Source organism: Lytechinus variegatus, chromosome 3 (genome assembly GCF_018143015.1).
Source record: "Lytechinus variegatus isolate NC3 chromosome 3, Lvar_3.0, whole genome shotgun sequence".
Lineage (NCBI taxonomy): Eukaryota > Metazoa > Echinodermata > Echinoidea > Temnopleuroida > Toxopneustidae > Lytechinus > Lytechinus variegatus.
In genome coordinates, this window is record NC_054742.1 from 75,110,576 (window position 1) to 75,254,754 (window position 144,179).

Consider the following 144,179-nt stretch of genomic DNA (forward strand, 5'->3'; position numbering starts at 1 on the left):
GTGGGGCATGCAAAAGCAAATGATCTTTCCCCCAAGTTTTTGAAACTTTCGGAATGACATCCTTATGCAAGTGCTTATGCCTTTCAAGGCCCTATGTTTATATAGGGCCTTGATGCCTTTCAGAGTTATTTACTACCTGGAGTTATAGTTTAGTACGTATACTTTGATGCCTTTCAGAGTAACAATAGACATGCCTAGAGTACCTACATTATGTAGGTACTCTAGACATGCCTTTTATAAGGCGCCCTCTCGAGTTCTCATATCACAGCTCGAATTTCGATACATCCGTACGTACGTACTATGATCTTTGCCGTACTACTGGATCAGCGCTAGACAACTTACCGTATGTCCTCATCTGATTCTGACGTCTACTAGTAATATTTCGCAAGGACTTTAAAATTTAAAAAAAAGGCCAAGAAGAAGGTAAGAAGTTTGTTTCAGTTTGCTCATACCTTTGCTTATTTTACAGAGAATACCGGTACTGATGAAGGTATGCAATCAATTCATGTTAAATTTGATAAACAAGGTTGTTCGTTCGTTGTGCCCACTGCCTTGTGTGCCTTTGTGGGTCGTTTCCACACCCAAAATGAGCTCGTCGTACGGATCTCGTTGCCCAGGGCATCCGTGTGAAGTCAACTCTCAAGTTCTGGATTGATCACATACCACCCTCAGTTAATCTCCTTTATCCGAAGTCCTCACATTCTCCTGTAATCCGTTTCGCACTCATTGTGAGAGCCCAGCTACTCTCATCCACATATCTCACTCACTGTCGCCTCCACACATTGGGAAAGTCCTCCACTCGTATCTGCCCCCTTTGCGACTCATATGATGAGACAGTTGAACATTTTGTTGGATCTTGCTCCGCTCTTGACCACCTCCGCCAAGACTTCATACTCAGAGTAAAGGAGTGTCTCACTGACTTCCCACTTTATCTAGACGTGTATACTGCTGATGACCCACACCAATTCACCTGTGCTACCTTATTAACCCATCAACCTGGTCTCCCATCCGAAGTCAATACCTGTCTGCTCCTTAAATCTCTCTTTTTTCTACATAAAATGCATGGCTACCGTTCCAACCTGTTGCTGAACCTGTGATTTACCTGACTGGGAATTGTTCTATTTGAATCTTAGAATCTCCAGAACAGTGGAGGGATCACCTAAGAGAGAGAGAGAGGTACTCGTAGGCCTAAGGCTAAGGTCGAGCGTAGCCGTAGTGTAGGCGTAGTTGGGACCTTTCGCAATCCCCACCGACGCTAGTATTGGGTTCCCCTATCACAAAAGTTAACGCTTAGGGCCTAATCATACACTTGATTTTTAAGATTGATTGTATGGCCAAATCCTGGTTTTGGGAACCACTCGTCGATTTGTATACGGTACGCACACTTGTGCCTCCATTCACTTTGACTTTGTACACACAATTGTGTGTACAAAGTCAAAGTGAATGGAGGTGGAAATATGCATGGAACCGTGCGTGTGACCACTCCTAGACTCAGTCACACGCACGGTTCCCTATTTCCACCTCCATTCACTTTGTACACAAGTGCGCGTACACAAATTTACGAGTGGTTCCCAAAACCACGATTTGGCCGATTGTATATTATATTTATAGTCAATAGAATCAAATGTAGAAAACTGCTGTACAATCAATGCTAAGCTTTGTGTTCCGGGGGGGTAACTAACCCAGCCAGGGAACTGGTAAGCTCCTGCCCTGGTAAGCTCCTGGGCTCCCGCCCGCATAGAGGGCGGGAGCCCAGGAGCTTACCTTGTAATTGACCATACTCGAGGGCACTCACACATTGTACGAGGTTAGTATGTACTAACCTCGTACAATAGACCGTGTTTGACCCTGGATTTCGAAGTAGTCGGCAAACATCGCTTCATTGCTGAAGTAATATTTGCCGAAGCTCCTTCTCGCTACGCACCGGGGCTCTTGCCGGTAAGTAGCAATGTTTTCTTGAATATGAAAATAATAATAAAATAATAATCCGATAAAAAAAGCACATTTTGCTTACCTCGGCCTCGAAAGTGACTTCGCTTGTCTCTTCCACGGAAATACAAGGAAGCCCGTTGGTGGCGCTAATAATTTCACAACCTTGATTCAGCTCCTCGGTAATTTTATAACTGTATCTAAATTCTTTGAATGCGCAATCCTCATGATTAATTTACTAATTATGGGCACCAATTAATGAAATGCCTTCAAAAAACATAATTAATGATTATTATTGGTGATGATAACACTCATTTGCATTAATTCAAAAAGATGTCTGATAAAAAAAAATTAAAATAATATACGTGCCTGGAAAGAAACCAGCAGTACAAGCTTTGACGAACGTCAATAATACGTGTACGGTATACCAAAGTCTATACAATGAAAAGATTGGACACTTCACGGACTTTGCGTAATGCCTTGCGTCGATATGCGTGTAAAATAGTGTAGGTGCCTATTCTTTCACTTGTCGTGTCTTTGATATGAATATAAATCGCGCGCCCTCTTCAGGAGAAAATTGATATCAACGCTGACTGATTTCTATCTCCGTAAAATCTTCACTAAAGATCAAGAAAATATACGTATTTTTAGAAAGAAACTTCAAGGAGAAGTCACGGAAGGATCTAAATGATTCGGTAAGTGTCATAGCAGGATGTGGAATATTTATTTATACATATTATTTTATGTGGGCAAAAGTCCACTGTATTTTTGAAGTGTAGTTGTGTGTCACGTGCGTATGACTGATAATCCTTCGCTCGCGAGACGATATGAACCCATGGGTGACTCGAGGGTAATGTTGTTAGTTAGAGCAATTACGGGATCGGAGTTCGGTTCAGAAGTTTTGCTCCTAAAATCAAAATCGGTTCGGATATCGGATCGGAAGATATTAAAAAACAAAAAAATACATTAAAATTTGTATGTGGCCGGCACGTGAACAAATGCTGCATGCTACACTGATGGCAGAATTTGTTTTGATCTCCGACAAAAGCGGAGGAAAAAGATGATGATTTTTTTTGATCTCCGACATAATCGGAGGAAGGAAAAGAAGATAATGACGTTCCAGTGCGCAACACTACCGCCGATCAACGATAGGCCTCTTCTCTACAACATCGTGGTGATGGCAGAGTCAGTCCGTCGTGAACTTTTAGAGGTCGCATTACTTACCGAAAAGGACGCACTAATATCCAAAGTTGTTTCCGATGATATTCACCATCTCTACAACATCATAGTGATGGCGGAGGTAATCGTAAACTCTTAAAGGTCCATGACCTCCCGAAAAAGGCGCACTATTATCCAAATTTGATAAAGATGATATTCACCTTCTCTACAACATCGTAGTGATGGCGGAGGTAATCGTAAACTCTTAAAGGTTGCATGACCTCCCGAAAAAAACGCATTATTATCCAGAGTTGTTTACCATGATATTCACCTTCTCTACAACATCGTAGTGATGGCGGAGGTAATCGTAAATTCTTAGAAGGTCGCATGACCTCCCGAAAAAGACGCACTATTATCCAAAGTTGATAAAGATGATATTCACCTTCTCTACAACATCGTAGTGATGGCGGAGGTAATCGTAAACTCTTAAAGCAAGGCTCCACATTAACTTTTTTTGGTGGTGGCCCATTCGGGCCACCAAAACCTTCAAATAATTTTTTTTGGTGGCCCATTAGTAAAGTTTGGTGGCCCGAAAAATATAAAGAAAAACATTAATTTAAAATGAATAAAACAAATTGAAATATTCTGCAGTCACTAACACATACCACTATTCTTTGTACATCTTGTATGTAAATCGTGCTTGCTGTTATTTTACTTTGCTTATTTTGTGGTAATATATAAATTGTTCTATCATTGTAAATATGAAATGATTGAAAGAGAATAAGAGAATTGTATTGTTCCCAGGTTGTGGACTTTTAATCTCCGTATCGACACACACTCATAATGGTAAAGTAAATAAATAGTGCATATAGCAAACTCAGATAGATTTACAAAACAATTATTTTTCCTTTTTGATCATAAAACCTAGATTATGCAGGCCCCAAGTCCAGTTTATTTTCTCTTTTCCAGCATATTATAGCAGGAGAAAATCACAGAAAAATATGCTGCAGAATTAGAACAATGTGTAAAAGGGGGAAATAAACAAAAATCATTTTTAGAATAGTATACTGAAAAAAGAAATCAAAAATTGTAAAAAATGAATAAGTGAAATAAAACAAAAGAAAAAATGAAGAAAGAAAAAACAAAGAACAGGAAAAAACATTTGAGAAAAAACAAAAGAAAATGTAAGAAAAATGAATAAGACAAAATTATCAAAATGGGGAAAATTATTATTATTATTCAGTAGAAACATGTTCTTTAATCAGGCATATTCAGTGGGAAGGGGTATTAATGGTTTAATCACTGTAAAAAAAAATGAAAGAAAAAAAATGAGAAAACGGCAAAAATTATCTGGAAAAAACAGTGAGAAAATTCCTTCCCGATATTTGACAAAATGATGGAAAAATTCACATTTCATATCAATGAAATGCCTTCCCAAAGTATTTACTTCCTTAAGAGTGGTTTAAGAAGTCATTTGTAAACAAGAAAGAAAGAAGCTGCCTATTTATTTTTGGCTAGAAGAGACACAGCTTCGAAATAAACCAAATATCAACATACATACAAATGCACATACGGGACTGTGATGTACTCACCTATGTGTTTTATGTGTATTAATGCATTTGGAAATCGGTCTTTTTGAGTCAAAAGAGAGGTCATAATTCCTCCTTTTAATGCTTGCAGATAATCAGGTTTCAGTAATACGGACTGTAGAAAGGCATTTCATTGGTGTAAAATGTGACTTTGACGTAGATTTTCAGAGTTCTGGGGAAGTTTTCTTAGCAGTAACATTTCGTATCGCAGCTCCCTGAGTCTGAATAGTCTGCTCGCGCACAGCTAGCTGCAGTGGTTTCATGCACGCAAAGCTCAGCCAGACAGCCGGCATGGCCGGCTGAATAATATAAGTTACTGTATGCTACATGTAGCGGTAGGCCTACGTACTGTCATGACTATGCAATCTTTGTGTGTGTGTATTTGTGTGTAGATTAACAAAAAAGGCGCATGACGAATTGGCTTGCAATTTGAACTGTAGAAAGTTGATAAATACATGCAAAATCGGGAGAAAAATTGCGCTACTTTGAAAATTATTGGTTGCCCGATTCGGGCCACCAAAACTTAACATTTTTTCAATAATGGTTGCCCGAAATGAGTTTTTGGTGGCCCCGGGCCACCGCTAATGTCGAGCCTTGCTTAAAGGTCGCATGACCTCTAGAAAAAAACGCATTATTATCCAGAGTTGTTTACCATGATATTCACCTTCTCTACAACATCGTAGTGATGGCGGAGGTAAACTTTAACTCTTAAAGGTCGCATGACCTCCCGAAAAAGACGCACTATTATCCAAAGTTGTTTACCATGATATTCACCTTCTCTACAACATCGTAGTGATGGTGGAGGTAATCATAAACTCTTAAAAGCCGCATGACCTTTCGAAAAAGACGCACTACTATCCAAAGTTGTTTCGGATGATATTCACCTTCTCTTCAACATCGTAGAGATGGCAGAGGTAATCGTAAACTCTTAAAGGTTGCATGACCTCTATAAAAAGACGCATTATTATCCAGAGTTGTTTACCATGATATTCACCTTCTCTACAACATCGTAGTGATGGCGGAGGTAATCGTAAACTCCTAAAGGTCGCATGACCTCTAGAAAAAGACACCAGTATTATCCAGAGTTGTTTACCATGATATTCACCTTCTCTACAACATCGTAGTGATGGCGGAGGTAATCGTAAACTCCTAAAGGTCGCATGACCTCTAGAAAAAGACACCAGTATTATCCAGAGTTGTTTAACATGATATTCACCTTCTCTACAACATCGTAGTGATGGCGGAGGTAATCGTAAAGTCTTAAAGGTCGCATGACCTCCCGAAAAAGACGTATTATTATCCGGAGTTGTTTACCCTGATATTCACCTTCTCTTCAACATCGTAGTGATGGCGGAGGTAATTGTAAAGTCTTAGAGGACGCATAGTCAGATGGTCGTAAATATTACCGCGCATGTCAGCGTGCTCAACTAAATCTTATTTGCCTCTGCTTAAAGGACAAGTCCACTCCATCAAAAAGTTGATTTGAATAAAAAGAGAAAAAATCAACAAGCATAACACTGAAAATTTCATCAAAATCGGATGTGAAATAAGAAAGTTATGACATTTCAAAATTTCGCTTATTTTTAGCAAAATAGTTATATGAACGAGCCAGTTACATGCAAATGAGAGAGTCGATGACATCACTCACTATTTCTTTTGTATTTTATTATATGAAATATGAAATATTTGTATTTTCTTGTCATTTTCATGTGAAATGAAGTTTCATTCCTCCCTGAACACGTGGAATTCCATTATTTTTACATTTTGTGCTTCAGGCAAGGAGGTCCTAATCATCAAATTCGTAAAAATTGAAATATTGTATAATTAAAACAATAAAAAAATAAAAGAAATAGTGAGTGAGTGACATCATCGACTCTCTTATTTGGATGTAACTGGCTCGTTCATATAACTATTTTGTTAAAAATAAGCGAAACTTTGAAATATCATAACTTTCTTATTTTACATCCGATTTTGATGAAATTTTCAGCATTGTGCTTGTCTGATTTTTCTCTATTGATTCAAATCAACATTTTTCTGAGGTGGACTTGACCTTTAAGATCAAAACATATTATCGTCTTCTTGTTCTTTTTCTTCTTCCTCCATTTTTGTCGGAGATCAAAACAAATTATCACCAATTATCATCATCATCTTTTTGTTCTTCCCCGATTATGTTGGAGATCAAAACAAATCATCTCCTCCACCCCCTTTCCGCTAATATCAGAGATAAAAACAAATCATAATTTTCTTCTCTTTTATCTTCTTTTCCTTCCACCGCTTTTGTCCGAGATCATATTAATCACCAGCGCATTTTGACGGCAAACATGTCGCCACATGTTTTTTTGTCTTGTTATATTTTGGTTTTTCTGATCCAATTTTTTTCTCCACTGGTCAGAAATCGGAGTTCGAAAAATGTAAAAAAAAAAGGGGGAAATCGGATCGGGAATTGGAATAAAAATCGGTTACAACTAAGCTTTTTCGGTATACCGGTATTAGTAATACCGTTCGGTATGAACGTCATACCAGTATGGATACCGCCGTTAAAATTTCAATACCGAAATACCGTCATAACGAAAGTTGAAAATATCATACCGGTATTTTGTTCTGTATTGTTGTCTATGGGTGTTTTTACAGTAAAATGAACCCAAAACAATAAGTTGTTTGGCTCTCTCAACGTACGTATTTTATGAAATCAGAGTCCGATAATCTAACCTCAAAATGAATACATCGCCCCTGAACTATGTCTGAGCTCCGCTCGCCCCTTCAAAGGCCTCGGCCCCACCGCTAGTGTATGTCAGCTCCACGGCATGCCCTTGTGTACACAGCTACAGTAAACAACGAAGCCGATCGAGATGGGGAGCATTTCATTAAGAGTTTTTCCGTGGTTTCAACAACAGATTTGCTTTCCACCAATCACATGCTAGGGTTTGTCATAGCTTGTAACATCCCTCTACTTAAATCACGGACAAAACTCTTCTTGAAACACTCCCTAGCCTAGCCAGCCTTTTGACCACGTGGTGTAATGCGGCTTCAACAAAGTATCAGCCCTGGGGCGTTGACAGACAAACCACAGGGATTAACACTTGTTTTTTTCTTTATGCATTTTTTTCTCGGACTGCTACATGTAACTTGAATGGGATTTCCACTGAGTTTTTTTTTTTGGGGGGGGGGGTGCTGGGCATTGTCAGACAAACCACAAGGATTAACACCTTTTTTTTTCTTTATGCAAGTTTTTTTTTTCTCGGGCTGCATTAATTGTTTCAATTATGACAAGTTTACTTTTATACTATAAGCCTTCTACAAAAGTCGTCTGACCCCCCCCCAAAAAAAATAGATATATGAAGACAAAAATAAATTAAAAATTTAAATTAAAAAAAGACAGCAAATCTTGAAAACAAGAAAAAATGTTATGCCATCCCTCATGGTTTATTTTGAAAATGATCTGCGAAGTGATTGTGAATGGAAGGAAAAAATGGCTGGGAATGTATTGTTTGTGTCATTCGTGATGGGTAGGCCCGTTTCGGGTACACGTGTACACGCACGGTCAAGTCAGTGCACGTGTACTATATTCCATCACCGTGTACACGGTAGCATATGCATAAAGCTTGCATGGGACTGTAAAGTCAGTGAACAAGCTCACAGCCTCACATTAAATCTCAGTTCTCAGACATTGCACATGTTTTAATCACTAATATATCAACATATTTCAATCAACCTAGAGTGAGTTTACTCCACAATCGCCGATTTAATCCACATTCATTTTGTTTACCAAGAAATGGGTCTGCTCCGGTCTTGAAAGCTCGAAAGCGCTGCTCAATCACACTCAGAGCCAATTTGAGAATCACCAATTGTGACAGTGATCATTGCTACAACTTACGTGTTATACGCTTGTACACATGTGCTACAAGCCTACAAACAAACGATCCTCAAATTGGCAATAAAATAATGAAAATCAATCGATAACTTCGGTTACACTTAATTCTGCAGCGATCTGTGCATGCATGTACGGTACAGTATACAAAATGCGCATCCAACGAACGTCGGCGCTAGCTACGGCCTGCTTTGATTTTATTTTGCATTCCTTATTAATTTAATGCGCTGCTAAGCTGAGTAAACTTTTTAATTGCACCAATTTTTGCGGATTGATACTTCTAACTTCTCAGGTAAGCTTTAAAACCGTGACTTAGGCTATAAAGACCCCTTTTTATGTTGCATTGACATGTTGATGCTGATCCGTGTCGACACTGAAAACAACTTGCTCTCACGGTGTTTACAACATGTACACGACCAAAAAACATGCCATGTACATGTGCATCAAAATTGGACTTTCAAAACGGGCCTAGTGATGGGCGATGTATCCTTTTCGTGCATGTGCGATCATGAATATAATAAAGTAAATAAACTATTGGATTGATTGTAATTCAAATTTATGACGGACTGGTGGCGTGATAAGATGATGATCAACTCAATTTTGATAATGTGTGAAAGATAGAATTGACATTAATTATTAAAATGAAAGAGAATTGATGACCAAGACTGGGGGGGGGGGCAGAGAAGAGAGAAATAGAAGAAAAAAAAGAGGGAAGATCGAGACTCGGAGAAGAGGAGGATGTTGACTGTTTGTGGTAAGAGAGGGGTGGTGATGGGGAGAGTTGGGCCGATGGGATAGAGACAGTGAGGAATTAAGGGGCTGGGGAGATAAAGAAAAACAAAATCAAGAAACAAAGAGTGAGAAAGAGGCGGCCGGGGGATAAGAAGTCAAGGGGGAGGGTTTTAGACAACATGTAGAGATTCACAAGAGGGAGAAAACATGGCCTGCATGGTATAGCTAAAGGGGGGGGGTTCAAAACAATGGACATAAGAAATGTTATTACGAGACGTCAAAATTTGAGGTCAATAAACTTTGAACCTTCGACGAACACGTGTTGATGTGAGTGGTAAACCAAAAAGGGAGAATCCGAATGTGAATGAGTGGGGCCAGATAGGTGAAGGGAAATTCACGCAAATCTCCTGGGAATTTGGTGCATAGAACTTCGGGCATGTACACGCGTTTAGCAAAGTAAGTAGCAGTGAGTAGGTGCGGTATAGCATTTGGTAACTTGACTTGATGTAATTGATTTCAGCAAGGAGATAGGATTAATCAACTGTACCACGTGCTTGCTGAGATAATTTCGTGCACATGCACAGTTAACTCCCTCTCAGTGGAGAGAGCATGATCATATAAGTTTTGGTATAGAAAGTAACATGAAAATATTTTTTGAGAAAGTTTCTGTCAATGAGAACGGCCCATGCTGAGCATTCCTCAGCTGACCGCAAGTATCCACTGTTTATGGAGGCCATATGAGGGCTAAAGAAACATTGGACACTGTTTGCACATTAAATTGGGAATTTACTCGGTATTAGTCGGTATACCGGTATTGAAGCAATTAGTAATACTGGGATTAAAAATATCAATACCGAAAATAATAATAATAATAATAATAGGCATTTATATAGCGCCATCTATCTAGAAATATTCTATTCCGAGGCGCACAAGAAAAGAAAGAGAAAGTTTGGATGAGTGTCAAAGTGCCAATAACTAATACTGTTAGAAAAGATAAGATTTCAGTTTTGATTTAAAGGTCTCCAGTGATTGTATAATTCTTAAATTTAATGGCAAATTATTCCAGAGAGAAGGTGCTGAGGCAGAGAAAGCTCGTGCACCATATGCAACACGTGTCTTGGGAGTCTTAAGAAGTTGCTGGTGTGATGATCTCAGGCTTCTAGCTGAAAAAGCTTAGTTACAACATTACTCACGGGACTAGCATGAAGTATGGTCAATATAATTCTCTGAATAAATAGTTCAAACAGAAATTAAGCACTTACCATGATTATATGGATGAAGGTCCAATGAGTGGCAGTTTCCTGACATCTGGGCACAAACTGGAACCTCAAAAAAACGAAAAGTACTCTCCTTCTACCGTAGTCTCGATCGGCCATTTTGTTACGATTCATAACAAAAATAGTAATTTCAAGGAATTATGGAAAAAAGAAGGCCGTTTCAATGATTTAAAAATGTAAAATGTGAAATTTTAGCAATTTTTTTTTCAATTTTTTTTAATTTTATTTTTTTTAGCAGGAGCGCATATGACATCTTGTAAACGTATTGACGTGTCCCAGGCCTAGTTTCACCACAGATTAATTAATAGCTAACACAGCTATTGCATATATATACAGTGTTAAAAAAAAAAATCTACAATTTATCATACATGTATTGCGTTGAATTGATTTGAGCTCCTCATGGAGAGCAATTCTGAGGAGCTCAATTGAGCTCCTCAAAAAAATAAGGAGGGCGATTTATTGAGCTTCACAAAATTTAAAACGTGAAGGACTGCTGTTTGCACATTTGTCGCATCTCATATGGGGTGCGCTAGCGCAAACCGGAACTACTTTCTATTTTTTTTTTCAAGTGAGGGAAAAGAAATGTTTATATTTCGTAAACGAAGAATCATCGAGAAATCAAGGAGTACCAAAAGGTAAAAACGTTAATGTCCCCTGGGGGCATGAAGTACAATTATGCCAACCTTGTTATATATGAGTGAAGCCTGCGTGAACATCACTCGCGGTAGATCTAACGGCATAATCGTGATATAGTCCCTAAATAAAAAAATGGGGATTATTAGAATCACACCTACCAGAATGCATGAAAATCACTTACTTTCTCCAGAACACATTATCATTATTATTATTTTATCATAATTATCATTTTATCATAATTATAATTATTACTTTAGTGTTATTTTATCATAATTATCAATATTATAGTTATTATTATTACTATCATCATCATACATCATTATTATACTTAATATCTCACTAAAAAAGCCGCTGAGCAGCTTGTTCATGCGTTTGTTACTTCTCGCATTGATTGTTGTAACTCTTTGTTGTACGGCATTCCCTTGTCTCAAGTAAAGAGGCTCCAACTTGTTCAGAATGCCGCTGCACGTCTAGTTACCTATACGCGGAGGTCTTCCCATATCACACCAGTCCTTAAGTCCCTTCATTGGCTTCCTGTTCAACATCGTATCACCTATAAAATTCTTCTGATAGTATATCGTGCGCTGACCTTCTCATCACCAGAATACATCTCATCTCTTCTTGATTTTCGAAAACCTGGTCGCTCTGGTCTTCGCTCTTCTAAGACTTCTTCTCTCGATTTCTATATTCCCAAAACCAGACGGTCATGGGGAGATCGTGCATTTGCATCAGCAGCTCCCCGTCTATGGAACAATCTTCCAACTAAACTAAAAGACTGTAGATCAGTAGAACATTTCAAGGCCAGTTTAAAAACTTATCTAATGGCCAAATTGTAAGTTGTACCAGTAGTGAGTTAAGTTTATTGTAAGCGCCTTGAGCACCCCTAATAGGGTGGATATGTTTGCGCATTATAAATGTCTTATTATTATTATTATTATTATTAGCTGGCATGTTCCGTATAGGGCCTTGTTGAAATAAAGGTGTTAATTTTGCATCCCAAATCTGATGTGGTAATTTCTCCCTTTTTATCGTTGATTATTCTTTATCATTGAAAATGTGCTCCTTCCATCCAGTCCATTCTTTGTATTTCATTTCTTCTTCTTTACAATGGTACCAAATTCATGAAATTCGATGCACAATTAGAGCAGCAATGACCGAATGAAAAGAGGTGTTTTGGTTCGCATCAAGCTCATTAAATACACAAAACATCTGAAGTCATGAATATCACTTGGATGAAAGAAGCCACTTTCTTGGGACCTGCAGTCTGACTGTGGCTGATTTTCATCAACATGCATCAAACATATAAATACAATGAATTGGGCTTTGAAAATACCTGGTGTGCGTGGCTCTCGTGTGGGAAGGACGTGTGCTTACATCCCTCCGCGTTTTTAAGTTTTTTAAACCTTTGATTTGGATTTTTATCGTATTTTTAATAAAGCAATCTGTCAAGCAATATCTTAAAAGCATATCAAAAGCTTGTGTATAGTAATTTTTATAAAAAGAACATTTTTGAGGCGAAATTCTTCAGTTTTCTTTTCATTGTCACAGAAATAATAATTCTGGGTGATATTCAACATTTATTGAAAGTTTCACATGATTTATTCTATAGAGATGTCCTACATGTACTGCTTTTGTAATTCATTAAAAAAAGTTGGTTCTGTAGCATTCAGTCAATAGCAGGGATGGGAAGATTTCTTCCCGATCTGGTGGCCTAGATATCTGCTCTGTAGTCATGATAGTGCTGTCACTGCTGTGGATGAGTGAGTGTGTGTGCAGTGTGATTGAGGCTGGGATATGCACATCGTGGATCCAACGTTCTCGCCAGGTACATTCTGACAGTTTGCGGCGCAAAGCAACACAAGCCGCATAGCGGCCTCGGTGTGGTAGCTATCGAAAATATCAATATCGACGAGCTTAGATTGCTGCTAAATGCAACACTATTTATTTAATGATTTTCCAGCCACACAGCCGTAACAGATGCACGAATTGCGATTGAAGCAGAAAATTAAGGCATTACTGATAACTTCAAAAAGGTCAAACTCAAGTCAAGTCTCGGGCAGTTCCACGGTTACGGAGTGACATTCAGAAGCAACTTATTTGCATTCAAACAAAGATATCACCCATATATTAAAATAGTTATTTGCAAAGAAATGATATCCGACAGTAGTTGGTGAAACCCACTTTTCAAAATAAAAGAATTCATTATTTTGATCCACTGAATTAATGAGATATGAATATTCATAATCATGGTTACGGAGTGACACAAAATGGACATGCATATTTGAGGAGGAAAATATTTATTGCTCAAACTCTGAATTTTTAATTGCTATCATAATCTTGATTTATTGATTGGATTCTATGTTGTTCTAGCTTTAATATGCTGCATTGCATTAAAGAATTGAAATATTATTTCATTAATTGTGACTTAAAACGTACACCCATACCCGGTTACGGAGTGACGGTTAGTCGGTTACGGAGTGGCATGAGAAATATCCATTCCCAGACAGCATATAATGAACTTATAATTTTAAAATTTTGTTTGATTTGATGTAAAATGGAGACATTTAAGATTATCCAAAAGAAAATTTCACAAAACAAGCAATAGTTTTCTGTTAAATTGAAATTAAGTAAAAACAAGATAAGTAGTCCCATGTATAGAATTTCTTGTATGGTTCGGATTCTCCTACAAGGAGATTTGTAAGAAAAAAAATTGTGGCTGATTATGCTCCCCTTTTGTATATTCCATATGAGTTTTGATAGAAAAATTTGATCAAAATTTGAAATAGAGCCAATATAAATTTTGGGAAAATGTCCACTTTTGCTTGGAACTGCCCTCTAAAGTCAATCTCATTTCATACTTACAGTTTATAGTTTTATGATATTGATAAACTTATTCCCTACTTTCCAATGTCTAGATCGCTACATCCTTAGAAAGTGCTATTGATTTTGTGAATGCGTGGAATAAGTGGAAAGGAAGCCACAGAAAAATGGAACCCTAAAAATTTTCACCAGAATTGATTTTGGTGCCCCTGAAAGAATTTTTTCTTGACAGACCTACACTTTGATAATGATGTGCTGGAGTAGGTTGCACTCCGAATGCCTGCTTGTCATTTTTAGGTAATTTGCCTTGGTGCCCTTTGACCAGAATAAAAGTTGCCTTCATGCCCTTTAGAATGGCAGTGATGCCCCTTGAAATTTTGTGGCACCCAAGGCAACTTTGCCCCAAGCTTAAAGTGCCCTTTTAAAAATGGCCTTGCCCCTCTCAATTCTTAATTTAAGCCCTGGTCAATATGATATGAATGATGTCTTTGTGAATAATTATTCTGTTTTCAAAGTTAGCATTGCTGCTATATTGCTGCTATATTGAAGTTGTTGTTTCATCATGACTTTATTCAAGTTCAAAGACAATGATGTACATAAAGAGACCAGGTCCACCGTTTCCATTCTAAACAAATGGCAGGTCAATACATATGCAAGCAAGACTGCCAGAGGCACTCCACTTGTTTACCTGAATGGTACTCTAATTTAATAATTCTTTTTAATTTTGTATCTTCACAGTCGCGATTCATCATGTCGGAGAGGACGAAAGTGACCAAGGCAGAGCTCGAAAGAAAGAGGCTACGCCTTCAACAGATCAGAGAGGACAAGAAACGCAGAGAAGATGATAAAAAGAAAGAGGTCATGACAAGGATTATTGATTTTGTTCAGTTGAATGTTCGGGAGTCGTGCATGTAGCTAAGTCAGTAGATCATTAGTCTTTTATTCTGCTAACAAAGTCATAAAAGTTGATGCACCGATTAGGCCTGAGAGTAAACATTGATCGACTGGTTCGAATGGCTTGCTGCCGATCACTAGTCAATTAGCTAAATTTATACTGTTCGAATGTAGGTGCTGCTTATTATCAAATAATGAATCACCTAGATCGCAACTCTCTTCCAATTAATCATTCATCCTACGGACAGTATCACATTACTGAAACCACATTGTTCAGAATTAAGAGTGATATTCTCATGGTAATGGTGGGAAGTCACCTTATTTCTTATGTTAGACCTTAGGAGCGCATTCAATACTATTATTGATCATACTCATTTATTGTATCCACTAAACATACACTTTGGCATTAAGGATGTTGTACTTGATTGGATAAAATCATATTTAACTGGCAGATGTCAACTGATCAAAATTGATGAAACTTTCGGAAATTTTCTCTTGGCCCTCTACCGTTCTCTCTATGCACATTTCAAATATCCATAGTAGATTTCTTAAAATATCTTGCCATTGCTATGGAGATGACACACAGTTTTATCTGTCTTTCACACCAGACTTACATTACTTAGCAGCAGAGCACCTCTCTTCTGGAAGAATGTGTTTGATATTAATGAATGCTGCATAACTAACTCATGCTAAATATAAACAGTAAAACAAAATTGCTAGTTATCCGTACATCTAAACAAATGAATAAGCTGCATTTTGACGGATATCAGTTGGCAGTTCAGTCATAGAACCAAATTCTAACACAAGAAATGTTGGAGTATTTATTTGATTATGAAAACACATATTTCCAATGTGTGTATTAATCGTCATTTCATATGATATACAAATAGATGTATATACTTTGATGATGAAAGCATAAAAACAATTTTCCATGCAAGTACATGTATTTTTATTAAGCTAGGCAATTTCAACAGTTTGCTGTGTGGACTCCCCTTGTCTCAAATTGGGCGTCTTCAGTGACTTCAGAACACATACATTGCACGACTGATTTGTAATCAACCTAGATTTTAAGGATCACCCCTGTCTTAAAAGATCTGCACTGGCTTCCACTTTGCCGACGAATATCATTTAAGATATTGGTATTGGTATGGGCACTAAGTGGCCAAGCGCTTAGCTATATTTCTGAGCTTTTACAAAGAAAAGTTCACAGACACACTCGCAATTCTCACGATTATTTGCTCCTTCACATCCCCACTTGTAATACAAAGATAACTTGAGGAGATCATGCTTTCACCTGCACAGCCCCAAAATTATGGAATGGCCTGACATATATGTAATTAGATCCTCTCCAAGAGTAGAAATGTTCAAGCTTAGACTAAAAATCTATCCTTTCCATCAGTGTCTATATATTCTCCTTTCCGTCTTCTAGATTTATATTTTCAAGCATTCAGTAGCTTTTAATTACAGCATATAAGAATATATGCACATACATGTAGTTTCTGCACTATGCAAATCAGTATATTATTTTTATGTGTACAGTGTATAAAACAATTATTTGTACACCTTCAAAATTGATATCTTGAAGCAAATTGTTAAAAAAAAAAACTACTGAAATTAGTTCATGAAAGGTGACCGCATTGTAGAAAAAAAATATTTCTATATTATATTGCACTGCCAGAGCTCCCCAGATGCTATACATGTACATACTACTGGAATAAATAGATTTTAAATTTTAGTTCCGATTTAAGTAAAATTGTTGAATTCCTAAAGTCAAGGGGAAGTTTGATCCATAGTTGTGGGGCTGATACAAGAAATGACCTATCTCTTGGTGTTGCTTTAGTCTTGTGTGGGGGTCCTTGCAGTGTGAGTCAATCTTGTGAGCTACAAAGATGATGGTAATGAGATCAAGATTATTGTTTTAAGAAATCTAAAATATAACTGGGGGCCTGACCATTAAGACCCTTAAAGACAATCATTAGAATCTTATGTGATTCTTTGCCGGACAGGTAGCCAGTGTAATTCTCTCAATAATGGGGTGACCGGAGAGAATTTGGGAATACGAGAGATTAAGCATGTGTTTTGCACTCTCTGCAATTCGCTTGAGAATTGGGTAATCTGTAGAGAACACTATTACAATAATCCAATTTGCTTGTGATGCAAGCATGAAGTATAGTTTTCATGCTGTCCTGGTCAAAGAATTTACCAATACGTCTCAAGTTATAGATCTTGAAATTAGCAGATCTTCAAGTATCGTTTATTTGTGATTCCATGCTTAAGTGGGTATAAAAGAATATGTCAAGGTTTCTGGCATTATTGGTTGGAGTTATGACCAAATCGCCAACAATTAAGCTCTAGCTCCCAAATTTGGAAACCTAACATGGGGTACTAATGACCAACAATTCAGTTTTCTAATTGTTGAACATTAACTTATTTCGAGTTTTAGGTTCTGATATACATGTATGCCACACATTCTTCTAAGTTATTATCTCTTGGTAAATTTTGGGAGAAGGATAAATATAGTGTTTGTCGTCTGCGTAGCAATGGGATTGATACTTAAAAACTTGTTGTGATACCAATAAGACTGAGTGCTTGTGTACATTTAAGGGGCCAAGACGTGACCTGTGCAGTACTCCGAAAGGCACTTTGAATACATCTGACACAGTATTATCTCGATTGACTGCTGTGTGAAAGATCAGATTTGATCCATTATTAAAAGTGCACTAATTGCAAAGTGATTTTGAAGTGTTTCAACTAAGCGTGAGTGGAGATATCGTGTCAAAAGCACTGCTCGTATCAAGTGGAAGCAGCAATTATGAACTTACGCTTTTAGAAAAAAAAACTATTTTCTCCTCCGAATCCTTGTTTGGTGCACCATATACATGTTATGCTATCTGTCAAGGCATAACTTAAACATATCTAAGGAATCCTTGAAGTCCCAAATTATAATTGAGAAAAAGTGCACCCAAACCAAATGATGTAAATGCTTTTGAAATTTTTAAATGCTTGGTAATTGTTCCCCATGATGTAGGGATAGACATAAGTATTACCAACATGCTGACAAACAATCTCTTCTTCAGTGAATAATGAAGAACCCTACATGCCCATATTCCACATTCATGATGTTAACTGTAAACTGATATGTTTATTCAATGTAGGCTGAGAATGCTGCTAAAGCTGCTGCTGCTTCTCCAGCCGTTCCTGGCTCTGTGTTGGATAAAAAAAGACAAGAAGCTGATGATATCCTCAGAGGTCTTGATCTTCCTGAATCAGGTATCGTCTTGTGATTTTTTGTTTGTTGTTGCTGCTGAATACTTGGGAGTGTTTCATGAAAGGACTTTTTATCTGACATTTCCTGGCAGTTGTCATAGTAACAACACTTCTCAGCCAATCAAAATCAGTTGTCATCTGAAAACTGGTCAGAAAAAACATGTTGATGAAACACTCACCTGATGCTTAGAGAATAGATTGCACTGCCTAATCTGGCCCTGACACTCAATGACTGATTTCAAGTGCAGTGTCAGTGCTGATGTTGGTGCTTAGAGAATAGATTGCGCTGCCTAGTCTAACCCTGACACTCAATGACTGATTTCAAGTGCAGTGTCAGTGCTGATGTTGGTGCTTAGAGAATAGATTAGGCTGCCTTATCTAGCTCTGACACTCACTGACTGATTTCAAGTGCAGTGTCAGTGCTGATGTTGGTGCTTAGAGAATAGATTAGGCTGCCTTATCTAGCTCTGACACTCAATGACTGATTTCAAGTGCAGTGTCAGTGCTGATGTTGGTGCTTAGAGAATAGATTAGGCTGCCTAATCAACATGTAGTCTTAATCTCATGGCTGATTTCAGTTTTTATTTTTACATCATCACAGGTTAAAAGGGGTTTAATGTAAGAAAATATGGGAAAATGGAATTAAATGGAATTTGTAAAAGGCTTAATTACTTGCACACTATGATCTGTTCATCATGCAAGCCCATTGGTCTAGATAAAAACATGAATTTCAATGAATCCAGAATCATCATTTACATCGATTTGCCAAAGTTGTCAGCAATCCTATACAGTTAACAGGTCTCACAAATAATAGACTCTGTATCATATTTTATGAAAAGTAAAAATTTGTTGGTCATTTTACCTATGGACCTCCCTCCTCCCTGGCATACTCGCTAGTGTTGAAAATACATGGGAGCGTAAAACTGCCAACTACTGAGCGACTCTCAACATGAAAATTGCTCCCATCCAGTCTCAATTGGTGCCTGGTATAGTAGCCATCAGTCAGCACAGCAGTCCTTGCAGCATCGATTTCTTACATGTAACTGAGTGGACTTTATAGAATCAGGGGTGCGGCACTCTTGAAAATTGCGTATCAAGTTTCAAATTCAGATAACCCAAGGGTGCTATTTCTCAAAATGCAGCATGGCACCAGGTCTTGCTGTAACTTTGATGTACATAAAAAATTTCTTACCCGCTTCTTAAATCTGAACTAAGCTGCTCCAATCTCTAGAAATATAGTGCAGATTCCGCAATTTTAAGGCAAAATTCAGATTTTCTGCAGACATTTTTGAGTTGAAATCGAGACTTTCCTGTGTTGGGTGGTAGTGCCTCTATGAATTGATTATGGTGGCTGCTTGTGACATAAGTTTGATATGTTTGGTCAAGGTACTCGTTAGCTATTAGGGTACAATACATTTAATATTCAAAGAAATCATTTTCAAGTGAGTTTTTATCAAATAGGAAATTAAACATGAAAAGGCTTTCTACAAGTACCAATTCTTTTCTAATTTAACGAACTTCAAATTCCAGAAAAAGTGGCAATGATAATTAATCAGAGCTGAAATGGATTGAAACGTTCTACACTTCACTTGGTTTCATGTAATTGCTTTGTTTGGCTCTTATTAGGCCTAAATTGCTATGTCATGAAAAGTAGCTACACATAATCTAAATTCAGATAGAATTGGAAAACTGCACCAAATCAGGGGGAAATTAAATATGGTAAAAAGTAATCAAAAGTTGTAGATTTCATCAATTCAAGCTTGCAGGAGATTTTACTTATGATATCTCTATGTGATAGAAGTGAAAAAAATAACATGCAAAATCTGAAAAGCAGAAAAAAAATCACCCAGGTTTTCTGTGTACAACTCTGTCGAATTTTGACGCTTCTAACACAACATGATATACAGTCTCAAGGTCGGTGAAAGCATTTACAAGAAAGTCTATTTTCTAAGCCCAATAAATGGAGTTACATGTATTCTTAAGCAAAATACTCAGTTGGTATTAAAGCGATGAAAAGATATAAAGCCTGCATTTCTTTGTTAGGTAGTTTGTAAACTTTTGTTGTCTCACCTGCTTAGCAGAGTGAGACTATAGAAGCAGTTTTTCCGACGGTGGCGGCATCGGCGGCGTCAACATCAAATCTTAACCTAAGGTTATATTTTTAATGACAGCATAACTTAGAAATTATATGGACATAGTTCATGAAACTTGAAGGTTAATTAAGGTTAATCAAGTATCACTGAACATCCTGCATGAGTTTCATGTCACATGACCTAGGTCAAAGGTCATTTAGGGTCAATGAACTTTGGCCGAATTGGGTGTATCTGTTGAATTACCATCTTAACTTTGAAAATTTATGGATCTGATTCATGAAACTTGGACATAATAGTAATCAAGTATCACTGAAAATCCTGTGCAAGTTTCAGGTCACATGATAAAGGTCAAAGGTCATTCAGGGTCAATGAACTTTGGCCAAATAGGGGGTATTTGTTGAATTACCATCATAACTTTGAAGTATGTTGGTCTAGTTCGTAAAACCTGGACATAAGAGTAATCAAGTATCACTGAACATCCTGTGCGAATTTTAGGTCACATGACCAAGGTCAAAGGTCAATGAACTTTGGCTATAATGGGGATGTCTGTTGAATTACCATCATAACTTTGAAAGTTTATGGATCTGACTCATGAAACTTGGACATAAGAGTAATCAAGTATCACTGAGCATCCTGTGCAAGTTTTAGGTCACATGATCAAGGTCATAGGTCATGTAAGGTCAATGAACTTTGGCCACGTTTGTGGTATTTGTTGAATTACCATCATATCTCTGTAAGTGTATTGGTCTAGTTCATAAAACATGGAAATAAGAGTAATCAAGTATCATTTAACATCTTGTGCGAGTTATAGTAGTTTTCAAAGTCAGCACTGCTGCTATATTGAATCGCGTGATGCAGGTGAGACCGTCAGAGGCATTCCACTTGTTTATTATATGATTTGTCAATTTCACTAGTGGGTCTGGTCTGGGTCCTTAACTGCTATGGCTGTGAGAAATGTCAAGCATTCCAAACTTTTTATATGAACTAGAAAATAGAGACAAATATCGAGGTTAGACTTAAAGGGGGGGGGGGATTCCCTGGTATTGAAATTTGTGTAACATTCGAAGGATCTTGCCACCTTTTCACTTGGAAAAAAAATTTGTAATTTGAATGATGATTTTAATGAAACATTTCTGTAACAAATCTGAGAAGTACACTTAATGCTGCTCTTTATTCAAAATCTATGTCATTTTCATCAAATTTTGCAAGAGGAAGGTGTACTTAAAAGGTGTAAACATTAACGAGTTGCGGTTCATGTGCTTGTTTTCAAACTCTTCATAGTAAAGTATCCGGATATTGTAGTGGTGTTTGAAAATAATTGGCCCATGGATTATTTTCTGCTAATTAGTTTTTGTCTCTCCCACCAGAGGTGAAGGGGAGACCCAGGGATCCAAATGTCGTCCGTCCGTCTGTCGTCCATCCGTCACAAACATTAAGAAACAAAACTTCGCAACTGTAAGTCAATTTTTAACCAAACTTGGATGGTAGATGTACTTAGAGGACCTGCATGTTTTGCTGCAGTCAGAGGTCACATGGTAAGTTCAAAGGTCATTTACAGGTCAGCGTTAAAGTTTACATGCAAGACTATCCTATGACACACAACTCTGCAACCGTAAATCACTTTTCAATAATACTTGGATGGAAGATGTACATAGGGAACCTGCATGTTTTGCTGCAGTCAAAAGTCACATGGTAAGGTTAAAGGTAATTTTTTGGTCAACATTGAAGTAAGTCAATTTGAAATCAAATTTGGGTTGTAGCTGTAGGCCTACTTAGGAGACCTGCATGTTATTGTGTTCGGAGGTCACATGGTAAGGTCAAGGTCAACTTTAAAGTTTACATGCAAGACTCTTACGAAAATATTATTCCATCCCAGTTATTTCACAAGGAACTTCTGATTCTGTTGCGTGCCCTTGCAAATCATGATATTTCTGGTCATTTTCACAAGTGGGCGAGACACAACATCGCTTATGCCATGTTTTAAAATACTACATTGGATCAGCAGTAAGAATGCAGATCATTTGAAAAATCAGCTGATAGCTGTTTATTCACCTGTTCATCCATTATGACAACGCGCATGGGTAAAATACGTGCAGAACTACAGATCATGATGCGCACAAACATAACTGAGGAACGTCCTTAAGCGTGACTTTATTAAAGTCACAAGTCTTTATGAACACCCCCCTGGTAACTTATCAGCCAGAATATAACATTTTTGTCTTTCCTTTTGTTTTCCAGCCCCTTTAGCTGCAATTTCTCCTCCAGAATTGAAAGCTAAGGATACAAGTGGAGATGCCAAGCCAAGACAGAGGTACAGCTAGAAAAAAATCTTTATATAAGATTCTATGCCAATGCATTTTAGTGTCACATTGTAAAATTTATTACTGATGCATGTGAATCACAAAAATAATATAAGATTTAAGCCTGAGTTGAATCAATTTTAACATTGGTGTTTGATGACATCAAGCACCGGTGCATATTTTGCAAAATTGGTGCATCGCGAAAAATATGAGTGATGTTTCTTTGTCACACAAAATTGACACTATTTGTCTAAACAATAATAATACGTCCAATTATATACTGCAGTAACTATGTGCATATACTCCGCTTTGATACTTGGTATCATATTATTACCCCGGCTGTAGCTGAGCCGCCATATTAATAGGCGCTCAAGCGTTCAAGAAATTGATCCTACCGGGTACCCATTCACCTCACCTGGGTCGAATGTGGCACAATGTGGATAAATTTTTTGCCGAAGGAAATTACGCAATGGCTGGGATTCGAACCCACGACCCTCTGTTTCAAAGTCCGAAGACTAATCCACTGGGCCACAACGCTCTACTAGCTATACCTGAATTGTATTTCCCAAACTTCCTAGAAACCTTTTGTGTATTTAATTAGATGCGTATTCACCATTAATTTGGATTTTATTTTTTTTTTAGTTCGAGTCTTGATCGTCTGCCCATGCTGAGATGATTTATGCACTAGCAGCAATTGAATTAATTCTTAAATGGAAATCATCGTCATCGATTGTGTATGCGCATAGTTTGTATCATACAAGATCAAAAAGAAAAATAATGGTTAACAGGATCAACGTAATATTGACCTTGATTTTCCTGTTTTCAAAGTTCGATGCATTGATGTTCGATCAAAGAAAAGCTGTCTGACACTGATTTTCATAATACATGTGAATGGTATGACTGAGGCTTAGGTGAATTTAAGATTGATTTCAAGGTTGATCTGTTAAAATCAATAATCAACGATGATTGATTCAGATCAGTTGCAAATATGAGAGTAATTTTGAGATAAATCTCAATTACTAATTACGTTTCAAAGTTTTGATTAATTGTAATAACTTACAAATTCTTTATATGTGAAGAAATTACCCAATTCTTCTAAGCTTCCAGTGTTTTTTTTATCCCCTCCCCCATGATGTTTGAAAGGGGTATGGGAATCAGCATATACATGTAGTTGGTCCGTCTTCCTTTGACGAGTGGATACCATGCGCAAGCACGGGGTCTCGAAATGCACCCTAAACAAGTATTTTCCATATTCTGAAAATGCACCCCTTAACAAGTATTGGCGTATGAAATCCCACCCTTCACAATTATTGGAAACAAAACGATAACCTTGGCAAGCATTCTTTGAATTGAACCCCTAAACGAGTACAGCGATATTGTAATTGTTATATGCCACGGACGTCGGTTTTACCTTTATCTACATCATTGGGTTTAGTACTACTCCACTTCCCACACCTCGCGCAAATCGGACTCTAAAGACGTAATGTTGACTGTTGGAGCAAAAAGTACCTCCTCAGTAAAACATTTTAGTCTTTTTTTTATACCCTCGCAAATTTGACCCTAAACATGTAGCTTTAATGTGCAATTCATTTGTGCAGAGATATTAGACAGGATTGGATAACGATTGGATGACCGTGCTTATGCACCGATTGGCTCATTAACATTTCTTTCGTATTTTTTATTTAGTTTTTCTCATTTATTTCTAAATGAGTGTGTATAAAGATTCACACAAGTTTCTGCACAAATTATTGTTTGTAATCTGCCATGCGTGACTCTTTGCTAGTTTGTGGTCTCAAATTAAAGAAGAGATTTCACTCTTACGTGTACCACAAGTGTAAAAAAATTTATTCAAATTTATAATTGTGAATTCTTTCTCTGAATACGGGTTTCCTTCTTTGTGGGACACACTGTATGTCATCAAGTTTGATTGCTCAAAGTCAATTATTGTTTCATTTTGACACAGTGTAAGTCCGGCTCACAAAACTACCAAGCTCACCGTATCTAAGATTACCCAAGCTGGATTCCCACCAAAGGAAATGGTATCATACTCCAAAGAAACACAAACTCCTACTGAAACTCCAGAGGATGAAGGTGAGTTGATTATCTTTGAGAGTTTATTAAAGGTGAAGTGAACTGACCAACACTATGTATGGTCTCTCTGTGATATGATGTCTCAAAAGAGATACTTTAAGACTCCTGCCACACACAGGCAGGAGGCCATGCCACGTGTGTGCAGCAGCTAGTACATGCATTGTATGTATGCTGACTTTGCTTGTGTGTGTTTGTGTGTAGATCAACGAATTTAGTGCAAACTGGCTTGCAATTTGAAATGAGGGAAGTTGTAAACTTTGTTTTTTCTCTCTCTTCTGTATTTTTGCTTGTGAAATATTGGAGAACTTTGTAAACTTTAATCTCACAGTGAGAAAGGGCACAGCTGGTTTTGAAAAAAGGGCATGTCGGCCAGTTTGATAAAAGGTCTCAGCCTTTTTGGCCGTGAATTGTTCTTTTTTTTAAAGGGTATCACGGCCAGTTATAGGGGCATCGATGGCCTGGCCATCGATTAATTTAAGCCCTGATGTTGAATTGGCATCATAACTTAAAAGTTTATGGATCTACATGTACACACGTAGTTCATGAGACATACATGTAAGGGTAATCAAGTATGTTCGTAAATGTCTTAGGTCACGTGGTCATTGTCAATGGACATAGTATTTTATTATCACATATGAGTGTTTTTTTTGGACTAAGAGTGGCATTCCAATGTCTTATATCAAGTTTATTTCTGCATTTTGCTTTTTTGCTGACCCATACATGTAGATATCATTTCTAACTCTATATCTTTCATTTTGTACATAATTGGATATGAGAATGTGAGTACATGTACCTCCATGCCTGCACCTAACATGTAGTAGACCATTGTCAAAGCAGAGTACACAAAAGGTAATTTTTTTGTGGCATTACATCTCAGTGCTAGCAGCTTCTGGTCAACCAATTCACATTTATTCACTGTATCCTGATGTACCATGATAATCCTCAGTATATCAAAGGAACTTGTAGAATGCATGCATGTGATTATTCAGAGCTGGCCGACGCAGCTCCTCCGGATATATAATATGCAGATTACTATGGGTCCAGGAGGTGGGAGAAAAATTTACTGTCATATCTTCATTGTGAAATTTAGACCGTTTTTGCTGAATTCTTTTGCCAATTGGTTTTTGTCTCACCTGCATAGCAGAGTGAGACTATAGGCGCCGCTTTTCCGACGGCGACGGCGGCGGTGGCGGCGTCAACATCAAATCTTAACCTGAGGTTAAGTTTTTGAAATGACATCATAACTTAGAAAGTATATGGACCTAGTTCATGAAACTTGGCCATAAGGTTAATCAAGTATTACTGAACATCCTATTAGAGTTTCATGTCACATGACCAAGGTCAAAGGTCATTTAGGGTCAATGAACTTAGACCATGTTGGAGGAATCAACATCAAAATCTTAACCTGAGGTTAAGTTTTTGAAATGTCATCATAACTTTGAAAAATATATGGACCTAGTTCATGAAACTTGGACATAAGGTTAATCAAGTATCACTGAACATCCTGCATGAGTTTTATGTCACATGACCAAGGTCAAAGGTCATTTAGGGTCAATGAACTTTGGCCGAATTGGGGGTATCTGTTGAATTCCCATCATAACTTTGAAAGTTTATGGATCTGATTCATGAAACTCGTACATAATAGTAATCAAGCATAACTGAACATTTTGTGCAAGTTTCAGGTTTCATGATTAAGGTCAAAGGTCATTTAGGGTCAATGAACTTTGGCCGAATTGGGGGTATCTGTTGAATTACCATAATAACTTTGAAAGTTTATTGGTCTAGTTTGTTAAACTTGGACATTTGAGTAATCAAGTATCACTGAACATCCTGTGCGCATTTCAGGTCACATGACCAAGGTCAAAGGTCAATGAACTTTGGCCGAACTGGGTGTATCTGTTGAATTACCATCATAACTTTGAAAGTTTATTGGATCTGATTTATGAAACTTGGACATAAGAGTAATCCAGTATCACTGAACATCCTGTGCGACTTACAGGTCACATGATCAAGGTCAAAGGTCATTTAGGGTCAATGAACTTTGGCCGAATTGGGGGTATCTGTTGAATTACCATAATAACTTTGATTGTTTATTGATCTGGTTCGTTAAACTTGGACATTAGAGTAATCAAGTATCACTGAACATCCTGTGCGCATTTCAGGTCACATGACCAAGGTCAAAGGTCAATGAACTTCGGCCGAATTGGGTGTATCAGTTGAATTACCATCATAACTTTGAAAGTTTATGGATCTGATTTATGAAACTTGGACATAAGAGTAATCAAGTATCACTGAACATCCTGTGCGACTTTCAAGTCACATGATCAAGGTCAAAGGTCATTTAGGGTCAATGAAGTTTGGCCGAATTGGGGGTATCTGTTGATAACTATCATATCTCTGTAAGTTTATTGGTCTACATGTAGTTCATAAAAAGTGGACATAAGAGTAACCATGTATCACTGAACATCTTGTGCGAGTTAGAGTAGTATTCAAAGTCAGCACTGCTGCTATATTGAACCGCGTGATGCAGGTGAGACGGCCAGATGCATTCCACTTGTCATTTTTGAAGCACTAGCACTGTGTTCTGCCTTCACCTGTGTGCAATGTCGACCCCAAAGTTAGAAATTTGGCCTGTTTGCTGCAACTAATAGATGGTGCACCATATGGTAAATCCACCAAATTGTAAGAATAAAAATTGGCAATCAGAATTTCTCCTTTGGCCTACCTGTTTCTACTTAGATTAAAGGATACAGGCAAAATCCTAACCAGTTCTGAACACATTTTTTATCAGAATTAGATTAATTTGCAGAGTTGCAGCAGATAGGTCAGAATTGTTCTAGTTGGGTCATTATATTTTTTGAGAACTCACTGTATGAAAATGGGGTTCTGACAAAAAATAACAAGGAGTTATGATACCATCGAACCCAATTCCTGCATGCACTATGAGGTGGGCCTTATAACACATGACATTAGAATTGATTGTATCGCTAATCATACACAATAACCAGTGCAATTAGCTATGGGACTCAGGTGAGCAATCAATCACTAGCCTTTTTGTTACAGTATGTCTGTGTCCAAATGTTTACATGCATTCAAACTCTACTTACCGAGCTGAATGAAAGTACAACGTAGGCATAGAAATTTCCCTTTTTCTCTTTATCGTCTGTATTTTACTCAACTGACACACAATTACATGTACCATGATCAGTGATGAAATGAGCTTTAATACAAAAAGCTACATTTCACTGGTCAATTAGCTAATACTGCGCTACAAAACCAAATTCTCCTCAAATTGTCTGATACCAGATTACAAGCATTTGCAGATCAGTTCGTTATCAATTGCGCAATATTGGCTTCAAAAGAATATATCTCACTCGCTCAGCAACAGAGAAACTGGTACATTCACTGACTTCTTCATAAACGTTATTTCAGGTTTGCTGCGACACTTTCTCAGCGGTTTCAGGAAACCCTCTAGTTAACTTCAAGCATTTTCGAGGTCAACTCAAAACAAAATCAGCTGATAATTGCACCTCTCCACTTCGCGTGATCCAAGTTATATCAAGAATCTTAAATTTTTGGAAATGGTACTAGGGCTGGCTGCTCAACATGGGCAGCGGTAGCGGGGAGCTGGGGGGCTTCAGTCCCCCACTTTTTTCCAAAACCGTGTACAAAAATGTAAAAATGACTGTATGATTGTGATTTTTTGCATGGTCAGCCCCCCCCCTCCCCACTTTGAAACCGTTCCCCGTGGCCCCTGCTCAATTTGTGATGGAGAAGTACAGTAGAGAATCGAGCAGTACTGGTACATTCGAGACACTCGGCTGTAACTCCTAAGAGAAGAGAAGGAAAATATTGAAGCCTCATTAGCTTCTTTAAGATGATAAATTGAGAACTAAATCTACAAAAACACGCCTCAAAGAAAGAAATATGATTGAGACGCCGTCACAATGAAGAGCTCAAGGTAAACTCTACCTTGATATCAACAACCATTTAGTGAACTCCTCTCCCAAAACAATCACCCATTAGAACAATCTCACAAAAGAAAGTGTCACTTCAAAAGCTCAGAAACCTTGAAAATCAAACTACAAAGGTCCTCCCTAAACCCCCAAATTGTAAGTAATACCACCACTCTTGTCAGCCCTGAGTAACACTTCCTGGCGAAGGTCTTCAGGGTAAGAGACTACAAGATACAAAGTATTGTGTACTAGCTGTAAAAGTAACATTTTATTTGATAAAACTGTAAAAGCATTTTTGTTTTTGTTTTTTGTAGATGATGAGCCTAAAACTGAGTCAGTGGAAGCAGAGCAATCCGTTCAGGAAGCACCAAAACCTGAAGAGAAAGTAGAGGAAGAAAAACCAGAAGGTATTTACATTTATATTATAATGGATGGCTCGGAATGGAATACCAGAAATCACAGATGAGTGAAATACTGGCCCTAATGAGTCAAATATTTTGGGTATTCCATGAAATAAAGCCATCCAATATAATTATTATCATCTATCCCCCCCAAAAAAAAAAGAGGGAGAAATGTGATTTAACAGTGTATATCACTTATTATAGCATCATCACTTCATAAGATAAAATTTGGTCATTGACATGCAGCTTAGATGTAGTATGACGTAATTGAGTGTCATTGTGCTCTATGCTGCGCATCAATTGTTTTCAGTGTTCTACGTGTTGTATATTTCAAGCATGTGCACAAGCCTGAATACAATGTCGTATTCCATGGTAAATTTTGTACAGTGGCCTATGGGATATTTGTCAGATTCCGGTTTTAGGAATAATCTCTGGTATTGAACGGGCAACTGATGCAGACCAAAATACGCATTTGTAATGTATTGCTAAAACACTCTCTGTCTTATTTTCTTCAAAGGCCCACACACAATTTACGATGCCTCTGTGACCTGATTTGGGGATAAAACCGAGTAAAATTTGGCAAATATTTAGAAATGGAACATCTTGCTGTGTAAATTTATTAGTCATTGTGCAAATACTTATCTGTGACTATGCTACCATTCTTATTAGAATGAAAGCGAATTGAATACTTAGTCATAGTGACATAGCAATCACATGATTTGCTACATGATTTGAAACCCTGTACTGCAAAATAAAGTCTCCCAATCATCCAAAAATTCTTATACAGTGTGTTTCAAAAAAAGGGTTATTCATTTTAGAAGTCCGACTCCCATTCTCATTTGTTTTTGCTGTTCATATTTAACATATAATTAAAGACAAACTCTCGGCCTTTTCAATGATGCCCTTTTTTTTAGTCATAAATGTAAAGCATCATTAAATAAATTACAAATGAAGGTGTCAGGTACAAAATCTGTTTTTTTTTCAAGTTTTGTCAAATGATGAAAGACAGAGTGGATGCTTTCAAAGGAGTTGTGCATCATTGCACGCAATCCTATTTAATGCTCTGGGACAGCATTCACTCAGTCTTTCATTTTCTTAAAGCTTGGAAAAATTGACTTGGTACCTGCCATCTTAATTTGCAATTTACTCAATTATGCTTTACATTCATGATTCAAGAAAGGTATCATTGGAAAATTTGAGTGTTCATCTTTAATTATATGTTACATATGAACAGCAAAAACAAATAAACTTAACACATGGCTCCTCTAAAAATGGATTACCTTTTATTTGAAACACTTAATGGCAGACCGTGACCCAGAGGAGATAAGGCATTGGAGGGGCACAGCATTGTTCACAAACAATACATTGCCCGTCAAATCATTGTCTCCTTTGGGTCACAGTCCGCCACTGAACACACTGTATTACTTTTCTTTACAGTTAATTTGAACCTCAAGTAATAAGATGCTTTTCATTCACATTTTCTGACATCAAGCAAAATGTGATTTGTTACAAAATCAGACCGTGGACCAGTGTTATGGTGCAGAGGCCTTTAGATGAATTGTTTTTATATGCCCGTCCTATGGATTTTTAGGTCAGAAGATCAAAGGTGAAGTCGTCCTCCTCACACTTTTCTTGCTTGACCAATAACGCCAATTTCAGCGTAACAGGCGGGCTTATTATGTGCTTTCCTTTATGCCTTAGCGACACTCTTATTGAAGTTTTTGTCTCACCGGTGAAGCAGAGTGAGACTATAGGCGCCGCTTTTCCGACGGCGATGGCGGCGGCGTCGACACCAAATCTTAACCGAAGGTTAAGTTTTTTAAATGACAGCATTACTTAGAAAGTATATGGACCTAGTTCATAAAACTTGGCCATAGGGTTAATCAAGTATTACCAAACGTCCTGCCTGGGTTCCAAGTCACATGACCAAGATCAAAGGTCATGTAGGGTCGATGAACTTTGGCCAAGTTTGGGGTATTTGGAGAGGTTTTTTCTTCTTCAGCTGCATTGGTAGGCCTTTGCCTACAGGGACTCTGACTTTCTCTCAAAGCCATGCATTTGTTCTTTCTCTCCAGCTGATCCAGAGCATTCTGCGCCAGACAAACAACTCGAATTACTATGTCTTTTTCATGTAACTCTGTTTTAATGTCCAGTTTTCTGCATTGTAGAGGGCCACCACCAACTTTTCCTTCAGTTTCAGGCTGATCTCTTGCCTTCAACAGTCCAAGTATTTAATTGACAGCATTTCTTGCAATTGCTAATCTTGTGCAAATCTCCAGTGAAGAATCCCCTTCCATTCCAACCACCGAGCAAAGGTATTTGAAGCGGTCTACCTGTTCGATAGCATTCCAACTGACAAAGATTTCTATCAGTGCTTCCATGAATTATGACATGAGTTTTGGCGAAGTTTGTGTGGAGATCCATATTGCTTTTCCTCCAACAATGCTACCTGATCTTCATCTAGTGCCTGTTCCATCTGCAGCATGATGGCCTCACCGCAGGCATTAAAAAGTAGGGGGACACAGTGCAGCCCTGTTGAACTCCTTTTTCCAATGAAAACTTGTCTTTGTGGCCATCCAATACCCAAATGACTCCAGTTGCTTTTGAGTATAGTCCCTCTAATATCTAGAGTATATGTTCGGGTGTATCAAATTCCAGTAGAGTCTTCCATATGGAGTGTGTTTGATTGTATCAAATGCTTTGTGGAAATCATTAAACATTAGCCAAAGCTGTTGGTTATGTTTTATCACTATTTTCTCAATGATGTTACCATTGATGAGGATTGCATCTGTTGTCCCTTTGCCAGCAACAAACTCAAATTGATCTGCTGCTATTTGTGGCATTAGAAAGTGTGTTAACATGTTGCAAATAATTTCCAGTGATAACTTAGAACCATGACTCAACGGGCTGATGGTTCAGTGCTTGGAGCAGTCTTGTGTCCCTGCAACTTTTGGAAGAGTGATGATCTCTGAATGTGTCTAGTCATCTGGCCATTCACCAGTCTTTCAGATGTTATCTCCACTTTCATGGCTTATACTTTAGTGCCTCGTCCTGCTTTTATAATTTTTCCATAGATATCATCTTGGCTGGCTGCTTTACCAGTTTTCAGTTTCTTTATAGCTGCTTTTTTCACTCAGCATTACTTGTGGTTCCAATACCTGTGGTGGATGATCATCAGGAAAGTGCCAAAGGTGATTCGAGCTATAGAGTTGAATGCCATACTCTGTCCACCTTTCTTTGATCCTGTTGATTTCATAGAGCATGTCACTGTTCTCATCCTTGATACCAAGGCTTGGTTGGGGAGGTCTTATGCTACTCATTTGCTTTATCATCTGGTAGGTGTGTTTGGTGTTTCCAGACTTGAAAAATAGCTCTGCTTCGTCACTCAAATTCGCCAACTATTTTCGCTTGGCTTTATTGCATGCTTTCTAAACAGATTTGCATAGATTTCTATATTCCTTGCCTTGGAAGTCATTCATCTTGGCGTGACATCTTTGATCAAGCAAGTCTTGGTATTCTGGGTCTTCTATCCATGGCTTTGATATCTTCTGTTGCTGAAGTGAGTGCATCTGCCAAAACTAGCCATGTAGGTATCTTTGCCTTCTAGGTAGTGCTGCAAGTCAGGCGGCATGTTCGGGTTCGGTTCGGCAAGGTTGTGCAATTTTTTTTCCGAACTTTGGTTCGGTTCGGCACTAAATGCCAAATTACATTTAACATATAAAAATAAAGATCGCCGACCCACGTATAAGTTATCTCCAAGATGATCTGTCATATATTTATAATAAATTTTGTTTCTAAAAAGAATGGTTATGAAAATTGTTGAACTTTATTTTGTTTTAATCTTTAAACAAATAATAACAGTCATTACTACTTTCATTTTTAAAATGAAAATTAAAAAAAATCAAAAGAAAAAAAAATATTGATAACGAGAGAATCAGGACAGAAACAGAATTACAAAGATCAGAATATTTTTTTTCATGATTATTTCATGTAGCTATGATCATGATCGATTACGATGTCATTGCCAACGCAGCTTCTCAAATTGGAAAGTGTTGATCGGGAATGTCGAAACAGAAGACAAACAACCTCCACTCAACTGTTATTATACCGCTAAAATTCACATTCCAAAGAATATGGGTGTTTTAGAAAGTCCCTATTTTCTGAAAAGTGGTAAAATCTGGTCAATGAATTACTTTAAAAAGATAAAATATCAGTCCATTCTTGGTCCAGAAAGATTGACGCTACGTGACTTCAAACATATTTCCAACACGAAAATGAGTACATGGGACTGTACTGTGTATTTTAGTGTTGTGAAATCACTCGGCGTTGATCGTCAAAACTAAGACGGAACTGATAATTTATCATTTCATTTTCAGTAATTGACCAGATTAAACCACCTTTAAGGAAATATTGACAACGGAAAAACGTTTCAAGTTCGGAATACAAATTTTACCTGTATAATAGCAACCGAGAGCAGGTTGTTTGGACTTCCTGTTTCAACTTTCCTTACCACCATTTCCGGAACTTCGATCAGGGAACATGGGTTGATTTGGTTTGAATTTTTATCTTTTCTGTTTTTTCACCCTCATTCCTTCATCTCTTATTTATTTATCTTTTATATTAATATGGAAATTTCAGAAGGTGGAATATATATACTTTACCATTACTTTGTCAGTCACAAGGAATTAATTGATGTCTTGTCTTTTTTCTTTTTTATATACAAAACAAATGTACGTCCGATTACAGCAATACGTAATTCAACTACACTTTTTAACTGAGTTAAGCTTAAAATGTCCCCACATTTTATAAGGAAAAAAATATATTCATGTTTATAAAAAAATTGAAAATGATAAAAATTTAATCAAACACGAGACCGAAACTGTCATACTTTGTCATTTACGAGGAATGAATTATGTCTGGTTCTTTTTCTTTATTAAATACAAAATGATTAGGTCCGATTACGATCACGATCGATAACGGCAATACGTAATTACACCACACTTTTATACTGAGTTTAGCTTCAAAATGTCCCCTCATTTTATCAAGAAAAAATATATTTACGTTAATAAAATATTCTTAAGTTGATAACAGTTCAATCAAAGACGAGATGGGAGCTATTATAGCGGATTTAAAAAATATAATGAGTGGAATTCTCTTTGTGCACAATCACTAACCAATATTTTTTTTAAAAATTTTATACTTAAATCTATGTAGTCATCGCATTTTCGCATTGCACATTAACATACTTTTTTTTTTTTAACCGAACTTCCGAACCAGGCCTTTGCGTTCGGTTCGGTCCGGTTCGGAATTGCCAAGTTCGGTGAACTTCTGTCGGTTCGGCTGCAGCACTACTTCTAGGTGATCTCTGACACTGGATTCATATGCAGCAGCTGAATCTTTCAGCTGCATCAGATTTAGTTTGGGCTTGTTTGCCAGCTGTTTTATCTTGTTCCAGCTGCAACCTTGTAAGTTTCATCCAAACTAATTGGTGGTCAAAACCACAGTCAGCACTTTCTAATGTGCGGCTATCTTTGCACTTTGTCTGTCACAAAGCCTGATGGCAATGAAATCAATTTTGTTTTTCCATCGACCTCCAGGGAGCACCTGGTGTAAAGCCTGTGAGGCGCGCACAATACTGGACAAGCTACAATGACTTTCACATCCTACCGGGTACCCATTTAGCACCTGGGTCGAGAGTGGCTAAGTGTGGATTAACGCCTTGCCAAAGGACGCCAGACCGCGGTGGGATTCGAACACACGACCCTCTGTTTACAAGGCGAGAGTCAGAACCACTACACCACGGCTCCTCCACATTACTTTCTCTACAAGATATTTCATGATGAGATTTTGATACAGTTCTGTTGTATGGCAAATATTTATTTTCACAAGTGGGCAATGCCATGTCTTGTCGGGGGTGGTTACAAGATTGTAAGTGTATGACCGAAGGAAAGTTAATGGATATCCAGACCAGGAGAAGAAACCTGGATAAAGCAAATGAAGTATTTTTCTGCATTTTATTGATATCGTTGACATTTACACAGTGAGTGACATGTGATCTTATTTTTCTCAGTTCCTAAGGAATATACTGAAGAAGAGAAGGCCCAGCTGGAAAGTACAGAAGCTTATCAAGTTTTTGTTGAACACTCTGTGCGCCTGATGGAAAGAGCTCTGTCAGAGAATGTTGATATATTCATAGATTATGAAGGCAAGGGAGACGGTGATGGTGAAGGGTAGGTTACTCTTAGATTTGTTTGCTGCCCATTGTCCTTACTGTATGAACTATTATTGAGTAAAATAAAATTATAAATTTATTAGATTTTTGTGATGTGATATGCAAGTTGCTTCCCTATATAAAGTGCAAAAAGTCCATGAAATGAAAATTAAAAAATTGAAAACAGTTTTAATTGTCTCGCCTGCATAGCAGAGCGAGGCCAGGGGCGCCGCTTTTCTGACGGCGGTGTCGTCAACATTGAAATCTTAAACAAGGTTAAGGTTTTGAAATATCATCTTTACTTCGAAAGTAAATGGACCTCGTTCATGAAACTTTTAATACCCTGTGTGCGTTTCAGAAACATGGCCAAGATCAAAGGTCATTGAAAAGTTAATGTCCTCTGGCAGTGTTGGGAGTATTTGTTGAATTCGCATCATAACTTAACAAATTTATGGATCTAGCTCATGAAACTTTGACATAAGGGTAATCAAGTATGAATGATTGTTTTGCATATGTCTTATTTTACATGATCACGGTCAAAGGTCATTTTGGGTGAAATGGACATATTTTATTATTATACTGGTGCTTTCTTCTGTGAATAATTATTATTATTATTTAGCTGTTTTATCAAAGGTACATGTAGCACTTCTGCTATATCGATTGCGTAATGCAGGCGAGACTGCCTGAGGTGTTCCACTTGTTGTCTTACCTACAAAGCAGAGTGAGACTATTGGCGCCTTTTTTCGACGGCGGCGTCAACACCAAATCTTAACCGAAGGTTATGACAGCATAACTTACAAACTATATGGACCTAGTTCATGAAACTTGGTTATAGAGTTAATCAAGTATTGCTGAACATCCTGCCGGAGTTTTGAGTCTCATGACCAAGGTCAAAGGTCATTTATGGTCAACATCAAAATCTTAACCAAAGGTTAAGTTTTTGAAATGTCATCATAACTTGGAAAATATATGGACCTAGTTCATGAAACTTGGACGTAAGGTTTACATACCTGCCAACTACTACGATTTTGGCGTAATTATTACGGTTTTTTGTTTTAAATTACTCCTTACGATTTTCTGTCCCAAAATTACTAATTTCTGATATTCAGACTATTAAAAATATTCTATGACGACTGGACCTCAAGTCTAACAGCGCAATGGGAAGTTACTTTTCAACAAAACTTGGATGGCAGATGTACTTAGGCAACCTGCATGATATGCTGCAGTCGGAGGTCACATAGTAAGGTCAAAGGTCATCTTCAGGTCAACATTAAAGTTTAGGTGCAAGGCTTTTATGACAAGTGTTATTCCATCCCAGTCATTTCACAATGAAGTTTCGATACAATTCTGTTGTGTGCCCTCGCAAATTACGATATTTCTGGTTATTTTCACAAGTGAGTGAGACACAAAATCGCTTTTGCCTTGTTATTATTTTTATTTATTTGACCAATATGAAAAATTACATATACATTTAATCAGATGAAACAATGACATTATACAAACATGCAAAGAAATGTGGGTCATGGGCACAAAAGCGAAATTCAGCACTGTTACCAGGAGGCATGTGCCCCCTAACCTGCCGCTACCATGACATAAATCAAATTGATAAATTCTCTTACAGGTCACATTGTAAAGGTCAAAGGTCATTTAGGGTTAATGAGACTTTGATTATACTGTGGTATCAGCATTGAAATTGTAACCAGGGTAAATTTTTTGAAATGTCATAATTTTGAAAGTGTATGGATATATATATTTCATAAAACTATTACATAAGCATCATTAAATATCACCGAGGATCTTGCAGGAGTTTATGATCACATGATCGAAGTCAAAGGTCGTTTAGGGTCATTTATCTTTGACCATGTACAAACTTCAAAAACTTAACAAAGATTATGATTTGAAATTTTCATGATACAGTAATATTGAAAGTATAAGTTCCTAGTACATTTAACTTACATATAGTCATGATCAAGTATCTACAAAGAGCTGAATGACCTTTCTGGTCACTGGGCAAAAGATGACAAAGTATTATCAAACAAATAGGATTTTTCGTGGAAAATTAGTTGCCATGAAAATATTAGTATTTTTTTTAATGAATTGCATTATGCAGGTGAGACTGCCTGAGACATTCCACTTGTTTTTTAATGTTGATTATAATTTTCAGGTTCCGATTACCATATTTTTGTCACATTATTTGCACTTGTTTGATTGAACAGTGACAAAGATGCAGGAGCTAAGTTGTCTTTGAATCGTTCCTTCTCTGATGAACGCTGGTCACGTCATAGGGTTGTCACATGTCTGGATTGGTCCAATCAGGTGAGATGCATTTATACCCGCTCACATAATAAACAGTTGACAAATATCCATGGTGAGTTTGAGCACTTCGCATGCACCACTTGCGTTCATTATCATGAAGAGACCTACTTTTTCACTTGCAGATCAACAGCTTTTTCTTAGATAGAGTGTGTTTAAGAGAGAATAGCTAAATAGTATACATATTTGACTGAATGATGAATCCCAAGTGAAGGGAAGAATAAGAATTAATCAGTCGGACTAGCAGTGAGATCCATAGAAAAGTGTAGTGTTAAATAGTCTGTAATCACTTATAATTGGAGAGAAATATGGTCGACATGACAGCAATATTATTAATCAATCTCGCAGGAATAACATGCATTATGATTTATGTTACAATGATTATGAAATGACAAAAATTTTGTATGCTGTCCAGCTTGAAAATATGATACAGTCACATTGACTGATCTATAAGGAGCTGATATCAAGTTAATCTTATCAGATATTGATGCTTGAATTTAACTGCTATTCATTATAATTGTCCTTTTTTCCCCTTGCAATAGTATCCGGAGCTGCTGGTAGCTTCTTATAATAACAATGAAGAATCTCCACATGAGCCTGATGGTGTAGCTCTGATATGGAATATGAAATACAAGAAACAAACACCAGAATACATCTTTCATTGTCAGGTATTTCTCTTTAATGAATTGAAATTATGCGTGACTATTATTCATGTGATGTGAACATAGATATAATTTGAGTTAATCAGTTTTAACTTTCTCCAGTACAGTATTTAGCAATGATTCAGAAAGCTTGTCATGTGGATGGATAGATAGATGGATAAAGGAATGGATGAACAAACGAATGAGTGACTTACGTGATTTATTAATTATCAATTATTAAATTATATTAATAACAATCTACCTATAATGCATAATTACTATATTTGCATAAATGATCTTCCTTTCTTTTCTAGTCTGCAGTTATGTCAGCTGGCTTTGCTAATTTTCATCCTAACATGGTGATCGGAGGTACATACTCTGGTCAGATTGTATTATGGGACAATAGAAGTTCAAAGAGAACTCCTGTACAAAGAACTCCATTATCAGCAGCTGCACACACAGTAAGTAGGAGTTGCTCCTCTTATAATACCAGTGTGATGGTGCTGTGGTCTAAAGTACATGACTGGGGTTCAGTCTCTGACACTCACAGCATTTGATATACTACTACTACTTCTATCCTCATTCGTGCCCTGTGGCACATAAGGCCTCCATGCTTTCTTTAGCATAACCTCTGGCCTCATTAGTGTTTCTCCATATGTTGCTTTTAGTCTACCGGTACCCCTTTTAGGTTTTCCCTCTGGTTTCCATCTTAGAGGAGTGTAACAATGATGGTTATCTTGCTTTCTTAGGACATATGATATACAGTTCTCTTTTATACTTTAAATTAATGGAACTGTCATGGACATTATTGCTACCATTGTTTGTTAAGGGTCAATAAGAAATAAGAAAGAAAAATTAAAGTTAAACACTGTTTATTTGAATCCTGTGGATTATCACTGTGTAAGGGTTCAATGTTTAAAATTGAATCAGGAAGTCTTGCATAAATGATTGGTTATTGTGAATTTTTTTTGTCACAAGGTCAAAATTCACAGCAGTCACCCTTTGAAGTTAAAGAAGTTTAATAGGTGTGTTACATATTCTTATATGTTGCCATCATAATGGTATATTATAGGAAAATGTGAAGATGTGCAAGACACATTTTGCATATGAGTCGAAACTCAGGTTGCTATGGTAATGATATATTATGAGAAAAATATGGTAAAAATCTTGCAGATCAAATTACTTCCTCAGTTTTAAACCAATTCTCATGAAATTTGGCACACACATTGGTCTTGAGTAGAAATGTGCAAGACATATATTTTGTTTGTGTCAGAAATTGTGTTACCATGGTAATGAAATTTGTTTTAAAATCCTACGGTTTGAATTCTCTAATTTTCAACCAATTCTCATGAAATTCTATGAAAACATTGGTTTTGAGGTAAAGATGTTCTGGACATATTTTATTATATGTCAAAACATATGCAATTGTAATTGAAAGCAGTTGGGATTGGCACTGGAATTGCATTGGATTTTCCGAAATCGAGAAGGCAAGTTTAACTTAGATTTGGCCTGCTCCAGATCTATACAATTAAAACAAAAATTGAACTAGGTACTTGATTTCTTGAATATTTGTTAAATTTTTGAGGAAGAAAGGAGATTATCAGCCTTCAATCTCAAGTTGAGCCATCGGAGCAAAATTCCAAATCTGCTTACTTCATTTGCCTAAACTCTCGGCGCCCAAGTTGCCACACCTTGGCCTCGCCTTCTCACCGGCGCTCTGTAACGCAAGTGCTGTGTCAAGTGTGGGCACAGCACATGCAGCCAGTAGTTTCGGCTCTGTGTTTGTCATGGCTGAATATTTGCTTTTCTTACCAACTATACAAAAATTAGGTAATTCAATTCAAGATTTATTTCTATGTAGATACATATCTATTTCTATACATAAACATAAACTGAATTCAATTTTAAGTACATAGTAATTTTGCAGTGATGGACATGTTACATTTTTATAGATTAGGCTTAGATACTAAAAACTAAATTACACACAGTTTGAGTACATATGAGATGAAATTACCAAAATGGAATGAATTTAAAATTTCCCTATGAATCCTTGACAAGGAAAGAATGAAAATTGAATTTTTCACAAGAAAATGAAAAATTCCCTCTATCAATCTTGTATTGTTGTTCAGTATTCGCATTTTGCCAAGAACGTGACCCCCCCCCCCCCCCCCCCCCCCCCCCCGCAATGCATGAGTGAAAACAACTCCCTTGCTACATGAGTAACAAACCATTTTGCACATGTCGCCATAATGTGAGGACAAAGTATACTGTTATCTTTCATCGTTCTGTCGTGGAAAATTACTGAAAATGCCCAAAAGTTGTTGTGCTGTGTCAAAAACAGTTGAGCGAACTCATTTGCTTTATTTCCTCTTTACTGTTACAGTATTACAAGGTCAAGGTAACACAATATTATCAACATATAGTCTAGACTTCCTATTGATAATCTAGTTTTAAATTATTCAGATATTCCATAAAAATGGTTTGCAGCAATAGACTAATAAGATTAATTCGCAAATTGTAAAAATACATAGACATAACGAATTTACAGTGGCTGTGAGAAGTGACCAATGAGGTCACCAGGCATAGCAGCCCCGTGGCGCCGGTAGTGCAGGGTTTCGCTTGATCGAGAGCCGTTGCCAGGCGTGCAGCACTAGCTGCGACATCACGCAACGCCCCCTGCTTGCTATGCCACGAACAGGTTCAGCACAACGTTATTACTACACGATAGAAATTTATTGCTCACCATACAGCATGCACATGCAATACAATCTTAAACTGCAAAGCAGAGTGCTGAATGAATATGTCTACTGCCCTCTTTGGATGAAGGCACATACATTATTTTCAATAATCTTGTTTTTTAGGAAAATATTAGGACAACAGCGGAAAATCCTAAAAAATAAATAAAAGTTGAAAGGTTTGGAGGTCTGATGTTTGGATGGGAATGTGATAAAAGTGGCATACATGTATGTTTTTTTATTTATACTTGTCAAGTTGGTAATAACAACTCAAGTCCGACTGGCAACCATCCCAACATTTCCCTTGCTTCAAGTTTGATGCTGGAGCTCAAACATGAAACCCCAATACTTGATATCAGAAAATGATCCCTGTGACCTTTGACCTTGTGACCCTAAACCTATTTATATCATTGTCACCTGAGTACACCTGAGCAAACCGAGATTATTGTTGGTGTCTTTAAACAGTTTGTTAACCATCCTGAAAACAAGATATTTTCAGATGTATAATCACCTCTGATCTTTGACCTCTGAAAATAAAAATACCTTTGAACTTTAACCATGTGGTCCCAATTATGTTATTTTTACAGCATCCTGTGTACTGCGTTAATGTGGTTGGAACTCAGAATGCTCACAATCTAATCAGCATCTCGACCGATGGGAAGATGTGCTCATGGAGCTTGGATATGCTCTCCCAACCACAGGTAAATCCACACAATCAATAGCTTTTCTGAGGAAAGAAAGGTTTAAAGATTGCATGTAGTTTTGTTTGTCCCCACGATTTGGATATTACCATTTCAATTCATTACTAGATTTAGTGAATGTGTATGACCTAGATTAAAACCAAATGCGTTCCATTGCGTACCTAGCCTTTGTTCTCTATCAAGGTTGTGCAAAGGAGTTCCTGAAGAATGAGTTCAAGTACTTTCATATTCTGCCCAAGACTAGTCTGCATAATCTTTAACTCTAAAAAGACTGGGGGGGGCTGATTCAGCCCCCCCTCAACATTTTTTCGCGATAAATCCGCCGCGCGAATTTTTTTTTACCGCGTCGCTCGCTGACTTTTTACTTTCAAGTCTCGCGCAACTTTTGAGACTAAAATTGTGACCCCCGGGTACGTGTTTTCCGAAATTATGCAACATTTCGTAAGTGCATGCAGACCCAAAATTACTAAAAAACATGAATTTGTGTACAAATCCAATGCAAATAGTGTTTTAGCCAAAATTCATAAATGTATCATTATTTTTCCTTTTACTGATTAAAATCAATTAATTTTATCTTTTTTATAGTCAAAATAAATTCCGGACAATTTCCATTGAAAAAACAATAAAAAACAAAAAGTCGAAAAACAAAGAAATACGTAAGAAATTCAGAAAACAATAGAATACATAAGAAAATAAATGTGATGTTGAAATCTTTTAAAAATGAATTTGATTAGATGCCTATCTAGAGTATGTGAAAAAAAATTAGCATTTTAGGGGCATTACTTTATTAATTAGAGCAAACTTATGATTTTACGCATAAATTAATGAGCAATGAGATTTTTCGCAGAATTTAATATGACAGTTTTGTAGATAATGCCATGAGTAACGTGTGTGCCAATTTTTCCTCGCAATCGCGCGATGAACGGCCAAGATCATAAGGGGGGGCTGAATCAGCCAACCCCCCCCCCCCCCGTCTTCTTAGGTGTCTAAATAGCCCAGTCTATTTAGGGTTAAACCCTTTGGAACAAGGCAATTTTATTATCTTGATCCCAATTGGTGACACTGGAGGTAGCGTCGAGATGAACGGGCAAACTCAAGAATGCACACACACATGCATTATCATATCACAGAATCCAGCACATTGCAAACAGCATAGCACTGCACACACGTCCACTACACCACACAAGCACATGTTTGACCATCCCAAGTGTGTGTACTTCATTGTTTGCAAATTTTAGCTGAGTTGATTTGTTCATCGTATAAATCCGTGATGATTTCAATGAGGTGAGGTTTGATGTTTTTACTCCATGAATTGTCACATTTATATCAGAAAAAGGTATGACTTTGTTTGCAATGTAAAAGAATAACCCCATAGAATAACAAAGTTCAGCTATTGATGTTGTACAGTTATGAAATAGTTTTATTCAGTTATGTTTATCTATCCGATATAGCTGCAAACCTTGAGGTAATTTTAGTTGATCAAATAACCTTGATATGTGTTTGACATGAATTTTTTTCAATAATGCGTAAGAAAGGTCGAAAAAATGCTTTTTTATTCGCCCATCCTAGACGGGATGTATAATGGTATCACACTCAGTGTCCGTCCGTTCGTCCATCTGTCTGTCCATCTGTGAACTTTTCCTTGTAAACATAATAACTTCAGTTTGACTTAACCTAGGCTCATGTAATTTGGTTTGTAAGATACCAGGATGGATCCCAGGAAGCCTATCGATTTTGAGGTCAGAAGGTCATAGGTGAATTGCCACCTTTCACTTTTCTTGCTTGACGAATAACTCCATTTTCCGCATTGCAGGCGGGGTATTATGTGTTCACCTTAGCAAACTCTTGTTCATATTTGCCATTTAGAATTTTTGACATTCAGAATGTACAGTCAGATAGGGCACTGCTGTCGTGATTTATTGTGAATTTTTATTTAAAAATATGAATGTTGACTATCCAATTTTCAAGGGGTCTGATGATCATTCATTATCCCATTTCATAACTTCCTTATCTTTCTTCCCCAGCTGACAGTGCCAGATGGCCATTCTGAAAGCTCGTTGCAAGTTTTGCACGACTGGTAATTCACCCTTAGGCTAAATGAGATATCAATTTTTATAATTGTCCATTAGGAATATGATGGGAGTGCATTTCCTGTAACTATAATCAACCCTAAAAATTATTCAATTTCCCATTCAGACACTTGTAAATTGGAACTTTCATTTTTCTACAAGTATTTGATTTCAACTTTTGCTGATTGGAATGAAAATGAATTAGAATCTCATTTAGCAGCCAAGAAAAGATTACCAGTTGTGTGTAACTCAAGGAAAAATTTTTTAAACTAGAACTGAGGTGGAAGTGGTATTTCTTGCTTCAGAATTTAACTCTATGGTTTTTCCAGTGTTTAACACAAAGCTGGGTAACAATGTGCCTTTAAAGGGATACTCCAGACTTGAAATAATATGATGTGAACGGATAAAAAAGAAAAGAAAGAAAAACACTGAAAATTTCATAAGATTTGACGAGGAATAACAAAATTATGCTATTTTTATATGCCCGCCGTCGGACAGGAAGTATTAAGGTATCACGCATGGTGTCCATCCGTTAACTTTTCCTTGTAAATGTGATAACTTCAGTTTAACTATACCTAGGCTCATATAATTTGGTGTGTATGATACTAGCATGGATCCCAGGAAGCCTATTGATTTGAGGTCAAAAGGTTAAAGGCCGAGGTCACAGTGACATGTTTTATCTTACCATTTTTAAGTCCTTGTAAATGCAATAATTTTAGTTTAACTTAACCTCGGCTCATATAATTTTGTGTGTATGATACTAGCATATATCCCAGGAAGTACAAAAATTCAAAAATCAAGTTTCCACCTTCCACTTTTCTTGCTTAACCCAATAACTCTTATTTTCCGCGTTACAGGCGGGCGTATTATGTGCTCGCCTCGGCGACACTTGTTAGATTTGCTTTATTCCCTTGAAACAGTTCTATGCATGTCTTCATGAATATTCAATGAGCAAACTGATGATGTCATTTGGATGTGTACAGTGCAGGACCATTTTGGTATAGTGCACCGGATGAGAGAGAGGGCTTATGGAGATTAGCAGCTGCCTTGAAGGTTGCGACTGTCTGTGAAGTTACTATGGGGGCTGGAAGATGGTTCCAGTCCACCATTGTTTGTACGAAAAATGAGTTCTTATATTGATAATTTTTGAAATTCTTGACTGCAAAACAGTTATCATGGTTTTGAACTTGCCTATCAACTAGGTTTGTTGATTCAAACCCAGCAAATTTCTTTGCTTTTATTTGCCTCTTTTGTCTTGTAGGTCTTCAGAAATTATTCAAAGGGAGGGCTTGTACCAACCCCCAACCACTTGGAAGTAGGTTGAGAGTCTTTTGCACATTTCCTTCTTTATGCTAGTGTTGTCAGTTTGAGGTTTTCAAGCATCTGTGTCATACACCATGGTCTCTAGATCTGTAGTCTTTCATGATAAAGCGGGCTCCTCTGCATTGAATTCTTTCAAGGGCATCAATGTCTTTCTTCAAGCAAGGATCCCATACAATGGCTCTGTATTCCATGAGTGATCTTATAAGTGCAATGTAGGCAGTTCTCTTGCAGTCTTCTGGGCAGAAGCTCAGGTTTGTCCTAAGGAGTGCTAGTAGTGCACCTACTTTACGAGTCGTGATGGCAACATGTGGGCTTCAACTCATTTTCTCGTTCAGGGTAACTCCGAGGTAAGGGTGCTCTGGTACCTGGTTAAGGATCTGACCTCGTAGAGTGCAGAAATGGGTCGAATTTGTGTTGACACTCAATATGGTGCATCTACTTGTGTTAAACGTCATGCCCCATGTTCAGACCACTCATCCAGTTTATTGAGGTCATCTTGGAGTATCTGGTGATCTTGTTGTCTAATCTGCTGGTATAGTAGGCAATCATCAGCAAAGAGGCGTACTTGAGACATGATGCAGGATGGAAGGTCATTGATATAGCAGAGGAAGAGCAAAGGCCCAAGGATGGTCCCATATCCCCAATTGATTTTTTAACTATGTTCCTTCAATTTTTTTCCTCCAAAGAACTAAAAAGATTGGATGGACAACTGATTTACCGCATTAAATATTCATTTGCTGTGACTTATTTCAAATGAGGGAGAAATATATTTCACATGTATGAAAAAATGACATTATGATTTCATTTAATAAAAAAAGAAAACAAGAATGTCACTAATGTAATGCGGAAAAATAGAGTTACTGGTCAAGCAAGAAAAGTGGAAGGTGGCGACTTCACCTTTGACCTTCTGACCTCAAAATCAATAGAATTCTTGGGATCTATGCTAGTATCATACACACCAAATTATGTAAGCCTTGGTTAAGTTAAACTTGAGTTATAGCGTTCACGGCTTCAGAAGGGTAAGATGAAAACATGTCAGTGTGACCTTGACCTTTGACCTCAAAATCAATAGGCTTCCTGGGATCCATGCTAGTATCATACTCACCAAATTATATGAGCGTACATGTAGGTTAAGTTAAACTGAAATCATTGCATTTACAAATACTGCAAAAGGGTAAGATGAAAACATGTCACTGTGACCTTGACCTTTGACCTCAAAATCAATAGGCTTCCTAGGATCCATGCTAGTATCATACACACTAAATTATATGAGCCTAGGTTAAGTCAAACTTAAGTTATCGTGTTTACAAGGAAAAGTTAAAGGACAGTCAGACGGACACCAAGCATGATACCATATCACGTCCCGTAGGACCAGCGTATAAATAGAAAGTGGGGATGTGATATCAGCCCATGTAATGAATATTCATGACGACATGCATATAATTGTTATCACAAAATATTGCTAAACTTGAAAATTCAATATCTGAGTATTTTGTTACCAGATTTTGATGAAATTTTCAACATTCTACTCACTGAATTTTACTGTATGTATTTAGATATAAATATTTTCAGCCTGGAGTAAGTAGAAGCTGATGTCACATAATGTGTATTGTCTTGCTTTGTATGTTTCTACAGGATAGCATGGAACTGAAGCACAAACAGTCCAAACCTGTAGCCGTTATGAGCATGACATTCCCGAGCAATGATGTCAATAACTTTGTTGTTGGTAGTGAGGATGGTTCAGTGTATACAGCCAGTAGACATGGCAGGTATGTTATGCTTTTATTTCACATTAGGCATGGGAGTAAGACTTGATCCATCGATGCATTCGATCAGTAATACCAACAATTGGCAACTGAATACTACTACATGTAATAAAACTATAAATCGAGTGTATGCCAGATGTTTATTACTGAATCGAGACAAAAGTACATTGGTAAAGTCTCTGATACTTGACAAAAATGTGCAAGATAACAAATGAAATTTATGCTAATATTTAATGACTTGTTCCTAAATAGATAACCAAAATCAGTCATCACAAGCCATCACAAGCCCTCTAAAAGACATTGCCCTAGGCGGCTATGCCCGGCCACAACAATGAACTGGCAGACGTCTACGGTACATGTTAGAAAGGGGTTACGACAGGCGGTTAATTATTATTTTCTTGAGTCTCTCTCTAGCCTTGTCATCACAACAGACATGAAATATCAATAGCTACATAAAATAAACCAAAACCGATTTCCCTGTGAATGTAAAAGATATTGATGCCATTTTCAATGGCCTTAAATACACCGTAAAATGAGTACTACCTTCCCTTTCCTTTAAGTGCCCTTTGAAAATTGGCCTTACTCCTTTGAATTCTTAATTTCAGCCCTGGTATCCCTTTGAATTAATCAGCTCATTGCTTTGTTTTTCTATAGCAAAGCTGGCATAAATGAAGCTTTTGAAGCTCACCAGGGACCAGTGACTGGTATTGACTGTCATCATGTACCCGGACAACTGGATTTCTCTCATCTTTTCCTCTCATCATCCTTTGATTGGACCATCAAACTTTGGAGTCTCAAGGTACATTTATTGGCAAGTCCAAAATATTGTGCACCTTATGTATGGGACATTCAGGCCCGAATTCACAAAGGTGGTTTTGAAAACCCACGGTTGAGTCCATGGTTTATGCAGATTTCCTGTAGAAATTACGCTGAATTTAGCGCGTATCGGCGCGTGTATAAAAATGTCCAATGTTGATGCGCGCTTTTGTCACAGTGCGCCAAATTGAGACCTGTTACCATGGTTGGATACGCTATTTTATTCATGAGTCCACTCTTCAAACAATGGACTCATGAATAAAAACAGTGTACTCATGAATGACATAGCGTGGAAATCCACGGCAACAAGTGTCAATTTGACGCACTGTGACAAAAGCGCTCATCAACATTGGACATTTTTATACACGCGCCTGATACGTGCTAAATGAAGCGTAATTTATACAGGAAATCTGCATAAACCATGGATTCAACCGTGGGTTTTCAAAACCACCTTTGTGAATTCGGGCCTCAGAGATTTTCAACTTCTGAAAAACAATTAAAAGCATTTGGATTTTGCTTTGTTAGTTTAGTATGATGGGTACCTATGAAAAGAATAATAATAAGTTTGAGGACCTTCCTTGGATTAAATATTTTATCAACAAAAATGTACCATATTGCTTATGGGACCACAAAAAGTATTTTTCAACACACAGTTCAAGTTAAAAATTCTTTGAAAGTATTTGAATGATGAACTTGTGTTTGGGTGTGAAGAAAGGTACAATATTTATATGATATTGACTGGCCTTGAGGGAGATACCAAATATATTTCCCAAACTATTCTCATATTGCCCGGGTCGAAGACTAGGGCAATATGGGTCTAGTGAGGGAAATATTTTTGGTATCTCCCGAAAGTAACGCCAGTCAGTATTATTATCATTACCTGTTCAACTCTTTCTGGTACATTAAATTAACATATTGATAGATTATATAACTAAATATTGTTGGACTTAACTTGGTCAAGCCTCTAGTGTCAATTCTGCACTTTACCATTATGACTTACTTACAAGCGCTCGGATCCAGCGTTGTCTTTATTATGACGTATATTGTTGGTGCGCGGATCCTTATGAAGCGTATCTCTTTATAAGCATCCACAAATGCGCTGGGGATTGATGAGCTCGGAATACGGATATTATGGACTGCTAATTATTGTACGTAGGTGCAGTAGGAAAATTACTCTTTTCGGGGAGGAGGGGTGTACGAATATTATGGTCACTCGTCATTCAGCTGATCGTTGACCGAGCCATTGTGACGTAGTTTATGTTGAGTTAATCAGTTAGACAGACAAAATACGCGTTTATATCATGTCTCCAAAATGCCCCATTCAGGTAATAATGAACTATATTTCAGTAAAGTTTCAGTTCAAAAGAAGAAAACACATTTTGTTTATGTAAATTTTATTTTTTTTAAATGCACCTTCCGTATGAGACAAAGCACACCTTCCGTATTTGGTAGTAGGCACCTAGTCTGCCAGCACGGATTGATAATTGACTCTTTAATCAATCATGTTATGTCTGAAGTGAAGGCTAAATGCCAAACTCTCTTGTCTGTGTGGTAGAGCAAGCCACAGTGCATAGTGAATCTAGTCTCACTACTTCAGACTATGCATGCACTATAGATGAAAATTGTAAAAACTAAAGGTCTATGCCTACAGACTAATATTCCTCAATGCTCATGAATGTAATTACAAGGAAATATGTGAGAAATTCCCAAGACAACAAAATACACAAGGAATTAATTTTTGTCTCGCCCACCGGAGGTGAAGGTGAGACTTGCATGTAGGGATCCAAATGTCGTCCGTCGTCCGTCCATCACATATCTAATGACGCATAACTCATCAACCGTAAGTCGCTTTCCAACCAAACTTGGATGGTAGATGGACTTGAGGGACCTGCATGTTATGCTGCAGTCAGAGATCACATGCTAAGTTCAAAGGTCATTTTCAGGTTAAAGTTTACATGCAAGACTCTCTTATGACACCTAACTCCGCAACCGTAAGTCGCATTTCAATCAAACTTAGATGGTAGATGGACTTGGGGGACCTGCATGTTATGCTGCAGTCGGAGGTCACATGTTAAGTTCAAAGGTCATGGTAAGGTCGAAGGTCATTTTCAGGTCAATGTTAAAGTTTACATGCAAGACTCTATTATGACACCTTACTCCGCAACCGTAAGTCACTTTTCAACCAAACTTGGATGGTAGATGGACTTGGGGGACCTTCATGTTATGCTGCAGTTGAAGGTCATGTGGTAAGGTCAAAGGTCATTTTCAGGTCAACATTAAAGTTAACGTGCAAAGCTCTTATGTCAAGTGTTATTCCATCCCAGTCATTTCACAATGAAGTTTCGATGCAATTCTCTTGCGTGCCTCGCAAATCACGATATTTCTGGTTATTTTCATAAGTGGGCGAGACACAAAATCGCTTTTGCCTTGTAATAAGAGTGAATATGTTAAGAACATTGAAAAGAGTATTGAGAGAAAAAGGACATTTCGGCCTCCATGAAGATGAAATAAACTTAACTTATTTTGCATTTCTCATTTACTTTGTAGGTAATGTCCCATATGTAAGCACTTTTAATTAGTTATGAAATAGAATACTAATTTAATTTTATTGCCTGGTTTTGTTTTTCAGAAGTCAAAGTAAATAAATTAGAACTTATAAAATATGAGAGGTCAATGTTTGACATTTAAAGAAAAAACAAAAAACATGTAATTAATTCTTATGTATGGGACATATTAAGCCAGACCCAGTGACACAGCTACACTTAGCAGTATTGCTATTGGGAAGGTCCATTCGATATGTGCATATAATTGATGTACGCCCACAATCAGGTTGGCATGTCAACGAAACCATGAACAAACACAATACACTCAGGAATTAATAGCAAAATAGAGGTAAACCAACTGATAATGAACAACACTAGATCCAAATTAAAGAAACACAAGAATATACAAACAATGGAATAATAATGTACCACATTTTAAAATTAAAATGTCACTAAAGTATTGAATTAATTTCTTTAAATCTGTAGTAAACAGGATTGAATTCTGTCATTAAATAAACCAATTTCATCCCGATTTAGCCAAACTCATTTTGAGACCACTCTTAAGGACCACCTCTCACTGACAGGCAGCAAAATGTAACAGACTATGTATTTTTGTCTCGCCCACCAGAGTTGAAGGCGAGACTTAGGTATTAAAATGTCATACGTCGTCCGACCGTGAGTCACAAACATTATGACACATGACCCGAAGGTCATTTTCAGGTCAGCGCTCAATTTAAATGCAAGACTTTCTTATGACACATAACTCCGCATCCGTAAGTCAATTTCAAATCGTACTTAGGAGACCTGCATGTTATTGTGTTTGCAGGTCACATGGTAAGGTCAAAGGTTTATTTTGAGGTCAACATTAAAGTTTACATGCAAGACTCTTAAAAATATTATTCTATCCCAGTTATTTCACAATGAACTTTTGATACAATTCTGTTGCGTACCCTTGCGAATCGCGATGTTTCTGCTCATTTTCACAAGTGGGCGAGACACAACATTGCTTATGCCTCGTTATTGATGTGCCAACTACAAGAATCGTGATTAATTTTTGTCTTACTTTAAAAAAAATTACATTAACATTCTGAAAATAATATTAAACATTCTTTCCTGGAGTTCTCATTATCCATTAGAAATAGTAAAATTGAATAATTGGAAAAAAAATCAACTCTACAATCCAGGGAAATAAGATACACTGGGATGGCTGGCGATTTCACCCCTGAAATGCTCGCTTCCGAAATCATCCAAAATCATGCTTTCAGGGGTGGCATAAAATCTGGAAGTTGTCCGCAAAATAATTTCTGAGCAATAACTGGTTGGGCCACCCTGCGGTTTGAGCTCAGCGACCCCAAGCCAGCTGGAATGCACAAGGTCCCTCCCTAATTTTGATAGTGACAGATTTCCTTTTTTTATTGCATTTTGAGGTGACCATCCTAAGTTTGCAAGAAAATAAGATCGTGAACTCTGAACAAAGTCACAGTTTTTGCCAAACCTCCATAGCAGAGTGAGACTATAGGCGCTGCTTTTCCGATGGCGGCGTCTTAATCTTAACTGAAGGTTAAGTTTTTGAAATGACAGCATGACTTAGAAAGTACTTGGACCTAGTTCATGAAACTTGACCTCAAGGTCAATCACATATTACTGAATATCCTGCCTGAGTTTCAGCTCACATGACCAAGGCCAAAGGTCATTTAGGGTCAATGAACTTTGACCACGTTTGGGGTATTTGTTGAATTACCATCATAACTTTGTAAGTTTATGGATCTGATTCTGATTCATGAAACTTGGACATAAGTATCAAGTATCATTGAACATCCTGTACAAGTTTCAGGTCACATGATTAAGGTCAAAGGTCATTAAAGGTCAATGAACTTTGGCCAAGTTGGGGGTATTTGTTGAATTACCATCAAAAATTTGAAAGTTTATTGGTCTAGTTCAGCCATTCTCAATTACTTTTGTTGAACGTCAAAATTTCTTGTTGAGAACCTGGACTGCTCCACCATCCAACACGCGAATGAGCAAAATATTGTGGTAGGGATATGCAGGACCCCCTGAAGCGCTTGAGTAGGAAGCCTTTTAAATTAATGAGAGGGTTCTTAATCAACAGAAGACATAAAAATGCCAACATACTACACAAATTTTTTTTTTTTAATGATAAGTGACTTGCTTAAATAGATTTTTGTTACTGTGTTTCTGTAGTTGTTCTTGATGAGGTTTATGTTTAAAAAGCAAATCGAAATGGCTACCCTGAGTAGATAATCATGATATTATTATCAAAAGCACTGTTCATACATGTACATAGTTTTTGTACCAGTTGTAAATGAACACATCAAGAATAGAATGAAGAAGAACACCATCGATCCGTCATAATAGGGGCTATCGAATGCTCAATTACACAAAATCAGAGGAAATCAGGAAGAATTTAAATTTCAAATAAAGCTGAGTTTTTATTTTCCCTTTGTAATAAAATGATCAAACCTCAATTTCAGGTCAAAGGGATGGTCCAGGCTGGAGATATTTGTATCTTAATGAATAGAGTAAAATTCACAGAGCAAAATGCTGAAAATTTGATCAAAATCGGATAACAAATAAAGTTACTGGATTTTAGTGATTTGAATTATTCCGGTGAAACAGTTCTATTCATGTCGTCATGAATATTAATTAGGTGGGCTGATGATGTCATATCCCCTCTTGTTTTGTATTTTATTATATCAAATTAGGTTTATATAAAAATTTTATACCAAGAACTAAAACAGTTGGATTGACAACTGATTAAGTGCATTAGTTATTTATTGCCGCAACTTATTTCATCATAACAGAGACACATCATTTACTCTTGGATGAAAAAATGAAGCATTTATGATTTCATGTAGTAACATAAGAAAACAAAAATGGGGATGTGACATCATCAGCCCACCTAATGAATATTCATGACAATGCATATAACTGTTTTCATAAAATATTTATAAACTTTTATAATTCATTAGCTATGTTATTTGTTATCCGATTTTGATGAAATTTTCAGCATTTTGCTCTGTGAATTTCACTCTATTTGTTTAAACATAAATATTTTCAGCCCAGACCATCCCTTAATAGTAGATGAAACTTTTATTTTGTCATGTTTTTCTTTTATATATTGGCACCCACGTTCCACTCCGCAAGGTGGCGCATGCGCCACCATTTGAGAATCCCTGGTCTAGTTCATAAAACGTGTACATATGAGTAATCAAGTATCACTGAATATCCTGTGCAAATTTCAGGTCACATGACCAAGGTCAAAGATCAATGAAGTTAGGCTCCCCCCCAAAAAAAATCCTGCTACAATCTACCATAAGAGCTTTGAGTGGTCACAAAAATCTTAGTTGACTGGACCTTCCTATAAGCAATACTGCAAATTGTTGCTGCCCTTAGAGGGTCCATGTCCATAAAGGAACTAGATAAATCTAGATTTTAATTCGTCATGAGGACGAATTAGGTGGTCTGTCATGAATTTTCATTCAGTGTCAGCTAATGTTGTATGAAATGAATTACTTAGATATGATTAATAATCTTGATGATAGACATCATAGGAATAAATTTGGACCATTGCTAAATGTGATTATTAATGTGGTGATGAAAATCGTGATGATTATAATGATGGTTGTGATAATACAATACGGTAAATATGAAATGAAGTTTGGAGCACGTAAAACGCCTTAAAAACTCCTCAAAAATTTCAGACGATTTTACCAAAATTGACATTCTAAAACTGCGCAATGAAAGGCGCCTTAATTTTCACAGCAGCTAATTTTTAATCGACAGTTTTAAGTTTTTATGCAAGATCTTTTTAAAAATCCTGTGTACTGTAAGCAATTTTAATTCAAGATTTCAAGTAAGAATTTTCACAATTTCAGTGGGTATAAATTTCACAGAATACTTGAAAATTCATAGCTGATACTTTTTTTAAAACTAAAATATCTTTAATGCTTTTGTTCAAAATTTCAATAATTTTAATGAGAAATTTCTGAATCACAATGCTTCAATTTCAAAGCATTCACTTAAAAACTGATCAGTGGTGTTTTTTATAAAAGAATTAAGTAGAATTTTGTTGTAAAAGTTCGCACAATATCTGCAAATTTCTAAACATTTCACATTTTTTCCGTCAAGAATTTTCAATATCCATTGATTAATTGAGTATCACTGAAATTTACTTGAAAATTCTTTCGTGATGATTTTTGATGAAAAAAAGTCAGGTAAAAGGTTAAAATACCAGCAATTTTCCCCAAAAATTTAGGTAATATGTGTAATTAACTAAATTGCACAATTCTTTAGATTTCTTATAAGGTACCTGAAAATTTGTTATATGTTATATTCAATAAAAATGACCTAAAAAAAAATCTGGGAATTTCCAAAAAATGTCTGGAATGAAATTTTTCCACAAATAGTGTTTCAATATTGTAGTGTTTACTAAGAAAATACATAAATGTTTTACAATGTAAGAATTACCTCTTAAAAAATTCCGGAAAAACTTCGAAAATGTCCTACATGAAAAACCGCAAAACCAGTGGGCTTGAAATTTACAGGAAGACCGTAAAATTGATTAATAAAACATTTCCTCAAAATTTTTTTTTAAAATTTGGCCCAGAAAAAATTTGCAAAAATTTTAACAGGTCACAAAACATTGATGCTGTGGTCAAAAGTGAAAATTATTGACATGTTATTTGTAGAGAATTTTTTCGACTACATCATATTAAAATTTGAGAGAAAAGTGACCACTAATAATGAAGATACATTAAATAAGCATAAATACGTTGACGTATGTTGCGAAAATGTGTAATTTTTGTCTCACCTGCGAAGCAGAGTGAGACTATAGGCGCCGCTTTTCCGACGGCGGCGGCGGCGTCAACATCAAATCTTAACCTGAGGTTAGGTTTTTGAAATGACGTCATAACTTAGAAAGTATATGGACCTAGCTAATAAAACTTGGCCATAAGGTTAATCAAGTATTACTGAACATCCTATTAGAGTTTCATGTCACATGACCAAGGTCAAAGGTCATTTAGGGTCAATGAACTTAGACCATGTTGGAGGAATCAACATCGAAATCTTAACCTGAGGTTAAGTTTTTGAAATGTCATCATAACTTAGAAAATATATGGACCTAGTTCATGAAACTTGGACATAAGATTAATCAAGTATCACTGAACATCCTGCATGAGTTTCACGTCACATGACCAAGGTCAAAGGTCATTTAGGGTCAATGAACTTTGGCCGAATTGGGGATATCTGTTGAATTCCCATCATAACTTTGAAAGTTTATGGATCTGATTCATGAAACTTGGACATAATAGTAATCAAGCATCACTGAACATTTTGTGCAAGTTTCAGGTCTAATGATTAAGGTCAAAGGTCATTTAGGGTCAATGAACTTTGGCCGAATCGGGGGTGTCTGTTGAATTACTATCATAACTTTGAAAGTTTATTGGTCTAGTTCATTAAACTTGGACATTAGAGTAATCAAGTATCACTGAACATCCTGTGCGCATTTCAGGTCACATGACCAAGGTCAAAGGTCAATGAACTTTCTCTGAATTGGATGTATCTTTTGAATTACCATCATAACTTTGAAAGTTTATGGATCTGATTCATGAAACTTGTACATAAGAGTAATCAAGTATCACTGAACATCCTGTGCGAGTTTCAGGTCACATGATCAAGGTCAAAGGTCATGTAAGGTCAGTGAACTTTGGCCATGTTGGGTTTTTTTGTTGAATAACCATATCTCTGTAAGTTTATTGGTCTAGTTCATAAAAAGTGGACATAAGAGTAACCATGTATCACTGAACATCTTGTGCGAGTTAGAGTAGTATTCAAAGTCAGCACTGCTGCTATATTGGACCGCGTGATGCAGGTGAGACGGCCAGAGGCATTCCACTTGTTATTTCTTAAAGTAATTTTGTGGTATTTACGCAATCTCCAGATGAGATATTGACTATATCCAAGAGTGAGGAAAAATTGGGGGTCAACGGACTCCCTGAAGAGCTAGAGTGAATTTTATATAGGCATATTTTTGCCCACTTATGACTTATTTTGCGAGTTTGCACGTGCGTGCAATGCAAATTTGAATGGACGCGCATTCCGGTATTATTGGTCGTAAGAGGCTGAATGAGGTATTAGATTAATCAGAAGATAATGGACAATGGACAGACATAAAATAAATGACGACTCGAAGAGGCATACCGATGGTAGGAGCAAGAACGCGCACGCATACCTGTGTGCGGGCAAATTCTTGACATGCTCAAAATGGCCTGAAACGTACCCAAATTTGACCACGATTGATTTGGGGAATTTTAAAATTTTGATGTGCGCGTATGTGCGCGTCGTGACCTTTGCATGACCTCTGTTGACATGTCCTGATGACCTGTCATCTGAACTTGATATGATACTAATATGAATGATTTTTGATGATTAGTTGCGATGATATGATCAATCATTTAATTTTACAAAATGGCGCCTAGATGACGTCATCATGATTTGATGACCTTGAAAAGTTTTGTTTCGCGATTCCAGAATAATATCCATACATGACATGAAAATCAAGAAATTTGACAAGCCCGATTTTGAGATAATGTGGGAACAAAATTTGGCAATAAAAATAAATAAAGTAAAATCTGACGAATATAATAGGTGATCTGTCATATTCATGACAGACCACCTAATAATAAATTGAGCTCATTTAAGATTAATATTTATGAACTGTCCCATACTAAAGTGTTGTTTGAAATTATGCAAATGAAAGCACCCATTTGGTATAAATTTGTATAATTTACATATTGCTTTACTGGAAATTGATTCTTTAACTCTTTGGCTGCAATACCATTGCGATTGTTTTACATGAAGTCAAGATGAATTTTTTTTTATTTGAGGGGACATTACCTTGGACTCGGCCTTATTCAATATCTTATATACTAGGGTGAGTAATTCTAGTGAAAATATTACATAGTATCATTTGTAATTTATTCAAGTGTAAAATGGTTTGATCTTGGGAGATTGTTCTCAGGTCCAAATACATTCTGTTTATTTCATAAATTGTAGGAAGGGAGCTACAGTCATCTTCTTTGTTTCATACATTTGTTACTATTTTGATTGAATGCACTACAGAAGTCCAGTCCAGTGTACTCCTTTGAGGATAATAGTGACTATGTGTATGATGTAGAGTGGTCTCCATCCCACCCAGCCCTCTTTGCTGCTGTGGATGGAATGGGAAGAGTAGATCTATGGAATCTTAACAATGATACAGAGGTAGGTAAATCTATTAAACCTAGTTTAACTGGGATATTTCAGACCAGGATATATAAGGTGGGGGTCAATTTGACCCCTCCCCTTAGGTCTGGCTGCTGTACAATCTCTACAAAAATTTGCATATAGCTGGACGTAAACTACAAGTCTGTGTTACAATATATGAGGACCTGCAACAAATAACAAATGTATTAAATTAGATTGTTTTCTTCTTGTTTTATTACAAGGTTTATATCAAAATGAAAATGAATCATCTTACATATCTTGAAGAGCCAGTTCTGATGTTATTCCTAAGTATAATCCTGTATTAAGTCCAAATAATGATCCAAATTGGCTGGCATAGATTCCTTAGATTAAATTCCACATTGCTGGTGATGATGAAAGTGATGTTGGAAAGCGATGTATGATTACAGTCACTGTAGCGAGTTCAAATATTTATGATTTACTATCAATGACTGGGATACATGAAATGATAATGAAAAAAGGGTGTATATTTTGCGTGGAAAGGGATGTGTTTAGGGTTCGATTTGAGGGAGGTTTGGGAGGTGGGTGGTACTAAAACTCCGTGTAAAAAGTTAAATCCGATGTATGTACGGTGATTTGATTTTTTACTTGCAATTAAGTAATTAGATGTGAAATCTCTGGAAGTGTTTAACTTGATATTTCATCCCATCTTCATGGAATCAAATCAAATACAAAGTTGATTGCAAACCTACTCATCACTCCATTAGTTGGTTGTTTGTTAATTTGCTTCTTTGATGTAATTGTAACTCAAATGTGCAGTTGACAATATAGCACAAAGGATAGGCCGATGCTTTTAGCAGTAGTTTTACCGGCAATTTAACATTTTGACTTGGCCCAAGTATTTATGCTTTTTTATTTTGGTCTCTGTTAAAGGTCCCTACTGCCAGTGTCACATTGGACGGCCAACCAGCTGCTAATAGAGTCAAATGGGGACATCAAGGAAACCAGATTGCTGTTGGAGATGCTGAAGGAAAAATATGGATATATGATGTCGGAGAGGTAAGCAAGCTTATTGTACTTAAGTGTTCATATGTCCACTTTTTATATAGTGACAGTAGTGTAGAAAAATGCATACATGTACAGGGTGTGACAAAACTGCTTGCTATACATTCCCAATGCCAATAGGATGGATTTTAAAGCCAGCTAATAGGGCATCTGCCTACCCAGACCCTTGTGGCAGTTGTCAATTTGTATGTTCAAAGGGTAAATAAAAGAGAAATGGTGTCCTATTTTCAGTGTCACATAGCCCACACTGCTGCTAAATCAAAGTTGGCAATTTCCCAGGAAATTTAGGTATTTTCTGCCAAGGTGAGAAATCCTGGGAAAATCTTTTGTTTTAACAAGATTTACAGGGGAATGTTAGAATGTGCAGTATATTTTGTAGTATTTCCAATTATTTCACATTTTTCGCAAAACCTATCAAGGCAGGTCTGTATTTTCCATTATAGTCATTTCTGTGCTAAATTTAATTAAATGAAATGCAGGTGAGACTGCCAGGTGTGTTGCACTTATCAAGCATAAGCTGGGCAGTTTGTCTCATCATATTTGAACAGTGAAATTTAGTGCTGAACTTTGTCTTATCATATCTGTACAGGGCATGATGATATGTGTTACATGTAATTTTATACTTTATGTGCTGGAGTGATGCACTTGATCAGCTTAATGCTAGGTTCATACCACTGATCAGATCAGCTTGATCAAGCCCGATCACCTATTTTCCCTTCCCAATCCAGACTAAATTGTTGATCACATTGACCACAACCATATATTACCAAGTCTCTTCAAGATTATTTTTAAATGAATCATTTGTACCACTCATATAAAACTAGAAATTGTAACAGTTATCACCCTTTTTTACCATGTACAGTTTTAACTAGATGATTTTTTTTTTGGACCACTCTTGGAACTCATTACCTAATTCTGTTATATCATCTCAATCTCTAAATCTGTTTAAACGTGCATGTCTCCAAAACAAAATGCTTTTAAATGCGGCTGTCCTTTTATTCTAATGATTTGCTTTCACCCCGTCCCCCTCTCTTTCATGGACTTATTTGTAATAATTTTATGATTATATTGTTATTGTTCATTTTACATGTATTTAAATGATTTGTTGTTATTACAATGGGGTCAATTTATATAAGCAGTTGTGCTTCCTTTGTCCCTTCCACATGTAATATACAGTTAACAACAGAATTATTCATACCCCTACTGAAATTTCAATGTTTCATGTTTTTCTGGAAAACGACAGGTGGACACCGAATAATTTACTGTCAATAACTGGGATATATTCATTTGATTTGCTAGTTCATTACAATTAACTTGCACGCCGAATAAAAGTACACAATTTTTTCTGCGCTGCGCAGCATCTCCCTACGCACGCACTATCCCAAGATCATCACGCAAATTGGCGTCCATTTCCTCTTTTACTTTCGCCTGCCTCCGTGATCAGACGTTAGCTAAGTACACTCCCATTTTGCATTTATAAAGTGTCCTTTTTTGGCATATTTATCTTTGCATTTACTTCTCATTTTAATCCTTTGCCTTTCGGCTTCCCAGTTTATGGAAAGTAATTTTTTTTGCTCCCTGAGTTAGGTACATGTATACCGATGCAAACAGCATGTGGCAGTGTTTCTACGTTGAAGCGCTGAGTGAGAGATCGAGAGTGTGGTGAGTCCATCCAGTCAACTGAGTGAGAACGAAGCAAAAATACAGAGTTTTACGGCACTGGGACTTCTTTATTTTTGGTACAAATCCATTTCTTTGTAGAATATGATACCACATTATTGTCTGGAAAGTGTCATGGAACATGCAAACGACAGAGTTACATGTATGTACTGTCAATACGGCATTACAAATTCATTTATTTTGTTATTTGGACTCGGATCAAAGTGTGACGGAACATTGATTGCCATTATAGTCCTGAGTTTACACCAATCTTCCGATTGTAAGTGTTTACGATACATATCTATCTGTGTGTGTTTTAATTTTTATGTATTTTTTATGTTTGTATGTAGATAAAATGACCCCTAAATTGGATTAGATATAAGGGAAAAGTATCCCTCAGATATGCTCAGAATGCACCAAAGAGCATCTAAGAACCCCAGAGCTGGACCCCGGCCGAAAGGACTTTGCGCTCGTCATGTGCGCTTTGGGCACATCAATTTAGTTCACAAACAAATTTTCAGGCCAAAGAGCAATTTGCCACTGGCATCCCTGTCACTTGAGCTTCTTAATTTTGTTTTCAGACTCATGTTTAAGAAGTTGGTCCTGTTTGTTAATTACCTAAGTTATTAATTTCTGAAAGGGACCTTGTTTTGTCACCTTTCTTGCCCACCCACCCCTCCGTACCCTCTCTGCCAGCTGGTGATGATGTTCTCCTTACTGACACTAGGCCGAGAGCCCACGATACTAAAAGTATTGCTGCTTCTTGGGCTCTTTTCAATGGAATCATCATAGACGACATCTTGAGGACCGCCTTTTGGCGCTCTCCTATGTCCTTCACTTCCTTTTTGTCTCACCTGCATGGCAGAGTGAGACTTTAGGCGCCGCTTTTCCGATGGCGGCGGCAGCGGCGTCGTCAACATCAAATCTTAACCTGAGGTTAAGTTTTTGAAATGACATCATAACTTAAAAAGTATATGGACCTAGTTCATGAAACTTGGCCATAAGGTTAATCAAGTATTACTGAACATCCTTTTAGAGTTTCATGTCACATGACCAAGGTCAAAGGTCATTTAGGGTCAATGAACTTAGACCATGTTGGAGGAATCAACATCAAAATCTTAACCTGAGGTTAAGTTTTTGAAACGTCATCATAACTTAGAAAATATATGGGCCTAGTTCATGAAACTTGGACATAAGGTTAATCACGTATCACTGAACATCCTGTGCGCATCTCAGGTCACATGACCAAGGTCAAAGGTCAATGAACTTTTTGGGTGTATCTGTTGAATTACCATCATAACTTTGAAAGTTTATGGATCTGATTCATGAAACTTGGACATAAGAGTAATCAAGTATCACTGAACATCTTGTGCGAGTTTCAGGTCACATGATCAAGGTCAAAGGTCATGTAAGGTCAATGAATTTTCGCCATGTTGGGTTTTTTTGTTGAATAACCATCATATCTCTGTAAGTTTATTGGTCTAGTTCATAAAAAGTGGCCATAAGAGTAACCATGACTCACTGAACGTCTTGTGCGAGTTAGAGTAGTTTTCAAAGTCTGCTGCTATATTGAACTGTGTGATGCAGGTGAGACGGCCAGAGGCATTCCACTTGTTACTTAAGGGACTTTCCTTCAGGTGAGGCCTTATTTACCTCCTCTGCCTTTACGGTAGCGGCCTTCGTGTCTTCATCTCCCTATTTTTTGCGCACTTTTCTTTAGTCTAGACATGCCTCCCTTCACGTTGATTCTGTGTTGGTCTACCAAATCTAATGAATATATCCAAGTTATTGACAGTAAATTATGAAAATACCATTATTTTCTTATTTACGAGATAACTGGATATATTCATTTGAACCCTACCACCTACCCCTGGCCTTGCGTGGCAACATGTCTTGCATTCAGGTTAATAAGAGGAAATGGACGCCAATTTGGGATAGTGCGTGCATAGGGAAATGCCGCACGTGCGCAAGAAAAATTGTGTACATTTATTCGTTGTGCAAGTTAATTGTAATGGACTAGCAAATCAAAACCCAATTATCTCGTAAATAAGAAAATAACGGTATTTTCATATTTTGGCAGTAGTTGGATACCTTGAAAGGTAAAAATTCTGAATGGGTTTTGTATAACCTCATTTGCATATTGGATTGGATTTGACTTGCTAAAAATTATTCATACCCTTTGTCAATAAAACTGTAAAGGCATTGTTTAATACTGTTTCACATAAACAAATCTGAACTGCATGGTCCTAAATGGTATCAGTGTATTTGGTAAGTTGCAGAAATTAAGCCCCGAAATAAATGTCCTTCAAATAAATGTCCTTCAAAAACATCATTAGATGCTTCAAATAGACAAGTGGCCAGAATGGTCCAGAACCACCATGCTAAATTCCCCCATAGACTACTGTGTTTGAAAAAAATGCGCTGACAGCACCCTAGTCTTGAGGGTTTTCCACGGATTTCCAATAGGAATCGGGTCTGGAATCTGGCTTGGCCATCTAGCACCTCCATAAGGTTATCCTTGAACCATTTTTGACTGCCTTTGCAGTATGTTTAGGATCGTTGTTCTGTTGGAATGTCCAGTTGGGGTCAAGATGAAGATTTTCTGCAAAATGCCTGATGTTGTCTTCCAGAATTTGTAAGTACTGCTCCTTCATGATGCTTTCTACTTTTACAAGATTGCCAAGCCCCACCTGCAGAGAAACAGCCCCAAAGCATGATGCTCCCACCACCAAACTTCAAGGTTGACACAGTGTTATTTGGGTTGAATGCCTCACCTTTCTTGCGCCAAACAAAGGAAACATCTTTGTTGCCCAAAAGTTCCATCTTTGTCTCATCTGACGATAGAACTGATGACCAGAAATATTGATCCTTGTCTCAGTGCTGTCTGGCATATGAAAGTCGAGCTTTAAAATATTTCTGATCCAAGAGAGGGGTCTTCCTTGGGTGACAGCCGTGTATTCCTTCCCAGTGTTTGGCACATGGTCTGCAGTGAAACCATGGTGCCCATCTCACCCAAGTTGTCCTCAGATAGGTAGGTAGGTGGGTAGGTGGTTTATTTGATAAAAACTCATACATCTTGGCGGCCAAGCCGAATTGTGATGCATTTACATATAAATCAAAATAAATCAATACATTAAAAATGGAATACATATCATTGAATTGAATAATAATTGATAACCGCAAGTATTTTTTAATAGTGTTTAATACCTAATAAGTATGATTAAAATGCAAATTCATTAATAATTGCAAAGGTAACTATAATCGTTGATGCATCAATAATTGCAATTGTATAACTGTAAATTAGCAGCAATTGAATTATTGAAACTGAATTAAAGTGGAGGGTTAATTGATAAATATTAGATATAAAATAGACACTGATTTTGAAAAGTAGTTAATTGAATGTATATAACAAAATTTGAATTAGCGACAATAATGAAATAATATTAACTAGGAATGATTTTAACGAGACATTGAGAAACTATTGCACATTTGTGAATAACTGCGATTATAATGCATTGATCAGTTTGTGAATTGAGCTATTTATGATTGATATCATTATTAAGTAGATAAAGTACAAGAATGAGATTGCAATAAATATAATCTTAATTGTGAAGGCATTCGATAGATTGAAGTTACTTTGGAAATTCATTTTTAATTTTAAAACTTATCTTAGAGCCAAATTACTAAATGCAAATTAATTGAATGTTTATGTACAATATATACAGATAATTAATACATTAAGTAGATATATAATACAATATAAATGAGATTGCAATTTTTCAAAATTTCAATTGTAAAGACATTTGATTCATTCATTGAAGTTATTTGACCATAATTGATATTCATTCTTAATTTCATAACTTAACCAAATCACAGAATGCAAATCAAATGAATGTCGTATGTATATGTATTTTACAGATACTTTAATATGAATATACAATGTATACATTAAAATAGGCAATGTCTTATTAGTGATCAAGGCACCTTCACTGTTCTGGGATTGCAAAGGGCCTCACGGCATACTTTCCTGGGCAGACAAGGATGTATCTTCCACTGCCGTCCACGCTTGCCAACGCTTTCCACTGCACTAAATTTCTTGTAGATTAGAAATGGCTTTATAGCCTTTCCCATCTTTGTGGGCATACACAATGCTCATGCGGAAATCGTTCCGGAGTTCCTTAGTTTTAGCCATGATCATAACAGCTGAGGAAGATTCCATTTTGCACTAGATTTTATACTCTAGAACAGTGGCATTCCGGAACTCACGTACTACCTTGGAAATTACTCAGACAGGCCAATACATCTTTGCATGTGAAAAAAAAATGCAGAAACATGCAGAAGGTCTGGAGCATGTGCATATCAGATGAATATGGCCAAATGCTATGCTTTAACAAAGGGTATGAATAATTTTGAGCTTGTCAAAATACAAATAAAGTAATTTGCTTTTTTGTTATGCATATTAGGTTATATACAAAACCCATTTACAATTTTTACCTTTCAAGTAAAGGTATCATACTACGGCCAAAATATTCTGTGTCCACCTGGCGTTTTCTAGAAAAACATGAAACATTGAAATTTTAGTAGGAGTATGTATGAATAATTCTGTTAACTGTATCCCTTAATGTCAATGATTTGTATATGTGTATATTTTTAATCGTGGACATAAATTAATTTAAATTCAAATTCAACTTTTGCTTGGTCGATATTCAAACTGCTTGACCGCACTGACAAACTAGACTTGTTCTCTACAAGATCTTTACTCGAGCAGATTGGAATTGGTTAGAAAAAGCCTTTCATTGCAGGCATAAGCTCATTTTTCTGATTGATTTCAAGATGTATCCAGGGGAAAAGTGGATTTATCTAGTTATCTTGTATAAAATAAAGTAAGATTTTTGGTTACTGATCTTAGTCTTATCATACCTGAACAAAGCTTGGTGATGGCACTAACAGATAGGAGTTACATGTAACTCTATATAGTTTTAGAATACAAATGTTCTCTTTTCTGCAGAGTCTTGCAATGCCACGCAACGATGAATGGTCCAAGTTTGTACGTACCCTAGCTGACATCAGAGCAAATACACAGACTGATACGGATGAAGAAGCATCAAGATAAATTGTTGGTTGTTGCTTCACTTAAAAATATACTGGAGGGCAAGTATCAGATTCCGGGGCCTCTTTAGACTCAAAGGCGGTATTCTGAACTTTGTGCTTTTTTTTAAATTCTGGTCTAAAGTTGGGGTTTAACTATTGGCTAGCCAATAGAGACAGGTTTCTTTCAGAGTACAAGTTCAGTTTCAGTATAGCTAAAAAGTGACTGTTAAAGGACTACCCCTTCAAAGAAACTAACAAAAATCAATTTTGAGCGGCCAATCGGGGAAAATGTGGTTGAAATTTTTTTTAACCCCCCTCCCCCCTTATTGGTTAAAGCAGGATCTGCACCAGTTTATATGAAAAGGTGAAGGTAATTTGTAAATTTCATGTGACTTTGCTTCAGGCAAAGTTCAATTTTAATGTAATTGCTAAATGTTGGAAACTTGCCAGTTGAAACTTTCATTAAAAAAAAAAAATTGATTTATATTTTATCAATTTCAAAATGATTGTAGCTTGCAAAAACTGATAACATTTAATTCCATCAGAAAAATGGAGTAATAAAGCAAGAAAATGATTGATACAGTAAAATCAATGTGTCAAATAACACAGAAGGTCAATTCTTTTAATGATGAAGGATGTGAAGTGTTATGGCAAGTTCAGTTCTTGAAAGTAGGTCAAAAGTGATACATGTAAAATGTATTTGTTTTCTACATGTAACTTGTAAGCGAAGGTTATTTGTTTCGAAAACTCAAAATAATGCAAGGAAATATTGAAGTTCTTTAATATGGTTTTACATGAATTTGAGATGGTCAATTTTTAGACAAAAACGATTAAGAAATTTAGTAGGATACATAACAGTATAAAAAGACACAAAACATTAGATAATCATCTTGTGTAATTTTATTGCGAAAATTACTTGTACAGTTGTATATTTATGTTGCATTGTCTGTCTCTTCTCTCTCTCTCTCTTTCTCACTCTCTCTTTGTCCTCCTGTTCTTCTTTCTCATCACTCTTTATTTAAAAATTTGCCTAGTTTCAGTTTTCTTCTAGAGACCCAAGAGACGTCCTATTTTGATTTGAATTTGAGGAGATATCAAAAACTTCTCGCTCCACGCTTTGCGTGCATTAATCAGCTCCTGAAAAGTTCTACTCTGAAAACGCGCCTGATAGCCAAAGTGTCATTGGTATGGTAGGAAGGATGATTCTATCTAGCTAGCCCGCGCCCGCTAAATTTACTTGCAGCATTGACGTTTTACTTGCATATCAGCGTGGATATGAAAATTTAATTCCAGTTTTTAAAAAGGTGTTTGGGCAGGAGAAAGAGTATTTTAAAGTAGAAATATATTGCAAATCCTGAAAACGGAGAATTATTTATCAAATTAAAGGAGAAAATAAAAAGAACACGATGGTGTACATCATTTATCATTGAGACGGATGTTAACTGATGGATTAGATTTCTCTCTCTGAATGCTTAAAACACGTAGAATTACGACCGCGAAATTGAGGATTTTTCGATCACGTGTACGAGAGACGCGATTGGCTCTCCCACGTCAAACTCCACTTGCATGCAAAACCTGTTGCGAGGGTAGATTTTCTCCACACTGTCACGGAATACTTCTTTCACGTAAAATCCCAGAGTGTCGTAATTTTGGCAAAATGATGAGATTGAAATTCAATCTAAGAGAACAAGCGAATCTATTCCAGCCACGTGAAGTTCATCAAAAGTGCATATCATCTGCTGCTATTCGCGAGTTGATTTACCTTCAGAAATGATTAAGTTGGGATATTTTTTACTTACTTGTAAACTACAGTTATATCATTTTCCTTCTCATTAAGAGTAAATGGTAAATTTTGTTGATAGAGGGAAGAGACTCTGTCTGGGTGTGGTCATGCTGGAATTAATTTTCATGGATTTGACGTGCGGTGCAGCTAGCAGCCGCATGAGCTGGTAGCAAATCTGCATGCAGGTTGAATTGCCAGACTCATCATCACCGGCATTATTCCCCTTATTTACCTTCATCCACGTCACTTTGTTGCTCAGTAGAGCTAGAAACTTCATCATCGATCTCTCTATCTTCAAAATCATTTCAAAATCCAAATTTAGATAAATTTCTGGGTTTTCTTTCATTTTGTGATTGAAGTATTCAGTGCAGTGACAGTGGAGAAAACGTACCCTCGCAACAGGTTTTGCACACAAGTGGAGCTTGACGTGGGAGAGCCAATCATGTCTCTTGTACAGACATTCTCGTCATCAAATTCGAGTCAATTCAGAGACCGATGCTAGGCATATTTTGGAGAGGAGTTTTAGTGCTTTTTAATTGACGATTTCCACCTGATGTATTACTTTCGTCATTTTTGAATGACCAAATGATAATCCCCACATCATTACTATTCCACTGATATATAATCAGGCCATATTCATAATCAATATATTTCTCCTTTAAGTCGCAGAATATACATCTTAAGTGAGAGACACAGGGCCTGAGCGGAAGATATTAAATCTCAAGCAGGAGAATCAGAGATTTCGCGAAAAGGGGCTTTTGGTAGGAGTTCTCCTGCTTTTGGCAGGAGAGTTGGGGTCTCTGATAGTCTATTGTTTAGTGGCCTTTTGATTTCAATTTCATTCTCTTTTCGATGATTGTAATTAGATTTTTTTTCAGGTGAATTCCCTAAAGGCTTTTCAGTAATTAATCAAAATCTATCTGTGGAGCTTTGTGGCCCAGTGGATTAGTTTCCAGACTTTGATATAGAGGGTCGTGGGTTCGAATTCCAGCCATGGCGTAATTTCCTTCGGCAAGTAATTTTTCCACATAGTGCTGCACTCAACCCAGGTGATGTGAACCTGGCAGGAATTTATCCCTTCAAATGCACTGAGCGCTGGAAGGCTGCTTGAGCTACAGCCAGGGTAATAATATCAAAGTCCTTTGGAAGTGCATAGAGACATTATTGGTTATTGTGATATGCGCTATACAATAACTGTGTATTATTATTATTATTGTATGTAACCTGTAGCATTAATAACAAGTCTTTTTAGAAAATTGGCCTTCATTATTTTATAACATTCCTAAACTTGTCTTGAACAGTAGTTTTATTACCATGTGGTTTTGATTAAAAGCTGGGGGGGGGAGCGCTTCCATTGACGAGTGGATACCAGGCGCGACCATGGGGTTTCGAAAAGCACCCTATACAAGTATTTTCCATATTCTGAAAATTCACCCCATAACACGTATTGGCATATGATAACCTATCCCTAACAAGTGTTGGAAACAAAACGGTGCCCTCGACAAGTATTCCCTTAATTGACCCCCTAAACAAGTAGTGAAATTTTATTTTGATTGTTTTGTCACGGATGTGATCACGAACGTTGGCTTTACCTTAACTTACATTGGATTCAGTACCGCCCCACACCTCGCTCAAATTGAACTACTAGTAAACACGTAGTGTTGGGACAAAAAGTACATCGTAAGTACATAGTTTATAAAGCATTGTTAGTCTTTTTTTATATCCTCGCAAATTTGACCGTAAACACATATCTCTCCCAGCAAAATATATACCCTTTTTTCAGTATTTTAGCGTTTTTGACACCCTTATTATGTTATGCACATCACATGCCCAATCTTGAAAAAGGGATCCTTTTGACGCATTTCTTTGGTCTCTCCTGGTATCCACTCGTCAGTGGAAGTGGCCCCCATGGGCTCAAAGCAACATTTGGGTGATCATTTCATTTTAGATAATGATGATTAGACTTGATAATGAAATAACTATTCCAAACCTGATAACACTACTGCAGTGGCAGTATTTTTAAAAGTAGAATTTGCTCACTGTTGGTAGAGACTATGGGCGCCGCTTTTCCGATGGCAAAGGCGGTGGCGTCATCAAATTTAAACCAAAGGTTAAGTTTTGAAATGTCATTATAACTGGGCCTAGTTCATGAAACTTGGAATTAATAGTTATCAAGTATTACTGAACATCCTGTCAGAGTTTGAGGTCACATTACCAAGGTCAAAGGTCATTTAGAGTCAATGAACTTAGACCATGTTGGGGGAATCAACATCAAAATCTTAACGTAGGGTTTTACTTTTTGAAATTTCATCATAACTTGAACATAGTATTTGTCATCATATGAAGGGTGTTTTTTGTGAATCATTCTATAGACGTTTTCAAAGTCAGCACTGCTACTATATCACATAATGCAGGCAAGACTGCCAGAGGCGCTCCACCTGTTGTAGTATTACTAGTATGCATAAAGACAAACTTAATAATGGTTTCTACATCAAGCATATGATGTGATTCATATTCATTTACCTATTTATTTATTTTGTATATAGGACATATTCCAAATACACTTATTGTTTTTGGTGAAATGTTGGAGAAAAAAATTTGATCTTGATTAAAACTCAAAAAGTGTAACTATTCATATTTATTTGATTGCTAAGAATTGTCTCATTTTAAGGAAAGAGTACCAGAAGGACAGGTTTATTGAAGTAAGAACATGACACTCTTTACCATGATGCATATTTCAAACTGTACAAACTTGTGTCACACAGTTTTTTTTTATTTCATCTTATGTGACCAGCCACTCCAAAACCAACAAAAAACTCACCTAAACTGAATTTTGATATTTAAATAGAGGCACATCCTATGATTTAAAATGGTATGTAACTTGTTTAAACTTTTATTTATTTAAAACATTTTAATTCAACAAGGGTGTCTATAGCGGCTGAAAAGCCGAATTGCATTACCCTTTACAATCATTTACATAAAAATACAATCAATATAAAAAAAAAGTCAATTTACAAAAATTAATGAATGATAACAGGCACTTGATTGAATGCAGGATAAATTCAGCAAGAACCTTTGAAAAATAAGGAAAAAACATGGTTTGAAGTTCTGGGTTCACTCACAAGCAAGAGATATGCTCACTGTGCAATTTTGGTGAAATTTTCAAGCAGTCCAGGAGAAATTGTATAATAAGCACTCTTTCTTATCCTCTTCTTATTCAACTCTATATTTGACAGTATAGAGAACAATAATTACTCTTTTTTTTATAAACAGTTTTTCAAATTTTTGTTTTTCGAAGACCAAAGTACTTCCCTGGTGACTTAAACCTCAGTCACATTTGCTCTACGCTGGCCGTACAGTGAGTAAAAAACAGCTGTTATATTCATTTTCATTCAAACCACCTATACGTAGCTGGTACCAAAAATGTTAAACTGCTGGTTTGGACTTGCCGTACAGCCGCCGTATTAAAAATGACTGAGGTTTTATTGTTGGTGTGGGGTTACATATGATTATGCAGGAAGGAAGTAGAATTCAGTCTTACATGACCGTACATATAACTTCCTATTTCCTGATGTAGCAATGTATTGTAATTAAAATAGTTTTTGATTGATATTTTTTAATTAAATGAACAAAAAACATTCTTTTTTTTCTTTCAAAAAACAATTCTTGCCAAACGATGACAAGAAATTGTAATATCTGTAATCAAAAGCTATAGCTCTTAGGTTTTATAAAAAAAAATCATGAGAGAAAAAAATGATGTAATGTGATAATTTTATTTCTGGTTTAGGATTCAATAGAATTGTTTACTTATTGATAGCATTTGTTATACTAAAAAATCACATTAAGTTTAGAATATCTAAAATTACTTTATATGACAATTGCATAACTTTAATTGTGAAATTTCCAGTCATGTTGTAAGAGAGTGTGGTATTAATAGTTCATTGGTAATATTGATATTCAAAGATTACTAAATGAAATTCTTATTTTTAAATGGCTGAGAAGCACTGTATAATACTGTGTGACAATGTTCAATGTTATATAGTGTTAAGAGAGACTGTTGTTCATTGTAGTCATATAGTGCATGCTGACTTGAAATTAAAATCATGTAATTGTGTCTAATGAAACATTGTGGAAGTGTATAAGTCTGTTTATTTAAATATACTTTGTGTTTTGTGATTTAGTTTAATTGTTAAATGATAAGTTCACCCTGACAGACGTTTATTGTAAATAAAGCAAAAAAATTAAAATATTGCCAAAGGTTTGAGATAAATCAATCAATGAATTGAAAAGTTGCTATAATTTTAACCCTATCTAGGCCGGGGTATTTTGGTAGTTCCAATGGCGGGGGGGGGCCTCCGAGGCCCCCCCTAAGATCTCGGCCGTCGACCACGCGATCGCGCTGAAAATTGGCATGCGGGTTGCCCGAGACATAATCTACAAGATTGTAGAGTAATTTATTTCATGCGAATCGCTATTAAGTGATTATGCTAATTTATGCGTAATTAGTATGCAAAATCATACTTTTTCCTCTAACTCTCTAAATAAAGCTCCAAATGTACTAATTTTTGGTATAGAAACTCTATGTGGTGTCCTTAGCAAGTGTACATGAAAAAATTGTGATATCAAATCATTTTCTTATGTATTATATTGCTTTTTGCAATTTCTTATGTATTTCTATGTTTTTCATTGTTTTTTCAATTTGTTGGGATCATAAAATGCATAAAATGAATACATTTAGACTAGCAAACTAAAAATAATATGAATTTTGGTTGAAATTACAATTTGCATTGACTTTGTACACTAAATCATGTTTTTGAGCAATTTTCGGTCTGACATGCACTTACATAATGTTGCATAATTTCGGAACCACATACCCGGGTGATGCGAAATCGGTCTCAAAAGTTGTGCAAGACTTGAAAGTAAAAAGTCAGCGAGCGGCGCGGTCAAAAAATTTCGCACGGCGAAAATATCACGCGATTCGTTGAGGGGGGCCTCCGAGCCCCTCCCCCGGCCTAGATAGGGTTAATTATTTAATTTGTGACGTCATATGCGAGCAGCATTCCTACATAGCGAAAGGTAAAAAAAAATCAATAAAATGTCCTTGTTTTACTAAACCATTTGTACAGTATATCAATAGACAAATCATTTCACACTCAGTCATGGAAAGAAAAAAAATAGTCATCCGGAACTGTAAAAATGAAAATCATGCATTTTATATGGGGCAGCTGCTCGTTTATGATGTCACAGGTCCAAAATCCTGACAAAGTGGTTTCTGAAGTAGTCGCACCATTCAACTTGTGTGTTTTAGCAATAGTTAGGTCGTCAACATATTTCCACCTATAACAGTGAGATGTCTGAAGAGCATCGTTGACGATTGCTAGAAATGTCAAGGGCCCCAAACGTGTCCCCTGAGGAACCCCAGCTGAAGTCCTGAGTGACGTAGAAAGTTGACCATTGTAGCATACTTGCTGTGTTTGCTCATTGAGAAAACTGCATATCCGGGGCAACAAAGATGGACAGGTGTCCTTAGAGTACAATTTTGTGATGGCAATGCTGTGGTCAACCAAATCAAAGGCTTTGGTGAAATCCGTTAGCACTACCATCGTGACTGACCCAGGCTTGTCAGCGTTTGCTTGTAGAAAGTCCAGTAGTTGCAGAAGATAATGGCTTGTCGACAACCCAATGCGATTACCAAACTGCTGTGGGTCGATAATTTTAGAGATATCAGCCATGATCATTTTCGATGCAAACAATTTCAGGAGCTTTATGAAGAAGTCGGTCAAAGCAACAGGACGCAACTTCTGTAAGGTAGGTGGAGATTCCTTTGGAAGTGGAACAATTATCAACTTTTTCCAACAACTTGGAACAATTCCCTGTGCAAAGGATGCATTGAAAATATCACAAGGGGAGAGCGGAGTTCCACTGCAAATTCTCTAATTAGCCTAGGAGAGATTCCATCAGGACCACCACTCTTGCCAACGGGTGTCTTGGACAATTCTCTATACACTGTCCATGGTTGTACAGTTGGTAATGTGGACTATGGAATTGGGTTAAAAGCAGGAATCTCATTGATGTAAAGGGGTAGAGTGTCCTTTCCGATGATTACAAAGTAATCATTTATGGCATTTGAGATTGCCAACATGTCCTCTGCATCGATTCCGGGCAACGAGATGACCATCTCCTGCTGTTTATTCGAGGTCATCAGTTTTATGTAGCGATACCAATTACTGGGGTTTTCGCGTTTTAACAGTTGGACGCGATCCTAGTAAAAAGCTCTCTGTGCACGTCTAATGGCTCGTTGTACTCTATTTCGGAGGCTGCGCTATGTCATAGAGCCACTGTGGAAAGCTCTTTGTCGTTGGCCTATATATAAGCTTTTTGATTCTTGATGTCATCCATGGCTTATCAGTCATATGCATTTTAATTAACTTAGAGGGTATGTTCTACGAAAATTAGGTTTTTCTGACCATTATTTTTCTGATCATTAATTTTCTGATCATTATTCCAATCATAGTTAACCCCCCCCAAAAAAAAAGCCCTTTTGGGGTATCTGCAAGACCTTGGATTTGTCAATTTATAGTAATTTTTTCGACTCCGGAAACAATATTTAATTTGATGCCATTTTAATGACATTTTTAGGGTTTAAGATTTCACATCTCCCCTTTGCGAAAATGTTAACAAAGTTCCATTTTTTGAATAGGAGTGATGCCATTTTGACAATATTCCAAGCTGTATAACAAAAATGGCCCAACTTTTTCATGCTGATTTTGTCATAGAATATGTACCAGAGCTTGATCAATTGATTACAAGTTTCAAATCTGTGGACTATGTTTTGCCTATTTTCAGGAGCTGCTTAAAAATGGCTCTTTTCAATAAAAATGTGAAAAAAGGGAAGCTGTACCTTGTAGCAAATGAGTTTTATTACTTGCAATCAAACCATAAAAAGAAATTGAAAAGCAACTTAAACCAAGCAATATACATTGCTTAAATTTCAAGAATTGCTAGAAAATATAATTTCAGGTATTTCATTGGTAACATCCCTATATACACTCAGCGAAAAAAGTTCTTGGACACTTATAAAAGTTAAAATATTCCATATAGATATTGGATTAAAGGCAAATTATTGTATGTCAACATGACCAGACAATATTCTTCTTCCAGTATGACATGAAATTTTCATGTGAACAGTCATGCATGGGTAGTTAAATGCTTTAAACAATAGCAATGTTAGTAAAAGAAAATTGCAAGAAATGGATCAGTCAGTGCATGGCTTGTTACAGGCATTAAACAATAGCAATGTCAGTAAAAGAAAATTGCAAGAAATGGATCAGTCAGTGCATGGATCATTGCACACATTTGCACAATCTGAAACACAACTCTTGTGACTTTCAAAAATGGTCATTTTTAATTCAATCTTTGATTATTCATGCATGACTCAACCGATCAATCCCATATTTCCCCAGGAGTTGCCTAATGAGTGTAGAAAACGACCTACAAAATATCATATCTCAAAATAATTATGTTCAAAAGTTACAGTAATTTGATTTAGGGGGGACTTACTTTTTTTGTTGTGTATATATATATATATATATATATATGTATACATTTTACAGATTGTTCTCCATGTACAGACATTGCCTACCTAGAGTTTGAATATAACATTAAAGATAGATCAGGCATAGATCAGTCAGGTGTTAGTGCTGTTTTACTACCAATCATTTAGCCACTCCACACAAATTTTGATATCGTATGTTTATGGTTGATTGAGCACAATGTATTGCAGGGGCCGCGGAAGGGGGGGGGTTCAGCCCCCCACTTATTCCAAAAGCATGTACAAAAATGTAAAAATGACCATACGATTGTGATTTTTAGCTCATCCAGCCCAAAGGGATTTCAAAATGCTACTGCTTCGCCATTTCAAGTCTGATTTCAATTCTGTTTGCTTTATATGATATCACTAGGTGGGGGATTCAAAACTTCTACACAGAATTTTGAAATTCATTAAATATTCTAATTTATGCGCATTTTTCAAACTTCACAAAAAATGCTTCTTAATTTGTTGACCAAAATTGAATTTTTTGCTTCCATCTGGTAGAGCTTCATGAAGTTTACCAAACTTTTACACAGAATTTTGAGATTTTGACCAGAACAATTTATGCGCTTTTTTATGCGAAGTTAATTTATGCATATTTTTAAAAAATTAACATAAATGCTTCTTCTTTATTTGTTGACCGATTTTGATTTTTTTTCCCATCTGGTAGAGCTTCATGAGGTTCACCAATCTTCTACACAGAATTTTGAAATAGAAAATTACTTATGCTAATTAATGCAAAATTTATTCAGAAATCAAAGAAAATGCCTCTTTATTTGTTGACAGATTTTGACATTTTTTCTTCCATCTGGTAGAACTTCATGAGGCCCACCAAACTTCTACATGGAATTTTAAATTTTCAGTAGAAAATTAATTATGCTAATTTATGCAAAATGTATTCATAAATTACAGAAAATGCATCTTCTTCTTTATTTGTTGACCGATTTAGATTTTTTTCTTCCATCTGGTAGAGCTGCATGAGGTTCACCAAACTTGTACACAAAATTTTGAAATTTTGTCTGGAAAATTATTTATTCTTATTTGTGCAAAATATATTCATAAATCACAAAAAAATGTTTTTTCTTCTTCATTTGTTGATAAATTTCAATTTTGTTTGCTTTATATGATAGCCCGAGGTGGTGATATAAAATTTCAAAATAGAATTTTGAAACTCATTAAATATGCTAATTTATACATATATTTTCAAAACTCACAAAAATTACTCACAATTACTCACAAAAATTTGTTGATTGATTTTATTTTTAATAATAATAATAATTTTTGTTCCATCTGAGAGCTACATTAGGTTCACCAAGGTTCTACACAGAGTTTAGAATTTTGACTAGATAATAATTAATACTTAATTCATATGAAATTTATTCATAGATCACAAAAATGCTTTTATGTCATTTCTTCATCAATTTCAATTCTATATCTTCTATCTTCTATCAACACTATGAACGCCTAGCTTAGCCGGGTAATATAGGAGCGCCTTGAGCACGTAACAAGGTGGAAATGTGCGCAATATAAATATCCTATATTATTATTATTATTTATGTCACCAATATAATTCACTACAGTGTCAACTGGGCTGAAATTAAAATTGTGTTAAATTTTTTGTTGCGAGATGTCGGATGAGCTCCACATCATTGATGTGCTAGTTTGCATAGTCAGCCCCCCTACTTTTGGTTCAGCACCCCCACTTTGAAAACCGTTCTGCGGCCCCTGTATTGTGACGTATCATCATAGGGGTTTACGATAGTATCCTATACAACTTGTTAGATCATGTTAAAATTTGAAAATGTTGGTGGCTCCCCCGATTATAGGCCCCTCTCCCATTTAAAAATTCTGGATCCACCACTGATTTGACCATGAACTAAACTGATCCTGAGAAATTGTTAGGAAAAGAATACATTTATGCAGTATAAAGAGTATTCATTCCTAAGTTTTCGAATGTGCTCGCTCAACCAAGAAAATGTTAAAAGTTCGGAAAATGTGTGGTGACTGAATTTAATGATGGATGATAAAAACAACAACAATTAAGTCACACTTGAAACCGCATTTGCCCCAATATTCACTTCATTACCCTTTAAAGTGAGTTTGTGACATTGAAAATACCTCTTTTCCACTGGCGTAAATCCGTGTTGATGGGTGGGGGGGGGGGGGTGACTAAAATATTTTGGCATTTTTTTTTTGGCAATCATGTTTTTAGATATGCAGGGAATTGTCATTGATATGTCCACAGTGGCGTACCGTGGATCACGGCATTGTGGGGGCACCAGCAAAATTTTTGGATCACTGAGTGAGCGCACGAAGGGCGCTCATTTGCCAGTTATACTGACCTAATAGAGAAATTTTAAGGACAATGTCATTAAACGGATTTTTATGTATCTCACTGACCAAATAATGCGAGCGCGAAGCGCGAGCTGAATTTTTTTTATATTCACACCTAAAAAGGGACATTATAATCGAATGTGTGTAATCACGATAGGTACCTGTCTTGCTAAACAAAGCGAGCGCGAAGCGTGAGCTAAAATTTTCGCGTATTTTGACCCCAAACAGCGAGATTTTAAGGAATAAATTTTAGGAATCCATTAAGAGTATGCATATCTCACCATAGTCATCTAATGCGAGTGCCCTGCTCTTGCTGATTTTATTAGAATTACATCTGAACACATGAAACACTTTTTGTAGTCATTGCAATCATGATTATAATACGCATCTCACTAATCAAATATTGCGAGGGCGAGCTGAAAAATTAGACAATTCAAACCTGAAGTGGGACATTCTAAGGTTTCTTTGTAGGAAGTAACTGGGACCATACGTATCTCATTAGTCAAATATGCGAGCGCGAAGCGCGAGCTGAACATTTTTGATATTCAGATCAGAAGAAGGGACATTTAAAGGACTGATTTAGGAATTCATGAAGAGCAGACATATCTCACCAATCCACTAATGTGAACGTAATCACGGACAGGAAATGTTTCATATATACGAAGACCTTAACATGGGGCAATCACTTTTTGAGTCATGTAAAAAAGCATATGTCACTAAATAAAACAATGATAACTCAAGTGCTAGGAAATATGTTTGGTTTTTATTGACTTGAAAACGGGATGTATTAGTACAACAGGATTATATATCTCGTTAAACAGAAAATGCGAGCACCAGGAACAATGATGACGTAGGCCCTTACCAAATTATGTTTCATAAAGTTATGATAAAAATGTTTCTTATGTAATGCAACATATCATAATTATAATATAACATTATAATGAATAACATTTTCTTCTTTCCACTACGTTTCTCTTCCTTTCTCCCTCTTTTCTCCTTTCCCCCTTTTTTTTTGGTCAGCCGATGGGGGGGGAGGCACGTGCCCCCCATCCCCCCCGTAGTTATGCCACTGTATGTCCATGTGGCAAAAACCCCGCTAATATTATTATCTTTTTAACCCATGATGGTTTAATGGTTTTAGTAGAGATTACATTCAAATTTTTTTGACATTCCATCTTAATCCTTTCCCAAAGACCCCAACATTGATGAATTGGAAGAAACGAGGGTTTCTCTTCAATGTTATAATAAGGACATAAGTATTTCGTTTGGAAATGGTGAACTGGCTCTTTATTTGCATTTTATGATTCAATAATATTGTTTTATTTGTTAAGCGGTATTTTAGGAAGAATTTTTAACCAATAAAGCAATTATCTCTTGTGATTTTTTTCATTTCTTCGTAAAAAGTGTGTGTGTGTGTGTGTGGGGGGGGTGTTTGTACAGGCCATCCCCCCCCTCCTCGAAAAGTGGGGAGGGATATATCCCCCATCCCCCCCCCCCCCCCGGATTTAGGCCAGTGCCCTTTTCCCACTTTGATGCGTGCTCACTCGTCCATAAATAAAAAAATCGATATCATTTTTGCACAGAATTCTGCCCGTAGGTTGATAAACATTACTGCCAAATGACATTGCTAAAGACGGCCTTGAAAAAAGGTTCCAACCCCGGGGGGGGGGGGGCACTTACATTGACGAGTGGATACCATGCGCGACCAAAAACACGTAAAAAGGATGTCCTTTTCACGATAGGGCACGTTACGTACGTAACGTGATAAGGGTGTCAAAAACACAGAAATAATGAAAAAAGGGTATCTATTTCGCTAGGAAAATTACGTGTTTAGGGTCGAATTTGCTGGGATGATAAAAGAAAATTAAAATGTTTTGTAAAGGATGTCCTTTTTGCCCCAACACTTCGTGTTTAGAGTCCGATTTGCGCGAGATGTAGAAGGTGGGGTCGTACTAAACCACTAAGATAAAGCCGACGACCGAAGGACCCGTAACAATAAAACGTTCCTGTACTTGTTAAGGGGTTCATTTCAGGGAATATTTGCCAAGAGTATCGTTTTGTTTCCAATACTTGTTAAGGGTAGAGTTTCACACGCCAATACTTGTTAAGGGGATGCATTTTCAGAATATGGAAATTACATGTTTAGGGTGCTTTTCGAGACCCCATGGTCGCGCATGGTATCCACTCGTGAATGGAAGTGCCCCCCCCCCGGGCCGTGGCTACACATTGCAATTGGGTATCATTTATATAGATCACTTGCGGTTGAAGAGGTTGTTTTGAAAATGAAATTGACATTGTAGAGCATTTTGATGCATTTAGTTCCATACCATTTCGAGAAGTCTATGATTCGAGTAATTCAATTTCTGTTTGTATTTGTGAAGTTTGATTAGTCATTCTACACTCTACCATCGTTAAGTCATCTACATATTTAAAATATGGCATAATACTATCACTACATGCATCATTTATCATTATCAAAAATAAAATGGGACCAAGATTGGTACCCTGGGGTACATCCGTGACACTGTATTTTGATAACTGGCCCATATACTTCACAGTTTGTTGACGGTTACTTAAGAAATCTACTACCAAAGATATAACACAAGGTCGAACATGCATTTCACATAGTTTAGTAATAAGAATATTGTTATTTATCCGATCGAAAGCTTTCGAAAAATCCGTCAGTATGACTGTTGATATTGACTTAGGTTGATCAGCATTCCTAAATAATTCATGTAACAACCCAATCAAATAGTGACATGCAGAAATTCCTTTTCTGTTTCCGTACTAATTTTGATCAATTCTGTTCGAAATATCTTCCCAAAGCCATTTTGCAATAAATGTTTCCGCAATCTTCGCAAAAAATAGATGTTAATGCAATTGGTCTTAACTCGTTGATTGTTGATTGGGAAGACTTAGGAACAGGAATGATCTCAGCATACTTCCACATTTGAGGAAAAACACCTAGATGGAAAGATGAGTTTAATATATCAGCTAACGGAGTACTCAATTCAACTGCAAACTCTCGAATAATGCGGCCTGGCAAATCATTGGAGATACTTGATTTTTGTAATTTTAGTTTACAAAGTAGTTTATATATTTCATACGGCTGAACAATAGGGCACATAGAGGGCGCCGGGAAGAAACACGGTAATAGTTGTTTATTCAACCTAGGTAAGTTTGAAGCAATTTGTAGAAAATGGTCATTTATATGATTGGCAGTTTCTTTATAATATTTGGAACATCCGTTAACAGACCCGGAATGCTAATTGATGCTAGATTTTAAGGACCATTTGTCAGATACTTAATTTGTCGATACCAGTTAGCAGGATTCTGAGTTTTAAGGTTGCGTACTCTTTTATTGTAAAACTCTTTCTTAGCAACCCTAATGGATTTTATTACTTTATTTCTTAAATACCGCCAAAAAGGACTTGGTTACGAGCATGTACGAGCATGCCAAGATTTCTGCCTTTGCAAAATTAACGACTTAATATTACAGTTCATCCATGGTTTGTCGTTTACATGCATAAATACGGATTTTACCGGTAAATATCGATGAAGACTGGTGTGAAGAGTATGAAGAAATAAATCACATTTTGAAGAAGGATCTTCTGTGGCGTATACTTCCTCCCAAGAATGATCAATTAACCAAAAACCGAAGTCACGAATTCCGCTATCAGGTAAAGGACGCACAGATCTCTTTTTGATCTTATTTTGTAATGACACATTTTTTGAAGAAGGGCACCACAAAACACAATTATGGTCACTCATACCTATAGGCGCAAGAATTTGTGGATTTTTAAAGTGATTGTAACAGTTAGTAATGATTTTGTCTAAAATATTGTTTCCACGAGTTGGTTCTGTTACAACTTGTTTAAAAGCAGTCATTATGTAGAATCAGGCTTTCATCCAAATCATTAAAATCTCCTAATATAGAAATAGCTGCATCTGGATACCGAACTAACAACCTGTCAACTGTAGCAGTCAGATGTTCGATGTATTGATCTGCCATAGGATGTCTTGGTGGATAGTATAAAATACATATAATAAAACATGGAATATCTCGAGGTAATCTTCATAATTAACCACAGGGCTTCAATTTCAGGAGGTACATCAATCGGTAAAATACGGGGCTTATATCTATGTTTGATGAAAGATGCTACGCCGCCGCCTTGCTTTCCTGCTCGGCTTTTAGAGAACATTGCATATCCCGGGATTGAAAATAATTCGCTTGGAGTATTATCATCCTACCATGTCTCTGTGATTGCCAGGCACTGGCGGCGGAAGCCAAAAAATTTAGGGGGTGTCCACCTGAAAATTTGGAATGGACACTGGTAAAAAATTGGACAAGCGCCCCAAAAAATTTTAGACAAGCAAAAAACCTAAATTTTAGGGGGGACAGCACACGTTTTAAGGGGGGTCCACGTGACTTTAGGGGGGGACGTTGGAAAAAGAATTGACAGGCAAAAAAAAAGGTTATCAAAAAAAATTTAGGGGGGATCGTCCCCCCCATCTCAAATTTAGGGGGGGACACGTCCCCCCCCCCCCCCGCTTCCGCCGCCTATGTTGCCAGGACATCCACATCATATTGATTTGCAAGAACTGACACTTAAAATCAGCCTTCCATCCACCTTCAGAGTCTTTTGTGCTGAAAGTTTCCTGCAGAAATATTATAACCCACCATTTGACACCACTGAAATATTTTATTCCTTTTGATTCTATCTCTCAAAATTATGACCACAGCACTTTGAGGAACTACGCCCTCTATACTGTAAATCTCTCGATATGGCATGCACGTGCACTGTGTTTACTACTCTACAATTAGTACTGCGCAGCATGCAAGTGTACTAGCTTTAAAGCTAGAGCAGCTAGCCACGGCCGGTATGCCGTATGTGGCCACGATATCGTATATATGCCGCGAAGTCGCTGGGCTGGGCGGACGGGTCTAAACTGGGACTCATTGACAGATGTTTTAGTCTGCTTTTTGCCATAAAAATGAAAACCGGTGCGATACCTTACGGCATTCTCATTCTAACTTGATGATTTAAACGTTTTTGCCCATTTTGAATGCGGAGAAACTTGAAAGTACCGTACCTATCATCATAATCTGTCGGTGACCAGACGGCTGGACTCCCCGTCATATCCTATCGAGGTACGGTACGGTTAGTACAGCTACAGGTACACAGGTGAAGAGCTTGTGCAGAGCAGTGATTGCGCCTGCTGGGCCGGCCCGGGAGCAGTTTATTGACCATTGATCGTTCGTAGAGTTTGATTGCAGTGAGAATGGTCAAAAGTTGATTCAGCTCAGTGACCAAGCAGCGGTTACGTTGTCCTAGGGGATATACCGTTTATTAATTTCTGGTGAGTTCGGTTTGAATTGATTATTAGAAGTTGTGGTTGCTTGTACTGTTGAGTTCAGACTTCAGTTGAACAGCATTCATAAAATTAAATAGGGGCCTAGCCATAGCCATAGCCCTAGGCTAGAGAAGGCTAGATCTAACTTCTAAGGTAAGATCTACATCATGTAACTTAGAACCAGAGATGCCAAGTTCAAAGACCAGCTATGTGTGAGATTTTCTGTGAATCTGAGTGACGTCACAGACATTGTGTACAATGTATATATGTACCGTAAGGGCACTAGTAATAGTATTCAACCCGGCATAATTCAAAGATTTTGACATATTTCCAAAAATATTTAGAAATATGGAAACTATCTTAATTTCATACCTTTGTTATTTCCAGGGTAATCTGTTGTCGGTATTTTCTTTATCAATCTGTCGACTGTATGCGCGTAGGATCGTATTATGCGCCGATGGCCTTTTGCACTGAATTGCACTATTATTCAACCTAGTGAGGATAGATTGCAAATCTCAAAAGGGTTATATTGGTAAATTAGATCTAGATCTACAGTATTGCTCGGAATAAAGTTGACACCCTCCCGAGGGGTCACGCACCTACCGCGAGACAGGCGTGAACCAAAAAATTACCGCCAGCCAATTTCACGTGTGAAATTCCCGCGGTAATTCCCGCAGGCCGCTGGCTGAAGAGAGGCCCAATTATCACGTCAAACACGAGATTTTAGTCAGATCTGATCACCATTTGTCCATGTACTTTTCGCCTCAACACTAGACACTTTTTGGTAAAAACAAGACGCAATCTCAAGCGATCCCGATGCGATCCCGTCAGTTTACTGACGGATGTTCTATTGTCACTTGGTCTATTTATCAGATGGGCTAACAACATTATGGCTAAACCCACTTTGTTCAATTCTCTTTTAATCTACCATCCAGTCATTTGCACTTCAAAATATCAACCCGATAGACAGTAGGTTGAAAAACTGCCTCGAGCGCGCGCATCAGAAAAATTCCCGCTAAAAATCCATGTGCCCAGTTCCTGACCGAGTGACCCAGTTATTGTGACATCTTTGGCTTAAAGGACGAGTAGATTCCCTTTCCACTGTTTATTTATGAAGCTAGCTAAAGGTTTATTTTTCAGTGTATATGTTATCAATGACGTCTTCCGTTTAAAAGGAGTAGATAATAATTTATGTCTTTTATTTTTATCTCCTGTTCTTCAATTCTGTAATTTTAATCAGGTACGTATTTCATTCAAAGAACGAACATTTTCATCATTTTTCTATTCATCATTCAAAGAAGAAGATTCGCTTCCCATCATAGGCGGCGGAAGCCAACAAAAATAGGAGGGGTCCACCTGAAATCTTGTGATGGACGCAGTTAAAAAAATTTGACAAGAAAAAAAAAAGGTTATCAACTAAAATTTTAGAGGGGAACCATCCTCCCACCTCAAATTTAGGGGGATCTGTCCCCCCCGCCGCCTATGCTCATCGTTTTCTGTTCATTGTTTTTTTTTATATTTTTAATCAGTAATACGTCGTTTATTTAAAGGACGAGTAGATTTGCTAACCATCATATTCTGTTTATCAATTCTGTGTTTTTTGTTTTTAATTTCATCACTTACGTTTTTATTCAAAGTAGATTCGCTTTCCATCATTTTTCTGTTCATGAATTCTGTATTTGTATTTTTCTGTTACGTCGTTCATTTAAAGGACGATTAGATTACCATTATTTTTCTGTTCATTGATTGACTTTTTTTCATGTAATCGTTACGAAGTCAATTCAAAGGACGAGTTTAATTCAGATTTGAGTTTTATTATGAAGTTATGAAATAGAGATTTAGAATTAAGTCAGAATAATCATACATTTAAATAAACAAAACAACCTATGAGATACGAGATCTACTCAGAATGGAACAGAGATTACTAGATTTGCTATCATTTTCTGTTCATCAATATTTTTGTGTTTTTCCATTACTGACGACTTTTATTCAAAGAAGATTCGATTTCAATCATTTTCTGTTCATTTATTCTGTGTTTTTTTTTTCATTCAATCACTTGCGTCTTTTATTCAAAGAACATTCGCTTTCAATCATTTTTCTGTTCAATTCTGTATAGTTTAATTGCATCGTTCACTGCAAGAACGAGTTGATTACCTTCATATCATTTTTTAGTTCCATCAATTCTTTTCATTGTTTCATCAGTTACGTCTTTTATTTAAAGAAAAAAAAAACGCTTTCCCTCATTTTTCTATTCAACGATTCTGTATTTTTATTTTATCTGTTACATCGTTCATTCCAAGAACAAGTAGATTCACTTTCCATCATTCCGACGTTCAGAGGACGAGTATATTTGCTTTCCATTTTCCTGTTCATCAGTTCTGTGTTTTAATTAGTTGTTTATTCGAAGAACTAGTAAATTTGATTTCCATCATTTTCTGTAAAATTCTGTACGTTTATCGGTTACGTCTTTTATTCAAAGATGATTCACTTCCCATCATATTTCATTTTATCGCTATCGATAACACATGATTTTATACCCCAAAAAGATTACTTTTCAATATCATCATTCGTATATTATTTATTCTCATTCAATTCTTATGTCTTTCACTTTGTTTTCTTCCTGTTCTTCTTCTTTCTTTACCTTTATCACCTTCATTCGTTCATTCAACATATCATCCGTTGCTTCTCTTGTATCCTTATCTTCTTTATCCTTCATTCCTTCTCCTCGCCGTCGTCTTCTTCCTCCTACTTCTCCCTCTTTTCTCTTCGATCGGCCATCTTGAACCCCCCTTCCCGGAAAAAGAAAACCCGCAAGTGGCCCTGCTTTAAATGCCTAGCATCAGCACTTTCTGAAAAATCTTATTCAGTCCCCCCCCTTGCATCTTCCTTAAATATTTTATATGCCTGTTATACCATGGTCACATTTGTTCTACGGCGGCCGTACGGCGAGTCAAAAACAGCCGTTTTAAAATTTTTGTGCCAGCTAAATATAGGTGGTTTGAATAAAAATGAATAAAACGGCTGTTTTCGACTCGCCGTACGGCCGCCGTAGAGCAAATGTGACCATGGTATAAGTGTTACTCTGTTCCCTTTCTCCCCGTTCATCATTCCAGCAACAGCCTGCCCCTGTAGGCTATATCGTCTTTTTACGCCCGCCCGTATGAAGGACACACTCGGTGTCCGTCTGTCCGTCCATTCGTTAACTTTTCCTTCTCAACATAACTCCAGTTCAACTTACCCGAGGCTTATATTATTGGTGTGTATATGATCCGGGAATTCTATTCCTTTTGAGGTCAATTAAGTCACTACCTTCCAGTTTTCTTGCTTTACCATTATACTCCATTTTCCGTGGCACAAAACATTGACAAAATATCATAAAAATGTTTATGGGAAATGTTAAAATCATATAAAAATGGTTTTCTCATTACTATAAAACATTTCCCTTACGTTATAGCTGTAACGTAAAAAAACATTTAAAACATAATTCCCTATAAATGTATTTCAGTAATATTAATAAAATGTTGCAATGGTATCTTTTTATGAATTGACTCGTTTTAATCCATGTGCATATCAATTATCTCTTGCTAATATGTTTATGTATATTCATTTTAATGTTGCCCTGTGTATTGTTCGTCTATATAGAACAGACAACCAGGAATTATTGCAATTGTTTCTCTTTTTATCGACAACAGGTGATTTTTATCCAAAATATATGATAGATTTTCAATATCATCCTCATGACCATCATCGTCACCCTCATCAACACTCCGGGCCCCAAAATGCCAACTATATTGGACAATTTGGGGGTGGGTATTCATGGACTGTCTTAATACATGTTCTTTTCAAACAGTTACACAAAAGATCAGATGTGTAACTTACAGCCTTCTCATTGTTTGCTGTTCTATAATCTTCACACCTCTATTCATTGTCCACAAAAAGCGCGAGACGGTGTAATTAATTGACCCCAGTTAAGTTCACATACAGCTAGGGTTGTTCAATTCAACCACGTTTCAAGAGTAATTAATATACATGTACGATCGAGGACATCATTCCTGATCTTATCTATCTGTCTATATAAATAATGTACACGTTCGATAGGGAAGATTGATACTGAAGAAATAAAACAATGTAAGAGTCTTGTACCGTCATATTATAAACTCCTCAAAAAAGTTCCGCAGCTCAAGTTTGAGTGCTAATAAATTTCTTAGTGTGCCATCATCATATGTAAAAGTGGTATCATTGGAAAGTATGATTATTCCTCTTTACGATCATGTGTCATTTGTAATGCCAGAGTTATCATGAAATACACAGACATGATATTAATATGCAGCAATGTAAAAAATGAAATGTTGCAAAATTCGTTGCCATGTCATGTTTGAGTTCTGCAACTCATACTGCAAGTTTTAGTGCTAATAAATTTCTTAATGTGCCATCATCATGTGTAAAAGTGATATCTTTAGAAAGCATGATTATTCTTCTTTACAATCATGTGTCATTTGTCATGCTAGTGTTATCATGAAATACACAGACATGATAATACGCAGCAATGTTAGACATGAAATGTTGCAAAATGCGTCGTTTGCAATAGCGAATTTCCAATTGTTTCGAGGATGGACCGAGTGCATTCACTGTCACCTGCATGGTGGAAATTCTATAGAAATTGAGACTCTTGTTGGAAATCAATGCATTTTGCAACATTTCACTTCTGACTTTTCTCGATGTTCAGGGTGACTGCATATTCCATGATTACATAATCACAGCAAATTGCATGTCATTGTAAAGAAGAATAATTCAGCTTTCCAAAGATACCAGTTTCATCTTTTATACTTCATTAACCAAAAAGATATCACCCCCAAAACGAGTTGCAAAACTTTTTTTGAGGGGTTTATATGTGTGTCTGATGGAAACGATTGAAGTTAAACAGAAGAAAAGGCGAGATCAGAAAGGAAAGAATGATCTGAATAAATAAAGGTACAAGCCTATAGGCTTGAAAGAGATTGAACAAGAACGGTAGACGAATACAAAGACAATAACAATTGATAGTGAAGACAAAAATAAAGAATAGAACATACATGTTTCGAGGTGTCGCACCTCGTCCTCAGCCTGAAAATTATTAACAGTCATTGGTATTTATACAGTTAGGATGTCAAGTATAAATTTCAAGAATGTACATGTAGTTACACACAGTCACTGTCTACCATGTCTGGAGACACTTGCAATCGTCACCCCAATGCTAGTTAGAATGCAATACCCATTGTTTCAAAATTCTCGATACTGCTCAAACAGATTTTCAACTAAAAATAAAAGGACTTTTCATCAAATGGAAACAACCTCAACTAAACCAACAGGTGTGCAATTTCCAAATAATGTTATCCATTTAATTTAACCCACCCCTATCTGATGAATCCATAGAATTTGTATTTTTTTAGTGCATTCCATTTAACAATTGAATTCACACCTTGTAATCCTGTGTAACTACATACTTGACATCCTAACTGTATAAATAGCAATGACTATGTTCCGTTTATTAAAATGTTATGTTCTATTCTTTATTTTTGTCTTCAATTTGGTATTGTGCCGTTCTTTTGGAAGTATCATAATTGATAGTGAATAAAATAGGGGATAGACAAGATATTCAACAAAAATTAAGAGCGATAGAAGAGGACAGGAACTATTGATATTGAGGAATAAAATAAAGGGATCGTCTTAATAGAGATTAAGAGAAATTAAGATATAGATAGCAGGCGTATGTGTACGTGTGGTTACAAGAGAGGTTGATACTGACTGATGAAATCAAATGATGGATAAATTAGAAGAACTGATGATTGAAGAAATAGAAATAACCCACCCCTCACCTAGTCTGCTGGGCAAACCCTTCACTCGAAATAAGGGTCTGAATGTGCAGCCTACTCATGCCTTGTGTACTGAAGGCTCTCTCGCTCAGGATTGGAACAGCAAGTTTTGTATGTGCTAGTCTTTGCGTGGAGGCACACTTGTTCCAATGAGGGTCTGTGCCTGCAAACTACCCCTCACCCATGATGATGCCAGGTCGTCCTCGACTATACCCGATGTTCAAACTATAACCATGTTGTGCATTAGATTAATAAGGTAAGTTTATCTTTCCACATTTCTAGCTGATTGATTTATTTTAATTATTTTTTTCATTCTTACACATTCATGAAAAACGTACTGCGAAATTTAATGTCACTTCATTGGATATATTTCTTTATTTAAAGGGGAATCCAGCCTTGGCCATAAAAGTTGTGTTGGGAAGGAGAAAAATAAATTAAATAGAATGGTGAAAGTTTGAAAGAAATCGGACAAGTAATAAGGAAGTTATAGCTGCTTTAAAATTGAGATCACTAATACTATGTAGATTTCAAATTGGCAATTGAGTAAGTAAATTATGACAAGGGGCAAGTACAACTTTCCCATAGGCCATGTACTTTATTATCAGGGATTTATGGTTTTCTCCTAAGTACCCATTCCCCTGGGGCAGTAATCTAAATATAACCCAGGGAGCATATTGTTTTATGTCCTCATGAAAGAAAAATATAATTTGAAATAAAACTTTTGGGAAAAATGACATTTTAGCCATAATGTGTATTGGAGTACATGGGAGAGTAGTCCTTGCCTTACATCACTATCACATCCCATATGCGGCCAATTTGAAGACTCCATGGGTATAGTGATTACCAATATTTACAACTTTTAAAAATTCATAACTTTCTTGTTGTTTGTCCAATATTGTTCAAACTTTCACCAATCATTTTGTCTGATTTTTCTTTTCCTTTTAAAAACAAGTTTTTATTTGGGTTGGATTCCCCTTTAATTTATGTATACTGCCACTTCCTGACTCGTTTCCATTGTTTTATTGCTTGGTTTTCCCTCATTCGCTCCGTCAATCATTTTAATCACAGCATCACTATTGAAGTTTAGGGGTGGATCCAACTTTTTCAACGGGGGGGGGGGGGGGGGTATGCTTATTCAGTAAAATCTTACAAGTTGAAAAAAAAAATGTGTTTCACTCCCAAATGAAGGTAATATATGCCACGAAAAGTCTGAACATTCTTAACAGAACGGAAACACGCAATGACAAGCTCGGTCGCTTTTCTCACTTCAATTTTTTTTTATTTTATGCATCTCCCCCCCCCCGAAAAAAATTCTGCATATAACCAAGGGTCAGGTCACTTACGTATGTCCGTTATTTTACCACAATAAATGTTTTAATGGTTCTCGATGGAGAGGGGGAGGGTGCTACCCCCCCCCCCCCCCCCCCCGTTCCTCTACAGCTCAATTTCACTTTTTTTTATCTCGAAGTATGTTTCGATTTCAAATGGGATTTTCAATTTCAGAAACATTTTCCTTAGTAATTGTTCCCATCCTTTATATTAAAAGCTCTCGCTATGCCTCTTAGAACTTTTTTTGTCGTATTTCTCAGTGATATTAGGCATAATCTATTCAGTCTACTCCTAAATCATACCATAATTAAGAGAAAAACCCATCTCGTGCGAGTACTCGTTAGCGCTTTTGCAGATACCGTACCATACCAGCGAGCTCGAAAGAAAATCAGATTGCTCGAACTAAGTTACAACAAAATCACCAAATAGAAAGTATTTCGTGCTTTTGTGCTATCCCAGTGATTGTTACTGAACCTAAACTCATTTTCTTCAGTTAAATGATACAGGTATTGTATTTTTTAATGATGGACGTCCATTTTAGAGACAAAATCGGAATATTATGCACTGTCACTGTCTTCTCGGCCTCTGCTCACAATGTACGGTAACCGGTACCGTATAGTAGTAGCAGCTAACTTAACTCGTACTAGTGGTTTGACGTAGTGACACTGACAGTGATTGTAGCTAGCTACATGTAGTTACTTAGTACTAGCCTTGTACACTTCTTCAAAAGACTTTACTAAATTAGGCCTAACGTTGATCGTATACCCATATATGCTTACTCTCGGGCTTACTCTGTCGTTGTCGCAATGCAGATATCGCCGAGTGAGGGATAAGCACAAACAAGCCTTCACAAAGCACAAGCAAATGTTTATTCCGGCATTAAAACATAACTGAAGACATTCATACTTACAGTTAATTGTCATGATGTTAATCAGGACAATTTAATTCATTGTCTGACTTCAGTGGTTCATCTTTGTGCCTTCAGGATAATATGATCCACCGTTGGGTCTTAGTTAAGACCAAATATTTACTTATTGACAAATATACACCTTTATTTGTTTATTAGAACATTCAGGTACAAAAGATCAGCATAAAATTGTTTTTCATCAATGACCAAAGGAAAACATAAAAACTATAAATCATCATATAATACATGAAAATATAGTCAAAATCTAAGTCAAAAAAAGACAAAGATAACAATACTTGGTAACAGACGGTAGATAAATATTGTGATTATACGAATCAAACTAATATCTATATATCAAATTAAATACATGTATCTAAGGAACGATAAGGTAAGGGAAAAGTGAGTCGAGCAAACATTAGTCTAAAATGTAGATCCACATCAGCAGTGTGCGTACCTCAGCTGATTCAACGAGTCTGCATAGCAGACTATGTCTACGGAGGCTGCAGAAGCTTCGCTCGACCTTTCAGCCTGGTTTGCTGTGCAAACCAGCACCTCACGAGCCATTATGCCATGGTCACATTTGTTCCACGGCGGCCGTACGGCGAGTCGAAAACAGCCGTTTTAACATTTTTTTGTCCAACTACATATTGGTGGTTTGAATCAAAATGGATAAAACGGCTGTTTTCGACTCGCCGTACGGCCGCCGTGGAACAAATGTGACCATGGTATAAGCAAGCATTGGCGTACCTACGGCGGGGGGGGGGGGGGTCAGATGGGAGAGAGTGCCCCCCCCCTGACGAGCGACACACAGATGGCCTGCTACTTTGGTCTTGAATTTTATTTTTTTTGCTTGTAATTTTTTTTTCTGATACGAAATCCTTTATTTGTGGTTGAAGACTTTTTGGCTGGCCAAAATTTTTCCTGGTACGAAATCCTTCATTTGTTCTTGTAGACTTTTTTTGGGGTTGCTTGTCAATTTTTTTTGGCGGACGAATTTGCCCTCCCCCTTGCTGGAAAATCTGAGGTACGCCACTGCGAGCAAGAGAGATGACAGCAGACAATGACAGAGGTGACGTGAATCAGTGAGAGGAGAGAATATAAAAACAATTCTGAAAACTATCATTCAAACAATGAAAGATTAATTAAACTTTAAGAAGATATATGCATATTATGACGATCCGGTGACAATAAATTGACACTTAAAAATATTTTATCTTTGTTCATCCATTAACACCAGCTTGAACGTCGGATAATATTGAATATAGAGCTTTGCAATATTACACCAAAAAAGTCAAAAGGATTAAAGAATGGAGGAAAAAAAGATAGGGATCGAGGGAGAAGTGACCTGAGATATTGATTCAGTAAAAATTTAATGAGTGAGACATGGGTCAAATGGAAATATATCAACATAAAAAACGATAAAAATAGAATATGAGGAAACAAGGGAAAAACAACACTGATTATAATTAAGCATGAGTAATCAATTCGTGGTGCAATCATTTAATATGCCTTGTACGTGCTGTGTTTTTGTGACTTGATCGAGTGGTGGGAGAAACAAAGTAGTTTATCATTCCTTATATCATAATAACGGCAGGAGGATTGTTGGGCAATAATGCACTGAAAATATTAAAATTAAATAATTATAGTTGCGAACAAGTGAGAGAATGACGATAAAGGAATGTAAGAAATTAAAGGAAATAGACGATAGGTCTGTTTTTTCCAGCCTCGGTGTCTCTTGCTCAATCTAACCACCCCGCCCCCACGCCCTCTCTATCCATTATCTAATGCTCTCTCCCTCTCTCTTGATCATTCCCCGTCTCTCGTATCTGTCGCTCTCTCCTCTTGCTCGACTCTGTCCGTCCGTTATTGGGTGCTCCCTTTTTCTTGTAACTATTTACAACTTATCCCAGAAAGTACATGATCTCATCTCGACCCGACTTTCGTTCAAAGAAGTTCAGAAAGATGACAATTTGAGGGCGATGACACGAGCGTGCATTAAAATTGTGCACTGGCGCAAAGCTAAACATCAAGCCATGACATTTTTGTTTGGGTTTCGAGGAGATCGAGACGGCATCTTACGGCAATAAGTTGCTGTATTGTAATTTCGAGAGAGACATCGCGGCAAGTCAGGAGGGCTAATTTGAACCATGTGAGTTGTCTAAATTGTGACATTTTATTATCAACATAAGATCGTCCCTCCTTCTGCGGTATTACCGCGGTAATACACGAGATTTTTATTAAAAAAATCTCGTGGTAATTACCGCCGTAATTTCTCTTGGCAGGAGACTCCCGCCGATATGAATTTGCTGGTGGTAATCGCGCGGTACCCGATCTCCCGTCGACTTACGCGGTACAGCGCGGTAATGTGTCAACTTTATTCCGAGCAATACTGTATGTAAGTCTCTGGCTTTGATTAATTCCCTGTTTGGTCTCATCTCAAATGGTCTAGTCCATAGTCGGATGGGACAAGGGCAGATTGAGAGACAGGACCATCTTTCATCGCTAGGTTGAATACTAGTGCAGACGGGTTGAATACTAGTGCAAAAAACCGTCGCGGTATAATTTGATCGCCCGCGCACACAGTCGACTGGTTGAAGAAAAAAAAACGGAAAAAGAATAGCCAGCATTTGCTCTTAGAAATGAGATGGGTCTGAAATTCAGGTAAATTCTATGTTTCTATATATTTGAGGAAACTCCAAACGGGTAGAATACTAGTGCCCTTACGCCTATGGGGATAGGCTGTGATAGTTGCGTGAGACAGAGATTTGAGGGGATGAACAAGAGTCCAAAATGCTTGAGTCTCACGCATAATGCATGAGACTTGGTAGCTCTGTAGAAGATGTTTTTATATATAACCTTAGATCTAATGTGAGACTTAAATCTGGGGGGGGGCACTAGACCCCAAAACTGGTGGGGGTGTGCCGCGGGCAAGATAAAAAAACGGGGGCCTTGGAGTGGGCTTATTCATGTAAAAAGGAGGGTCCATGGAACAGGCTTCGGAACTACATTGTAGTACATAGTATCATGGTACATAGTATCATAGTATCATGGTACATAGTATCATAGTATCATGGTATCATGATACTACCATAGTATCCCTAGTATCATGGTAGTGGATCGTATTACCAAACACTTTTCAAGAATTCAATCATATAAAGCACATTATTCTCATAAAATTCAAACTGTCACCATAAATACACAATTATCTACGAAATATAAATACCGGTATGTAAAAATGTTGCCTTTATACGATATTTGCTTTCAATCGAACACCTCTTCGCATGTGAAATATTTTGGTCACTTGAAAAAAGGTATATTACCGAACGTGTGTTTTCTATGGGAAAAGTTGAGAAACAACAAAATCACTGATGAGCTATTTTGACCATATTTTATTATTTTTAGAATATTAAGACTTTGAAAATGTGTTGTGGACCATTTTTCATTATCTTTCTATTCAAGTTCTCTTTGGATGGATTTTGCAAAATTTTGAGTAAGATTTTTTTCTGATGCATATGATGTTTGGTAATACAAGGCCGGTCGGTAATACAATCACTCACTATACAAATGTTTGTGAAAACGGGGGTCCTTGGAACGGATCACCAGCGTGTGAGTGCGTATGCATCCTTATCAGTGGCGTAGCTACGGGGGGGGGGGCCTGGGGGGGCACATGCCCCCAGGTGCCCCCCAGAAAAAATTGGCAGAGCAAAAAGAAAAAAAGGGAGAAAGAAGAAAGAAAAAGGAAAAGAAAAAGAAAGACAGAAGAAAAAAGAAGAGGAAAATAAGAGGAGGAAGACGAATGAATGAAATAATGAGGGGAAGACTTGCAATTTAAAAAAAATCTTTTCATGTTACTATATTAAATTTTTGCTGGCGCTTTGCGCCATAATTGCCTGTTCGATAGGATTCATATCTTGCTCAATAGACTGATGTGGAGCAAGTTTTGAAGTCAATATGCAAAACATATTTTAGCTCGGACATTGAGCTTTAATTATTTTTTTTTCATTTACAAATTTAAGTGCTCTGTAAAATGTCCGTTTTATGGTCTACATATCAGCATTTTAAGCTCACGCTGCATGGTCACATTGTTTGATTTGCCAAGTTCATATTGTCTACGTGTATTCCATAATGTTCCATTAAACAAATGTATTCAGAATGCCCAGATTTTAGGTCTAAATATTATTATTATTTATTTGGCAAAATGAAGAGAACAGAAAGAATAAATACAATTCAGATATCAAAGAATGGACAATAAGATAGAAATTAACCACTGGATTGCCAGGGGTAGAAATAGTTAACTGAATAACTGTGGCAATACGCCTTCTGCCCCACTTCCAGTGGTTATAAACATATACATACATTAATGTAAAATATTAAAATCATACGCAATGTTTAGATCGGGTTAACTTAAGAAAAACCTGAAACTTTCCAACAATATTGTAAATGAATTAGTTATAAATTAATATGTAGCTATAATGTATCAAGGAAGAATAAACATCTAAATTAAATTAGGAATTCAGCCTCTAATCTGTAGGCCTATATATTACAGGTAGACCTACTTACAAGGTGAATATTAAAAAATAACAGGTAAGAAAAAAATCGTACCAAATTACACAGTGCTAAAATAATTCTTTAGCTGTGCCAGCCACGTCGACAGAGCGGTTACGGCCACTCCCGAGCGCAGGAACTCGGGCAACTCTTCCCAATAGCGGGGAAATGAGTTGATTGCAGAGCAATGTATTCGCTGAGTCCTGGCCCGGAGGTGAACGAACCTTACAGTGTCGACATGTCTGGCATTTACAGCAATGAAACGTTTCACAGTGTTGCAATCAATAATCCCAAACAAAGACTTTACAACATAGGACATCAAACAAAATTTTCTTCTTGAGTCGAGAGATTGCCAGCCTAAAACTCTCAGTCTATTTTCGTATGTCATTTGTTGGCGCCTTTGTTTCAAAATGACACGGGTTGCCCGTCTCTGTACATTCTCTATTTTACTTAAAGATATAAAACATGCGCGATAGCCTGAATGTTCTTTATTTAAAATGTACTTAAATTATCCAGTTTTACATCAGAAAATCAATAATTGTCTGCTCACGCTTCACCATAGCATTATTAAAGGTCAAGTCCACCTCAGAAAAATGTTGATTTGAATCAATAGAGAAAAATCAGACAAGCACAATGCTGAAAATTTCATCAAAATCGGATGTAAAATAAGAAAGTAATGACATTTTAAAGTTTCGCTTATTTTCAACAAAATAGTTATGAACGAGTCAGTTACATCCAAATGAGAGAGTTGATGATGTCACTCACTATTTCTTTTTTTTTATTGTTTGAATTATACAATATTTTTTTACGAATTTGACGATTAGGACCTCCTTGCCTGAAGCACAAAATGTTAAAATAATGGAATTCCATGTGTTCAGGGAGGAATGAAACTTCATTTCAGGTGACAATGACGAGAAAATGAAAATATTTCATATAATAAATTACAAAAGAAATAGTGAGTGACGTCATCAACTCTCTCATTTGGATGTAACTGGCTCGTTCATATAACTATTTTGTTGAAAATAAGCGAAACTTTAAAATGCCATAACTTTCTTATTTTACATCTGATTTTGATGAAATTTTCAGTGTTATGCTTGTTGAATTTTTCTCTTTTTATTCAAATCAAGTTTTTGATGGGGTGAACTTGTCCTTTAATATGATTTCTTTCTAGAATTCCACAACACAATTAGTTTCATTTCAATACTTTATCCGTAATATTTATTTTGTAATTATCTATGTTACTATTTGAATATTGTCATTATTACCTTGTAATGCATCCCAATTCGACCTTTATGGCCGCGATGATGTCTTGATTTGATTAATAAACCATTTATTTATCCATCCATCCATCCATATCCATCCATCCATCCAAACTAATCTACATGTACAGTACATGTATTGTAGGTCTAACGGTAGACCTACTAATAACTTATGGGTCTTTTTCATGACGAGGTGTGGTTTATGTGTTTGGATGAAGATATTTAAGTGACTTTAAAAAGGCTTTTGGCAAGAGTTCCATATGCACCCCCACCAAAATTGAAAATGTAAACATGGAGAAGGTTCAAAATAATATATCTAGCCCTAATAGATCTATAGAACATAAGATGGGGGAGTGGAAATACATACCAAAATATGACTTTATTCCGTCTATTTTCGAGCAGGATCTAGTGTGTGTTATTGTCCATAGACATCGGTTTATTTAGTCAGTAAAGGGTTTGTGAGTCTAGACTAGTCGAATTATCTGCTGATAAATTAAAAAAAAACCTTTCGGTATCAGCGCTTTTCGCTAGCATAGCGGGAAGAGGTCTGACTGCAGAAACAACAAGACGAGTTTGAGTCCTACATGTAAGCAAGGTAAGCAACAGTAAAAAAAAATGGAAAAATCCAAACAACCATTCCATTGTGACATTTAGACAAAATTTCAACTTCTTAAGGTGAATTACTTGAAAATCCTATATTGCACACTTCTTAGCTCATCCGGCCCGAAGGGCAAGATGAGCTTGTGGCGTGGCGTCTGTCGTCCGTCCACAATTTCAAAATGCTACTTCGCCATTTCAAGTCCGATTTCAATTCTGTTTGCTTTATATGATAGCACTAGGTGGGGGATTCAAAACTTTTACACAGAATTTTGAAATTCATTAAATTTAATTTATGTGCATTTTTCAAAATTCACAAAAAATGCTTCTTTATTTGTTGACTGATTTTGAATTTTTTGCTTCCATCTGGTAGAGCTTCCTGTGGTTCACCAAACTTCTACACAGAATTTTGAAATTTTAGCCAGAACAATTTTAATGCCAATTTATGCGAAATTAATTTATGCATATTTTTAAAAATTCACATAAAATACTTCTTCTTTATTTGTTGACCGATTTTGATTTTTGTCTTCCATCTGGTAGAGCTTCATGAGGTTCACCAATCTTTTACACAGAATTTTTTAAAATTTTGTCTGGAAAATTATTCTAATTTATGCAAACTTTTATTTATTCATAAATCACAAAAAGTGTTTTTTCTTCTTCATTTGTTTATCAATCTCAGTTTTGTTTTGCTTTATATGATAGCTTGAGGTGGTGATACAAAATTTCAACATAGAATTTTGAAACTCATTAAATATGCTAATTTATTCATATATTTTCAAAACTCAACAAAAATTACTTACAGAAAATTACAAAAATTACAAAAATTACTTCTATGTCATTTCTTCATCAATTTCAATTCTATATCCTGAATTTATGTCACCAATATAATTCACTACAGTGTCAATAAGGCTGAAATTAAAATTGTGTTAAATTTTGTTGCGAGATGCTGGATGAGCTCCACATCATTGATGTGCTAGTTTTTCCTATCTATTTTAATAAAATATTGATAATACACATTGCCCAACAAAAATTTTGAATTTAGGCCTACAGTCATTTTTGTAGGAGATATTTCAATTTGTTTGTTTTGACTCGCGTGACACTACTGAAGATTAATGACCTTATTGTATTTGTGATTTGCTGAGAAGCTACTCGCCAGATTATCTTAAAATTTTCTGGAGAGTATTTTGAAACATCTGAAAATAATATATGAAAAAAAAAAAATTGATGCCTGGCTTATTATTTTGAGTCCATTGGCATTTAAAAATGTGACTCTCGTGACACAGGAGTGTGACTTGCGTAACAAGTACATGTATCCTTTTTACTATAGATTGAACAATTTATCATGATTTTATGCAGTAAAATGGGCCAAATTTCATTCAAACAGAACATTTATGGTCATATGCATCTTTAAAACAAAGGAAATTCAAAGTCATGCTCTGATACATCTACTAACATGAAAGTTTACATGTATGTGGGACTGTATATTGTTATCCCACATGGCATTTAACAACTTTTTTCTAAAATGTAATCTTTCATGCCTGAATAATTGATATCTGCCGAAAAAATTAAAATCATCATCCTTTTCCAAAAAATATTTCTCCTATTGTAATATGTGACTCGCGTGATAGCACTTCAGGTTTTTTTTTCATAATGAAGGGTTCTCCAGTTGGGGATGTTGTTTGCTGGTTTGATTTAGGACTATATATGCTCCTTACTTGTTATTAACTACAAATTATTCTTCCTTGTAGTTTTTAAGTAAACTAAACTATGGATGTATTTTTGTGGCTTGCACGACACATTTTTGAGGGTGTTTTTAACTTGAAACATACATGTAGCCAAGCTCGGTTTTAGACAGATTTTGAAAAAAAGGTGATAATTCAAAATGGCTATAAGATTTGACAGAATACAAAAAATGCTGAATTTGCAGACAACAGAACACATTTTATAAAGTGTCATTAAAAAAAGTTACTAAAAGACATACTTTTTCATGCGAAGTTGACATCTCTTTAGGATCGCCTATCTCGGTCATTCGGCAGTGGAAAATAAGATTTACACCTTTGGGACATGTACCTAGCCAAAAATAAAGATTCTTCATTGATCTGTTTATCTGAAGCCTAGGGTGTCTAGTTATGGTACATGGAATGGCTGTGAAGTGAACGAACCGGAAGTCTCAATCTTTTGTTATTTTTGATGGGGGGGGGGGTGTGCATATGGAACTCTTTCCAGGCTTTTGTGAGTATGGGCATGCTGAATGGAATCCATACATAGTTTTAAAAGCATATTGCTGCACTTGAGAATGTGCAGAGACGAGCTATGCTACATTCCGTCTTTGAAAGCGCTCTCATACCCTGAGAGACTGAAGAAGCTTTATTTGCCTACTCTTGTTTGTAGACGAGCTAGGGGTGACGTGATAGAGACCTTTAAGTTTCTTCACAAATATGACCTTGAAGTTACCCCATGTCTGCAACTTAATTCTCTCCCAGTACAAGGGGTCATGCACACAAGCTTAAAGGTTAGAGCTAAAAAGAATAAACATAAGAACTTTTTTTACATTGAGAATCTGCAACTTATGGAATAGTCTTCATGAGCTTATAGTAGAGTCTAAGGATGTATTACAATTTGAAAAGAGGATTGATTTTTGGTGGCGTGATGCAGAATTTGAGTTTGATTATATTTATAAGGTTCCTCCCCTGGACCACGCGTAATTCTTCCGAAGTCACTGTTTATCAGGAGCTGGACATAGAGGAACAGAAGATCCTGCATCCAGAACTGAACCTTATGTGTGTTATAAGATGAGCAATACGTAGGAACATCCAAGGACCATTCTTCTGAGATAAGAAGATTGAAGTAATCAAAGCAATCCATTTTATGAAGGCAATTTTGTCTTCCAACCCAAGCCAGCGACTTCATTTGATTTCGATACGATAGTATCGGCAAAATATTTATCTTTATCGTCACCTGAACCTTTAATTACAAGCGACAACTTTTCATAGAATATAGATCCATTTTAATATATGGAAATCACAAACAATATTTCATTTGCTAACTTATAGTTTGTAGAATTGACGTATGGAGTTTATAGCTCTAATGATTCACAAACATATTAAGCGCTAGGGGACCTACAGACTGATAAATCTGTTGTTTCGGAGGAGTTTTTCACCATTTTCTGATTTTGTATAACTACCTCCTGCACAGAGAGATGATGGCCATTGCTCTTATAAAGGTGGAGAAAAAGGAAAAAATTGAAAAAAAAGGGTGGCGTGCACTGGCACACCTTCCTTGATTACTCTTAAACTTTCTTTTTAACAGGGGAAAGTGTAGAAATAATAAAGATTGATTTATATTACAAACAATCAGCTGACCACTTTCCCCAAAATATGCTGGAAAAAAAAGAATTTTGGTGGCAAACAGATTTATCAGGATCAGCCAGGTTCTTCTTTTATCACTTGATTGCTGTCAGCTACAGCTAAACATACGGATGCGTTTGCGGATTGGCTGGCACTTGCAGAAATCAGGGTGCTACATAAGCACTTGCCCGATTGCCCAGGGCAAGTAAAAGTTAGAGTCAGGCAAGTTTTATAAAGTAAAGACCAAAACTACTTGCCCAAATTGGGCTAGCAAAATTCTCAAAGTAGAATGACCAAAAGTAGGGTCGATGCCAATAACAAGGTAGATCATGTCAAAAAAGAGAAAAAGGTCAATGGATTATAAAACCGCAATACTTTCTTTTGAAGAGGTAAAACTTTTTTTTTCAATGATTTTTTTGGGCAAGTGACATTGATTTTTGGGCAAGTATATTTGGACTATTTAAAAAATTACTTGCCGGGCTGGTTATGTAAGCATCCTGGAAATGTAAACAATATCTAAAACAAAGGCTGGGAAGCTTCCATTTTTGGAATAGGAGTGATGCCATTTTTTGCATTTTCAAAAGGGGGAAAATAAAGTTTGGGCAATATTAATGGCTGACACACAGCCTAACTTTTTTCAGGCTGATTTTTTTTCATACATGTAGAATGTAGAATAATGGAAATTATGATTTCATGTATTTCAGTTATAGCATAATTACATGAACATCACTAAATGGACAGTCCCAGTTGGATAGATAATATACATGTCATCTGTATGCTTTGTAAAGCATGTACATGTAGGCCTACAAGTACATAACAAATCACAGATTGTCTTAAAGAGGAACAAATTATTCATATAAGAATGTTCTTTGACAAACAATTATTCCAGTGGTAATCTATTTTTTCCTTTTATTATTTCTTCTCCATAATTTAATTCAAGGATTTCATCATCACAGAATATGTCTAAAATATGATAACACAACAACAAGCAACAATCAATCAAACATTCACAACATAATAATAGTAATAATAATGATAATAACAGCAGTAATAATTCTTAAGCACTTCTGAAAATTTTTCCATAATTCAATTCAAAGATTTCGTCATGAAATTTTTATGAAAAAAAAGACACATCACGCAAGACTTTTTTTCCTTTTAGTATTTTCTTCTCCACAATTTCATTCAAGGATTTCATCACAGAATATGTCTAAAATATGATAACACAACAACAAGCAAAAATCAATCAAACATTCACAACATAATAATGGTAATAATAGTAATAATGATAATAATAACAACAATAATACTGTAACAATAATAATTCTTATTGAACGCTTTTTCAAAAGTTGAAAAGTTCTATACAGCAGGAGCATTAAAAACAAATTGATTGGACAATATAGCACCCAAAGGAAACTCATGAAATAGCAATGGTAATAATTATTATAACAATTTCATAGAATCGCTGATGTGGTTTACGGTACACCATGTGGAGTGTTATAGAAACAGTGGATAGAAGAAGAGAAGAAATGGATAGGCGAGAAAGTGGAGATTTGAGAAGACGGACAGTCAACCTGTCCGAAACGTCGAGTCTCTCTACTACTCATCATCTCTACTCGCTGACTCAAGCCAGCATCTCCTCATCAGCTCTACTACTCAAGCTGTTCTCACTCATCAATTCCTTCTGGTTTACAGTCCTTTTCAGGACCACTTTCAAGAAGAATACTCTCAAATATCCACTTTCTCGCCTATCCATTTCTTCTCTTCTATCCACTGTTTCTATAACACTCCACATGGTGTACCGTAAACCACATCAGCGATTGTACATGCCACCATGCAAACTTTCAAACAATTTCATAGAAGAACAAAAATCATTGGGTTATGTGAAACCACTCAAGGTGAGTTTTCAATGGGGCGACTGCATGCAACCACGTAATTTTGATATTGTTCCTATTTTCTATCAAATTTATTTCTTGTAATTAGATTTTTATCTTTTTCAATTTTATGACTATCAATTTTTGCCCGAGACCTCCCCCCTCCCGTAATGTTACCATGTTATTAATTTGGGTTGAAACAGTCACATCTTTTGTGAAGCCGAGAAAATTTCCTTTTATTTGAAAATTTGTTCCTTCATTAGCACCGTAACGTCTCTACAGCTGACACACGAATTGTCTTCGCCATTGCAAAGCCTAGCGAGTACTTTATTTTGTGACCCCTTTGTCCAAGTCTTAACCAGAATGGTTATTTACTGGTATTTCATCTAATATCGGAGTATTTGTCATTTAAAGGCATTTTCAAGTCACATCTTGGAATTATGCAATTGATTTCGATGTCGCTAAGAGTAACGTCCCAACAGACCAGCGTATCGAAGATTACGCTTGCAACTTAGCTTGACAGTTATTGCTTCAATCACCTCCGAGTTTCTTCTATGTTCGACTTTATGCATAAAAAACAACAGAATTATAACACCTCAACATTTATAGAAATCGGGTGATATTGTAAAATTGACATGCCAGCTTATCTTTTCCTTATCTGAACCAGTTTACCGATGTGTTAGCCCATCTTAAACACATGAAAAATCAAGCCAAGCGAGTACTTTATTTTTTGACCCCTTTGTCCAAGTCTTAACCAGAATGGCCCTTTTACAGGATAGCTTTTAGACTTACTTGATGCTCCGTTTTTGGTGAAGATCAGCCATGCAGAAAGTTTTTTGTTTACTGTGTGATAGCTTCCGTGGGAAACTGGTGAAAACATGTATGTTTCATGAAATTTTGGAAATACAAGCATTGTTTCAAAGAAACATGAATTTGATATTTCTTGACCATTTTCTGTGATTTTGCTATTAAATTAAGAGCAGATATCATATTTTTTAGGCATGTGATTTTCTTATTGAAATTTTGATACCCTCTGCCGAATGACTTTTTGCTATCCTTTCTTCAAATTATTTTTACTCACTCATGCCTAAATGAAAAATCTTTTATGTTATACCAGCTGAAAAAGGACATTCTAAGCTTTACAATGATAGGTCATTTGTCTATTGTATTTGTGATTAAGTCATGATAAATCATCGCTAAACCTTGGTCTCGTTTTTTCTGGGATGCACTGTATAATGCTCTAATTGTGCCACATTTAATGTAGTGCTTGGGGGCATACATAGGCCTATACGACTCATGTATGTAAACTACAAGTTCTTCAAAAGAAAGCTATAAGATATGTCACAAATTCAAATTATCTGGCTCCGAGTTCCCACTTTTTTGCAGTTGAATATGTTACCATTTAATGAAATGGTCTCGCTGAATTGTGTTATTTTCATGTTTAAAGGACAAGTCCACCCCAACAAAAACTTGATTTGAATAAAAAGAGAAAAATTCAACAAGCATAACACTGGAAATTTCATCAAAATCGGATGTAAAATAAGAAAGTTATGGCATTTTAAAGTTTCGCTTATTTTCAACAAAATAGTTATATGAACAAGCCAGTTACATCCAAATGAGAGAGTTGATGACATCACTCACTATTTCTTTTGTATTTTATTATATAAAATATGAGATATTTTTTTTTTCTCATCATTGTCATGTGAAATGAAGTTTCATTCCTCCCTGAACACGTGGAATTCCATTTAAACATTTTGTGCTTCAGGCATTGAGGTCCTAATCATCAAATTCGTAAAAATTGAAATATTGTATAATTCAAACAATGAAAAATAAAAGAAATAGTGAGTGAGTGACGTCATCGACTCTCACATTTGGATGTAACTGGCTCGTTCATATAACTATTTTGTTGAAAATAAGTGAAACTTTGAAATGTCATAACTTTCTTATTTTACATCCAATTTAGATGAAATATTCAGCATTGTGCTTGTCTGATTTTTCTCTTTTGATTGAAATCAACATTTTTCTGAGGTGGACTTGACCTTTAAATACCAATCCCTGCATTGTTCTTTTTTAAAAGAAACTTTTGTGGTTAGTTCTAAGATTCATAATTATAACACACCTTAGAGACATCTAAGACCCCTGTTACATCTGAGAGATTCCCTACCTTGGGCCCGGGGCCTACCTCGAGTCGGAAAGAAATCAGAGGTAAACATCCCAATTCCCAAACCTACCTCGTGCCACCTTTTAGCGAACCTGCCTGAGACCACATCCAGAGGTAGTCTCAGGTAGGTATCAGGCCGGCCCCGGTCCACCAATTCGTAGATGTAAACGCACACAAGCTTTCGAACCTATCTCCGGTCTGTTCGCCAGCTGTCAAATTACGTCATAGCGCGCGCTATCCCCTCCCCAGCCCCGACGTTCTTCCTTATTCTCTGCCGACGCCTTTTTTCAAACCTCACTCTGATTGCCCTTTCCCGAAGAAATTGCCTACGGCTTTCCCGAATCTCATAATGTATTCGAGGGTCTATACTTTTCAGGGTTTTAAATATCTAGAAATAAACTAACGTACGCTATCCGATCGTAAACAAATGGCGAGCTAGCAGCTGACGAGTGTAACAAAATGTAAACAACTTCAATTAGCGTGTGCAAATTATTCAGAGCCTAGATCGAGAGCGCCCTTTGGTGTCAGCAATCGGATACTGCGCAAAACCGTACCGATAGGGGAGGGAATGAACGCTGTGATGTAAACAGACCACATTTTCAGACTTGGTCTGTTCGCGAAGCTAATCCACCAATAATCCAATCAAGGTTGCAAGTGGACTCTGTTGGGTCTCGGGTAGGAAACTTTCAGATGTAACAGGGGTCTTATTCACCAACCCTTTGCTAGAATAAATGCTACCTCGAAATCTTTCAGTTTCAGAACAATTTGCGTTAAAGAATGGAATATGTGTCCTGCTGATAAAAGAAGTAGCAGTACGCTCTCTCGGTTTAAGAAATTATGTCATAAATACCTACTTGAGTTGCTATTTGCACCTGGTGGTGAAATGTTTGGAGTGGGAATGTGTGTGTATGCTTGCGTGTGGGTAATGTTTCTGTTGTGATCTTTAAAGGTCAAGTCCACCTCAGAAAAATGTTGATTTGAATCAATAAAAATCAGACAAGCACAATGCTGAAAATTTCATCAAAATAGGATGTGAAATAAGAAAGTTATGACATTTCAAAGTTTCGCTTATTTTTAACAAAATAGTTATATGAACGAGCCAGTTACATCCAAATGAGAGAGTCGATGATGTCACTCACTCACTATTTCTTTTGTTTTTTATTGTTTGAATTATACAATATTTCAAATTTTACGAATTTGACGATTAGGACCTCCTTTCCTGAAGCACAAGATGTTAAAATAATGGAATTCCACGTGTTCAGGGAAGAATGAAATTTCATTTCACATGAAAATGACAAGAAAATAAAAATATTTCATATTTTATATAATAAAATACAAAAGAAATAGTGAGTGATGTCATCAGATCCTTATTTGCATACGGACCGAGATGTGCACTGTTTTGTGAAAAGAAGCGAAACTTTAAAATGCCATAACTTTCTTATTTTACATCCGATTTTGATGAAATTTTCAGTGTTATGCTTGTTGAATTTTTCTCTTTGTATTAAAATTAAGTTTTTGTTTGGGTGGACTTGTCCTTTAAATGTCTTGTATTTTTGTTTTCTCATAGTTATTCCATGTTTGAGTAAAATATCATATGCAGGGGCCCCTGATTGTGTTCTTTGGGGCACCAAACCTGTCATTTTTCAATTTTTTATTATGTTTATTTTGTTTGTACTTTGCTCTCCTTTTGACTGGTTTGAATAAATTCAATTCAATTCAACAAAAGAGATTTATATCACTTCTTAATATAGCATGTAACATGTGTGTGGCCTATACCTTTTCACACAATTTTCTCATTTCCCTCTTTTTCAAGAGTATTCAACACATTCTTTTTGTAAGAAATGTTCAGTTTTCATCACGATGATCATATTGATCTCAATATAAAAAAAACATGGTGATTGTATTTGTGATCATAAAAATCAGAGACAGATCACCTAATTTGTCATGACAAATTAAAATTCTAGTTTATCTGTACTTAAATTGGGTTTTGTTGATTTATTTTGGACATAGGTGAGACTACCCCAAATGATTTTCACTGGAACGAAGTGGCTTGTTCACCATGCACAATGTACACAGCGCTCTTTTGTTTAGAGGATAGAGTATAAAAAATAAAATTATTTTGAATCAAATATTGTGGATGTTTTGTTGGACAGGTTAATTTGAGTGAAAACCGTATGATTTTCTGCTCTTTACAAATACAGATGCACACTAGGTGGTTTCAAACCGCCTCGATCACAAGAATTCCCGTTAAATTACGAGAACATTTGTAGGCTAAAAAATACCCATTAATCATTCCTGCATTCACACCGCCCCGAAACATACCCTTCGGGATAAGTTCCCGAAGTTATGAGCATGCGCAGTATGGTCTGATAAACAGGCAAGGCGCGAGATTCAAAATCACTAGCCCAGCAGCCACCCACAGCTCCCGCGCACAACAACGCCCAAAGACACGCTGGGCTAAAAGTTCCCGTAAATTGCTTTCACATCGCTAAAATACCTGCGACCTTGGAAAAATCCCCGCGAAAGTTCTCGTAATTTCGCCAAGTACCTACTATTTAGCAGGTATTTTCTTTCGGGGAAATTACGCGTAGTTTGCTTTCACATTACCAAAATACCTGGTATTTTCTGATCGGGGTGAATTTCCTGATCAGAGAATACCTGGAACTGACAAACTTCGAGGCGGTCTGAAACCACCTAATGAGGGTTTTTTTTTCACTCATTTGGTTATTGAGAAATAACCCCATTAGAGTTCCCTGCTATTCATGGAGGTAACAATACACCTAGACAAGAAATGGGCCCCATTGTGGGTCTGACTGTGGTTGGGGTTTGCATGGAACAGAGATAAAAGCAAGAAAGTGAGGGAAATTGAAAGGGGATTAGTATCAGCTCCTTATTATCCTCCTCTTTGTACATCCAATAGAAGGAATGTCCTCCCCTTTTCCTCTCTGTCCTATGTTGGTTTCTCACAGGTAATGTCTGAGGTTTATGGAGAAGAATGGCATTTAGTTTCTCCTAAAAAGTTTTTTGTTAGTGCCAACCTTGGTATAAGATGAGGAGGCCTGTACTGAAAATAATGCACAAATGATCCCTTGTGTTGGCTTCATGTGAATAACTTTGACACTGTTCTCACAACCTTTCTAAAACTAGTTTAGTGGAAACTAGTTTAACGTGTAATGAGAACGGTCGAAGCGATCTTCCGAACAGGTTCACAAAGCCACCTCGCGATGTAGTTTTCAAGATAGGTTTGCCTCATTAAAGTGGTTTTAGCAGAAGTGAGGATACGACCGTTCTTCAAGAAGTGATCTTCGCACATTTTTTTAGTGCGCTACTCTACAATGCCTACGATGTAGTTTCGAATTTCGCGCGAAACGTGTCACCCTACTTGGAGCATTCCCATAGCAACAAGAACGCTTAAGTGAAGTGATTTTGAAACAACATTCGGGTGATCAAATGGGAACGCTAGCAAAGCGATCTTCCAAACTGTTTTCCTAAACCGGTTTCTAGTAAACTTGTTTTGGAAAGCACAATGAGAACGGGGTCTTACATGTACCCAACAGATATGGACTGGAGTTCTTTGGGGTCGTTTTCACATTTTTCTCTTAATTCCCTGTGTCACCTGGTGGTGAATTCCCCCCAGAAAAAAAAATTATTGTAAAACATCAGAAATAGATTTGCGCATGTCAATAAAACGGTCAATAGGCATATATTATACAATCAGGCTTTGAGAAAGTGTAGTGGGAATTATTTATCGAGGTTGGTCTGGGCTGTATAACCTAAGATCCTGTCTGAGTTTCAGGTCACATGGCCAAGGTCAAAGGTCACTGCGGGTCAATGACCTTTGGCCATGTTGGGGTTTTTTATGAAATTTCTAATCTTAAGAAGGAATACCTTATGCCCTTTTTCTGGGAAGAAAAAAATGCAATCTGCTGATCAAGGGACCGCTGAAAGGTCGCTAGTGCGAATTGGTCTATGTGCGCATGCACGTTTAAAGAGAAATGCCAGTAGTTGCAGTAAACACTGATTTCATGAGAAAGTCTGTAAAACAAGGCTTAATTGTCAGTATATCATCGAGGATCTTGATCTGGTACAGTTGCATAAACTGAACTTTGTGAAATCTTGAAATCTACGCTGAAAAATGTTCACACCAGAAAGGCACACGTTGGACAGTGTATTATTATTGCTGAATAAAGACGACGGAAGTGACCGAATGCTATTTTGCTTATTCTCAATTTCTTCCAATCCTTTGGCACATATTTTTTATTCATAACAGACTTTGGTGGTCATTATATTAGATTCTGTAAAAAGTCATTTTGAGATCGTTACCAATACTGGAATTTATCTTTAACGAGAAGCATTTGTTCCCAGAGAAAGAACGTGTCTAATTGCTAAAGCATGTGGGAATGTTTTTGCTTATTTTGTCATAATGACATCGCATTTAGGTTCAAGATTGGTACCAGAAGAAAGTTCATGACATGCTTTTTCCATTTCAGCAATAAAACAAAATTCTTTTTTTTGCGCCAAAATACATTAACGGTCGTTCTGCGGGAAGGCGACGATCTAGTACATGAAATTTTGACGTAAGAGCAATCAAATATCCCTAAATATTGTGTGTGAGTTTCAAATTGTCCAGCGCGAGCACCGCATGCAAGAACTGCACACACTCCGTCACAACTCCCTCCGCTAGCAGCTCCATGCACCGCTAGCGCCTAAATATACATGCACAGCACTAGGGTGCACGTACCAATTGTACCGCAATCCCGTCCTGTAGACCGTTTTTCACACTGCCCAGTATATATTTAGTTCCCGAAACCCTGTATTTCGCAAGGCACACCCCATCAAAAATAATTTGAGTGCCGATAAACCAAAGTCCTTTCAAAGTACCTAGAAAGATCAATTATTATTCACAGAAAATGTTCATTATAGTAATATATTACATTGATTGTCCTGAGATGCCCATGAATGATAATATCTGGTTGACAACTTTAATATTGATATCTGTTAGAAGTAGAGTGACTGCACACAGAGCAAAAAATTTTGCCCTTTTCACCGCATTCACACAGCAAAAATGGTCATGGTTTTGAGGGAAAAATAAAAGTTCAACGCATTTCTGACATATGATCCCGTTATCCAAATTTAAAGGACAAGTCCACCCCAACAATAACTTGATTTGAATAAAAAGAGAAAAATTCAACAAGCATAACATTGAAAATTTCATCAATATCGGATGTAAAATAAGAAAGTTATGGCATTTTGAAGTTTCATTTATTTTCAACAAAATAGTTATATGAACGAGCCAGTTACACCCAAATGAGAGAGTTGATGACATCACTCACACTATTTCTTTTGTATTTTATTATATGAAATATGAAATATTTTCATTTCTAGTCATTGTCATGTGAAATGAAGTTTCATTCCTCCCTGAACACGTGGGATTCCATTATTTTAACATTTTGTGCTTCAGGCAAGGAGGTCCTAATCATCAAATTCGTAAAAATTGAAATATTGTATAATTCAAACAATAAAAAACAAAAGAAATAGTGAGTGAGTGACATCATCGACTCCCTAATTTGGATATAACTGGCTCGTTCATATAACTATTTTGTTGAAAATAAGCAAAAGTTTGAAATGTCATAACTTTCTTATTTTACATCCGATTTTAATGAAATTTTCAGCATTGTGCTTGTCTGATTTTTCTCTATTGATTCAAATCAACATTTTTCTGAGGTGGACTTGACCTTTAATGATTTTGGTATCAAATTAAAGAGAATAAAATGCTCCAAATAGCCTACTTAGTTTACATTTGGTTACTACCATAATTTTGATGTGGCATTAAAAAAGGAAGTTCAAAGTCTTGTATCTTATGAATAAATGTACCATACTTTTGATAGTATTGATAATAGCAAATCCTATGGAAATACTCACTTTTCACTTTTCCTTTAGGATCAAGTGTCAGAGTTGATTTCAAAATACCCTTCCCCCACTCGGGGGGGGGGGGGGGGCACTTGACCAAAAAAGTGGTAGGGGTGTGCCGCGGCCAAGACAAAAAGCGGGGGCCTTGGAGTGGACTTATTGTAAAAAGGAGGGTCCTCGGAACAGGCTTTGGAACTACACATGTTTGTGAAAACAGGGGTCCTTGGAATGGATCGCCAGCGTGTGAGTGCGTATGCATCCCTACGGAACGGGCATTCGTGCATGATGATGCAGCTAGCGCAGCCTCCGCTGGGTGCGCTCGCGCAGAGGCGATGGTCGGATAGCGCCTTGCGGCCGCTTTTCACCAAAATTGCAGCTCATTGTAGCTGATCAATGCGACCGGAACGGCATAACGAAAAATATGCGAAGCTTTGGAGCGGATTTCTTTCTTCTTTTTTCTCGATAAGAAGAAAATGCTATGCTTTGGAGCGGCTTTCTTAGTTCTTTTTCTCAATAAGACAAAAAATGCTATGCCCTGGAACGGAAATTTGAGTGTGAAAATGGGGGTCCCCTCCACAGCACATACCCACTATGCATTATATACTGAGTGCCCCCCCCCCCCCGGGCCCCCACTACTCCAGGAAGCCCAATGCAAAACTGTAGGGGAAGGCGGGGTAAGTTGTGACACTTCTTGCATTTTGCATGTTAGAATTGATATGACTAATAACATTGTAGAAATAAGTACCTTGCCTTTAAATTTGATTCTTGGGAAATATTTTTCACCTTTATATAACTTTCTACGCCTACACTGAAATTCACTGTGACCATTGAAAAAATGATGTCAAATGGCTCAACTTGCCCCATATGTGGGGTAAGTTGAGCCACCTTGGGTAAGTTGAGCCACAAAAACTATGTACAAAAATGTATGCGGGAAGAAGCAGCATGCCAATTTATTATTTTAAGTCTTTTCACTTGCTAATTCTCTATAAATACTAACATCCTCTAAAAGTAAAAGAACTGTCATGTGAATTTACATCTTTCTGCCTGCATATCAATGGCTTTTCAAGTTTTTTAAATTTTTCATTCTTATTACCATAAGAATTACCATGGCTCAACTTGCCCCATGTAGGTTGGCTCAACTTACCCCAGTCTGAAATCAATGCGATATTTTCAGATCAACACATTTCTTATGTATCCATCATTTAAAAGACTATAACAAGAATGAAGATCAATACCTGGACTAACAATATTGTTTTTATTTCTTTATTATATTTAAAGACGTGTGTGGGTAAAAAGCACTCCTCTATTTTACACCGTTTTTGTCTCACCTGCGAAGCAAAGTGAGACTATAGGCGCCGCTTTTCCGACGGCGACGGCGGCGGCGGCGGCGTCAACATCAAATCTTAACCTGAGGTTAAGTTTTTGAAATGACATCATAACTTAGAAAGTATATGGACCTAGTTAATAAAACTTGGCCATAAGGTTAATCAAGTATTACTGAACATCCTATTAGAGTTTCATGTCACATGACTAAGGTCAAAGGTCATTTAGGGTCAATGAACTTAGACCATGTTGGAGGAATCAACATCGAAATCTTAACCTGAGGTTAAGTTTTTGAAATGTCATCATAACTTAGAAAATATATGGACCTAGTTCATGAAACTTGGACATAAGGTTAATCAAGTATCAATGAACATCCTGCATGAGTTTCACGTCACATGACCAAGGTTAAAGGTCATTTAGGGTCAATGAACTTTGGACGAATTGGGGATATCTGTTGAATTCCCATCATAACTTTGAAAGTTTATGGATCTGATTCATGAAACTTGGACATAATAGTAATCAAGCATCACTGAACATTTTGTGCAAGTTTCAGGTCACATGATCAAGGTCAAAGGTCATTTAGGGTCAATGAACTTTGGCCGAATTGGGGATATCTGTTGAATTCCCATCATAACTTTGAAAGTTTATGGATCTGATTCATGAAACTTGGACATAATAGTAATCAAGCATCACTGAACATTTTGTGCAAGTTTCAGGTCTCATGATTAAGGTCAAAGGTCATTTAGGGTCAATGAACTTTGGCCGAATCGGGGGTATCTGTTAAATTACCATCATAACTTTGAAAGTTTATTGGTCTAGTTCGTTAAACTTGGACACTAGAGTAACCAAGTATCACTGAACATCCTGTGCGTGTTTCAGGTCACATGTCCAAGGTCAAAGGTCAATGAACTTTAGCCGAATTGGGTGTATCTGTTGAATTACCATCATAACTTTGAAAGTTTATGGATCTGATTCATGAAACTTGTACATAAGAGTAATCAAGTATCACTGAACATCCTGTTCCAGTTTCAGGTCACATGATCAAGGTCAAAGGTCATGTAAGGTCAATGAACTTTGGCCATGTTGGGGTTTTTTGTTGAATAACCATCATATCTCTGTAAGTTTATTGGTCTAGTTCATAAAAAGAGGACATAAGAGTAACCATGTATCACTGAACATCTTGTGCGAGTTGTATGCAAAGTCAGCACTGCTGCTATATTGAACCGCGTGATGCAGGTGAGACGGCCAGAGGCATTCCACTTGTTTACTTTTTTAGCTGAAATTTGCATTTTTCCATCTAAAAAAGTACTTTTTGTTTCAAAGTCGAAAACAATATGGTTGGGTGAAGGGTTATGTAATGGGTCATCAATGCATCACACCACCGTAATGTCTGACTCATTCATTATTGGCCTGGGGGTGGTGGCTCAACTTGCCCCTATGCTCAACTTACCCCGCCTTCCCCTGCACAAAATATCTGCACTCTGTGTGTGTGTGTTGTGACAAATTATACTACAGAGCCTATTGGGAGCATTTGGTGGAATTTCATTCGAAATTCATTTGATTATTACTCAATAACTGATTCATGGATTACTATGAAATTTGGTAGATATATAGGCCTAACTATTTTTCACTATTTTTATCAAGATCTGAAAAAATCAGACAGTTTAATGAAGTGGTTGATGAGATAGAAAAATCTTGCAGTCTCCCTATTAGAAGAACATTTTGCTTTTGGTAATTTCCCCTTTTTTATTTTTACATAATGCCTAGCTGATAACCCTTCATGGCAGATAATACCTTCTAGTTCTGTGAGGAGGTAAATTTAAAAATATGGAAAGCAGGTGTAACAATAGGTGCTTTCAGACTGCCTCAAAGTTCACCAGTTCCAGGTATTTTCTGATCTGGAAATTTACCCTGATCAGAAAATACCAGGTAATTTTGGCAGTGTGAAAGCAAATGACGCATAATCTCCCTGAAAGATAATACGTGCTATTGTAGGTATTTGTCAAAATTATGAGAACTTTCGTGGGGATATTTCCAAGGTCGCAGGTATTTTGGTAGTGTGAAAGTAAAATACAGGAACTTGTAACCCAGCATGTAGTTGGGCGCAGGTGCTGTGGGTAGATGTTGAGCTAGCAAATTTAAATCTCACACCTTGCTTGCTTATCAGACCATACTGCACATGCTCGCAACTTCAGGAACTTATCCCGAAGGGAAAGTTTGTGTAATTTAACAGGGATTCTTGTGATTTAGGCGGTTTGAAACCACCTAGTATCACACCATACCCATCAAATCAAACTCTTGACAGTAATATGTTATTTGCTATGCACCAGTTTATTTATGGTTGGCTTTCTTGGGTCAAAGGTTAACCTTGGCAGCTATTTCACTCTCAAGAGAGTATTGATGCATAGCCATCTAGTCTTCCTCTCAGACCTTTACTTGGTGAGGAAAAATTAAAAGATCAGTAATTTTTAGTCTTCCTTAAAGACCTTTAAGGTCTCAAAATATGCAAGTTTCCAGATTTTATTTCAGCAGAATCAATAAGGATGTCTTGAGGGCAATTTTCACAGGATATTTTCAAAAGAAGTATTTTGAGGGTATCCATCAACTGATTTTCTTCACGTTAGTAGATAAGATTTATTTCCGGTTGTGAATTTGAACCAAGGAGGAAAGTTAGTAACATTTTAGAAGTGGTAAAAAATTACAATGCCTAACCCTATTCTTATCTTCTTGGCAGTTCCAGCATTATGGACATTACATTTCAGACAATTTTTGCAACTTCAAAATGTCATTAGGATAACACAACTTTCTTATTCTGAACTCATGGAATCACTTACAATCAAAAGAGACTTGTGCCAAAATGGCAGAAATTAGAAATTTGATGATTAGACCTTTAGCTAATCAGCAGATTCCTCTTAACCTTTTCATTATCTTTGCCATAATTTTCCAATTATGCTGTCAAAATTCATTTCCAAATCTATTTATTTGCTTGAATTGTTCTGTTGTTCCTTTTTGATATGTTCTCTTTTAGCTTTTAATATTCCTTTTTTAGGCAAGAACAATTTTTTTAAACCAAAGTCTGGGAGAACGTGTTTTTTTTCGAATTATTTCATTGTGTGCTACAAAGGTAATGGTTCCTATGAACAGTGGCATAATGATGGGTAGGGGCTTAGGGTGCTCCTCCCCCAAAAAAATTTATGACCAAGAAAAAGTGGAAAGGAAAATATAGAAATGGAAATATGATATCATTTTTTTCTCACCTGCATAGCAGTGTGAGACTAAAGGCGCCGCTTTTCCGACGGCGGCTGCGTCAACACCAATCTTAACCGAAGGTTAAGTTTATGAAATGACAGCATAACTTAGAAAGTATATGGACCAAGTTCATGAAACTTGGCCATAAGGTTAATCAAGTATTACGGAACATCTTGCCTGAGTTTGATGTCACATGACCAAGGTCAAAGGTCATTTAGGGTCAATGAACTTAGACCATGTTGGGGGACTCAACATCAAAATCTTAACCTAAGGTTAAGTTTTTTGAAATGTCATCAGAACTTAGAAAATACATGGACCTAGTTCATGAAACTTGGACATAAAGATTGATCAAGTATCACTGAACATCCTGAATGAGTTTCACGTCACATGACCAAGGTCAAAGGTCATTTAGGGTCAATGAACTTTGGCCGAATTGGGGGTATCTGTTGAATTACCTTCATAACTTTAAAAGTTTATGGATCTGATTCATGAAACTTGGACATAATACTAAACAAGTATCACTGAACATTCTGTACGCATTTCAGGTCACATGACCAAGGTCAAAGGTCATGTAGAGTCAATGAACTTTGGCCGAATTGGGGGTATCTGTTGAATTACCATCATAACTTAAAAGTTTATGAATCTGATTCATGAAACTTGGACATAATAGTAATCAAGTATCAATGAACATCCTGCATGAGTTTCAGGTCACATGACCAAGGTCAAAGGTCAATTGATGTGAAACGTTTGTATTTCGTTTCAATTTTGAATGGCGGACATCTCATGACGATCGACTTGACTTCGAGTCGAGCCAGTGCACTTGTCTCAAAAAAATAATCATCTCGTCAGGATTGATTCTCGAACATTATCTACATGCAAAACTCTGTTCAAGTTCGTAATATCACCAAATAATAACATTTTACATGACAAAACAGAGAAAATTGCATTTGATATTTTTTACCATCAATTTGAAGCTAGTTTGTGCCCAACTTTGGGCTCTGATTTCATGAATGGGAAAATATGTCATACGTCATCAAACACGCATGCGCATTGTGCTGATTTTCTCGGAGCTTGGAGGAGACCGAGACGTCCAGAGATGGAATAACAATAGAAATAATCCCAGTATTAATTCTTCCATATGAACATAACATACTTTGATGACATCGTCAATGTTCTTAGTATGACCATAAAATCTTGTTAAATCGTAATAATTTAGATGAATTTAGGGCTCGATTCGAAACATTCGTATTTATTTTGATCGCATGCTCAAATTGCGTCTAAAAAACTGGATTGTCATTATCAGGATTAATTCTCGAACATCGTCATAACTCATATTCCACAATCTTTCCTCACAATCATTATATCAGCATTGAATAGCAATTCAAATGACCATCCAGAGAAAATTACGTATTTATTCCCATAAATTTATTTGGAGCTCATTTTGGATCCAACTACACAATCTCAGGCAAGTTACAGCGCTCTCTGTTGATTGCACTTGTTTGCTGGCGCTGACGTCAAGCACGCCTGTCGTTTCGGGAGATCGAGTGTACGGAGCTGCGGACGGGCCGGGGCTGGTGAATGGACTGCGAATGCTAGTTGACCGAAAATCATTCGGATCGACTCTGCGTGATTCATGTCTTTATTATTGTTTCATTTTAAACTTATATGTTGTCATCTGCAAATATCATTGTTGAAGATATTTTGGGAAGAATTCTGCTTTGGTCCCCGGCCTTTTTTTGTGTGTTTTGTGATCATGGAAAATACAAACGAACTTTGCTCTGTCATCTGCTTGTGCAACGCTCACCCGGCCAACGCCAGCGCATATCGTCAGTGTGTAGTGCATATGCAAAGCGCATCGCATCGACGCAAAAACAATACTAAATTTTCCCCGCCTTTAATATTCGATGCATCGATGTTCGATCGAATTAGAGCTGTCGAACACCGGTTTTCAAAATAATCGATATGACTCAGGCTTAATAAACTTGCAAAGTTATGATGGTAATTCAACAGATACCCCCATTATGGCCAAAGTTCATTGACCTTTGACCTTGGTCATGTGACCTAAAATGCGCACAGGATGTTCAGTGATACTAGATTACTCTTATGTCCAGGTTTTATGAACTAGACCAACATACTTTCAAAGTTATGATGGTAATTCAACATATACCTCAATTTGGCCAAAGTTCATTGATCCTAAATGACCTTGATCATGTGACCTGAAACTTGCACAGGATGTTAAGTGACACTTGATCACTACTATGTCCCAGTTTCATGAATCAGATCCATAAACTTTCAAAGTTATGATGGTAATTCAAGAGATACCCCCATTCGGCCAAAGTTCATTTACCTCAAATGACCTTTGACCTTGGTCATGTGACGTGAAACTCATGCAGGATGTTCAGTAATACTTGATTAACCGTATGTCCAAGTTTAATGAACTAGGTCCACATACTTTCTAAGTTATGCTGTCATTTCAAAAACTGAACCTTAGGTTAAGATTTGATGTTTGACGCCGCCCCCGCCTTCGGAAAAGCGGCGCCTATAGTCTCACTCTGCTATGCAGGTGAGACAAAAAAACGGGACAGTTTTGAAAAGTCTATACAAAATTTGTTTCAAATTATTACATCTATATTTTGATGTTAATAGCTGCTCTGAGATGTTATCTTTTGAAATGTCATTTAAAATAATTAAATTTGTTCATGTTCGAGCGAACATGTGACATTTTTGTCGGGTGTTCAAAAAGAGGCTTGCGCCAAAATGGAAGAAATGAGAAATTTTATGATTAGACTTTTGGCTAATCAGCAGACTTCCATAATTTTCAAATTATGCTGTCAAATTTTGTTTACAAATTCATTTATTTATCTGAATTATTTTGTTTTTCAATTAAACTTCTTTTACCTTTGAATTTTCCTTCATAAGTAAGAAAAGAAGACTTTTTGTCAACCCAAGTATTGGAAGAATTTGTAATTATTCAAATCTTGTTATTTCAAACAAATTATGTTCTGGTACCCATAAAAGACATGAATCCTATTTTCAAGGGGTTATTGAATTCTTCACCAAGTTTATGTGCTTGACAGGACAAACAGGAAAGGATTCATGTCTTCCAATGGCAATGATGTATTGAGTCAATTTTGAAGGAGCAAGATATGGCATACAGGGTAAAATGTGTTAAAAAGTTGTGAAGCATTCAGGCAAAAATTTCCACTTTTTTATTAAAATATAAAATTTTGTAATTTTGACATAATATTCAGACAAGTGGAATGCCTCTGGCTGTCTCACCTGCATCACACAATTCAACATAGCAGCAGTGCTGACTTTGAAAACTACTATAACTCGCACAAGATGTTCAGTGATACTCGGTTACTCTTATTTACACGTTTTATGAACTAGACCAATACACTTACAGGGATATGATGGTAATTCAACAAATACCCCCAATGTGGCCAAAGTTCATTGACCATTGACCTTGGTCATGTGACCTAAAATGCGCACAGGATGTTCAGTGATACTAGATTACTCGTACATGTATGTCCAAGTTTCAAAAGTCAGATCAATAAACTTTAAGCCTGAGTCGAATCGATTTTAAAATCGGTGTTCGATCAATGTCATCGAACATCGGTGCAGATTTTGCAAAATCGGTGCATCGAAAAAAAAAAAAATATGTCGGCTGGCCGATTCGTTTGGTTTACACAATCAATCATCAAAATATCAGTAATATCCAACTTTACTACTACCGGTACTTACTTCATTTCTATTGCCCCCAAAATGAAACCGAATGAGTAATTATGATGCTATTCACCATTAATTTGAAGTTTATTTCGATCATAGTTTTAGTCTTACTCGTCTGCTCGTGCCGAGATAATTTATGCACAATGAATTCATGAATGGATCATGGAGTCATGGCCATCGATCGTGCATGCGCAGTACTGTTCTTTAATCAAACCAGAAAATGGCCGGAAATTGACACGATCAACGTAAAATAAATCTTGCTTTCATGAACAATATTAATATCATGACCATAGAACATTATTTAATCGTAATATTTAACAATAATTTGCATATGATAATCATTAATATGAATTTAGAATTCATCATCATATCCCTGTAAGTGTATTGGTCTAGTTCATAAAACATGGAAATAAGAGTAACCAAGTATCACTGAACATCTTGTGCGAGTTATAGTTGTTTTCAAAGTCAGCACTGCTGCTATATTGAATCGCGTGATGCAGGTGAGACCGCCAGAGGCATTCCACTTGTTTTGATATGCACTGTATAGTAATACATCAATAACTTTTATCGCATAATACATTTTCCATAGATTTTCAATTAAAATTGACAGAAATATATTCATATACATGCATGCATATTTGTACAATAGGGGAAGGCGGGGTAAGTTGAGCATAGGGGCAAGTTGAGCCACCAGCCCCAGGCCAATAATGAATGAGTCAGATATTGTGGGGGAGTCATGTATTGATGACCCATAGCATAACCCCTAACCCCACCACATTGTTTTCAACTTTGAAACAATAAGTAGTTTTTTAGAGGGAAAAATATGAATTTCAGCCAAAAAAGTAAAAAAGAGTGTGAAATAGATAAGTGCTTTATAAACACACACATCTTTAAATATAATAAAGACATGATAACAACATTATTAGTCCAGGCATGGATCTTCATTCTTGTCATAGTCTTTTATATGATGGATGCATAATAAATGTGTGGATACAAAATTATCGCACTAAGTTCGGACTGGGGTAAGTTGAGCCAAACAGCATGGGGCAAGTTGAGCCATGGTAATTCCTACATGTATGGTAATGTTTCTTAAAAAACAAACCATAAAAATCGATTGAAATGCTGGCTGAAAGGAGCAAATTTACATGACTGCTCTTTTCCTTTTAAAGGATGTTAGTATTTATAGAGAATTAGCAAGTGAAAAGACTTTGAACAAAAAATTGACATGCTGGTTCTCTCCTCATACATTTTGTACATAGTTTTTGTGGCTCAACTTACCCCAGAAGGTGGCTCAAACTTACCCCATATATGGGGCAAGTTGAGCCATTTGACATCGTTTTTTTCAAAGGTCACGATGACTTTCAGTGTGGGGATAGAAAGTTATATATAGGTGGAAAATATTTCAGAAGAATTAAATTTCAAGGCAATGTACTTATTTCGACAAGATTATTAATCATATCAATTCTAACATGCAAAAAGCAAAAACTGTCACAACTTACCCCGCCTTCCCCTACTCCTTATCAATATTGAGTATGCATCACCTAAATTGTGACATGGCCGGACAATCATGTAGTAAAAAATAGCAAGACGATCATTTAGTAAAAAATAGCAAAAATAGTAAGGACCTCCCTACTCACTGATGTAAAAAAATCCTGCCGAGAAGCAATCTCCCTGTTTTTTGTCTCGCCCACCAGAGGTGAAGGCGAGACTTAGGGATCCAAATGTCGTCCGTCGTCCGTCCGTCACAAATCTAATGACACATAACTCCACAACCGTAAGTCGCTTTTCAACCAAACTTGGATGGTAGATGAACTTCGGGGACATGCATGTTATGCTGCAGTTGGAGGTCACATAGTAAGGTCGAAGGTCATTTTCAGGTTTATATGCAAGACTCTTATGACACATAGTAACTCTGCAACCGTAGGTCGCTTTTCAACCAAACTTGGATGGTAGATGGACTTTGGGGACCTGCATGATATGCTGCAGTCGGAGGTCACATCGTAAGGTCAAAGGTCATTTTCAGGTCAAAGTTTACATGCAAGACTCTCTTATGACACCTAACTCCGCAACCGTAAGTCACTTTTCAACCAAACTTGGATGGTGGATGGACTTGGGGGACCTGCATGTTATGTTGCAGTCAGAGGTCACACAATAAGGTCAAAGGTCATTTTCAGGTCAACATCACCTAACTACGCAACCGTAAGGTGCTTTTCAACCAAACTTGGATGGTAGATGGACTTGGGGGACCTGCATGTTATGCTGCAGTCGGAGGTCACACAATAAGGTCAAAGGTCATTTTCAGGTCAACATCACCTAACTACGCAACCGTAAGGTGCTTTTCAACCAAACTTGGATGGTAGATGGACTTGGGGGACCTGCATTTTATGCTGCAGTCGGAGGTTACATGATAAGGTCAAAGGTCAACCTTACCTAACTCCGCAACCGTAAGGTGCTTTTCAACCAAACTTGGATGGAAGATGGACTTGGGAGACCTGCATGTTATGCTGTAGTCGGAGGTCACACGATAAGGTCAAAAGTCATTTTCAGGTCAACCTTACCTAACTCCACAACCGTAAGGTGCTTTTCAACCAAACTTGGATGGTAGATTGACTTGGGGGACCTGCATGTTATGCTGCAGTCGGAGGTCACATGATAAGTTCAAAGGTCATTTTCAGGTCAACATTAAAATTTACGTGCAAGGCTCTGATGGCAAGTGTTATTCCATCCCAGTCATATTACAATGAAGTTTCGATACAATTCTGTTGCATGCCCTCGCGAATCACGATATTTCTGGTTATTTTCATACGTGGTTGAGACACAATAGCTTTTGCCTTGTTTTAATAATAGTAAAATAGCAAATATTAAGGACCTCCCTCATCACTGCTCTCGAGAAATCCCGGATGATCAACTACTTTCTTTTTTTACTTGGCCTATTACATTGTGGGTAAATGTTATTACATTTGTAAACTGGTTAACAGGGCTGTGTCCCCTAGTTTCTCTTCTCCTGTATCTGCCTTTTTTAAAAGAAATTTTTGAAAATGACAATATTCTGCTACCAGTTATAAGTTGCTACCAACCCAAGGCATGTTTAGCCAAAGCCTTTCTACTTGTAAATGTATCATTGTACAAGCTTAACCCTTAAATAATCTATCAATTCATTTTGTTACCATTTGAAGTCTTTGTGAAATTTTGAAGTACCAATCCTCTCCATAAAGCTTACTGTAAGCTCTATTGACAACCCTGCAGGCTGTTTGCACACAGACTTTCATTCCATCCATGATGAGCTACTGCCATAGAGTCTGCCATTGTTGGAAGGATAATGATTCCTCTAGGCTTTAGATGGGACTCCCAGAAAATATTTGGCTAATTTTGCTTTACCACTGACTGGCCTTGCTCCCCTGTGATGCTTCCAAAGTGCAAGCTGCTAAGAGAAGGATGTATACCAGTACTAAAGGAAGCTGTATATTGTGTTGCAATTTGCAGCTATGAAGCTCCAATGGATTGGTTATTTTTTGCCCTTTCCTGAGGAGGGGGGGGGGGGGGGCTGTTGCAAATTTTGCAAAGGGATAATTTTGGACATAAGGAGCTCTTTCTCTGTTTGATTTGAGATTTGAAGTGGATTATTATTTTTTTCATCAAAGGACAAGTCCACCCCAACAAAAAGATGATTCTAAGGGTGCGTTTATTCGACACTTTTTTACCCTAGAATCATGATTAGAATCATGATTCAAATCACGATTCTGCAGAATCACGATTGCGTTTAGTCGAAAGTGGAAATAAACGTCTTTCAAATCACAAACATGAAACACGGAAAAAGGGGCGTTTGGAAAGACGTTTCTGTAGAATCACGAACGAAAAAGGTCGTATAAACGATATCGTGATTTGAATCATGATTCTATGACGTCATTGTGTCGTGCTTCTTCCGGGTTCGACTCAAAGGCGCGCGCTGTGTTTCGTGCAGGTTAATTTTCGTGTAGCAGTATTGCCAGCATTTAGGAATTATCATTCTGTGTATTGTACCCCCGGGGTTGTATACTGTAGCGTTATTTGTATATTTCATTGTTTTCATCCATCATTTCTTCAAGTTCCAAAGGCACAAATTGGACTGACGATGAACTCAGGGCTCTGCTTGTGCTTTGGGCTCAGCCTGAAGCACAAGCATCCCTTACCGGGATTCACAGAAATAAGACGATCCCTTTCAGCGGCGCTTGCGAGGGAGGGATTTCAACGGAGATGTGGCACCGCCTGTCGAGACAAAATTAACAGAATTCGTGCCCAGTACAGGACCATCACAGACAAGAAAAATCGATCGGGAGGTGGGAGGGAGGATGATGACCCCTTCTGGTTCCCGATCAAAAACAATACGAGGTACAATACACGGAATTCTGGAAGTAAAAGATTTATTTTTCGGAAGCCGAGTAAGCGTTGCACTTGCACAAATGATCGCGCGTTAGCTCCGGCGGCAGCAAAAATCTAGCAGCCGACGTGAAGTTAGAAACACGTGCGAAAATGTTGACCTATACTTCCTGGGTCAAACTGCGCACTGTGATGCGCACTGGATCGGCCCGAATTCAGGGAGAAACAGCGTTAGAAAGATGGTCGTATAAACGCTGATTCTGTCGGATCGTAATTCATGCTGCTGTTTTGAATCATGATTCAAATGGTGATTCAAATCATGATTCTGGGTCGAGGTCGCATAAACGCAGCCTAAGAAAAAGAGAAAAATTATACGATTATAACATTGAGAATTTCATTAAAATCGGATGTGAAATAAGAAAGTTCATACATTTTAATGTTTCGCTGAATTTCACAAAACAGTTATTTGCACATCCTGGTTGGTATGCAAATGAGGAGACTGATGACATCATCCACTTACAATTTCTTTTGTATAGTATTATATGAAATATTCCAGTTTTCTCATTGTCAAGTGAAACAATGATCAATTCTTCCATGAAGATGTGGCATTAGCATTGTTTAATACCAGATGGAATCCAACAGTTGATCCATTCCAGTCAGCAAACACTTAAGGGCCATCTGCACCATCCCTAGTTTTCAAATTAGTGCGCTATTTCTGATCTGGTAAATTATCCCCATCTGAACAATCTCAAGATTATTTGCAATGAAGATGCAATCATCGCGCTAGTTCGTAGGATTAATCTCGAGATTGCAATCCCAAGTCAACTTGGGATTATTTGCAAAATAGTGCGCTATTTTACGAATTATCGTGTTAATTCGTAGATGCAGACGCACTCGAGATGATTTATTAACGGCGTCAGACCATAATGCATCGATGCCTTGCTCGAGCAGGAGCAGGAATTGCTCTTCTTGGATGGTGGAGACGGGGTTTGTGAATCTCAGATTTAATCAGGAAGAGGGCCGATCGGGCTAAAATCTCGAGATTGAGCAAACTCGGGATGGTGTAGCACCGCCTAGTGTAGAATCCACTCTCGTTAAAGTAAAGAATGATATTATGTTTGCACTTGATCCTTTTGGACCTATCTGCTGCATTTGATACTATATAGTGCGTCCCAGAAAAAACGAAACCGAGATTTATCGATGATTTATCGTAACTTAATCACAAATACAATAGACAAATTACCTACCATTGTAAAGCTTAGAATCTCCTCTTTCATCTGAAATTGCTTAGATTATATCTCATTCATGCATGGGTGTGCAAAAACAATTTGAAAAGGGGATACCAAAAAGTCACTTGGCGAGCTGTATCTGGGTTTAAAAAAAAAAAAACATTTTCAAACAAATGAATACCTGCTCTTTAATTTGATACCTCATTTACAGATAATGGTCAAGAAATAAGAAAGTTCTGGTTATTTGAAACAAATCTTGATTTCCAATAATTTCATAAAACGAAGATGTTTTACAGGCTAGCGTTCAAACTCACTGGACACTCCGTTTTGTTGAAGGTCAGCCATGCATTACAGTCTTTTGTTACCATGCGATAGCTTCTGTGGGAAACCGGTGAAAACACGTTTATTTAGTGAAATTATGGAAATACAAGCATTGTTTCGAGGGGTCATAACTTTTTTACTTCTTGACCATTTTCTGTGATTAAGGTATCAAAGAAAAGAGCAGATATTGAACATTTTAGACTTTCTTTTTGAAATTTATAACCCCCCCGCCAAATTAGTTTTTGGCATCCTTTCTTCGAATTGTTTTTGCTCACTCATGCTTGAATGAGGAATAATCTTAGTAGTATCAGATGGAAGAGGAAATTCTAAGCTTTACGTTGGTAGGTCATTTGTCTATTGAATTAATGATTAAGTTATGGTAAATCATCGCTAAATCTCGGTTTCGTTTTTTGGGGGGACGCACTGTAGATCGTGATACTTCTATCACTTGTCCAGCAGAATAGGAGTGTGATCTGTGGCTTTGACCTGGTTTAAGTCATATCTAAGTTGAAATATTGGGTGAATTATCCAAACCCCAGATGTCTAACTTTGGAGGACCACAAGGTTCGGTTATTGGTCCTGTAGGTTATTCTGTATATAGGCCTACACTTCCGGTGGAGGACATAGCAAGACATCATGCTATTTGACATTGGTTATCATTTCTACTGAGTCCAACCCAAATAAAAATTTGTTTTTAGGGGAATAAGAAAAATCCGACAAGTTGATAGGTGAAGATTTGAACAATTGGACAAACAACAAGAAAGTTATGATTTTTTAAAAGTTGTGAATTCTGGTAATCCCTAGACCCATGGAGACTTCAAATTGGACACATATATAATGTCACATTGATGTAAGGCAAGGACTACTCTTCCATGTACTCCAATGCATAAACTGGCTAATACCGGGTATGTCATTTTTTCAAAAGTTTTACTTCAAATTTTATTTTTCTTTCATGAGGACTTAAAACAATATGCTACCAGTGTTATATTTAGATTACTGCCCCAGGGGAATGGGTAGTTAGGAGAAAACCACAAATCCCTGATAATTAAGTACATGGCCTATGGGAAAGTTGTCCTTGCCCCTTGTCATGATTTACTTACCCAGTTGCCAATTTGAAATCTATAATCTTATACCCTTTTTACACAGGATTTTCTTAGCCCCGGACTATCGCTAACCCCGTACTATCCTTAAACCCGTACATATGCCAAACTGTTATTGCTAACCCCGGATAAGGAATGCTTGCTTTTCACACACGAAACTCGCTAACCCCGGACTAGTGGTTTTTTGTCGATCATTCGTAGTACAAGTACTTCACTCGTATCCTTTTTACACACGGAAAATTTTTCTTAACCCCGTACTATAGGTGGGGCTAAATTGCCATTTAGCCCCACCTATAGTACGGGGTTAAGCTTAGCCCACTTTCGTTTTACACTAGCGATCTTAACCCCGTACTATCGCTCTTAGCACCGCAATTGCTGGGACAACCCTGCTTTTTTGCAGGGCCAAAAAATCCCGTACTAAGGGTGGGGTTAGCCCACTTTGTAAAAATGCTGTGTAAAACAAAAGTGGGCTAAGCTTAACCCCGTACTATAGGTGGGGCTAAATGGCAATTTAGCCCCACCTATAGTACGGGGTTAAGGAAATTTTAGCCTGTGTAAAAAGGGTATTAGGGATTTCAATTTTAAAGCAGTCATCACTTTCTTATTGCTGGTCCGATTTCTTTCAAACTTTCACCATTCTGTTTTATCTATTCACAACAAAAAAAGTAAGTCCCCCCTTAAACAAACATCAATAATTTCCGAACCAATGCAAATTTTTAATATATGTAGGTAATTTTATAAGCTACCCTCCGAGTAAATGTTATGGATGTAATTTATTCTTCATGCTTCAGTGAGCAACGTCAAAAGGCAAAACTGTCACTTTTCAAAAGTCACAAGCCAAATATCATGACTTTGATTCCATTTTATCGGAACTAATTCCACATTCTCATCATGAAAGATAGACAGAAGGCTTGTAAAAGGTATTTTCTAAAAGACTATACAACTTTTTTCACAGTTGAATCAACACAAGTCCAAATTTGCTATAATTGGATTTTTACACATTTTTATTAATTAAAATAATAAATATGATGACAGTTATTTTTGGGAAGAATATCTTCAAAATATTCATCGTTTCACGGTTCAATGAACATTTATTGAAAACAAAGATATCAAATATTCAAATATCATAGGCAAGTATTGTTTCATTTTGGAAACTGAAACTGATCTTTTCTCACCTTGTTCGTTATGTTCATGACCAATAAACATGCTGATTCAAAGGCGTTTAATTAAACATTCACGTTTGAATGAATATGTGGAATGCGATTAGCTCTTTTTTACGTTATTGGAAAAAATGCAATTTGTAACTATGGATATCTGTCACAAACCTCTTTGCATAGTTCATTTGATTTGATGAAAATCCTGATGTTTAATGCATCAGTGAGCACACAATATTTGAAAATTATGCAAATGAGAAGAAAGTTCAAGGCCTTGGCCCCACTCTGTGCCGTATCGATTGGTTATTTTGGTGTGCGCGCATTTTGGATAGTATTACTCTAGAGCCATGTGCGAAGTTTCATGAAATAACTGTTGGCAGAAGTAACAAAAACCATCCATGAAACAAACCTTTATTTCACATTTTTGTCTCACCTGCATAGCAGAATGAGACTATAGGCGCCGCTTTTCCGACAGCGGCGGCGGCGTCAACATCAAATCTTAACGTGAGGTTAAGTTTTTGAAATGACATCATAACTTAGAAAGTATATGGACTTACATGTAGTTAATGAAACTTGGCCATAAGGTTAAGCAAGTATTACTGAACATCCTATTAGAGTTTCATGTCACATGACCAAGGTCAAAGGTCATTTAGGGTCAATGAACTTAGACCATGTTGGAGGAATCAACATCAAAATCTTAACCTGAGGTTAAGTTTTTGAAATGTCATCATAACTTAGAAAATATATGGACCTAGTTCATGAAACTTGGACATAAGGTTAATCAAGTATCACTGAATATCCTGCATGAGTTTCACGTCACATGACCAAGGTCAAAGGTCATTTAGGGTCAATGAACTTTGGCCGAATTGGGGGTATCTGCTGAATTCCCATCATAACTTTGGAAGTTTATGGATCTGATTCATGAAACTTGGACATGATAGTAATCAAGCATCACTGAACATTTTGTGCAAGTTTCAGGTCTCATGATTAAGGTCAAAGGTCATTTAGGGTCAATGAACTTTGGCCGAATCGGGGGTATCTGTTGAATTACCATCATAACTTTGAAAGTTTATGGATCTGATTCATGAAACTTGTACATAAGAGTAATCAAGTATCACTGAACATCCTGTGCGAGTTTCAGGTCACATGATCAAGGTCAAAGGTCATGTAAGATCAATGAACTTTGGCCGTGATGGGGTCTTTTGTTGAATAACCATCATATCTCTGTAAGTTTATTGGTCTAGTTCATAAAAAGTGGACATAAGAGTAACCATGTATCACTGAACATGTTGTGCGAGTTAGAGTAGTTTTCAAAGTCAGCACTGCTGCTATATTGAATCTCGTGATGCAGGTGAGACGGCCAGAGGCATTCCACTTGTTTAAAATTTTGACTTCCTCTCTCATAGATTTGTGTACATTATGGGTGCATATGTTTAAGAATACCGTAAGTAACCCCTTATTCAATATGGTGGAACCTTTTTTCAAGGCTGTCTTTAACAATGTAATTTGGCAGTAATGGTTATCAACCTATGGGCAGAATTCTGTGCAAAAATGAAATCGATTTGTTTATTTATGGATGAGTGAGCACACATCAATGTGGGAAAATGGGTATTTAAAAAGGTAATAAAGTGAAAATTGGGGGCAAATTCGGTTTCAGATGTGAATTTAATTGCTGTTGTTTTTATCATCCATCATTTCTATCAATATACGCTTTCCGAACTTTTAACATTTTCATGGTTGAGCGAGTACATACAAAAACTTAGGAATGAATACTCTTTATACTGCATGTATAATGCATTCTTTTCCTAACAATTTCTCATGATCAGTTTAATTTATGGACAAATCAGTGGTGGATCCAGAATTTTAAAATGGGGGAGGGGCCTATAATCGGGGGAGCCACCAACATTTTCAAGTTTTCAAATTCCTCTACAACTTGTTAGAATATATTCTAACAAGTTGTAGAGGATACTACCATAAACCCCTATGATGATACGTCACAAAACAGGGGCCGCGGAACGGTTTTCAAAGAGGGGGGGGGGGGGCTGACCATGCAAAAAATCATAATTGTATGGTCATTTTTACATTTTTGTACATGCTTTTGGAAAAGAGTTGGGGGCTGAAGCCCCCCCCACCCTTCTGCGGCCCCTGCAATAAATTGTGCTCACTCAACCATGAACATACGATATCAAAATTGTGTGTGGAGTGGCTAAATGATGTATAGTAAACAGCATTAACACCATAAAATTCACCTAATAACTTTTGCCCAATGTGTATTTGCACAATCTGAAAAACGACTCTAGTGACTTTAAAAAATTGTCATTTTTAATTCAATCTTAAATATCTCATGCATGACTCAACCGATCTCATTTTTCCCAAGGAGTTGCTTAATAAGTGTAGAAAACCACCTACATGTACGAAATATCATATCTCAAAATAATTCCGTTCAAAAGTTACAGCAATTTGATTTAGGGGGGACTTACTTTTTTTGTTGTGTATATTTTTCTCCTTTCCAACACAACATTTTATGACTAAGGCTGGATTCCCCTTTAACCCCAAAACTGATAGAGATCTCGAAAATGCCCTTGATGAGCTGCAGAGATGCATACTTGACATCTAACAGTGGATGACTGTAAATAAATTAATACTGAAAGACTAAAAAATTGAATTTTTCATAGCCATCCACACAATTTGAAGATATTGCCTGATATTTGACTTAAAATTGGTGTTCTCATTATCAATTCGTAGAAAAAATTAAGAACCTAGGAGTATATTTTGATGATTCAGTCAATTTGGTCCTTGTCAAATCTATTAAAAATGAAATATTGTATAATTTAAACAGTAAGAAACAGAAGAAGCAGTGAGGGACATCATTGTCTTGTCTCATTTGCATGCCACTGAGTTGTGCATATCACTGTTTTGTAAAAAATAGTGAAACTTTAAAATGTCATAACTTTCTTTTTTTTACATCTGATTTTGATGAAATTTTCAGTGTTATGCTAGTTTGATGTATGTCTATTTATTCAAATCAACATTTTTCTGGGGTGGACTTGAACTTTTATTTAAGTTTTGATGAGTTTCCTCATTTAGGCCAATGCTGTGTTTATATAGCCTACATGGAAAATGATATTAAAATTGTTCATTGTTCACGTTAGCTTCACACATAAATTAGGGATAGGAAATTAGTAAGGGACAAGGCCAGTAGTTTTCTTAAAGGATTACTCTAGGCTGAAAACAATTATGTGCAATGTTTTAATGAATATTCATTTAGGATGGCTGATGATGTCATATCTCCACTTTCTCTGAGAGTACCAAAGTGTGACATCATCACTTTTTTTGTACTTTACTGTTTTTGATACCATATTTTGGTAGAGCATGATGAAAGACATCCACAATCCAATTTTGGTGGGAATCGGTCCATAGGGCCCCAAGATAAAACCTCCTGAATACAGTCACATTGAAGTCATTTTATTATTGGCCTGGTTCTAAATGTAATTATGTTTTCTTGAGGTCATGGCCCTATGGACTGATTTCAACCAAATTTGGATTGTGGGGATTTTTCATCATGCTCAACCAAAATATGGCATTAAAAACACTGAAAAAGGGGGGCATCATCACTTCAGTACTCATGAAATCATAATTATTTCACATTTTCATGCATATGTGTATGATATGTGTGTCTTATTATATGATATGTTGCAACAATGACTATCTAATGCATTAGGCGGTCATAAAAAATCTCTTATGTGTCGAATTTCAAGATCTGGTCTGATTCCAGACAAGGAGAGCAACCTGACAACTCCCCTTTTCCCATTCATTTTGGTTGACATCCCTTCCCATAGGTATTTTCTTTGGGGAGATTACGCGTAATTTGCTTTCACATTGCCATTACCTGGTATTTTCTGATCGGGGTAAATTTCTTGATCAGAAAATACCTGGAACTGACTAACTTCGAGGCGGTTTGAAACCACCTAGTGAATGGTAGGTACTTGTCAAAATTACGAGAACTTTCGCTGGTATTTTTCCAAGGTCGCAGGTATTTTGGCAATGTGAAAGCAATTTACGGGAACTTTTAGCCCAGCGTGTAGTTCCTCGTGGGCGCCGTGGGTGGCTGCTGAGCTAGTGATTTTAAATCTTGTGCCTTGCCTGCTTATCAGACCATACTGCGCATGCTCATAAATTCAGGAACTTATGCCGAAGAGTATGTTTCGGGGCGGTGTGAATGCAGGAATAATTAATGGGTATTTTGTAGCCTAAAAAAGTTCTTGTACTTTAACGGGAATTCTTATGATCGAGGCTGTTTGAAACCACCTTTAGAGTGATATATTCCTGGAACAGTCTTCCTTAATGTTGTAAATCGGATTGGCAGAATATCGAATCTGCGATGTTTAAGAACAAAGGAATACATCAAAAAAATTTTCGCGGTCGCACGCATCTTCCTGACAAAGCCACAAAGAAGAATGCATTGGAATGGAAGTCGCCAACATGTGCAATGGTTTGGAACATGTGTCAAAGGGTTTTTAGGTCTTAATGCTTTACAATAAAATTAGTGTTTTTTATTAGAAAGATAAAAGAATGACACATCTTCCGAGCAAAGTCGCAAAGGAAAATAATTCTCATTGATCACAGGTCAATGATCGATCGGGACATCTTTTATAAGTATTTTTATGTTAGGTGCTAGTGATTTAGAATTATTGGAATGATCTCTTGATCTTGTACGATGTAAGAGAGTAGCGCAGTGATGTCCGTCAATAAGACGACCTTTAAAAGTTCACGGCGGCGTAAGCTATTGCCACGAGGTTGAAGAGAAGATGTAAATCATCATAAATGATATAAGAGAGTAGCGCAGTGATGTCCGTGAATAATACGATCTTTAAAAGTTCACTGCAGTGTCCGCTATCACCACAAGATCGAAGAGAAGATGTATATCATCATAAATGATGCAAGAGAGTAGCGCAGTGATGTCCGTGAATAATACAACCTTTATAAGTTCACGGCGGCGTCCGCTATCACCACGAGGTTGAAGAGAAGATGTCTATCATCATTGATGCCCGTCAATAACACGACCTTATTTAGTTCACGGCGGCGTGCCCTATCACCACGAGGTTGAAGAGAAGATGTCTATCATCATAAATGATGTAAGAGAGTAGCGCAGTGATGTTCGTCAATAATACGACCTTATTTCAGTTCACGGCGGCATCCGCTATCACCACAAGGTTGAAGAGAAGATGTCTATCATCATAAACAATATAAGAGAGTAGCGCAGTGATGCCTGTCAATAATACGACCTTTAAAAGTTCACGGTGGCGTCCGTTATCACCATAAGGTTGAAGAGAAGATGTAAGAGAGTAACGCAGTGATCTTCATCTTTAAAAATTTCACGGCGGCATCTGCTATCACCACGAGGTGGAAGAGAAAATATCTATCCTCGTAAACATCGTCAGAGATAATACCGCGTCTTTTTCCCTGATTAATGCGACCTCTAACTATCTAGCACCTCAAAAGCAATCTCAAAATATGTTCTGAACGATCATGCACTGTATCTAGATTTACTCCGATTTTTTCCTTCAAGGGGCATGATCGAAGATCGGCAAGTGATCGCCGATTGTGGTGAAATCAAATGGAACTGGTTGCTGATTGCAAAATCGGTTAAAAGCTTAGTCTTCCTTCTTCTGTAATCTTGGCATCCACTTAAAACACTTTCAAAAATAGACTGGACAAACACTGGTCCTCCATTCACCATATTCTAACATAAATGTCCACCCTCCACACTTGTTAGTTGTTTTTAAAGACCAGCAAATCTCAAAGGAATGATAGTAAGCACAACAGATCACCTACGTCTTCCATACAACGATGATGATGATGATGTTGATGATGAATTTGACCTTCATTCTACCTAATTATTTATTCATTATATGTATTTTATATCTTTTTATGAAGTCTAGTGCAGTCATGATGTTTGAATTGTTATGATATCAGGGAAGTTTTGTATTTTGTTGAGATTTGGGAGTAATTTCTGTTGCTGTTCATTGCATTTTGAGGAAAAATATGTTTTGCTTTGATTTTCCCTTTCAAAAGACAATTTCCATTTCAAAAGGCTGTTTCCATGAATTCCGTCTGTGGAAAATCACTGTCCCTACTGAAATTCATGCAAAATGATCAGGGATATATGATTACTATTAAAGATAAATTCCAGTTTTGGTAACGATCTCAAAATGACTTTTTACAGAATCTAATATAATGACCACCCAAGTGTCTGTTTGTATGAATAAAAAATATGTGCCAAAGGATTCTGCGAGAAATTGTGTAATTGCTGTGAAATAAGCAAAATAAGCGCGGATTCGGTCACTTCCGTCGGGTCTTTATTCCAGCAATAATAATACACTGTCCCATGTGTGCCTATCTGTGTTGGGGATCTTCAATGTGAACGTTTTTCAGCGTAGATTTCAAGATTTCACAAAGTCCAGTTTATGTAACTGTACCAGATCTAGATCCTCGATGATATACTGACAATTAAGCCTGGTTTTACAGACTTTCTCATGAAATCAGTGTTTCCTGCAACTACTGGAATTTCTCTTTAAGTTTCATACTTTTAAAATTATGAAACCTCAAAAACTTAATCTTGGTTAAGATATAAATAATACTGAAAATAAAAGATGATCAAAATCCTTATTTTATTGTTCGAAAATAGACATGAAATGAAATACTCCAAAAATTTGTTTTGCAAAATTGCTCATGGGCCCCGGCACCCACTGATCAGTGCCAGATTGACAAGGCTCTATCCCTTTAATCGTTGAGCGCCAAACAGGGTAGCAGCAACTCCCATCTTTTTACGTCTTTTGGTCTTATGCCCCAGGGTTTGAACCCAGCATGGTCAAGATCATTGACCCTAATACCGTGTTTACACATTGACTCGGCTCGCTTGTTGAATCCGCGAGCCGGGTTGAAGACTGCGAAGAAGGGATCAGAGATCGCGTTCATACGTACATATGAAAAGGCGAGTTCAACACGGATCTCGAACGGAAGAAGAATTATGACGTCGCAAATTAAAGGCGGGAAATTCACCGCCGGAATCGAATCTTGTCCGTGCGAACAACAACAATGCCAAAAGTGAAAGCGCGCGCAGTGACCTAGGTCAAGAGAGTTCGACACGGCTTTCTGTTTACACACGAAAAAATTGCCGAGTCTGACTCGGGTCGCGGGTTGAAACCTTCGATTTTGTAGGATCGATAAAGCCGTGTTCGACACGGCTCGCGGATCACTCTGATCGCGATTACACAGCATAAAATTGCCAGGTTGAGCACGGCTCTCGTGTTCAACCCCCGAGCCGAGTCAATGTGTAAACACGGTATTTATGACCTCCATCATGCGACATGAAACTTATTCAGGATGATCAGTATTACTTACTTACTTGATATCCAAGTTTCATGAAATATTTTCATATACTTTTAAAGTTATAATGACGTTTCAAAAATTTAATGGATAAGATTACATTGATGACGATGCTGTCATAAAGCAGCGACCATAGTTTACTTCAGCTTTCAGGTAAGTTGCTGCCATTGTACAAGCCTGCCAAATTAGGTTTTAGAGTTTAACATTTTTGTTGTTGTTGAAAGTTTCATAATCATACATTTGTAGTTTGTGACTAATACATATTAGTAATTGTATGTAGTAGTAATGATACATTGATCATTTTGAAAATATGTCAATTAATGAAAACCATAAACTAAAACGTTGAAGTAAGTATTTGGCGGCCATTTTGAAAAATATGCTAAATCATATATGTCAAATAAGCTATTTTAAACTCTATAATGGGTAAAAATATTACTGCTTTGCCAGAGATGAAATGTAATCTCCCTCTCACAACCAGAGGTAAAGAACATGCTGTTTTTCTTGTGAGAAGTAAATGTTGTAATTGGTTCCATCAGATTCAGAATTAGATGATCAAAGCGGTGTCTCTGCATGGCAAAGGCATTATCCAATCAAACCAAGGAGTAACTCCTTGATCAAACCAACTGGTATCCATTTGGTAGGATGTCTTGGAACAATCACATCAATCATGTATACCAACAGCTGACAGGTTGGAATGACCCCCCCTGTTCAGACTTACACCACAAAAACACTGTTTAAATTTTAAGCATTTTGTTTAAAGGTCAAGTCCACCCCAGAAAAATGTTGATTTGAAAAAATAGAGAAAAATCAAACTAGCAAAACCCTGAAAATTTCATTAAAATCGGAAGTTAAATAAGAAAGTTATGGCACTTAAAAGTTTTTCTTATTTTTCACAAAACGGTGAAATGCACAACTCAAATGAGAAAGTCGATGATGTCCCTCACTATTTCTTTTGTTTTTTATTGTTTGAATTATACAATATTCAATTTCTTTTAGATTTGAAAATAAAGACCAACTTGACTGAATCATATAGTATTAAATAATGCTCATTCCACATGATCAAGGAGGTATTAATCCTTGTTTCATGAAAAATGAGAATATTCCCTATTTCATCTGATAAAATACAAAAGAAAAAGTGAGTGGATGACGTGATCAGTCTCCTCATTTGCATGCCCACCAGAATAACTGTTTTGTGAAATTAAGCAAAAATTTAAAGTGTCAAAACTTTCTTATTTTACATCCGATTTTGATGAAATTTTCAGTGTTCTGCTTGTTGGATTTTTCTCTTTTTGTTCAAATTGACTTTTTGTTGGGGTGGACTTGTCCTTTAAGCCTGTCATGCTAGCAACAGGTAGTTTAAACTTTTAAAACATTTAAAGGACAAGTCCACCCCAACAAAAACTTGATTTGAATAAAAAGAGAAAAATTCAACAAGCATAACACTGAAAATTTCATCAAAATCGGATGTAAAATAAAGAAAGTTATGGCATTTTAAAGTTTCGCTTATTTTCAACAATATAGTTATGAACGAGCCAGTTACATCCAAATGAGAGAGTTGATGACATCACTCACTATTTCTTTTGTATTTTATTATATGAAATATGAAATATTGTTATTTTCTCGTCATTGTCATGTGAAATGAAGTTTCATCCCTCCCTGAACACGTGGAATTCCATTATTTTAACATTTTGTGCTTCAGGCAAGGAGGTCCTGATCGTCAAATTTATAAAAATTGAAATATTGTATAATTCAAACAATAAAAAAACAAAAGAAATAGTGAGTGACATCATCAACTCTCTCATTTGGATGTAACTGGCTTGTTCATATAACTATTTTGTTGAAAATAAGCGAAACTTTGAAATGTCATAACTTTCTTGTTTTACATCCGATTTTGATGAAATTTTCAGCATTGTGCTTGTCTGATTTTTCTCTATTGATTCAAATCAACATTTTTCTGAGGTGGACTTGACCTTTAAGGACAAGTCCACCCCAACAAAAATTTGATTTGAATAAAAAGAGAAAAATCCAACAAGCATAACACCAGACCTTCATTTTTGAGGAGTGCGATCGCGCCGGCGCTCCTGTAACGTGAGTAACCAAAAAAACTTTGTTTTCTGAGCGAAAAATACTTCACAGTTAATTAGTGGGATTTTAAATTCTCTTCCTTCAAACAATCTCTAACACGGTGATGACTATCAAAATCATTAAAAAATAAAATTTTTATAAAAATGATGCAGAAAAACTGTAACGTGAGTAACTGTGTAACGTGAGTAACCATCATGTAATGTGAGTAACCAGTAAAAATTATGCATTTAGGTATTAATTTTTGTGGGATGTCAAGTTTTAAGTCTCATGGTGAGTTGTGAAGTTATTTTTGATTAATTAAAAGCAAAATGAGGGTACACCTCTTTGATGTGACTCTTGTCATCAAAATATCAGTAGTCATACAATCACACAAAAAATTGAATACTAGTAGAAGTATTCACAATGCGAGAGTGCATTAGTAAGACATCAGTTTCGATTAACCAAACTTTAAAGAGTATTCGAACAATAGGCGAACATTGAATACCCTTGCCTGGGCTGTACCCCTATCTAGGCAGGGGTATTTTGGGAGTTGATATGGCTGGGGGGGGGCTCCCATGCCCCCTTTGAGATCTCAGCCATTGGCTGCGCGATCGCGCCAAAAATTTGCACGCAGGTTGTCTTGGACATAAACTACAAAACTTTATAGTAATTTATTTCATGCAAATTGGTATTAAAGGTATTGTTTAACTTTGTGAGCAGCCGATTTAAAAAATTCTCAAACCAAGATGAAACATGTGTACAAGTGCATGTATTAGAACTAATAAACCCTGAAAACAACCATTATTGAGAATGAAAAGCTAAAACTACAAGGTAAACCCTGATTTTGTAATTAGGCGTCTTATAGACACATAAATAGTACACATGAGTATATGGGATGATATGTATACCGTGTTTACACATTGACTCGGCTCGCGTGTTGAATCCGCGAGCCGGGTTGAACACTTCGAAGAAGGGATCAGAGATCGCGTTTATACGTACATATAAAAAGGCGAGTTCAACACGGCTCGCGGATCTCGAACAGAAGAAGAATTATGACGTCGCAAATTAAACGCGGGAAATTCACCGCCGGAATCGAATCTTGTCCGTGCGAACAACAACAATGCCAAAAGTGAAAGCGCGCGCAGTGACCTGGTCAAGAGAGTTCGACACGGCTTTCTGTTTACACACAAAAAAATTGCCGAGTCTGACTCGGCTCGCGGGTTGAAACCTACGATTTTGGTGGATCAAAAAAGCCGTGTTCGACACGGCTCGCGGATCACACTGATCGCGTTTACACAGCATAAAATTGCCATGTTGAGCACGGCTCGCGTGTCGAACCCCCGAGCCGTGTCACTGTGTAAACACGGTATAAGATGGTGTTTCCGGTCACTTTACATTTCAATTTTTGAAGCACTAAATCATTTTCGAATGCAATTTTTTCTAGGCTTCATTTTTGGAACATATCACAGACACAGGTGATAAGTGTGACCTTCTAGCTCAGATTTTTTAAAAGTCAAACCAATGTTAACCAATCACTTTAAGCGATAACGTTAATTTATGCATAATTAGCAAGCGAAATCATACTTTTCCCTCTTACTCCCTAAATAAAGCTTCAATTGTTCCAATTTTTGGTTTAAAAACTTTTTGGTGTTCCTAGCAATGAATTTTACACACATGATTGAATTTTTAGTGACATTTTTGTCTCACCTGCGAAGCAGAGTGAGACTATAGGCGCCGGCGGCGGCGGAGTCAACATCAAATCTTAACCTGAGGTTAAGTTTTTGAAATGACATCATAACTTAGAAAGTATATGGACCTAGTTCATGAAACTTGGCCATAAGGTTAATCAAGTATTACTGAACATCCTATTAGAGTTTCATGTCACATGACCAAGGTCAAAGGTCATTTAGGGTCAATGAACTTAGACCATGTTGGAGGAATCAACATCGAAATCTTAACCTGAGGTTAAGTTTTTGAAATGTCATCATAACTTAGAAAATATATAGACCTAGTTCATGAAACTTGGACATAAGTTTAATCAAGTATCACTGAACATCCTGCATGAGTTTCACGTCACATGACCAAGGTCAAAGGTCATTTAGGGTCAATGAACTTTGGCCGAATTGGGGATATCTGTTGAATTCCCATCATAACTTTGAAAGTTTATGGATCTGATTCATGAAACTTGGACATAATAGTAATCAAGCATCACTGAATATTTTGTGCAAGTTTCAGGTCTCATGATTAAGGTCAAAGGTCATTTAGGGTCAATGAACTTTGGCCGAATCGGGGGTATCTGTTGAATTACCATCATAACTTTGAAAGTTTATTAGTCTAGTTCATTAAACTTGGACATATGAGTAATCAAATATCACTGAACATCCTGTGCGCGTTTCAGGTCACATGACCAAGGTCAAAGGTCAGTGAACTTTGGCCGAATTGGGTGTATCTGTTGAATTACCATCATAACTTTGAAAGTTTATGGATCTGATTCATGAAACTTGTACATAAGAATCATCAGGTATCGCTGTACATCCTGTGCGAGTTTCAGGTCACATGATCAAGGTCAAAGGTCATGTAAGGTCAATGAACTTTGGCTATGTTGGGGTTTTTTGTTGAATAACCATCATATCTCTGTAAGTTTATTGGTCTCGTTCATAAAAAGTGGACATAAGAGTAACCATGTATCACTGAACATCTTGTGTGAGTTAGAGTAGTATTCAAAGTCAGCACTGCTGCTATATTGAACCGCGTGATGCAGGTGAGATGGCCAGAGGCATTCCACTTGTTGTTGTTAACCATACATGGACAAAATATAACCTGAGTGACCATAAAGTGAGTAACCACTTTACCTGCACCCCTAGTAAAAAAATGTGTTCTTTATTTTTTTAATTATATACTGTACAAAGTTTGTCTCCCTAATATACTTCTTTGAAATGGATATAATCAACTTTCATAAAAGCCTTGTATGAGGACACTTTTCACTTATGCCGTCATTTCATTTTATGCATGTCCAAATTATGTAACGTGAGTAACCGACACATTTCAAAGATTTGCCAGGAGCATAATAAAATTTCCCAATTTTTGTTTTTATAAAAAGGATAGTCAGACTGTGTACTTTGTTGTGATAAGGAGATGTTTAGTTCCTATCAATAATAATGGAGGTACAGTGCCAAGTATGAGTCAAGGTGTCTCCAAATGTAACGTGGGTAACCGTGGAATAGCCCATGTAGATTTTCATGGCAACATCATGGAAGTCTACATGTGGGACTACTATATTTACTGAGTGTAAATTCAAATCTACAATTTATCATACATGTATTGTATTGAATTAATTTGAGCTCCTCAAGGAGAGCGATTCTGAGGAGCTCAGTTGAGCTCCTTAAAAAAATAAGGAAAGCGATTTATTGAGCTCCACGAAATTATAAACGTGAAGGACTGAGATAACACTGAAAATTTCATCAAAATCGGATTTACAGTTACGACATTTTAAAGTTTGGCTTAATTTCACAAAACAGTTGTATGCACATCCTGGTCAGTATGCAAATGAGAAGACTGATGACGTCATCCACTCACTATTTCTTTTGTATTTTATTATGTGAAATATTCTAATGTTCTCACTGTCAAGACTCAAGTGATACAACAATTAATTCCTCCCTAAACATGTGGAATTAGCATCGTTTAATACTATATGGTTCAGTCAAGTCGGTCCCTATGGTCATATCTGAAAAAAATGAAATATTGTATAATTTAAACAAAAAACCAAAAGAAATGGTGAGTGAAGGACATCATTGACTGACTCATTTGTATGTCACTGAGTTGTGCATATCACTGTTTTGTGAAAAATAAGCGAAACTTAAAAATGCCATAACTTTCGTATTTTACACCCTATTTTGATTAAATTTTCAGTTTTATGCTAGTTGGATTTTTCTTTATTCAAATCAACATTTTGCTGGGATGGACTTGACCTTTAACATTATCTCTTAGTGGGCCATATTTCTATAATCTGCGTGGTCGATTTGTTTGTGAGACAAATATGTATTTACCTATTTTACCTGGTCACAAAGATCAAACAGGTAATATGAGCTTGTATTACCTGTTTGGTATTTAGCCATTGTTATTTAAATTTTGTTTTCATTGTTACATGCATGCCCAGTTCTAATTTCAACCACATAATATGCAAGTCTCCTCAGATTTGAGAAAACTGAACTGTGTTGGGTTGATTTAAGTGCTTCTGAAGGTCTGTGTGTGTAGACTAAGGCTGAATGAAATATTTGGTTTCCATGGCAAAGCAACCTTGTTTAACCTTAGTGACCCTGTTGGCAGGTCATTTGACCTCCTCCCTTTGGAATATATTCAGGCACAAGAAATAGTTTCAGGATTTGTCAATAGCTTTCTATTTGAACTCCAGTTATTTTTGTAGTTAAAAATGAAATATGCTTGAGAGTGATGATATATGTTGGATTATATGAAAATATCAAATTGTTTAATACCAGTTGAGGTGTCTCAAATTGAAAATGCTATCCAGACTTTTCCTGATGATTGAAATTGAATTAATTATCTTTTCTTCAATTTTTATTTGACTTTATTTTTCATATTTCACAAGTGTACCCAATGCAAAACAAAACATAACATTCAACATAACATATAAATCACACATGGCATCACTCATCTAAATTAAATGATACAGTAATTTTAAGGCCAAGTAAAAAAAGAAAGTACATATGTAGTTGATCGTCCGGGTTTTTTGAGAGCGGTGACGAGGGAGGTCCTTACTATTTGCTATCTTACTATCTGTTTAAAAACAAGGAGGCATTTTCTCGGCCCGTTTTTTGACATCAGTGATGAGGGAGGTCCTTAATATTTACTATTTTTTGCTATTTTTTATTCAAATGGTTGTCAGGCCATGTCAAGCTCGAAATATGTGATCGATGCATGCTCAATATTAATAATAAATGAGTAGAAATGTACAATTGATTGAAAATCTATGGAAAATGTATTATGCGATAAAGATCTATTGATGTATTTACTGATGTATACCGGTACTGTATTGTTTTAAAATAAAATGTTCATGTCAAGTGAATGATTTAAACATTCTATATTAATATATATGTAAAGGTATAAAATGCATGGGGAGGGGTCATTTTTATTACCGTTGAGCCATGTTTAGTTTTCCAAAGCCAATCTCTTTTTTTAGCTCTGGGCATGGCAGTTTCGCATCACAGTTCTCCAGCTGCTTGTATATTCACTTACATGTTATTTAATACTGTTAAATTTGTATTCATTTTTTAATTGATATCAAATGTTAAATAATGATTGAATTAATTGTTCACATAATGTTTATTACTTCATGTTTGTAACTGTTTGTGTTAGATCTATTCACTACCGGTAAATTATTTTTACAATTTTCCATCAAATTGAATAGATCAAGGAAGAATAAAGTTTATAAAATTTGAACAGAATTGGCACTTCTTGAAATTCCATTATTAATTTTCAATCTTGATAAAGAATAACCCACTTGAAATTTTTTTTAATATTCAATGCACTGCCTGCTGACGTTAGAAAACTCGCCAGAAAATTCAATTCATTTCACAAATTCACAAGTTGCGCCAGCACAGTCAATAACATCTCAGCACACAAGTCATACATTACCCAACACACAAGCACAGTCAATCACCGTAACACACATCGAAGTACAGGTGCTATCACTCACCAAAAACCCGCTGAAATACAAATTTACGTCATTAAAATCGATTTTTCTGCGCCATATTTCCAAAGCACGCGACGGATTAGTTCAGATTCAGGAAGCGGGGTCCCCGAAATGCACTAAAAATAAAGAAATCTGTGATCTTTCCCCGAGTTTGCAAACTTTATTTTCTCGCTAATTTATGATGGTATCTTCAAAATTCCAATAGAAAACCAAATCAGAATGTTTTTCTTTCTTGCAGTTATGGCGATATCGGACTTTGCAATTGTTTTTGAAGTTGCGAGAGAGATCCCAAAGCACATGAGAGCAAATCGCTCGCCAATTTTGTGATTTTTGCGCTATTCAGCAGCCACAAAAGTAGTAAATATCAAGAAAATTGATGCTGCAATCAAAAAGGGAACATCCAAAAAGGAACATCACAATTTTTTTTTTTTTGCTACCTTTTGAAAAATAATAGTAAATAGCAAAAATTTCCATGCGGCGGCCAAAATAGATGTGCGCGAGGACGATCAAGTACTTTCTTTTTTTACTTGGCCTAAATCAAAGACAATTTAAAATATAGTGGAATATGAGGGAACCTGCGTAAAAAAGCAATTTTGTTGAATCTGCAGGATCCAGAATATATTAAACCCCAATCTGTAAGAGAGGACTTGTAAAATAGATTTACATTTACATAAAGAAATGCCAAAATATTACAATTGTGGGTATTTAAAGAATATGTATGAAAAATATGTGTTTGCCTTTATTACTCAGCCAGAGTGTATAATTTTGTAAAAGTTACACAGGAAACTTGTAATAATTTATCACCATGGATGTCAAATTAGGTTTGTACATTTGAAAATATTCAGTGAGGTGCTACATGTAAGTACCACACCATTGTGAAGACTGTACCCAAACCAGGAGGGCATTTCATGAAAGGACTTGTCAGACATTTTATCCAACAAGTCCCATTTTATCCGACAGTTACCATAGTAACAGTACCTCTCAGCCAATAAACATCAGAGAAAGATGTCAGATCTGACAACTATTGGATGAAAATGTTGATGAAACACTCCCCTGGGTCCCATCAAAGCAATTATTCTTTTAGCAAAGAGAGTGCAAGAAGGGCTGTTGCTAAAGGGGGGGAGGGTGCAACACCCCCACTAATTTGGATATCGTTGGTAAATCATCAGTGCTGCTGTCGGGGAAAATGAAAAAAAGGGGAAAGAAAAAAAAGAAAGAAAGGAAGAAAGAAAAAGGTTTTGATAATAGGTAGGCCTAAACCTGTGTAAACATGTGTAATTAAAGATGCGGAGTCTGAGATGTTAGAAAAATTAGAAATTGTCTGTTAGGCAAGGGCAGAGCTGTTGGACTGACGTTTGTCGGGAAAATGACAAACAGTCGGGTCACGCAAGGCTGTTCAAAATGCTCCAAGTACCTTATTCTTACTTGGTCTTTGAGTTCCATTATCTTTGTCGGTAAAATAATAACAAATTGCATACTATTATCGTTAGATTATGATTTTTTTGCAATGCGATCGTGGGGAGCTCTCTGTAGGCTACCAACAATGATAAGAAAGTCCTGGTTTAAGGTCTAAATCTCAACAAATTCAGCTCGCGCTTCATATATTTAGTAAAACTTTGCTGAAAATTCCTTCATAATATAAAAAATTTCCATTCGTGCGAAAGATACACAGATTGTTGAATTGAATATGCATATCTAAGTTAACTTTGTTCTTTATGTGAAAAAAATGTGTGAATATGTTAAGTTTTCAAGTCAATACATCAAAAGTTCTCAGCTCGCACTTCTGTACCGACGGTGATAACAATTTCCCGGCTTAAAGTCTAAATCTAAATAAAAAAAATCAGCTCGCGCTTTGCGCTCACATTTATATTGAATGAAAATGTTGCCAAAATTTCCCTCAGAATGTCAAATTTCACCTGTGCTTCGCGCTGGCATTGAGATACACAGATTGATAAATTGCATACGCATATAAGAGATTATTCATTATATAAAACAACGTGTGAAAATGTTCAGTTTTCAAGTCAAAGCATCAAAAGTTCTCAGCTCGCACTTCTGTACCGACAGTGATAAGAATGTTAAGGTTCAAAGTCTAAATCTAAAAATAAAATCAGCTTGCCCTTTGCGCTAGCATCATATATTGACTGAAAATGTTGCCTACATTTTCTTCAGCACATCAAAAATTTCCACTTGCACTTATTGAAATACACGTATTGCTAAATTGCATATACATGTAATCTGAGTTTGTTCCTTATATAAAATAAAACGTGTCAATGGTAAGTGTTTAAGTCAAAACATCAAAAGTTCTCAGCTTGCGCTTCAGTACCGACATTGATTAGAATGTCATGGTTTAAAGTTTAAATCTTAAAATTAAAAACCAGCTCGTACACCGCGCTCGCATCATATATTTAGTAAAATCAATGTTCTCTCCACAATATTCCTTAATGTTGGACAGTGATTAAAATTTCCCTTTCGGGTCAGTACCACAGGTGGATCTGGGGGGGAGGGGCCCGGTCCCAGCCCCTCCC

At 36.7% G+C, this 144,179-nt stretch overlaps 1 protein-coding gene across 3 annotated transcripts; it reads left to right on the forward strand.

The window, feature by feature from the left end:
- The first annotated feature begins 297 nt into the window (after nucleotides 1-297).
- On the forward strand, nucleotides 298-67,978 carry LOC121411934 (cytoplasmic dynein 1 intermediate chain 2-like). Of its 3 annotated transcripts, XM_041604844.1 has the most exons (17): nucleotides 298-423; nucleotides 14,748-14,867; nucleotides 18,059-18,173; nucleotides 22,502-22,574; nucleotides 24,527-24,654; nucleotides 28,925-29,017; nucleotides 35,082-35,241; nucleotides 37,439-37,538; nucleotides 38,078-38,203; nucleotides 38,491-38,637; nucleotides 41,499-41,612; nucleotides 46,640-46,773; nucleotides 47,425-47,569; nucleotides 57,273-57,413; nucleotides 58,308-58,433; nucleotides 65,107-65,249; nucleotides 67,642-67,978. In XM_041604844.1, exons 2-16 carry the CDS (start codon nucleotides 14,760-14,762, stop codon nucleotides 65,209-65,211), a joined length of 1,815 nt encoding a protein of 604 aa, XP_041460778.1. In that variant the 5' UTR covers nucleotides 298-423; nucleotides 14,748-14,759; the 3' UTR covers nucleotides 65,212-65,249; nucleotides 67,642-67,978. The 3 variants fall into 3 exon arrangements, with proteins under 3 accessions (XP_041460778.1, XP_041460776.1, XP_041460779.1); XM_041604842.1 differs by lacking the exon at nucleotides 67,642-67,978 and having other exon boundaries at nucleotides 65,107-66,272; XM_041604845.1 differs by lacking the exon at nucleotides 67,642-67,978 and having other exon boundaries at nucleotides 24,527-24,649; nucleotides 28,923-29,017; nucleotides 65,107-66,272.
- Nucleotides 67,979-144,179: the final 76,201 nt, after the last annotated feature.

Bases quoted from the DNA above. Each gene is read 5' to 3' on its own strand.
- LOC121411934 (XM_041604844.1), top strand. From the start codon at position 14,760: ATGTCGGAGAGGACGAAAGTGACCAAGGCAGAGCTCGAAAGAAAGAGG. The intron at 18,174-22,501 runs GTATCGTCTTGT...TTTGTTTTCCAG, and splicing joins TCTTGATCTTCCTGAATCAG to CCCCTTTAGCTGCAATTTCT. The intron at 58,434-65,106 runs GTAAGCAAGCTT...TCTTTTCTGCAG, and splicing joins GGATATATGATGTCGGAGAG to AGTCTTGCAATGCCACGCAA.